Source organism: Cucurbita pepo, chromosome 9 (genome assembly GCF_057944985.1).
Source record: "Cucurbita pepo subsp. pepo isolate OVF chromosome 9, ASM5794498v1, whole genome shotgun sequence".
Lineage (NCBI taxonomy): Eukaryota > Viridiplantae > Streptophyta > Magnoliopsida > Cucurbitales > Cucurbitaceae > Cucurbita > Cucurbita pepo.
In genome coordinates, this window is record NC_141806.1 from 3,343,135 (window position 1) to 3,479,197 (window position 136,063).

Here is a 136,063-nt window from a genome sequence, read left to right on the forward strand (position 1 = left end):
TAGATGGAAAATACTCGATCCAAGAGTCATTCCTGCAGCTACACAGCTCCATACACTCCTGTAACACTTCATGCAATAAATAAATAGTAGCAGAATGAGTATAAAAATTAACAGTCACCAACCTACTCGTAAGCTTTTGTCGAATGACCATTTGTTTCCTCGCGAATGAACTCTAGCTAGGGTGAGTATTTATGCCGCAGTTTCAGCGAGTATATACTCAAATCTCAACGCATCTCTTCTCCCATATCCTTCCACTTGACTTAACCACCTCCATGACCCCTAAATCCCTTGAAATATCGCCTAACTTTCTTCGTTCGGGCACACGATCATCACTCGATTTAACCACCTCCACGACCCTTAAATCCCTTGAAATATGATCTAACTTTCTCCGTTCGGGGACACGATCATCACTCGATTTAACCACCTCCACGACCCCTAAATCTCCTGAAATATGGCCTAACTTTCTCCGCTCGGGCACTCGATCATCACTCGATTTAACCACCTTCACGACCCCTAAATCCCCTGAAAATATGACCTAACTTTCTCCATTCGGGCACACGATCATCACTCGATTTAACCACCTCCACGACCCCTAAATCTCCTGAAATATGGCCTAACTTTCTCCGCTCGGGCACTCGATCATCACTCGATTTAACCACCTCCACGACCCCTAAATTCCCTGAAAATATGACCTAACTTTCTCCATTCGGGCACACGATCATCACTCGATTTAACCACCTCCACGACCCCTAAATCTCCTGAAATATGGCCTAACTTTCTCCGCTCGGGCACTCGATCATCACTCGATTTAACCACCTCCACGACCCCTAAATTCCCTGAAAATATGACCTAACTTTCTCCATTCGGGCACACGATCATCACTCGATTTAACCACCTCCACGACCCCTAAATCTCCTGAAATATGGCCTAACTTTCTCCGCTCGGGCACTCGATCATCACTCGATTTAACCACCTCCACGACCCCTAAATCCCCTGAAAATATGACCTAACTTTCTCCATTCGGGCACACGATCATCACTCGATTTAACCACCTCCACGACCCCTAAATCTCCTGAAATATGGCCTAACTTTCTCCGCTCGGGCACTCGATCATCACTCGATTTAACCACCTCCACGACCCCTAAATCCCCTGAAAATATGACCTAACTTTCTCCATTCGGGCACACGATCATCACTCGATTTAACCACCTCCACGACCCCTAAATCTCCTGAAATATGGCCTAACTTTCTCCGCTCGGGCACTCAATCATCACTCGATTTAACCACCTCCACGACCCCTAAATCCCCTGAAAATATGACCTAACTTTCTCCATTCGGGCACACGATCATCACTCGATTTAACCACCTCCACGACCCCTAAATCTCCTGAAATATGGCCTAACTTTCTCCGCTCGGGCACTCGATCATCACTCGATTTAACCACCTCCACGACCCCTAAATCCCCTGAAAATATGACCTAACTTTCTCCATTCGGGCACACGATCATCACTCGATTTAACCACCTCCACGACCCCTAAATCTCCTGAAATATGGCCTAACTTTCTCCGCTCGGGCACTCGATCATCACTCGATTTAACCACCTCCACGACCCCTAAATCCCCTGAAAATATGACCTAACTTTCTCCATTCGGGCACACGATCATCACTCGATTTAACCACCTCCACGACCCCTAAATCTCCTGAAATATGGCCTAACTTTCTCCGCTCGGGCACTCGATCATCACTCGATTTAACCACCTCCACGACCCCTAAATCCCCTGAAAATATGACCTAACTTTCTCCATTCGGGCACACGATCATCACTCGATTTAACCACCTCCACGACCCCTAAATCTCCTGAAATATGGCCTAACTTTCTCCGCTCGGGCACTCAATCATCACTCGATTTAACCACCTCCACGACCCCTAAATCCCCTGAAAATATGACCTAACTTTCTCCATTCGGGCACACGATCATCACTCGATTTAACCACCTCCACGACCCCTAAATCTCCTGAAATATGGCCTAACTTTCTCCGCTCGGGCACTCGATCATCACTCGATTTAACCACCTCCACGACCCCTAAATCCCCTGAAAATATGACCTAACTTTTTCCGTTCAGACACACGATCATCAATCAAGTTAACCACCTCCACGACCCCTAAATTCCCTAAAATATGGCCTAACTTTCTCTGTTCGAGCACACGATCATCACTCGATTTACCCACCTCCACGACCCCTAAATCCCCTGAAATATGGCCTAACTTTCTCCGTTCGACCACACGATCATCACTCGATTTACCCACCTCCACGACCCCTAAATCCCTTGAAATATGGCCTAACTTTCTCCGTTCGGGCACTCGATCATCACTCGATTTACCCACCTCGACGACCCCTAAATCCCCTAAAATATGACCTAACTTTCTCCATTCAGGCACACGATCACGACCTTACATTAGGATGACACCCACAACGTACAACAACGTCTGCAACATACTTTTTATATATATATATTTGTTCGAACTCTCTTTTTCTCGAAACAAAAATAAAATTTTTATTAGCCCTAATTTTAATAAACCACCGTTCAATATTGAAGGAAAAAATAGAATTTTTTTTTTTTTTTTTTTTTTTTTTTTGCTTTAAAAAAAAAAAAAATCCATGGTCATACTAAATGCATGGAGAAAGAAAATTGGAATGAAAAAAGAGAAAAAAAAGACCAAAAGGTCAAAGAAAATTTGTTCGGCTCTGAACGAGGGTAAACTGAGACTGAGAGACAAGGAGAATCGAAGCCATAGCTGAATTCTCTGCTGCACCAGATGCCTATTCATGGCGATGATGGAGCAGGATGAAACGACGAAGAACAAGCCTCTGAATATTGACTGGGACAAGCTGTTCGGCGGCAAGGAAACGGAGCCTCCACTGGAAATAATCGTTCAGCCCTCAATTACGATCTCGAAGCACTTTGAAATGGACTCCGATCGCCAACATTTGTTAAGGGATGAATGCCAGAAGCTTAATGATGCGGAATTGGATGAAAAGATTCGCCGAATGAAGCAATTCTACGAGACTAAGGCTCGCTATTTGCCAGATAACGGGCATAAGTATCTTCGCAATCTGGACCTTTCCATGGAAGAGAGGGAATCCAGAAAGCTCCGTCGAGTTGAAAAGGTTTTCCTGTCATGTTTTGATTCAGAATCTCTTATCAATTATTTTTATTGTTCTTCTTCTTTTTAATGAATCGTTTGAACTTTGTTTGGAGTTCGATCATCGAGATTTTCATTCAACATACTTCGATGCTACATATCAGTTAAACTCGATTTATTTAGTTATCCTTTTTATAAGGAACGACAATTAATTATTTAAATCGCATGATATAATCAAAGGAGGGGAAGCCTCCCAACAACTTCTGACGAGTTACGAAAAGCTCACCAATTGGAAGAGATATAAGAGGGAAACTGATGAGGTATCTTTTGAGCAAGAACTCGACTGAAGAAGCTTCATAAAAAATGTATCATAGCCCAACTTCTAGTCCATTAGCGTTCTAAAAATTTGAGAAGTCTTGTTCCTCTCTGACCTTGTTCTTCCGCAAGATTGCACCACCTGCCTTGAGCCACCACGATGTAACCTTTACTTTCAAGAACCCACAAAGGCATTTATCTGGAAGCTCATATTACTGCTCAGGAACATAAAATGATTGTCTAAAGGGTCAAAAAGTCTTCAAATCTTTCCTACCCCAGCACATAGTATCCAGGGAGAGTACTCTATATTGTTTCCTCAGTTCCATCACATTATCTACCTCTTCAAGTTAGGAGGAGTTAGATGACCAAATGATCCAAAGGGTCATTTGTGCAGAAGTCCCACTTTTGGCCACTAGTTCACGACCTCATGTCTGCAACATTAGCAAGGAGCATATCCACCTTGAAATTCATTTGAACCACTCCTCAAATTCCAAGTCATTGAGATCCGTGTAGACCCTTGAGTTTTGCATCTCAATTCTAAATTCCAACTTTGAGATTTGGTATTGAATTTAAGTTTGATCATTTTCATAACAAGGAAGGAATTATCAAAAGAGGTGGCTTTTGGCCATTTATCTTTACAAAATAGATAGAAGGGACGTTCGCTTTTGGAGTCTAAACTCCTCTGGGGTTTCTCTTATAGTTTGTTTTTTTTTTATTTCAGTTTTTGGCAGATCCCTTCCGGCTAGAGTATTTGGAAGGTGAAAGTTCCTAAGAAGGTTCGATTCTTTGTTTGGCTGGTTATCCATGGAAGGGCTAACACCTTAGATAGACTCGAAGATTTTTGTTTCAGTGGATAGGTCTTTTTGTTGCATACTTTGTTAGAAGGCGGAAGAAGATCTTGATCATTTGCTATGGAGCTGTGATATTGCTCAAGTTGTTTGGATCTCCTTTTTCGTTGTGTTCAATATTTAGTTTGTCAGACACATCGAGGAGTTCTCCATCCTCCTTTTCGCTAGAAGGGGCGTTTCTTATGGACTGCAGAGCTTTGTGCACTTTGGTGGGATTTATGGTGTGAGAGTAATAATAGAATCTTTTGAAGGAACAAAAGTTCCCTCATTGTGATATTTTTTCCCTTATCACGTTCTATGTTCCTCTTTGGGTTTTGATGATGAAGGCCTTCGTAATGATCTGGTAGGTCTTATTTTACTTGATTGGAACCCTTTGCTTTACCTGAGTTCCTTTTGTGGGCTTGATTTTTTTGTATTGCCTTCTATTCTTTGATTTTTCCTCGATGAAAGTTCAGTTTTTTTATCTCAAAAGACTAAGGCCAAGTTCTTGGTGAGGAAGCATATTATTTCATATGAGGTTTTACTCACTAACATGGTCCTCATTTAAGATTCTTCTGTTTTTATTATTTATCAGGAAGCTGCTGCATGCGAAAATTGCTCACAGCCAACTACCTCAAGTACAGTTGGTAAGGTTCTGAATCTGGCATTGTAGTTCTCTTTTGATTTATTCTTTTTGCTTTGTATACTTGCTTTTAAAACTCCAAATCATATCCTGAATAACACTTTGATGGATCTGGAATGGTTGAATGTTCGAATTGTGATGTAGAATGTTTTCATTTATGTGATGCTCAATATAGTTTTCTCTCTAGTATATAACATTCATGTCTCTTTACTTTAATTTGCTGGTGGTGCATTGCTATTTTGTAAATTTGATGGTGAGATGCTTGATATTCTGATTCACACTATTGCTTTGTTCGTGTGGAGTTCTGGTTTGAAGATTAATTGGGACAAGTCAGCAATTTGTGGGGTGAATATGGAGGATTCCAAGCTTCTCATGTGGCTTCGCGTTTGAGGTGCAAAGTGGAATATCTTCCTTTTAATTAGCTCTTGGTGGTTACCTAAAAAGGAGTAGTTTTCTGGCAACCGTTGTTGGATAAGTTATTGAAGAAGTTGGACCGTTGGAAATGTTTTAATCTCTCTCAAGGTGGGCGAACTTGCTCTTTGTAATTCCATGCTTTCAAGTATTCCATTGTATTTTCTTTTTATTCCTACTGCCTTCTCAAGTAAGCTTTATCCTTGAAAGAATATTGAGAAATTTCTTTTGGTAAGGCAATGAAGGAGGAAAGCCCACACATTTGGTTAGGTGGAGGTCAGCATCTAAGAACAGATGGATGTAGGGCTATGTATTTGAGTCTTGAAGCATCAATATGAAGCTCTTTTAGCTAAATGGGGGTGGAGATTTATGATGGAAACACATGCTTTCTGGAGGAAGGTGATTGAGAACATACATTGGCATTCACTTTTTGGAAGGCACATTGCTGATAGATATGTTATGAGCCTAAGAAGCCCGTGGATCAGTATCTCATAGATTTGGAAGCAGGCTAATTAGGTTTGAGTAATTCGGTCTCTTTTCTGGATAATATTTGGGCTTGTGATACCCCTTTGAAGGACATTTATCCACGGCTTTTCCTCATCTTCTCATCACCTAATGCAGCTGTGGCTGATTTGTGGGATATGAATGTTTCTCCTTGGAGCCTGGTTTCCAGGAGTTTGAAAAGAAGATATTTAGGATTTTAATTCTCTTTTGGGTATTCTTTCCTCTGAGAAGGTTATTCTTCAGCTGATTCTAGAATTTGGTCTTTGGAGCCATCGAGTTTGTTTTTGGTAAATCTTTGGTAAGAAAGTTATGTTCCTCTTCTCCGTTTGAAAAGGACATCTTCATGGTTATTTGGAAATTTAGAAATGCTAAGAAGATTAACATCCTTCGATGGCAATCTCAACACTTCAGAGTCTTACAGCAGAATTTGCCTCATTTTGTTCTGATGCCATTGGTGTGCTCACTTTGTTTTGAGAATGGAGATTTTCTCAACCGTCTGTCTTTTTGATTGGTATTAGCTGAATTTTTCAAATTGTTCGAAGTTTTCAAGGTTACTTGAGGCTTTTTTGTAGTCTTTTAATGGATAATTTGGAGCAGCTACTTCTTGGTATGTCATTGCCGGCTAGGTCATGTCTTCTATGGATTAATACAATAAAAGCTCGTCTTTCGGAGCTTGGGATGGTGAGAAATTCAATGGTTATTGAGAATAAAGATCTTCCTCATGTTCATCAGCTTGATTCAGCTCGGTTCAAAGCCTCTTCTTGGTGTGTTCTTTCCATGTATTTTGTTAATTTTTCTTTATTAGATATCTATTTACTTTGGGATGTTTTTTTTTTAATCTTTCTCTATAAGCTGTTCTGTTTTATTTTTTCCATATATATTTTGTATTTTCAAGCGTTAGTCTTCTTTCATTTTCATAATAAAAAGTTTCATGCCTTGTTTTTTTAAAACATTAATTGTGGTGGTAGATTGTGTGCATAAATATTAAATTCTGATCTTTGGTCTGATTGACGAGAATGATAAGTCATAAGAGACATTTTCTCGAATTTTCTAATTGTTTTATCATCACAGAAGTTTCTTATAAAAAAATCCAAAATGTAAAAGGTTACAGTTAGGTTATATGATCCACTACAAAGAAACAGGATCATAATTCAAAATTTGTCAATTAATCATGCCCAAGGGCTTACATCTTTTTGTAGGTTCGTCTTATGTAGCTAGTGAAAAGACTGCTTCATCTTCAGCTGATTCATTGTCCACATTCACTTCTTGTTTTTACCAGAAGTTGGAAGAAAAAGTACTTGCTGTGCCATATAAATATCTGTAACTTTTCAATTTCCTTCAGTCTTCTACATAAAATAAATACCTGTTACTTTTCTATTTACTTCAGTCCTTGATGTAATTTTTTTGTGCATTTTAACTTTTTTGAGCAGACAGAATGCAATAGTAGTGCCTTCAGTCAAGATCTATCAATTTTGGGACATTGTGATAATCAGAGACAAAGATGTAATGGTAGATTATCTCCAAAAGTAAAACACAAGGGTCAAGCATCAGCAAGACAGCAGCCATTCAAATGTGCCATTAATCTTTCTACTGATGTACACGAAAAAGTTTCTTCAGTTACCGCTCAAAATTGTAAAATTCCCGATGATTTAGATTCTCACGTTAGTGAAAGGCTGCCTGGCTGTTTACGGAAGTAAGTACTTTAACCATCCTTCTTTGACTACTTTTTTGGGTTTTCCCCACTGGAATCTTAATGCTGAGCAGATGTAGAACTGGAAGCTGGTTTGAGAGGGCAGTTTACATTTTTGTCCTAGTAAAATATAGAACTTTATGCAATACAAGAATCTACTACTATAGCATTAGAGATGGTTGGACATGAATATTAGTTACATTCGTTGTATGTTTCAGTACTCTATCCATGCATTTAGATGAGTTAAAGTGACCTCTTGCATGCAACTAACTTGAATCAACTATTTAGACCATCCAAATCCCATTATCCAGTCTTTTTCACACCCTGATTTTTTCTTTATAGTTTTTTCTCTCCAACCAAATTTCCTACAAAGAAGCCCTTACACCATTGAGCCGAGCCACATCATTTTAGCATTTCTCTTAAAAGGGAAGGCCAAAAAATAAAATGAATAAAATTAAGTATCCAGTTGAACTAGAAAATGTAAAATGTTAGCCCATCTATTGTCATTCTTAAAAGTCCGTGATGTCACAGTTGACCTAAATAATCAGTAACAGTTTGAACTTCTCTCAGTTTTTCAGATTGCACTAGCCTTTCCTTGGTTCATGTGCTCACATTATTTTGGCCCTTTCTTTGCAGGAAGGATGCTTCTCAAGTTCAGGATTCAGATAATTCAATGCCCAGAAAGGTACATTTTGAATGCTACCATTTGTTGGGTTTATTTTCTTTCATCCTTGTGGCTTTGATGCATAAGGAAAGATGAACCCTGTTGTTATAATATTCTTATCATTCAACCTAGTAGTTTGGTATAGAGTGTTGTGGGTGGTTTTTATCTCTATGTTTTATGGAAAATGGCTCTCTTAGAAGGTCTTTTTTCTAAGTAGAAACTGAAAAATCATTTCAAGATGGCATTTGTGTTGCCCTTATGTTGGATGTTCTTTATGATACTTCATCCAGTTGATGTGATTTCTCTCTACAGGGGCAGACCATTGTAGTTGTAGACGAGGAGGAAGCTTTGGCAATGAAAATACCAGAGCATGATGACAAACGGTAAACTTAACGTGCTTGTTCTTTAGGCCATTGACATGCAGATCTGCTTGGACAATTTTATGATTCTAGCTTTGATTTTCATTTTCTGGATTTTCAGCATGAAAGAGGCCAAGATCTACTACCCATCGCGGTATACAACACTTATCCATATTATTAATGTTTTAAGTGTCTTTTCTTTGAGTTTGTGATTCTATGCAAGAGGTCTTTTATCATATATTCTATTGACTATTTGCAGGGATGATCCAGAATCCGTTGAAATTTGTTTTGAGGACATAAATTGTCTTGATCCAGAGGGTTATTTGACATCCACGATCATGAACTTTTATATTCGGTTAGTAGAGCTCTATTTGGACTTGTGGAAGTGATTAACTTGACGTGTGACAAATTGAACTCCACATTTTTTTCTTGTCCTCAATGAACTTTGATATCACAAAAACTCATGGGGTTTACTTTTCTTTTTCTTATACTTTGAAATAAGTTCTTGTTGTTTCGCTGGAACTTTAGCTGTTTTCTATGTTTAGAAGGGGTTTTCCCTCCTCTCGAGGCATAACTTGACTTACCTTTCTTTTTCTGGTTTTCTTTTATCTTGTTTTATTTTGAATTTCAAGTTTGGGATGCACCTTTTCAATATGTAATGTTTGTCAACGGTGATTTAAAAGAAAATTGGGGACTTTTTTCCTTCCTTCATTCCCACTAAAAAAAAGCGATTGAGAGTGGATTTTAGGTTTGATAGTGTCAAGAAGGTATTAGACCCACCTATTCAACGTCTAGAAGTGCCTTGAACCCCTTTCCTAGTCCAATCGAAAGGAATGACCCATATTTACTCACAATGATCTTTTGCAAAGGGAATTAGACTTGAGATGGAAAAATCATAGCCATTTAGCCAAAAACGCTCTGTTGGGGACCTAGGTTTAGTTACTACCACCCATTTTACAAAGTATGACACTTTTCCTTCTTCAAACCCTTCTTAAGGAAAAACTCTCATGAGCTTTTCAATAGACTTACTCATAGTCACCAGAACCCTAAAAAGGGACATAGCTCGAGAAACCACTGTACACAACTTGAATAAGAGTAAGTCTACCCCCTTTCAAAAATAACTCTTCTTCCACAAAAGAGATCGTTGCAAATCTTGCTCACCATCGGATCCCAAAATAAATTGTTTCCAGAACAATGACCCAAAGTCAAACTTAATTAAGACAAAAGGAAACAACCCAGCCAACTTAACTTAACTTCATCGCAGTTTAGACCCCAGAGTTGACATTTGATTCTATTGATATCAGCCCTAACATAGCTTCAAAGGAAGCCAAAATTTGTTCAGATTTATGAAAGATTCTTCATTGCAAAAACAAAAGAGTATTGTATCATCAAAAAACTAATGAGAAAGAGAGAAATCATCGCTCCCAACCTTAAAACCTAGTACACTCAACCCCTCTCGATACCCTTCTACTGAAAATGTCCACAGCCAATAAGAAGAGGAAGGAAAAGAGAGGACCCTGTCTAAGGCCTCTCAAAGCATGAATCTACCCTTAGGCCTTCTGTTGACGAGGATAGAATACCTGACCGATCTCACACATCTCCAAATCACAATCTCCACTTGAGCCCAAACCCTTTGCAAGAACTCTATCTAATAAAATCCTGTCTACATGATCATACACTTTCTCAAAAATCAATCTTAAACATGACAACCTCTTGATTGCAAATTCTATAATCTTCTATAGCTTTGTTGGCAATAAGAGCTTGATCGAAGATTTGTATCTCTGTGATAAACACCCCATGCATCTCTGCCGTTGTCGAGGGGAGGACCTTGAGTAACCTGATAACAAACATTTAAAAGTAATTATTTTGTAAACACTATAAGGCTAGTATGTCTTAAATCCTCCACCTTATTTGCTCTATCCCCAAAGGTTTCGTTATAGAACTCCCCAAGACGACCCTGTAAAAAGATCACAAAAAAATTTCCACAGGTCACCCTTTATATGATCTGAACCATCCTGGAAAAATGCCGTAGAAAAACTAATAGGACCTGGAGCTTTGTTTCTGTAAAAGGTGAACCACTTTTCTGATTCCTTTTAGGGTGAACCGGGCTTCCAACTCTGACCTGTCCGAGAGAGATATGGGATACCAATCCAACCCCTCCAAGAACGGCTTAGGACCAATCCACCAGCCATAAAGCAAAGAATAAAAAAATTGGGTCTCCTCAATCTCTTTGTCCTCTGCAGAAGTGCACCCGCATTGTTTTCCAGAAAACCAATAAAATTTCTTTTTTGTTCTCCCATTAGCGACTCTATGAAAGTAGGCAGCATTACCATCCTCATCCTTGGCCCATCTCACTTTAGCTTTCTGCCTCCAGCTCACCGTTTCCCTTCTAACCACCTCCACAAACTCAGCCTTAACTGAGAGACACTCCTCCTTAAGGGCCGCACATGCTATATATGCTGGATATCATTGCTATAGTCTGTTTGTCTTTACTGTTACATTTTTTTTTTCTTTTTTTCTTTTAGTTGAAATTTTTGGTATTGATGCAGTTTGTGTTCTATGTGCGACTTCCCTCCTTATGTAGGTATTTACAGCAGCAAGCATTTTCAACAAAGAAGGTGATATGCAATTATCACTTTTTCAATACCTATTTTTACGAAAAGCTAAAGGAGGCTGTATCAAACAAGGTAGTCCTAATTCCTACACACTATTATCAAGGGTGTTTCAATTCCTTAACTTCTTAGTGATTGTTTCATTTTTTCTCGAGAGGAATCTATAATACTATGGTGCCACAGTTTCTGTTAACATACCCCCAAGGTGAGGCCAGAGCCTGCCTGGATGCACAATTTAAGGATCAAATAACACATCCGTAGAAAATAGTACCTTTAGGAGTATAAATATAGAAAATTATTGCGTCTTATATAAGTCATTTATAAGAAAAGGAGGTAAAAATTATACTTGCATTTAGAGAATGAGGGGCAAAATATTAGTGTGTAAAGAAATATGTGAACTTTATTGTGATGCACTAAGGAGGCTCACACCCAAGCTAGACTACCTTGTCAGACATGAGGCATGCATCTGGCTGACACACCTAGGTGTATGGTTTTAATCAATGACCTATTTTTATTGCTTTTATACACTTTATTTAGTAGATATGGAAACGCACATCGGCATGTGATGGCATGTGATGCAAAATGTTACGGTTACATGACCTGTAACATATATGATGTTATATCATATGAAGAAAAGCTGAAACATATAACAAAGATGTCAAACCCACACCCAAAATAGCACCTTAGGATTTTTGTTTGGGAGCAATATCATGCCTCATCTTCCTTCATAAGTCGTCCTTATCTTTTCATGGTTAATGCAGTTATTCTTGATTTTGAATATTTTGACATGTTTAGGGGAAGGATAGAGAGAATTTTTTCGTCAAGTTCAGAAGGTGGTGGAAGGGCGTTAATATATTTCAAAAGGCATATGTACTGATTCCAATCCATGAGGAGTAAGTTTCTATAATCAACTCTTTTATATCTAGATGTGCAATAACTTCTCTCTGAGTTAATGGCGCTATCAGTGCATGCTATTATTTATTTAGCTATTCTCGTTCCCCGTGAATGTGTTGAATCTCATCACATTGATCAACGATTGTGCTATTTATTTCCTGTAGACATTGTCTGTAACTTTTCAATTATTCCTGTTACTGGCCACGTTGGGCTGGTCCCATGGCCAAAGGGCGAGCTTCAAATCAGCTGCCTTGATCATCTAGGATATTATGTCCTACGTGTCAGTGTTGGGCTGGTCGGTTTTAAAAAGAATCCTGTATGGTGCCCAGAATTTTGATTTGATCTTTTGGTTTGTGATGTGTCAGTCTCCACTGGAGTTTGGTGATTATATGTTTTCCACAGAAGGAAGATGAATCCGGACCCATTATACTTCATTTGGATTCCCTGGGACTTCACTCTAGCCGATCCGTTTTTGATAACATTAAAAGGTATGTAAGCCCCTAACCATTTCTGGAAATTTTTTGATCACCACCCACGTTGGTGAAATTTATATTATTGTCTGATTTGTTTTCTGGACCTTCTTTTAGATATAATGTTAAAATGTTCTTAAAAATGATTAAGATCTAATTGAATAAATTGTGATCTGTAGCTTTATAAAAGAGGAATGGTGCTACTTGGATCGAGAAGTTGCTTGTTTAGATCTTCCAATGCCATATAGAATATGGAAAAATATCTCTCGGAGAATTGAAGAGAAAATAATCCAGGTAGTCTCCATGCTCTTATTAGTTATGTTTTCCTTCATGAACTCAATAATTTTAAATCATTCTTTTGTATCTTGGATCCCGTCACCAGGTTCCGCAGCAAAAGAACGACTATGACTGTGGTCTCTTTGTTCTATACTTCATTGAGCGCTTCATTGAAGAGGCTCCTGATAGGCTAAAAAGGAAGGACTTGGATATGGTATTTATGCTTATGAACTGACTTTTATAATCCGAACCATGCTCCTCGAATGCACGATTGACGTTACATGACACGATGTGGTGTTTTGCTCATGAAATCTCAGTTTGGCAAGAGGTGGTTCAAACCCCAGGAAGCTTCCAGCTTGAGGACGAGGATAAAATGTCTGCTCAAAATAGAGTTCCAAATTTTGAAAAGGCAATGCCTTGCAGGTTCTGTTGATAGCTCCTCCTCAGATCATGCTCCAAAACAATGAATTAGCAGGTCGTTTTACGCAAAATGGTGCACATTGTTACAAGTAGTAGTTCACTTGGGATTCACTCGGGCTGTGCTATCGTCGATCGCGCTTGGCTAGTGAAGCTAAAGCCATCTTACCGTTCTCGTCTAGCAGCCAACTGATCTTAGGTATGATATTCGAAAAAACTCAGAAATTTAAATCCTCAATAAGTGTTTGCAATAGGTTGAAATTATGTCGTGGGTTGTTAGGGTCGCATCACAACACTAAGAAATCGAGTTAGACGAGCTAGGAAAGGCTATCACTTGGCTGGAATTCCCAGTGAACATATACCTAAACCTTTGGCTTTAGACCATTTTGTGGAGTGGACTTGGGGAGTAAATTTGTTCATAGGATCGTTGTGTTTCTATTGTGAGTGACGGCTCCTACCCTCCTCCTTGCTTGATGCATACAAAAATCAAACCTGTAATCTATGATTCTTAACGATATTATTCTGAAAATACTTTATTAACATCTATAGACACCTTATCGAATCAAATTTAAAGTCTTTAAAGTTCGTAGCATAGTTCTAACTAGTCGATGACTTGACTTAATAGAACGGAACGGAGTAATGACTAAATTGTTGTTTGTTGTTGCGGATTGGTGACAGGTCGATTTGTTTTATTACATGTCGAATAAGTTGACATTTTTTATTTTATTTTTGAGTAAAAACTAAAGTGAAAATGATGGAAATTTATGAAGTGATTCCTCTATTTTGCTAGTAGGTCAGCTCACTTCCTTTTTCTCAGGGTTCTCCCATGCCAGTGACGAACAATTTTTCCTTAAGTGACGAAAGGTTGTACAAATCTTTCCATTTTCAATTTGATCCGTTGTCGAGCTATTTACTCGATCACATATATTTTTGGAACGTTTCTGAGGGACAAATAATCAATTTGGAAGGAATTTATTGTAAACTTTTTTCGATATGAATCTATCTAATTTAGAGGAGAAGTATCTCAATTTTAATTCAAACATGGAAAAAATGGAGTCTCTGAACGAGATGATGCTGTCCATTAAATCTACGAAAGAATTTGTAAATTTACGAGAGAATTTGTATCCATTGAATCTACAGAAAGACATTGAACGAGATAATGCTGTCCGTTGAATCTACGAAAGAATTTGTAAATTTACGAGAGAATTTGTATCCATTGAATCTACCGAAAGACATTGAACGAGATAATATTGTCCATTAAATCTACAGAAAGACATTAAACGAGATAATTCATTGAATCTACAGAAAGACATTGAACATTGAACGAGATAATGCTGTCCATTGAAACTACGAGAGAATTTGTAAATTTATTTCAGTCTTTTATATCCGATGATTATTATAGAGCAATTTTTTTTTTTATTTACATCGAATAGTTATTGATTGTTATAGAGCGAAGTTTTTTTTTATTTAAATCGAATAGTTATTAAGAAACAATCCCAACGTATTTCTTTTTTTTTTTTTCTAACATTTGAGACTATAAAATTTTACCGAAAGTTTCAATTTTAACTTAATTTCCATGTAATTAAAACAAAATAACGTGTCACCAACCCACGTTCATAGATAACCGCTCTATTAGGCTAAGGTTAACTCGAGGTCTATTTTAAAAGTCTTTTTGCAAATCTAGAGCATCTCTTCTGAAACATCAAGTACCAAGTAGTAATAGACATCAACTTCTTAGGGACTAAAAACTCATTTGTCCCGCAATCAATAACTTAATGACCTTAGTGTGCCTGTATGTAAGTATACAAGTGAATTGTTCAGTTCTACGCAAAAGCAGGCAACATAAAGTGTACTACTGCACCATAAGAGTGAAAGAAGTAATTTTGTATTAATTCAGTATACAAAAATGTAAGAAACTAAGAGTACAATGAACTTGGGATGATAACTAAAACTAAGATGATGCAACACAAAATTCAAGGTAAAGTGTACACTTCAGAGGCCAAACGTCTCAGGCGCATAACTTTCTCAGTCAATCACAGCGCTAATATGTCAAGAGCTCTAATCTAGTCCCTGCATTCCACAAATATGGATATTAATCTTCTATAGGAACAAAAAATAGCAAGAGCGGAGCAGAGATCATTCCACAACTATTCCCAATGATGAACTCTTTCCCAATGTCTCATTCAATCATGTGTCAATCAAACAGTAAAAGAAAGATGAATTACAAGCTGATATGACAAGTATATGAAAAATAGTAATGGCCACGAGATCCCACATTGGTTGGGAGGAGAACGGAGAACGGAGCACACTTTATAAGGGTGTGAAAACCTCTTCCTAGCATACGCGTTTTAAAAACCTTGAAGGGAAGCTCGAAAAATGGTAATAACCATGAGATCCCACGTCGGTTGGGGAGGAGAACGAAACACTATATAAGGGTGTGGAAACCTCTTCCTAGCATACGCGTTTTAAAAACCTTGAAGGGAAGCTCGAAAAATAGTAATAGCCATGAGATCCCAATTGGTTGGGGAGGAGAATGAAACAAACACCCTTTATAAGAGTGTGAAAACCTCCTCCTAGCATACGCATTTTAAAAACCTTGAAGGGAAGCTTGAAAAATAGTGATAGCCATAAGATCCCAGTCTGTTGGGGAGGAGAATAAAACAAACACCATTTATAAGGGTGTGGAAACCTCCTCCTAGCATACGCGTTTTAAAAACCTTGAAGGGAAGCTCGAAAAATAGTAATAGCCATGAGATCCCACGTCGGTTGGGGAGGAGAAAGGAACACCCTTTATAAGGGTGTAGAAATCTCTCCCTAGCATATGCATCTTAAAAACTTTGAAGGGAAGCCCGAAAGGGAAAACTCAAAGAGGACAACATCTACTGGTGGTGGGCTTGAACCGTTGCAAACCGGCTACCTTTTTTTCATGAATAAGAAAATCATCCAGAATGATTCATACTCGCTGAAAGCTAGAGTCGGATAAGGTGAATGGTAGAACAAATTTTATTGTAGCAGAAGAACAGGAATGACTAATGACTAATGGCTACTTCACTTGAGGAAGAAAACCATTCAGAACGATCCATACTTACCGTACGTTACAAGTTCAAGAATATGAATGGTAGAACAAATTTTATCATCGAGGAATCTAAAAATTTAGCAGCATAACAAAATCTAAGAATCACATGACAAAGGCAGGAGGTGTAGAATAACCAATACAAATCAGTTAAGCCTTAAAACAAAAAGATTTGGTCAAAACTACTTAGGCTTTTCTATCAAATCAAAACTTCAGTTGCTACCACAGGCAAAAACCATTTGGTCCTAGCCGTGACAATTACGGAAGGCATGAAAATCTTTACCAAAATATGGATATTCCACAATAACTGTGAAACAATGGATTCACTAGCAGAAAATAATACCCAAACTCCAAAGTTTAGTTCCTATCAAGTCCTTTGACAACTAAAGCTAGTTCCCAAAACAACAGAAAATGACTTCAAATATTGAAGCCAGTTGTTTTGGTGCCTCGTGAAAACCCGGGTCGGTCCTCCATTCATCCTACCAGAGGTGTGGATAACGAGGCCATCGGGTAATAAAGTTGCATTCAAATACTAAAAAGCTAGGCCAATAGGAAGATCTCAATAAAAAAAAACACCTAAGGCAGCAGAGAAATCGAAATTTAATGAACATTTGACCATCATACTGCAGAGCCATTGAAAAGAAATATGACATAGTGAAGGATCAAAGAAAGATGAATTAGCATAACCTCCATTAAACATTTATAAGAATAAAGGGATTTACTTACCAATACTTTATCAGTCCATCCCAGCCACACGTTGCTACTTTACTCTGTTCTAATGGATGCCACTCACAGCCAATGCATACTCCTTCGTGACACTTGAGAGTTCTGAATACCTTGCAGGTTTTCCAGTCCCAAAACCAGCATTTACCCTCACCATCACCAGACATAACAAAGCGTCCATCTGGTGAAAAATTGACCTGACAAGCGTATCCTGCCACAATGTGGCCAGCAAACCTCTTCTTCTTGTTTAGCTGAAATCTCTCCCTAGTGCTATAGATAAGAATTTGATTGTCTAAACTCTGTGCTGCAAGCCAATTCGTATTGGGGTGTACCGATATGGAGGGCATGGAATGCATATGAGGCTCACTAATATACTTAATAACAACAGGAATCCCATATTCCCAAACACGGAGCGACTTGTCGTCACTTGACGTGACAAACCTCCTATTATTGTCTACAAATGTAATGGTATTCACTGCTCCTAAATGTTGATCGTACTCTTGAGTAATCTGCCCTGTGTTCATATCCCACTGAACGATCTTCTTATCACTCATCCCTGCCAGCAAAATATTCTGCTTATCATCATCAGGATTGAGCTTAACTACATAAGGAATTTTCCCGGTGGAGAAGGTTGATATCACTTGCCCTGTTTCTGTATCCCAATACTTAATCTTTTTATCATACCCAGCAGTCAAGAACTTGGACCCATCGTTACAAAACGAAATATCCCGAACCGCCTGAGAGTGACCCATGTAGGTTCTCATACATTTCCCAGAATTGAACACATCCCATATTTTCACCTTGGTATCCATACCTGCTGAAAGAATCAAATGACCATGTTTAGGGAAGAATCTAATAGCAGATACACCCTTTGTGTGCCCACTCCATGTATGCACCAATCTTTTTGGTATATAACAATGATCATTCGTGGCCTTGGCGTCCTTCGGTGGTGCAATCCAAGATCTACCCTGATAGTCCCTCTCCTCTTTACCATGAAAAGTACTCTTATCTGCTGTAACTTCTCCCTTCTCACCACCTTTCTCTTCACCTTTCTTCTTTGCATACTCTTCTGCGTATTTCTTCTGCTCCTCAGTTAGCTCAGTTTGCAGACCTTCCTTCTTTCCAGACCAAGGGCTCTTCCTATTCTTCATCAACCACACATCACTCGCCGGGTTATCAACTTCAGCCGGGTTCAACTCCATTTCCACATCCTCACTCTCACTCATTTCTTTCTTCTTCTCAATCTTTCGCTTCTTTTGCTCATGCTGAGGAATGTTATACACGGATATGGCATCATTCTTCTGCAAAGCCTCCATATCCCCAATGAAATTGTTTCCAGCAGAAGCTGAAGGGTCAGCAGCATATCCATATTTGTGGAAAGTGTTGTACTGCTCATCAAATACAAATGGCTCAATGGACGCATCCTCAACAAAGCCAAGCTTATGGTTTCTCATGCCCTGTGCAATGCCATCCTTGGCATAGGGATGAGATGGCCCGAGAATGGGCGCCCAGAGCTGGTCGTAGGTAGGGTTGAAGGCAACTAGATGTTGAGTTGGGTCTATCGGCTTAGATAATGTCCTGTTGGCGTTGGCCACCGTAAGAGCCAACATTGTATCATCAACCTTGGGCGCCGAGGTTTTGGAGGGGAGGAGCCGCGGCGGAGAGGCTTCCGGTGAAGATGTAAGCTGTTTAGGGCTTCCATCATCGTCGTTTTGATCTGTGTACGACTGGAGAAGATCCATAAGTACAATTCCCCAAAGCTAGAGAGAACAGAGAAACACAGAAAACCCCCTGATTTACACCCTTCCACAGCTCAGACCGAATCTTCCTGGAACTGAATCAACAAAAATCTAGACTACTCTTCCGTCAAGATCCAATTACACACGGTTCCACAATTCTTCCCAACCAAATAAAACCTCTTCCCCCCGCTTCTGAAGCTAAGGAAGAGATTCAATGGCCGAAACTTAACCGAAAAACAGATTAAACAAACGATGAATCAGAAAAAGAGAGGGAGAATGAACACGAAGATATTCAATTACCTCATGCTAGGGTTTGCAAGATCGGATCATATCAAATCAAGCAGCCGAATCGAAATTAACCCCAAACAAAATGGCAAATTAGATTTGAGCTTAATCCACAATAATCTTGCAACTCAAATCTTCCGGCACTCGATTTAATATCTATTAAGGTAAAGGAAAGAGATTTTTTTTTTTTTTTCTTACATAAACTATATGAAATTTAAAATTTTAAAAATTATTTTTATCATTGTATTATCTTCTTATAAAATATTATTAAACTCATACGACATTTTATTTTTTTTTTAATAAAAATTCCCTAATACCCTTAAAAATATTAAAAATATATATTTTTTCTTACTTAAAAAAAATATTTATGAAATTTTAAAAATAATATTAATACCCTTTTAACTTTATTACAATTTTTTTAAAAAATTTTCCGTCAATATATAAATAAAAATAATTTATCGACATTTCATAAATTATCTCAATTTTTAAACGTTACATTTAAAAATTTAGGAATATTTTTTTTAATTTTTTTAAAAAATTTTAATACGGTATTTTTAGATATTTTTTTTTTGTAAGTGTAAGAGTATTATTGAAAATTTTAAAAATTTAAACGAGAATTGAACGAGGAACACCTATCTACTTAGGGTTTACCATTGTCTCTTGTACTAACCGACAATCTCTCGAACGAAATCGTGATACGTCGATGATGTTTGGGACAGATCTAAACGTTCTCGGATCGATTGGGATTCTCTTTTCCTCAACGTGTATGTGGGTTTGCAAAGGTTGAGGGAGTAGACAACGAGTCGAAACCGGTTGAGCCACACAGGTCATAGAGACTTTTCGAGCCACTCGAACCTTTTAACAGGACTATTAGTTACTCGTTCGATTAGAAAACTACTTATTTATTCAATCCCATAAGTAATAATAGGTAAGAAAACTTTTCATCCGTAACTATAGGAAGCATCTCAGCATAGATTGATATCATAAACGTCATATCATACTCACCTTAAACAGAATGAACCAAGCCATTCATTGTACTTATTCTTTATAGTATTACAAGAGCATTCATAGAAACTCGAATATAACCCGTCAGTCGAGTTCGAGAACCGCCACCGCCGTATGATATGGTGGTTTGTTCATACAGCTAGAGAAGGTGTGAGATTGAAGTCAAGATTCCATAGCTCAAAAGCTCCCGAGACAAAGTCATAGTGTGCACCCCGTATGAACAGTTCGTTGTTGGCAACACTTTCTCGTACAAAAGGATATGATAACAAGTTTCCAAGGGAAACGTTCACAGCCTCCTGCAATATGAATTAAATAAACCGTGAAATTCATATGGTTTTTATGTGTAAATCAATGGGTTTGTTTGTTTACCTTCTCGCAGTTCGTGCATTTTTCCTCGAAACTCAGATCTTTACAATTTGATTGCGTCTTCGTTTTGGCTGGTGTGCATATTTTCACCCAATTTTCAATGAAATCACTGTAAATTCAAGCAACGGTTTATCTTTGACTAAAACGTTCGAGGTTAAGGTATAAAGATATCTTTGACTAAGAGGTCTGAGTTCGGAAAAATTATATTCTAGGTTATGATATAAGACATATATTGTTAGATCCCACGTCGGTTGGAGAGGAGAATAAAACATTTTTTCACAAGGGTGTGAAAACCTCTCCCTAGAAGACGCGTTTCAAAACCGTGAGGTTGATAGTGATACGTAATGGGCTAAAATGGACAATATCTGCTAGTAGTTGGTTTGGAATGTTTCAAATGAAAGTAGAGCTTGAAACCGAGCGGTGTGCTAGCGAGGACGTTTGACCTTTAAGGAGGTAGAAAACTGTGAGATTGATGATGATACATAATGGGCTAAAGCGGGCAATATCTACTAACGGTGGGCTTGAGTTTTTACCTATATCTTTGACTAAGAGGTTAAGCTATGTGAGATCCCACATCGGAAAAGAGAACGAAACACTCTTTATAAGGGTGTGGAGACCGCTCCATAGCAGACGGGTTAAAAACCTTAAGAGAAAGCTCAAAAAAGATAATACCTGCTAGCTGTGAGCTTAGGCTATTATAAGCTACAAGACATATATCTTCGAGAGATTCGAATAAATTGTATTTTAAGTTGAACTATAGCATGCATATATATATATATTCAATTTTTAGAATAATAACAATTTAGTATCAAAATTTAAAATATTATTAAAATTAAGTGTCGGTTTTATTATATAGCAATCATTAAATATGAACAACATAATAAATAAATAAAAAAAAATTAAAAAATTATATATATATATAAGCATTAAATATGAACAACATAATAAATAAATAAATAAAATTAAAAAAAAATTGCCTGGAATTGGTTCCATCCTCTGGGATAGACATGAGGCCTTTAATTCCACCACAGCAACTATGTGAAATTACCACAATATTCTCCACCTAAAATAATTATAATATAATTATAATTTTATTTAACACAAACCAAGAAAATAGGAGATTATATATATATATATATAATTACCTACTTTTAAATGCAATACCGCATATTCAATGGCTGCCCCCACTCCTGAATATTTGGTCTACAAACAATATGAACAATAAAATAATTTAAAACTAAATTAATAAAAATAGTTTCAATATTACTTTTAATTTTTTTTTAAAAAATAAAAATATATAGAAATACGAGTAAACTTTTAAAATTAAAATTCAAGAATATATTTTTTAAAAATACTATATATATTTTTTAATTAAAAAAAATTTAAATTTTAATCACAAATTTTCCAAAACTAACCTTGTCAAATGGTGGGACCATGTTGGCGATGTTACGGACCACAAAGGCTTCCCCAGGTTGAAAATTCAGTATATGTGAGGGGCAAACTCGGGAATCCGAGCACGCAAATACCAGAAACTGCCAAATTACACGTGGGCGTTTTTTAGTGGCTGCTTTTAATTGCAGTGATGCCCTTATCATTCTAGTCCTTCAAGAAACTTGAAATTACATTTCCCCCACATTAATTTTTTGAAATTGCGAATTTCTTACCTTCGGGCTTTGGCCCTTCGCTAATTGACCATACAATTCAGGATCCGTCCTGGGGAATAAAAAATAAAATAATAATAAATTACTAACTTCAAAAATTATTATTCATTATTAATTATTAATTAACTATTATTTAAAATAAATTATAATAAGTGAAATAATCTCATTTAAATTATTAACCCAGTTGAAATAAGTTCAAATAATAAAAATTATAGATTAAAAGTAATTTATATATTTTTATTTTAATTTGAGTTATCGACTTATTTATTTAAAATATAATAATTATGGATCGAATTAGTTTATAAAATTTTAATTTAATAGATTCAATTCGAGTTAAATTGTTAATTTATTTATTTAAAATAATTTTAAATAAATGAAAAATTGTATGAATTGAGTTTTCAATTATTTATTCTCTAATTACTCTTAAAATTTAAAATTCGAAAAATTTTAAATATATTTTTTTTATAAAAATTAACTTAAAATATATATTGATTGAATTTATTATTTAATAAATATTATTGGTGTTCGAAAAATTTAGATATAAATATATATATAAAAAAAAACGTGAAAAATAGGTACTCGAATTTAGATTTCTTGAAATGGGTGAACCCGGTTCGGATCCTATCGACCGGATCGAAGTGAGTTGAACCGGCAGTGGTGGCAGCCAGCTCGGCGGTGATTTGCCGGATCTTTGCGGCGGCGGATTCCTGAAATTCAGCTTTCTCACTGCAGATAACACACATCATGTCAGATGGATGATAACCGGGTCGGGCTTACGTTGTCGGCGCCGCCGGGATTAGCGGTGGCTCAGGGATTGGATACCTTAGAAGCTTTTTGAGACCAGCAATGGCTTCCTCGTACGACGCTTCCGCCATGTCTTCCTGTTAAAATTCCAAATCAGTCCCAACAAAGGATTTCAAAACGACGTCGGTGGATTTCAGATGATAATTTTTAGATAATTCTTTTGAAAACAAAAAATATAATGAGAAAAATGATGAATTTGATGAACAGACCTTTGAAATTGTGTGTATAAATCAGAATTTTTAACGTTGTTGGAAGGAAAAACTATATGCCATGTTGTTCAATGCAGTCCAATATATATAGTAACAGAATTATAAATAAAAATTAATTAATTACTTAACGGGAATAGGATATCTGATAATTAAATAGTATTTGAGTCATAGAATATGATATCTGGTAATTAGATAACTGTATAAGGGTTAGAGAATATGATATCTGGTAATTAGATAACTGTATTTGAGTCAGAGAATATGATATCTGATAATTAGATAACTGTATATGGGTCTGGTAATTAGATAAACTGTGTTTGGGTTAGAAAATATGATATCTAGTCATTAGATAACTGTATATGGGTCTGGTAATTAGATAAACTGTGTTTGGGTCAGAAAATATGATATCTGGTAATTAGATAACTGTATATGGGTCAGTGGGTATGATATCTAGTAATTAGATAAACTGTGTTTGGGTCAGAGAATAGGATATCTACTCATTAAATAACTGTATTTAGGATTAGAGAAGAGAATATATGATAATTAGATAACTGTGTTTGGTGAAAAAACATGAGAATAAGATATCTAGTAATTATAACTGTATTTGGGTTAGAGAATATGATATCTGATAATTAGATAACTGTACATGGGTCAGAGAGCATTGTTTGAGTTAGAGAATAAGATATCTACTCCTTAAATAACTGTATCTGGTAATTAGATAAACTGTGTTTGGGTCAGAGAATAGGATATCTACTCATTAGATAACTGTATTTATGGTTAGAGAAATCTGGTAATTGGATAACTGTATTTGGGTCAGAGCATATGATAACTGATAATTAATATGATATCTGGTAATTAGATAAACTGTGTTTGGATCAGAGAATAAGATATCTACTAATTAGATAACTATATTTAGGGTTAGAGACTAGGATATCTGGTAATTAGATAACAGTATTTGGTGCAAAAACATGAGAATAAGATATCTGGTAATTAGATAACTGTGTTTGATACAAGAACATGGAAATATGATATATGGTAATTAAATAACTGTGTTTGAACCTGCAGATAATATAGGATAGTGATAATTACATAACTGTGTTTGTGTTTGGTGCAACAAGAATGTAGAAAATCAGATATCTAGAAATTAGATAATTGTGTTTAGGTCTGAGAATAAGATATCTGGTAATTAGACGACGGTGTTTGGTACAAGAAACGTGGGAAAAGGAGATGAAATTTTACCAAAGTTTGGTCCAGACTCGATCTAAGCTCGGTCCAAAATTAGATTTTACCTCACCCAACTTATCTCCGGCCATATTCATTAAATTTCATATAGTTCATCGATATTATGTTAATATTTTTTGAAATATATTTGTATAATTTAAATGTCTCGTAATGTAAAATTTTTAAAATGTTCAAAATTAATAAAAAAAAATTTAAAAAATTATATATCAAGTAAAAATAACAAACGAAATAAAATTTTTAAAATAAATTAATTAAATAATTAAAATCAATATCGAGTCAAACTTTGATCCAATATATACTTCGATGCAGATCTAAACAATGTTTTCGAGTCGTTAGATTTAGATTTGAACGAAGCGATTTTTACCTTTTAAGGTCGGATCAGATCGATCTTTTGACATATTCGAGACATCTTTAACTTTACGTATATTTGAGGTATTAAACAAATATATAAAATTTATGTTTAGAAATTTTAAAACCACGTGAGAAGAACAGTAATTTTGTTAATTAATTAAAATGGAGTAGGTGAATTTATGAATTTGTCAAACAATAGGGCCATTTTTTGAATTTAGCAAACTTACTTTTGGGTCATGGAATTGGAAACTTTTAGAAATTAAGAAAACTAATGGGTAGGTTTGACAATATCAAATTTATTTTAATATTTTTATTGTCAATTAAATTTGAAATTTTTTGGACCAATCTAAAATCTCGAGTTGGTCAGATTAGCTACTCGAAGGAATAACTCACAACCCTACTGAACCCAACCCGACTCTCTATTATCAGGTTAGGTTGGATCGGGTCGTTTCTTTAGTTTTGTTTTTGTAATTATTTTAAAATTTTTTGCTTATTCACAAGCGTATTGTCTCGGGTCAACACGTAAACGGCATTAACAGTAAAGTCTTAATCTTAATTGAGTTCTTTCATGCATGCTTTATCGGGAGAGATTTCTATCAATCGTCTATAATACTAAAAATGTGTTCTACTAATTCGATTTACGTGGGGACCATTTAGAATTATTTTTCGACCTTCGACGATCATAATATTTTTAAAAAAATTCACAAATTCAAGACGATAGATACTTAAAACTAATTAAATTCAATATATTAGGAAAATTACGTAAATGTGAAGCTCGTTGATCTCTAAGACTAACGATTCAATTTTCAAAAATATTATGCATAACTCGACTGGTTACGGACGTGTATCATGACCAAGATGTCAAACTCATAAAGTTTGAAATAAGGGTGTTCATATGACCCGATCAACTTGAATTACCTAACCCAAACCATAAAAATTGAGTCGGGTAATTTTTTTTTAATTTGGGTTGGGATAAATTTTTGGAAAGGTGAAGATTCGGGTCAATTTGTGGGTTATTTTGGTCGGACTAGCTAGACCAACCCGAAAATAAGATTACAGTCGTAGTCTAATCCTACAATATTTTTAAGATTATTATAAAGATTAAGAATATTTAACGTTTGTAACCGATGTTAGTGATGCGTGATAACTTGTAAATGTTTGATACTTATTGATAAGTTGATTTTTTTTTAAATAATTAAAAAAAATAACTCGATAACCCAACTCAACACAACCTGAAAATAAAAAGGTAGATCGAGAATTCTATTTGAGTTGTTCGGGTCACCAACTCAACCAGCCCAACCCAACTCGTGTATACCTCTAGTTTGAATCTCTCGTCCCACGTACTTATTTTTTTACAAGAACGAGCACTCTAGCACTTAAGTGAAACACACATAAAATATAGAGAATTCAGTCAGAAAACTCTCTTTTCAAAGACTAAAAATATTACCGAGATCGAAAGATGGTTTAAAGATCAACAGAATCGAACTCTTTGAATGCTATAACCGTTTGAAGAAAAGTTTGAACGTTCGTACCAAAACGTTCGGCATACAATTCTTAAGAGTGGGAGCCATGGCAGTGCCTTCCTCCTAAGGGAATTCTTCTCAGCTAGCTTTGAACACATAATAATGGAGCAAAAATGAAAGGGAGACAAGACAAGTTGGGGATAGAGAAAGGGAAAAGGATGGATGTGGTTAGATAGGGTTTGGACGACCTCATGAACCGTTAGGATTCGCGGGCGAAGTCGGAAGCTGCTACACGACATCTGGAGCGACTATCTTATTGAGAAGTACAAATGGTTAGACTCAAATCCTCCCACGATCAACAAAACGAGCCAATCTAACAAGATTGACAAACCAAAATCTTTCTAGTCTTCACGAGCTGATGCCTAAAACTGAGATAAATGGAAATTTTTTCGATAAGACCCTCGCCCAACGAGAAAGGCCCTGACTCGGTGCAACAATAAACACTAGCTTGACACGAGATACTTCGAGAAGTTGGATCTTATTGGTTATGTCCTTTACGTCCTCTGACTCGTGCACTAAAATCTTTCTAGCCCTCACGAGTTATCAGCTATGCAAACACTATGACACCCAAAGGACATAACCAATAAGATCAATAAGTTGGAAGGCCGATTTGAGAAAACCCGAGCGGATTCCTATATTTCAACCAGTTTAATAATGTTTATCGTAATCTTCAAATGTATTTACGTTCGATAAAACATCATAAATCGAACAACATTGTACATTTCTGAATTAAAAAAAAAAAAAAAAAAAAAACTTTACATGATCCAAAATAATAATTCACTAATAAAATTAATTAAGAATAAAGAAGTGTAAATATTTTAAAATAAAAAGAATAAATAAATAAACAAATGCCTAAAAATTTCTATTCGAACCGGCGTTTGGACCGGCAAAAAACCCCATGAGATTGCTTCTATACGGCAGAAACGATTTCCGTTTATTAATTTCTTTCTCCGCTCTATTTCTCGTGTACAACCGCTCGTGATAACACGACGCCGTTTCCCCTTTCGTCCGCTTCCCTCCCTTCCGATTCTCCGCCGCCTTCTCTCCGCCGCTCCCCGAAGAATCGCTTCTCAGAAACACAAACGCCTCCTTCCCATCGCTGCTACTCCGCCGAATCTTCTCTCCAAACCTCCACAGCTTCGAGAATCCCGTCGAGTGGCTCTTCTTCCCCAGCGTCGTCGGCGCCGCCGAAGCCGACCACTCATCCGGCGAAACATTACTCCGATTCTCAGTCGGAGAAATCAATTCCTCCATGAAAAGGTTCTTCAACGGCGGACGTACGGCCTGCGGTTCCTTCGTCTTCGCCTCAATCGCCAGGGGGAAAACAGAGCGAATCTGGCCATTAAGGAAGGCGTCTTCGGCGCTGATCGGAGAGCGATCTGGATTCAAAGAAAGAAAAGAGAAATCGTCGAGTTCGTTGTCTTGGATTCGGTCTGTTAGGGTTTGTTGTTGGAGTTCTTGCATTGTTCCAGAGATATGGAGGTCGGAGCAGAGAGAATTAATGGCGGATTTATTTGAAGATGGGATAAAGCAGAGGGAGGGGACGGGGAAATCGAGAAAGGGAGAGGAAGCCGCGTAGTCTAAGCTATTTAAATCAATTTCCAACCATACTATTTTGGCTTTGTTCATACGCCTTGCTCTACCTTTCACTTTTTTTAACTTTATCTATAAAAATAAATAAATAAATAAATTTTTTTAGATGGAAATAGTTAATATTTATTTAAAATATATATTTAAAAACTTTAATAGTATTTTTTAAACACATAATATTTATTAATATTTCATAAATTATTATTAAATAATGTTATTTTAAAAAGTTCAAGAGTATTTTTAAAACAAACCACGGATAACTTAAAGATTTTTTTATTTTTTATTTATATATATAGTTAATATTTATTTAAAATATATACTTAAAAAATTTAATAGTATTTCATAATATTTATCAACATTTCATCGATTATTATTAAATAATATTATTTTAAAAAATTCCTGAGTATTTTTAAAACATAGCACTAACAACGGATTATAATTGAAGATTTTTTTATTTTTTTATTATATATATAAATAAATAAATAAAAGAGTGTTAATGTTAGTTTTTAAAATTTTAGGGATATTTTTTAAACATAATATTAATAGTAAAAGTTGAACGGTAATAATAAAAGGTATTTTTTAGACAATGTATTGACAGTTTCAATTCAAAATTAACGGTGAATGTATTTTGAGTTTTTTTGTTTTAAAGTTTAAGAATATTATTAAAATTTTTAAATTTTAGCTTTTAGCTTTAAATAAAAATAACTTTGAATTTTATATTTGATGTAAAAAATACTTTTAAATTTTGAAAAAAAAAAAAATAAATTATATGTTAATATTTTTGAAATTTTATTGAAAGTTTAAAAGTATTATTTTAATATTATTTTTATTAATTTAACTTAATTGTATGTAATAAATTTTTACACTACATTTAATAAATTTGTTAAATTTTAATTTCAATGTCTTTAGTGCATATACACCAAACTCATTGTATTGAGTTAGATTTGACCTTTGACTTTGACTTTTGGAAAGATTGACTTTGTACCTTTCTTTCGAGACCAATTCAATGGTAACGTTTTGAAAATAAATAAAATGAGAAATTTCGACAGGATGTCTACGATGACGTTTCATTAATATAATCAAACAATTAGATTCGTTGTCCTTTAATTTTATTTCATTTTAGTCCCTACACTTTCAATATTCAAATTTAGCCCCGAATAAAACTTAAAATTAATCTTTATCTTTATTTCTGATATTATAATTATTTGAAAGGGATTAAAATAGGGTAAGAAGAAGGACCAAGTTAATAGTATAACTGGCTGTCTCTCTCTTTTGATCAACTACTGAATTTAGGAATTTTAAGGTAGTGTTGTTTGAAATGTCGATAGTTGACATCGACATGTCGGGAGTGATTAAGAAACAACAGCTAGGAAGGGACAACCAGACAAGGGAGTAACACGAGGAGGCGCTAGATGACTAGTTGTCCATGAAAAGAGAACGTGAACCTAGACTGATCGTTAGAAACTTACCGGAGGTGCATAGTAGAACAAATTTGTTTTATAACTATAAGAAATGATTACAAGAGACAACCGTCAAATTTCTACCCAAGTTGAACTTCGGTATAAACTTATAAGATCAATGTTTTGCTCTACGACTGGAACTAGCCGATGGAACGGATTTCAATAATAAACGTTAATTTTAAAATGCATGCACGTGTTTAAATATTCTAAATTTTACGCATTTTTTTACTTATTTCTACGTCAGTGAGTAACGATCTGTGGTTCGAGTCTCCCAAAAAAATATAAATATAAATATAAATTATTAAGACTAAAATAATATCTTCTAAATTAATGGTTAATTATAAAAATTGAATATAAATGAAGGACTAAAGTGAAATATTTAAAATTATCCTATTAATTTAATTTTCATTGTTTTTTAAAAGTTAATTACAAAATGAGTCCTTATATTTTTGAAAAATTAGAATTTAGCCCTTTAATAAAATCGTACAAAATAGTTGGAGTATTTTATCAAAAATATATTTAAGAAAGAATTTGGTTAAAGTTTTTGAAAATTGATCTGGTAAACCCGACTAACCCAAAATATACAGTTCACGACCTAACTCAACTTGTAAGATGGTTACGAAGATTAAGAATATTTAACCCTTGTTGGTCTTGAGGGACGGAGGAGGCTAGGTTAGCCGAAAGATGGTTATCGGCAAGAACGCAAGGTGCCCCTATTTTTTCAGGGTAAGAAGGGTACGGAAAATACCTCGAGGCAATGTTCGAGTACTACGCGCTACGGCACTGAAGTAACCCCGACCAACGCAAAATATACCGTTCACAACCTAACTCAACTTGTAAGATGGTTACGAAGATTACGAATATTTAACCCTTGTTGGTCTTGAGGGACGGAGGAGGCTAGGTTAGCCGAAAGATGGTTATCGGTTCAAGAATGCAAGGTGCCCCTATTTTTTCAGGGTAAGAAGGGTAGGGAAAATACCTCGAGGCAATGTTCGAGTACCACGTGCTACGACACTGAAGTAACCCCGACCAACGCAAAATATACCGTTCACAACCTAACTCAACTTGTAAGATGGTTACGAAGATTAAGAATATTTAACCCTTATTGGTCCCGAGGGACAGAGGAGACTAGGTTAGCCGAAAGATGGTTATCGGTTCAAGGACGCAAGGTGTCCCTATTTTTTTCAGGGTAAGAAGGGGTAGAAAAAAATACCTTGAACCAATGTTCGAGTACCACGCGCTACGGCACTGAAGTAACCCCGACCAACGCAAAATATACCGTTCACAACCTAACTCAACTTGTAAGATGGTTACGGAGATTAAGAATATTTAACCCTTGTTGGTCTTGAGGGACGGAGGAGGCTAGGTTAGCCGAAAGATGGTTATCGGTTCAAGAACGCAAGGTGCCCCTATTTTTTCAGGGTAAGAAGGGTAGGGAAAATACCTCGAGGCAATGTTCGAGTACCACGCGCTACGGCACTGAAGTAACCCCGACCAACGCAAAATATACCGTTCACAACCTAACTCAACTTGTAAGATGGTTACGAAGATTACGAATATTTAACCCTTGTTGGTCTTGAGGGACGGAGGAGGCTAGGTTAGCCGAAAGATGGTTATCGGTTCAAGAATGCAAGGTGCCCCTATTTTTTCAGGGTAAGAAGGGTAGGGAAAATACCTCGAGGCAATGTTCGAGTACCACGTGCTACGACACTGAAGTAACCCCGACCAACGCAAAATATACCGTTCACAACCTTACTCAACTTGTAAGATGGTTACGAAGATTAAGAATATTTAACCCTTATTGGTCCCGAGGGACAGAGGAGACTAGGTTAGCCGAAAGATGGTTATCGGTTCAAGGACGCAAGGTGTCCCTATTTTTTTCAGGGTAAGAAGGGGTAGAAAAAAATACCTTGAACCAATGTTCGAGTATCAGGCGCTACAACGATGAAGTAACCCATACCATACTCCCAGAAAAAGCTCGAACGACCTTCAACAAAATAGTACCTGTAACTGAAACCAACACAGGTAGGTAGGTAGGTAAAGAATACCTAGGAGCATGAGACAACTCTTTTCACTGTGATCGTTGAATATTCAATATTTTAATTATTAATGTAACATGAATGATATATAAAAATATATTTTTATAAATAATTAAAAAGAAAAATGAATATCAGACGACTTGACCTAACCCGAATAGGCTTGTGAACTCATACGGGCCATCTGAGTCACCAACCCAACCGAACCCAACCCAACCCAACCGGTGTATACTGGTGGTGGTTTGATTTTAAAAGTTTGGCGGTAAACCCGAATGGGAAGGAATTAAAGCACTGCGGCATTTCTCTCTTCCAACAACTCGCTCACCGTCCGATTGTAACAACCCGCCATAATTATCCTTCTCCAGATTCTTTTGCTCGCTTCTAATTTTGTTTATGATTTAAACGAAAAAACCCGAAAATTCGGATTCCGAGAAGTTTTGGAGCTCGATCGATGGTTCTCATGGCGATTTTCAGGTTCTGATCGTTTTCTCTAACATTTCGGGAAAGTATTCTTCCCCAGTTTCTGAACATGCTCTTTCCCAATCACCTGCTGTTGTTGTTTGAATTATCTTGTGGTTTTCTGTTTCTCATGTTTATGTGATTTCGAAACAACTCGTTTGTTTGTTCTTCATGGATTGAAATCATGGCGGAAATAGAAGTAGGGATTTAAGATATGAGATAGGGGGAAAGAAATCCAGTATGAGGAAGAATCAGAGAGGAAGAACAATGTCTTCTTCAAACGATACTTCTATTTCTTCATCACATTCTGATTTGGATTCTTCTCCTCCTCCTTCGCCGCAGTCAGATGGTTTATCGTTGATGTCGAATGAAGATGTTTCTGAATCGCCTATTGTTTCATCGAAAATTAAATCTCCGCCTGCCGACGACGGAGGTTCACCGTCTTCCACACCGAAACCAAACGTTGGATCTTCAACGCCGCCCCCGATTGATTCCTCTAATTCAGGTTCATCCAAAGAGAATCCATCGCCACCTCCTGTACCTTCCGCTTCCGCTTCCCCACCGCCATCTCCTACTTTTCCTCCTCCTTCTCCTCTTTTGATACCTTCGCCACCGCCACCACAACTGCCGTCTGAGAGCGGCAGTGATAATCCTCCACCTTCCTCTGTTCCAACAAAAGGCTCTCCGGCATCTCCAGGAAATCCATCTTCTCCAATACCGGGGAATAATCCCTCTACTCCGACGAATAACGGTGCAGCTTCGGGTTCTAATACAGCCAAGGAGCTTCCACCATCTGAATCGACCGATTCTCCTCCTCAATCAGAAAATACAGTCGTGATTCCTTCACCAGGTGCAAATCCGGCGAGGGGGAAACGAAATCCGAGTCCACCTCAAGAGGCGACTTCTCCCACATCAGACTCTAACATCTTTCAACCTCCCTCAACACCATCCACATCCAATAGTACTCTAGACAACTTACCTCAGTCCTCCGACTCAACGCCGGTGGAAACTCCATTAAGGCAATCCAATGCACCATCGTCACCTTCAAGTAGTCAAACAAAAGTTGCAGTAGGCGTTGTAGTAGTTGGAGTTATTGTAATTGTTATGGTTGCCGTAATTTTTATATTCACAAGGAAGAAGAAAAGACGGGGAGACTTGGAGAGTGGCCCATACTTGCCTCCTAACAACGTCTGTGAGAAATCAGGTATTGGAAATCTGTAATTATCCCAATCTAGCTTTCTGTTCTTCAATTTAGAAACCATGGTTCTGATGGGATGATGCTGTTTTCTTGTGTGTTAGATGGAAATTACAATCCGGATCAACATAGTGGGAACTCTGGCTCGGCAGAAGGCTTCTGTACCCAGGTCCCGCATACTCCTGTTGGAAATAGCTTTGGGAGTCAAAAAGGAACAGGAGACAGAGGCAGTGGAGTGGATTCAGGTGTGATAAACAGTGCTAAGTTCTTTAGCTATGAGGAGTTGATGGAGATTACCTCTGGATTTTCGCGTCAAAACGTTCTTGGGGAAGGTGGGTTTGGATGTGTTTACCAGGGTTTGCTTCCAGATGGGAAGCCAGTGGCTGTGAAGCAACTCAAGGCAGGTAGTGGGCAGGGGGAAAAGGAATTCAAAGCGGAGGTTGAGATTATCAGTCGCGTTCATCATCGGCATTTGGTGTCTTTAGTGGGCTACTGCGGCTCTGAGAATCATAAATTGCTCATCTATGAGTTTGTTCCTAATAGGACTCTTGAGCATCATCTCCATGGCGGTATGCAACCTATCCTTCATCTCCATCGCTACTTTAAAACAGCTCAAATGGGTTGTGTTGGTGTTGAAAATATTTCACTTCTCCTTGCAGGCAATGAAGTCCCCGTGTTGGAATGGTCCAAAAGACTCAAAATCGCTTTGGGATCTGCAAAGGGCTTGGCGTATCTGCATGAAGATTGTGAGTACATATCAGAAAATTCAAAGGGTTTTGCTCAACTGATCTGTTCTATTAATTTCAAATCTTCTTTTGCTGCTCTGTTCATAGGCCATCCCAAGATTATTCACAGAGACATCAAGTCAGCCAACATTTTGCTGGATGATGCTTTCGAGGCGCAGGTTCATCCAGACCCATCTTTTGTTCATATAATTTCGAGACCATACATGCAATGTTCTTGTTTCCAGTCTCTGATTCCAACTTCAATCACAGGTTGCAGATTTTGGACTTGCAAAACTGACAAATGATGCAAACACCCACGTTTCAACTCGTGTCATGGGAACATTTGGGTGGGTTAACTCAACCTTTACTCATCGGATAACAATTCTTTGAGCCATCCTCATTCCTTATAACGTTTCTGTTTCAATGACTTGCAGATACATGGCGCCCGAGTACGCATCAAGTGGGAAATTAACAGACAGATCAGATGTTTTCTCATTTGGGGTTGTTCTTCTTGAGCTTATTACTGGTCGTAAGCCTGTTGATCCCTCTCAGCCTCTAGGGGACGAGAGTTTGGTCGAATGGGTATGTAAATAAATTAACAAACATTTCATCTTCTTCAAGATTTCCTCGAACGGATTCAGCAATGTTCTGCTTTATGAATGTTGCAGGCTCGACCTCTTCTCCTTCACGCCATTGAAACTGGGAAGTTCGACGGATTAATAGACCTTCGCCTTGGAAAACGTTATGTGGAAAGTCAAATGTTCAGAATGATCGAAGTTGCAGCTGCCTGCGTTCGTCATTCAGCTCCCAAAAGGCCTTGCATGGTTCAGGTTATCTTAATTAATCCCATTCAAAACTCCATTTCAACAAGCTTGTTCTTGAGCTGCAATTCTAATGGCACTTGGGTTTACAGGTGGTGAGAGCTCTGGACATTGAAAGTGACATGTCCGACCTCACCAATGGTGTCAAATTTGGACAGAGCACTACCTATGATTCTGAACAATACAGTGAAGACATTTCTAACTTCAGGAAACTGGCGTTCGAAGACAGCCCCGACTACGATGGTTACAGTAGCGAACACAATTCCAGAGAAATGAATGCAACTCGGGAATCATGGAGAAGCCAAAATAACTCAAGTGGTGAATCAGAAACTCGAGCTTTTAAGGGACAAAGTGGCGGCGTAACACACAGTCAACATACTGGACGATAATTCAAATAGGATGCCTCAAACAAGACGTACATAATGTGTAAAACTTCTTCCCCTTTTCTCTTTTTTTTTTGGCTTTTTACTTCCATTTTTGACTTAGTTATACTCATCTTACCATGAATTTATGCATCCTTCAAGGATATCTCATTAATTTAAAAGAGATTGATGGGAGGGATGTTCCACTTTTGGTGATGCTGTGGTTGTTTTGTATTGCATTTTGAATTTTTGACAGTATATTCTTTCATCTATCTATTTTTTCTCATGTTCCTACATAGAATTTGTATATCTCCCCCATATAGAACTAGCATTGTCGATCGGGGTAGAATAAAGAAGAACCAAACAATATATGTTATTTACTTGGCTCATTTTGATGAAATAGTAAGTTTCCTAGCTCAAGCTGATGAATGTAACTAGTAGTGCAGATGATTAAAACAGCTGAACTTCTGGATGATCCATTGCCCTTTCTAAGATGTTATGACTAGTAGGGTTATTAACACTTTCTTTTTGTACAACCTAGTCTAACTTTCTGATTTATGTGTTAGTTATGAATGTCCACATCGATTGGAGAAGGGAAACGAAGCATTCTTTATAAGGGTGTGGAAACATTTTCCTAACAAAAGCTTTTTAAAACCATGTGGTTGATGGCGATACGTAACGGGCTAAAGCGGACAACATTTGCTAGTGATGGTTTTAGCTATTACAAATAGTATCAAAACCAGACATTGGGTTGTGTACCAGCGAGAACGCTGAGCCCTCAAGGGGGTGGATTGTGAGATCCTACCTCAGTTGGAGAGGGGAATGAAATATTCCTTATAAGAGTGGAAACCTCTCCCTTGCAGATGCGTTTTAAAATCGTGAGTCTGACAGCAGTACGTAAGTGAGTGCTTTAAGTCTCTTAGGCCGAATGTTATTTGTTATTTTCATTCGCGTATGTATCGAACAAAAAAAGTGAAGTATAAGATCACAATAATGTTCTGAATATGCCCTAAGCACAAAGATGTTCCTAAATGTATTATGAACCCAAAAAGTTTATGGCATGAGTAAATATGTTTTCAAACTCATAATATTCCATGATGAAGTATATTGGTATCTAAACACAAATGAATCTTACCTCGACATGGAAAACGTTCAAAATGGTACTCCCAAAGGTTGTGCCACTGGATGATCCTTCACAGCTAGGAAAACTACGAAATCAAACGGGGATTCTCCACTTCGTTCCGAGGCCATGTGAGATAAATGGACGTCTCTATCTACGTTAAACCTCTTCCTCTCTTGGCAACGGATATAAATTGCACCCATAATATGAAGAGAAGATTTGCATTAAAGGATCTTAAGATTCGATCAAAATGGAGAAAACAAGAAAACCCTCATGTGTGAAAAGTTTGAAGTAGAAGAAACTACAGCGCTAGTAAGTCGTGTGGGATTCACTCAAAATTAAAACATCACCATGAACCTTGAAACAAAATTCAAATATGATAAAATCTTTTTAGCATTGAGTAGTCATCATCATAATCTAGACTAGTGAAGAGTTCTACCTACTTAGAGTTTAATGACATGGAAGAAGGGAACCGAACAATGGTGTCGTAGTCATATTCGTTCAGGACGTGTTGTCAATGGTCGCATACCCATGATCACTTATCGGACTTGTTGTCAATGATCGCATGCCCATGATCACTTACCGAACGTGTTGCCAGTAGTCTGATCACTTACCGAACGTGTTGCCAGTAGTCTGATCCACTTACCGAACGTGTTGCCAGTAGTCTGATCCACTTACCGAACGTGTTGCCAGTAGTCTGATACTGATGTCTGATCCACCTACCGAACGTGTTGCCAGTAATCTGATCCACTTACTGAACGTGTTGCCAGTAGTCACCGAACGTGTTGCCAGTAGTCTGATCCACTTACCGACATTAAACAAGATTTTAATAAAATTAAAATATAGCCTTAGGTTAAATGAACAAAGTTAATGTCTTTAACTCTTACAAATCTTTTGTCTTGTAATATTTTTTAAAAAGAAAAAAAATGAAAATATAAAATTTGATTAATTTCCCAATTGGGTAAAATCAAGAACAAATAAAAGAAAATTTTAATTCAGAATTGTGGGAGTCTCTTAGTAAAAGAAACTCCTCCAAAAATAGGCGTATGCCGGTGAATGCGGCGAGCACACGGTATTCTTTAGTAAAAGGCGAAAGAATAGTTCGCTCTGTGCTCACCGCCCGGCTCCGTGCCTCTAACGACACCACGAGACACCTATTTATACCTCAAACTCGTGTCCTACTTCCCGACTTTACCGATGTGGGAACTGGAAGAATCTTAATGGGCCGACCACTTTGAAGGCCCAAAACAAAATTCCATTCGCCAATGGCCCAATTACAATCATTATTCTAAATTTTAAACTAAATCACATAACATTTCTTAATTAATCTTCGTTATCCCTTAATCCATCTTTACCTTTCTAAATATATATAATCTATAAATTTTATCCAATTTCTCTTATATTACTTAGCTTCCGTAAGGATAATGACCTGTGGGATATGATAGTTGTTAACTTCTTCCTACCCGTGTTGTTTTTTACTTAATTTTCAATTTCTCAAATCTTGCTTTCAAAACTCTTCCTCGAAATCTCTCTCCGCTCCCGTTTACTCTCCAATCTTGCTTTCAAAACTCTCTTTCAAAATCTCTTTGCACCGTTTTCTCTCAAATTTTGCTTTCAAAACTCTCTTTCAAAATCTCTCTACCCTCGTTTTCTCTCAAATCTTGCTCTCAAAACTCTTTCGAAATCTCTCTGCCCCGTTTTCTCTCAAATCTTGCTCTCAAAACTCTCTTTTGAAATCTCTCTGCCCTCGTTTTCAAAAAATTTCTTCTTGAACCAGGGCTAGAGGCTCGAGCATACGTTGTTGGGTCGTAGACGACGTAAGAACGAATAGGCTTAACTCACTTGTTGTTGGGAAGTAAGTGCCGCACAATCGCAAATCCGCTGCCTTCAAAGTGCTATCGTGACAAGTGACGAACTAAATTTATATGTGGAAAATAGTCCTATAACAAAGATATATATATATATAGTAGATAGTATATATAATGGGTAGTTATATCTGATAAAGTTAGTTATATATAGTAAATTTAACCATATATTTCTTTGAAATTATGTTAGTCGGAAAACAACCAATTTGGTTGTTCAATTCTTAGGCCAATTTTCTCGAAATCAAACCCAATCCAAAACTTAAATTAAATTTTAAAATCTCACAATATCCTAAAATCAAAATCTCTCCTCAATACCAAGTAGAAACTGTTGGATGATGGAAGTCTCATATCCGCTAATTTAGGGAATGTTCATGGATAGTGAAGAATACTAACTCCGTTGGTACGTGGCCTTTTGGGGAAACCCAAAGCAAAGCCATGAGAGCTTATGCTCAAAGTGGACAATATCATACCATTGTGGAGAGTCGTGTTCGTCTAACATGGTATCAGAGTCATGCCCTAAACTTAGTCGTGCCAATAGATTGGTAAATATCGAACAAAGAACTCCTAAAGAAAAGGAGCCAAGCCCCTCCTCGAAGGTAGTAAAAAATGACTAAGACTCCAAAGGAGTCGAGCCTCGATTAAGGGGAGGCGCACTTTGTTCGAGGGGAGGTGTTGGATGATGGAGTCCCACCTCGGCTAATTTAGGGAATGATCATGGGTTGATAAGGGAGGCCTTTTGAGGAAACCCAAAGCAAAGCGAGAGCTTATGCTTCAAAGTTGACAATATCAGTGGAGAGTCGTGTTCGTCTAACCGAAACAATAATTAGCTAAATATAAAAATGTGTAAAGTAAATCATCTTAGATGAAGGAGAATGTTGAATGGATTAACAAAGTATTAATCTCACTAATTGTCCTCCAAATTGTGTATTAAACACAAATAATTAGATAATTAAAAGGCCATAATCCTAACCTCTAAACAGAGATTCCATTGATGTTAAATTGTTCCATAAAATGGGATTTAATTAATTTGGGTCTTAAATTAATCCAAAATTAAAACAATTTAAATGGATCTGCTTTAGAGTTCTCCCACCTCCACTATTCGGATTCTTATTCTCTCTGGTTTTATTCGAAACCTCATTCTGTCTTTACTTTAGAACATAAAAGTACACAAAAACATCTGTTCATGGAAGAAGCCGTGAGCTTCAAGATATTCGATCAAAAAGCTTAGTGATTGAATTCAAGAACACTCCCTGAATATCATCACAGGTTATTGATTGAATTCAAGAACACCCACTGAATATCATCACAGATTAGTGATTGAATTCAAGCTTGTCATTAGAAAAACAACAGAGATCAAGTGAAAAAAAACAGGAAAAATTCACAGAGCTATAACTTAACACGAAATGGTTTTACAAGTGCCATCAAGCATGTCCTCCAGCTCTGAAGTTGATATCTACTACTTCATGATGATCAGCATGTTTGATTTCGCTTCTCATTTCGCCGCCATTGTCGAAGGGTTTGAAGCTATTTCCATGGCTATTACCGTTGCCATTACCATTACCTTTGTATCCTCCATTTCCACCAGGTGGGAAAGTGGCTTTCCCATTTGGGTTTCTTGAATCAAATCCAAATTCGATGTCCCCTTCTTTATCAGGATGCAATTTGGGTTCTTTTCCTCTGGAGTGAGATCCGCCGTGGGTCTTCTCCGGCTTCCGCCTCTGGTTTACAACTCGCCGGTTGCAGAGGCGGCCAAGAAAGCAAGCAAGAGCTGATAAGACAACAATAACAGCAAGAACAATAAAAACTGCCCCAAATGAACCGTTGGAATGGTGGATTGGAGGCTTGACGCCGGCGGTGGAGCTGGGATAAACCAGAGCCGCCTGCTGAGGCTGCTGAGGCTGCTGAGGCTGCTGAGGTTGTTGTTGTTGTTGTTGAAACTCCGACATGTCGACGAGGTTTCAGTAATGGATTAGAAGAAGGAAGAGGGATTGGTATTAGTATTAGGGAGCTGCTATGGTTTGGTCCTTTGAGAGAGAGGCAGAGAGAGAGAGAGTTACTTAGAAAGGAAGCAAGAAGAGAACAAGAAGGTTGCATGAAGAAGAGGGCTATGTCTAATGAAATGGGGTTTGGGGAAGGCAAAGAAAGAGGTCAAAAAGGGAGGAACTTTCTTTTGGTAAAGGGACAGACAGCTAAACTTATTCCTTAGGTTCTAAGAGGGGTCACTCTCAATGATCCGTTCCTGTGACCTGTTTCTTTCTAGGATAATCATAACTTCAGTCTCTAGAAACAACGATCAAAGATCGGATTGATAGAACAAACACCATACTAAAATAAATTAAAAAAATTAGAAAAGACACGAAAAACGCAATTCTAAAGCTATAACTAAATATTAGTCCTAACAAAATCTGTTGGGCTAGCCCAACAGGCCTGTTGTCAAACACCTAACAAAGTCGAAGCTAAGTTCTACATCGACGTTATTACAACGTCTCAGACAGTTTTGTACAGTTAGATGTATAAAAGAGATATTGTAAAAGTACTTTAAATTTGTATCTACTAAACATGAGACGTGCAGATTTTCGCTACATCCAATGATTATTAAAAGATAGTCAGTCACGTAGTCACGTAACAAATTCAGCATGTTCGTGGGGAAAAGGAGAAAGAACAAAAACATGGGAATCTATGGGGGATATATTGAATGAAAGTATACAATATTAGTTTTTGCAGATGGCTACATTTTGAGTCCTAGAAAGTCTATTTTATTTCATTCTATCTCAATGTGATGCGTATTAGAGAGTAAGGCACTAACAGTGGTCTTATTTGCGGCTGAATAACTAAGCCAAATCCAAGAAACAATCTATACTTGCATACTCACTGTCTTCCTCTTCCGGCGCTGTACCATCAAACTCTGGCTCGTGTTTTGGGTCTTGTTTCATGAGATGTATGAAGTTATCAGGGCCCTGTTTGTTATAGCTCATAAAAGCACCCAAGGCCCCAAGAAATCCTTCATGCCGCATGAACATTGCTTGTGCATCGCCCTTCGACCTGAAAGGGAAAGACTCTGTATATCATATTTGGAAGGCTTGAGATTGAAAGGAGTAAGATCATAAAGAAAATGGCAGGGACATATTTTTACCAGTAATGAACGGCAACGGATATGGTGTCCATTGTATAACATTGACCACGTATGAAGAATCCTCCGAAAAATATCCGCCTAAGTCCGAATCGAAGTGCAGTAAGATAGGCAAGCTGAGAAGATTTGAATTAAGAAAATCTTATAATTCCGAAGGTTCTACTTTATTTTGCAGGTAAATGAAGATTCATCACCGTGACTTACCTGTCCGATGTTATTTGAAATCATTCTTAGAAGGGACCGAGCGAGATCCTCAGTCCTGTAATTTTCAAGCACTTTGTTTGCTGAAACAGTCTTGCCAAAGCTAGAAGCAATGGCTGTGGATGAAAGACCAATCTGAAGCATTAAAGGGCAGAAGAAGGTGAAGGCTTTTGGCTAAAAAGGGAAACGTCATCCTTTATAAATAAAAGACTAGGCAGTAACATTAGTCGTGCATTGTAACAGTCCAAGCCCACTGCTATAACATATTGTAAAATTTGACCTGTTACATATCTCATCAGTCTCACGGTCGTGCATTGTGCCAGCGAGGACGCTGGCCCCCAAGGGGGGTGGATTGTGAGATCTCACATTGGTTGGAGAGGGGAACGAAACATTCCTTATAAGGGTGTGGAAACCTCTCCCTATTAGACATGTTTTAAACTCGTGAGGCTGACGACGATACATAACGGAACAAAGCGAACAATATCTGCTAGTGGTGGGCATGGGCTGTTACATGCTACATGAATAATCATATGATATCAATAGAAATGAGTACCTTATTATAATCTCCTCCACCATATATATCTCCAACAAGCATGTCTACCACTCTATTGTTCCCTTGCTGACTCAACTCCAACAACTCGTCAAAACTAAAAGATTTTACATTTGGTTACTAAAGAAAGAAAAAAATCATTCACAAAAGTATGCTTAAACGTTAAATTCTATAAATTATGGATTCAAATTGCTATGAAGAACCAAAAGTCAGAAACAGTAGAGTAACGAACATTCAGAAAAAGAAATTGAACCATCTGCCAAAAATACAATAGTTCTAGTGACCAAGTGGATAAAAGAAGTACCTATTGCACTTTGTCAAAAGCTTACCCAAACCCCAAAATGTCCCGCCACCAAGGCTCGTTCCACTTACCCGCTCAAACTTTCCATTTCCCTCCACCTACTAATTGCAATATAAGAGTTTGCAGCTTTAAGAAACCATACCGATGAAATATTATGGTTAGGAAACTAGTAAATACTATAATGACCATACCTTAATCATGCTGACTCCAGAGCCAATGTTTACAAGGAGGAAAGGGTACAGGTCATCTTGGTTAATCTGCACAAATTCCTTCTGACCGCCTATGTATGTAAATGCTTCTTGATGGACTGCCTAAAATGTAACAAAAATAAGAACATCATATGGCAAGAGTCACATTATACAACATTTCAAGCATATTAATTCTTTGCAAACCAAAATGGATAGGTCGTACGTCCAACCTTCAGAAGAAAATTTGCTCCGGCAACAAGGCAATCCATTTCATCTTCCTTATCTAGACAAACGTCAAGCTTTTCCTTGAAGAGATCTGCAAATTTAAATGCTCCACCACCAGTGGCCTTCTCACCAAAAGTTACCAGTCAATAAACTTGCATGCTTTAGAAGTATACAGAACAACAGGTAAAGTATTCTTTTGAGCTATAAAGATGGATTCAGTTACACCTTTACAATTTTTCCATTGCCAAGTTCCTTTGGGTGCTGGGAACCTGTGTTAATGTTCAGTTTTCAGCAGAGTATCAAAAAGAGAAGAAAATGGCAAAAGGAGGCATGAAGAATCTGAAGATCAGCACAAGAATCTGAAGATCAGCACAAGAATCTGAAGATCAGCACTCACAAGACGTTAACAGAACAGCCACAAGAAAAAAGATGCTAATTGTTTTGGATCAAATCAAGTTCATCTTTCAATTTATATGTTACATCATTTGATAATTTTTTGGTTGCCGAATGGAAAACCAGCTGAGCAATAATAACAATAACTAGGCCATGATGTTCATTATAAATTGTACAAGACACTAATCTTGGTGAAGGTTGACATGTAATTATTGCTCTTGATATGTCAAGGATTGTGATATGCAAACAGCAAACTAAGCAGATGAACATCAACCAAACCAGTTCATACTGATTAACTAAACAAGTTTCAGCTGACAAAGAAAATCACCGATTACCGAGTTCCTTGCTGTTAATAAACGCTACACACTCATCAATTTTTCCAGTTTCGAACTTGGCAAAGTGGAGCCTCCCATGGAGAATGGAACTACTTCTTCCACCAACTTCTGCAGAACTCTGAACTCGATCATCATTCAACAGATTCTCGTTCCCAGAGAAATACACCAATTTAGCAAGAGTTCCTACCGAAAATGCACAAATTAATCCCAAGAACTAAACTCCAAGTACAGGATCAAATCAAACTCACAAAAAGAAAGAAATGGAGAATGCGATTGGATAATTAAATGCAGAATCACAAAAAACGATGAACTGAAAAACAATCACCTCCAATATCCAATGCCAAATGAGATATCCGAGCGTCTGATCGAGTGTCTGAGTTGGCTCCGGCCGGCGTGTCCTCAAGATCCATTCGAAGGGAAATCGTAGGGTAGGTAGGCGCTAGGTCTTCGTTGGGGAAGAAGTTGAGAGGGCTGAAATTGAAGTGTGGTGAAACATTCAAAGCTAAAACCCTGACGAACAAGCCTTAAATAAATTGAGAAGACCCGAACGAGATCCGTCGGAGTTTGGTCGGCGAGGCATTAAATCGAGTATGAGCAGTTGACTTTCCAGAGATAACGAACCAGACGAATCCCGACGTTTGCAACAGTTGTCCGGTGGTTAGGATTGTAATTAGCCAATTAGATGAAAACTTTTTTTTTTTTTTTAATTAATAAAAAATACAATAAATTGTTTATTATTATTTTTTTAATTTTAATTTTTTTTATTAATATATATATATATATATATATATATATATATATATATATAATGTTGAAGAAGAACTCGGGATCGTGAAAGGAGATTGAAAGGTTAGCAGGAAACAAAGGAAGTTCGTGTCGTCCAGTTGGAGTCGGTTCAAATTAGCAGTGGACTGAAAATCTTCGTGTCACCTATTCAAATCTGCTATTGACAATAAGGATAATATGTAGGGAACACGTCCAGTTGGGGCATGTGTAGGAAACACGTCCAGTTGGGGCAGTTAGTTTAGTCTAATCAAACTGGATCAAACTGGTTTCCTTATTTTTGCACAGTGATAGTACGGTTAGGGAGTGTCCAACCACCCTGCCCCCTAATCGTTGTTGGTACTGTTGGCTAGATTAAGGGGTCACCTCCGGAGCATGGCTTTGATAACCAGGGAGTGTCCAACCACCCTGCCCCCCTAATCGTTGTTGGTACTGTTGGCTAGATTAAGGATCACCTCCAAAGCATGACTCTGATAATCATGTTAGGAATCACAGATCTCCAAAATGATATGATATTATCCACTTTGAGCATAAGAACGTAAGCTTTCGTCGCTTTACTTTAGGATTCCCAGAAGACCTCATACGAATGGAGATAGTAAGCATTGCTTATAAACCCATGATCAACCTTCAATAATTTTTTATCTTTTAGCTATTTATATATAATTAAGTTTTGAAAGAAAAAAAAAAAAAAAAGTTAATGTCAAATCTCCTCCCTAACATTGCTTTTAAAGACACTTGGCGTGGTAATAAATAAATAATAGTAGCATTATTATAGTTATTAATATATTAATTACTTGAAATTTACTAAAAAAATGACGTATTTATACCTTTTATTAATGAACATTAATGATGTATATTTTAATTTCCAATAATATAATATTTTTTAGTTCTAAAAAAATCTTTAACATTTTTCTATAATTTTCATTTTCTTTTGAAAACGTAGTATTAATATAAGAGTATTTTTAATTTTTTTTTAAAAAATAGTTGAATAATATTTACGTAATTTTTAAAAGTTTAAGGATATTTTAAAACTATTAAGTTTAAAAGTGTTTTTAAAATAAAATACTTTTATTTTATTTAAAATTAGCTATTTTGAGTTTTTTTATTAAATTTTTTAAAAGTTTAATTATTTTTTATTGGGCTGCTAGTTAGAGCTTCACTTTGCTCACATAGCATTGTTTGTGGGCCGGGCTATATGCCTTTGTGGGCCGGGCTATCTGTCTTTGTGGGCCGGGCTATCTGTCTTTGTGGGCCGGGCTATCTGCCTTTGTGGGCTTGACATTATTTTAATATTTTAATTAAAAAAGAAACTGACCCAATTTTGTCTCTTTTGATTCACGGGAATTTTTAATAATAATATATATATATATATATATATAGAAAGTATTATTTTAAAAAACTTTAATGAATCATTTCTATTTTTACGTATAATTTCTATTAAAAACATAAAATAATTTTTTTTTGTAATAAATTTAATGTTCGACCCATCTCATTTTAAAAAGTTTAATTTCAATATTTTCGACCCTTAAAAAAATTCAACTTATGATATATATATATATATATATATTGGTTAAGGGAACCCACGGGAGCGTAGCGAAAGTGAGTCTTCATGGGACAATTGTCACTACTTATGGACCCGAACCTGGGTGATCTATCCATGACCAGGATGAAGCTTTGGTGAAACTAAGTGGAGGTCCGAACCGAATGATGTTGAAGAATCAGCGGATGAGTTGTGGTTAGGGGTGAAATGCCACTCGAACCCAGAACTAGTTAGTTCTCCCCAAAATGCGTTGAGGTGCAGCAGTTGACCGAACATCTAGGGATAAAGCACTGTTTCGGTGCGGGCTGCGAGAGTAGTACCAAATCGAGGCAAACTCTGAATACTAGATATGGTCTCAAAATAACAGGGGTCAAGGTCGGCCAGTGAGACGATGGGGCATAAGCTTCATTGTCGAGAGGGAAACAGCCCGGATCACTAGCTAAGGCCCCTAAATGACCTTCGTGATAAAGGAGATAGGGATACAGAGACAGCCAGGAGGTTTGTGTCTTAATTTTTCTATACGTATATAAACGGAGACAGAGAATTAGGCGGGAACATGGTCAAACAATATAACCAGAAATCGGGACGGGCAATAAAACCTTCGTTATCGACTTCATTAACGTATCTCTCCTCACTCCCTTCTTCGTTCTTAATTTAAACAAGGATTGTCCATCCCATTTCTGAGATGGGTCTTCGACCTCAAAAATTAAATAGACATTCTATATACCTTAATTATTTTTGGGTCGAAAGTAAATAACGAAAACAAATAAAAATAGATAATATTATTTCTCATTTATTCTCATTAAATACATTCATTTTGTAAAAATAAAAATAAAATAAAAAAAATAAAAACATTTATCTGCTTTTTTTTTTTTTTTTTTTTTGGAATTCAATAAGCCTCCAAAGCATAGAGATAAATGGGTATATAAATTTTGTTTAATTAAGAAAGTAGAATTTAAAACATTTAATATAAATATATAATTATAAAGTTTTTTTTATTTATTTTTTATTAGAGAAAATAAGGTAATATGTATGAATCGATCAAGCAGCAGAAGGTGCTGGCACATGGGAAATGTTGGGCTCAGGCATGGAGGACAAAATTGTCAATTTTGGGACTGCATTGGCTTGATCCTCCTCTTCAACGACGTCGTTTGCAGACTTCAAATCCAGCGACGTGTCGTTGTAAATGTCCCACCATTTTGCCACCAACTTTTTGATGTCGTCTCTGTCCATGTTGGCTTCCTTGCCTGTGTACCTCCATGGCTTCGATCCCTGTAAAACGCATGTAGTCATAATTAATTTTGTATTAATTAGGGGTGTTTCAAAGATTGATGACTCGAAAAACTCGATCAACCAAACATTTATAGGAGTCATCACAATGCTTTATTTTAATTAAACAGTCGGATTTTCCTTGTCCGTATCAGTTCTGAGTTTGATGTTCGACACCTCGAGAAAGCCCCTGAAAGAGTCATTCCCTGTCAATGACCTGCTACCGTTAGATTTTTCTTGTTGTATCAGTTATGAGTTGACTGTTAGACAAGCAGCAACCTACTCCCACGGGGTCATCGCAATGCTTTGTTGCTCGACACTTGGGAAAGACCCCCGAAGGAGTCGTTTCCAGTCTGTTCCTCGGCTGGCAAGCAACGACGTGCTCTTCCGAGAGCAACTTAAAGCTTAAATTTATGTTAATTTTTTTATACAATTACGTTAATTTATGTTAATTTTTTTATAAAAAAAATTATAAGCTAACTCAACCCAATTCAACCCGAACATCTCGAGCACTAATAATTATGTTAAAAGAATGGGCATGGAGTGAGAAACTTACCGCAGCACAGTAATGGACGACTTTAACTTTATCGACATCGTTCTCAACGTTCTCGGGATGGCGCCACAGCATGGCAAGAACGAGATTGTAGGTGGGAGGAATGGGCTTATAAATGTTGCGGAAGAACATGTTGAGAAAGTCCTGCTCGGCAAAAGGGGTGGGAGGGGTAATACAGAGAGTGTGAAGAAGGGAGTGGTAGGTCAGGTGGCTGGGCTGGAAGACGAACATGCCGGCGTTGAAGTAGAGCGGCGGCGGGGGACCGGAGGCGCACGGCCAGGTGACTCGGTCGGGACACTGCTGGCAGTAGCCGATGGAGTACTGAGGGGAGTGGCTCCATGTCTTCTCGCAGAAGCAGTCCATGACGGCGTAGAAATGGCCGTCGGGGTTGTCGAAGAGATGGTCTATGTTGTCGTATACTTGGATGTCTCCATCCAAATATATCATCTTCTTGTACTCCACAAACTATTCCAGAAAAACCAATAATAATAACACCATGTTTAGACTAATATATATATATATATATACATCAAATAAATTAGTTTTGAGCGGGCGTGAACAGGAACCGAGAATATAATTCTTGTCCCCGACCTCATTTAAGCTAAGGCGAAAATATCTCACAGCTCCCTCCCTTATTATTTGTTCCATTCATGGTGGGTCCTCATTGTCTCCAAATTTTCTATTTTTTAGTTTTCTCTAGCTTGATTATTTTCAATTTTTATATGGAAGGAGTGTATTGTATCGGCTCAAGTCCACTACTAACAGATATTGTCTTCATTAACTGCTTACTCTCAAGATTTTTAATACACGTCAGCTACGGAAAGGTTTCTATACCCTTATAAAAAAATGTTTCATTATTCTCTCCACCGATGGGGTGGACAGTCCTTGTCCTTATTCATACTCATTCCCATCTCCAATCAATGTGGGACCCCTTAATCCAACCCTTTTAGAGCCTAGCGTTCTTGTTGACACACCGCCTCTTGTCCACCCTCTTCGGGGCTCAATCTACTCATCAGCACATCGCCTGGTCTCGGTATTAGCTCTAATAGGTCCGGTATCTAGCTCTAATACCATTTATAACAGCTCAAACTCACTACTAGTAGATATTGTTATCATCATCTTTGGGCTTTCCACACCCTTATAAAAAATAAAATGCTTCATTCTCCTCCCCAACCAACCTGGGATCTAAAAAATGATACATTAAATTTGATAATTCTCATGCATGGGAACAACCCCACGTCATATATTGAATCAAACCAACAAAAGTTGGGATCTTTCTTAAATAATAAGGATGTTGCCACTTACGTTCCAAATCCGAAGCTTGGAGTAGTTGATAACGTAATAGGCCATGGCGAATTGGATTTGATTCTCAGGAGGATAAATCGGCTCAATTTCCCGAATGATGCAGCCCTGAGCCTTCAAAATCTCCCGGTGCTCCGCCGGAACATCCGGCAGCACCGCCACCACCAGAGGGTAAGCGGTGGCCACCTTCCGCAACCCTTTTGCCAAACCCGTCACCCCTTTTACGTAGTCGCCGTTTCCGGCCAAGAACGTCACGTACGCCCTCGAGGCGGTGGCGCCGCCGGCTAGGACATTCTCCGGAAGTTCTGGAGCCATTTTGAACTCCCGAGAGCTAGGAAATTATTAATGAATAATGTATTGGGTGTTTTGTCTTGTTGGTGTTGAATAATGGAGGGAGACTTGGGGTTGGTTTTTATAGGAGGGAAAATTTAAATGCAAATGCAAATGCAAGTGAAATGAAACTAAAATGAAGACTTGTGGTCGTTTTCGATAATTGATGAAGATGATTGGGAATGGAAAAATGACGGGTTCAAAACCGAAATTAATCAATGTGACTATCAATGAGAGAAATAAAAAATCAAATTTGTAAGAGTAGAAAAAAATTATTGAATAATTTTAAATAAGGTAAAGACGATATTTAAGGTTTTAAAATGTCACGGTACGCTATGATATCACTCTCTCTAATGTCACAGTATGCTATGATATCACTCTCTCTAGAATAATAGTCTTATCTTAGCCCTTTGAAACATGGTCATAAATCTCTCCGTTATTTTTGTTATATATATATTAGAAAAACTGTCCATGATACTAATTTTGGTAGGTTTTTATTAGATTTTAACATGTGGGCCTGTGGGGTAGAAGTTCAAGCCTTAGACCTTTTGATCGAGGCATTTATAATATATTTTGTGAGATCCCACATCGATTGAAGAAGAGAAAGAAACATTTCTAAGGGTGTGAAAAGTCTCTCCCTACATACGTGTTTTAATGGGCCAAACATTTCTAAGGGTGTGAAAAGTCTCTCCCTACATACGTGTTTTAATGGACCAAAGTGAACAATATCTATTAGTGGTAGGATTGGGCTGTTATCAATGGTATCAAAGCTAAAAACATTAAGCGTGTGAAAACCTCTCCTCCCTAGTAGACGTATTTTAAACCATGAGGTGGAAGACGATACATAATGAGCAAAAGAGAACAATATCTTACAAGTGGACTAGGACTCTACCTAGTAGACGTATTTTAAACCATGAGGTAGAAAACGATACATAATAGGCCAAAGAGAACAATATCTTACAAGTGGACTTGGACTCTACCTAGTAGACGTATTTTAAACCATGAAGTAGAAGACGATACATAATAGGCCAAAGAGAACAATATCTTACGAGTGGACTTGAACTCTCCCTAGTAGACGTATTTTAAACCATGAGGTAAAAGACGATACATAATGGGTTAAAGAGAACAATATCTTACAAGTAAACTTGAACTCTCCCTAGTAGACGTATTTTAAAACATGAGGTGGAAGACAATACATAATGGATCAAAGAAAGCAATATCTTAAGAGTGAACTTCCGCTGTTACATATTTTGATTATAAATATTTAATTAATTAGGTTGAAAAGGACAAATAAAAGAAAAGGGAAATAGCCTTAAAAATGGTGGAAATGAATGAAAGAAAAGTTCCAAAAAAGGAGAAAGGGAGAGGATGGGTCATTGGGTTGAATGGAAATGTGGTAGAAGAAACAATAGGTGAAGGCAATGGCAATGAAGTTGATATGTTCAAGGCATATGCCAACCACAATTACTCGGAAGATTCTGAAGAGATCCATTCTCTTCAAAATCATAGATTGTTTTAAATATTTCTCTAAATACGTATAAAATCACTTAATAATTATACCTATATGCTGAAAATTAATATACACCTAATCAATAACCTTGATCCACGTGTCAACATTTACCTAATCTCTTAATTAAACTATAGGGAAAAGTTTGTACCTATATGGCATCATTTTCCAGAGCAATTCTTTCACTTGATAAGCGATGGGACAAGAGGGAGCCCATCATGCTGCAAAAAACAAGCCAAAGTCCTGCTATAGAAAATTACAAGATGGGTGACTTGAATTTTCCTTGGTAAACTTTTTTTTTTTTTTTTTTTTTTTCCAATGGAAAGAAGTACAATTGCTAACGTAATACGAGATGCAAGTTGATGATAATGAGAACGACATGGATGGAGAGAGAGATTGCAGAGTGTAGAAGATACCTGCTCGGGCACGCACACGTGCGAGGTTGCAAGCGTGGGGGCGAGAGAGGAGTTCGAGCATGTTCTTCCTCCAATGCTTAGAAGTGAGTGTCTAGGATTGGTTTGGCAAATTGGCATATGGTCAAAACATTTTGCTCCACATGAAAGAATTGAAAATGGCAGGCTAGGAATTGGATGCTCTATATATTCTTTTATACCAAAGGAATTTGGGATGATTGGGGGAAGGGAATGGGTCGTGCAATTATTAGGTTTAATTGAAAATCATAGCCATATACTTACCAGGCTAGCTCCATGCCTGTGCCCATAACCACGCCACCGTTCGTCAGAGATTCCCTTGTCTCTAAGCCCCAGCCACACCCATTTCCTCTTTGCTGCAGAAATCATAAACTCATACATATATGCATGCATACATGCTTCCTTATTAAAATTACACTGAACAGCCACTCAAAAAGAAGAAATTACTCTCTAACTTCTACCAGACACCCAAATAAGTCACTTCGAGTATAGTTATATGGATAAAGCATCCATTATTCTTTTGAAGTCTTTTGAAGACCAACAGTTCAATCCCTATACCTTTTACTACCAACAAATAACTATATGAATAAAGCATCAATTATCATCCTAAAAGACCAATAGTTTAATCCCTATGACTGTCATGGTTGAATTATATATTTTTTTTTAAAAGATTTACTACCACTACAACAATTCAAAAATTCTAAATCTAGGTAAAAGTGATCTTGGGTGTAACCACTACAACAATTCAAAGATTCTAAACATAAAACTGGTCTTGGATGTAATCTACTCCAACAATTCAAATATTCTAAATCTATACTATAAAAGTGATCTTGGATGTAACCGCTACAACAATTCGAAGATTCTAAATCTATACCATAAGAGGGTTCTTGGGTGTAACCGCTACAACAATCCGAAGATTCTAAATCCTAAATCTATACCTGATCTTGGGTGTAACCGCTACAACAATTCAAAGATTCTAAATAAATCTATACCATAAAAGTGATCGTGATCTTGGGTGTAACCGCTACAACAATTCAAAAATTCTAAATCTATACCATAAAAGTGATTTTGGGTGTAACCGCTACAACAATTCAAAGATTCTAAATCTATACCATAAAAGTGATTTTGGGTGTAACCACTACAACAATTCAAAGATTCTAAATCTATACCATAAAAGTGATTTTGGGTGTAACCGCTACAATAATTAAAAGATTCTACATCTATACCATAAATTCAAACATTCTAAATCCATACCATAATATAGTGTGTACCCGCTACAACAATTCAAAAATCTTGGAGGTAGGATTTTCATCTCTAACCAAAAATATGTGAACGTTCTCTCGGCTTCACTTGAGAAATACTTTCATGGGCAAATTGATAATTAGATTCATCATTGTTGACTGGAAAGATTTGAAAGCGATGAATTACTTTGGAAAAATACCTCCAAAAGCTCATCTTGACACATAATTACGAGCATCATTATTCGTACTCGTGCAAGAAAATTGAAATGGCAGCAACAAAAGAATGTGTTATGAGACAAATCAAATATGGAATTATACATCAACTAGTTTCAGCTAGAAATCAAAAGAAAAGAACAGAGCGTACAGCCCTAAAATAGAGCCTGAAACACAATGACCGAGCCTAACCATTCTGATATTACAGTATAATAATGACAAATAGTTTGCTAAAAGCTCCCGTAAACAAAAAAAAAAAAAAAAAAAAAAAACCATAACCTCTTTTAAGGTGCCCCATGAAAAAATTAGATAATATTCACCCTGCATCCAGAACTGCGAGTCTCAGAAGAAGCAACTGTTCGATATCCTTATGCCTGCATAGAAAAGGACCATAGAGATGTAAATAGGTGGCTCAACAGGATGGCACTAAAAAGTAAAAGAAGATGCAACGCTTTCTTCATTATTCCATCCACACCATAGGAAGAAGGTTTGGTGTAAAACAAAATTTCACCGCCATTGACATAAAGTTTTGCCCACAGAGTTCAAGATCAAATTGGAAAAAAAAAAAAAAAAATGCTATTATTTACCTTGTTAGCAATGTTGTTGGAGAGCCAATCCAACCCCTCATAAAGCCCCTCCCCAGAGGTGGCGCAAGTGCTCTGGATGTACCTGAAGATATTGAGGAAGCCATTAAAATCTTAGTAGGTAATGGAAGGAAAATTTTATGTTCAGAATAAAGATAACAAAGCCTACCAGTGACGCTGGCGGAGAGAGTGGAGACCCAGCTTATCAGTGATTTCAGCAGCATTCATTGCATTAGGAAGATCTTGTTTGTTAGCAAAGACAAGCAGAACTGCATCTCGCAGCTCATCCTGGGATCACATGAATTATTAGTAATCAATTGTACTATGTCTATATAAATTGAAACACTGAGGGGGGAAAAGGTAGCTAAGTTGGATATTATGCATATCTTTTCCAAATGACAAGCATTTACGTCTGGCTGGACATTAAGAACAACATCATAAATGCTCGAAGTTGGATATTGGGATGGCAAATGTAATTTAGCAAAATAAAAATAGTAAATCATGAACTATTTAAACAGTACTAAAAAAAAGAAGGGAAAAAAGGAATTCATAGCAGCATCGTGAGCAATTTCAAACCAATGTTCAAACTAGGTAGCACGTAGTATGTTGTACCTCATTCAACATCCTATGCAATTCATCCCTGGCCTCAACAACTCGATCTCTATCATTGCTGTCAACAACAAATATGAGACCCTGTGTGTTCTGGAAGTAGTGCCTCCACAAGGGACGGATCTGTTGAACAAGAGTTTAAGAACTTAATTTAATTAGACAGCCAGAGAATACAAATGAAATAATGAACAAAAGCATTCTAATAGAAAATTTTAATGAACTCCATGCCAAATCAGACTGGAGAACAATCAATATAGAAGTACAAACCTTGTCTTGACCCCCAACATCCCAGACTGTGAAGCTGATGTTTTTGTACTCTACAGTCTCCACATTAAACCCTGCAAACAAAGAACGTGAGCTAAATTGCAATTTTTATGAAACAAGTGCAAAAAAGTAGAGGATGTGAAGAGACATTTCAGACAAGATGACAATCAGCTGACTGAATTAAATTTAACTTTGTTGTATACTGGTCTTATGTAGACAATAATTGACTTGGATAAGATGTAGGAAACTTGGTATATAATATTATAGAGTTAACAAACAACCGAGTCCTTACTGCTTAAGCAGAAGAAAATTGTGAAACCGCTGAAGAATGTGTAAAACCATGGCAGAGTCAAATACTATACGAAAACGGAACGCAGCTATGAGAGACATCTAAATTATCCTTCATCGATAAATCAATGCGACAATCTAGTGATTGACTCTTTGCTTCAGCATTGGCTGAAAACATCGGTTTTATGCAAATAAGTATCCAGATGAATAAATGCAAGAAGTAAAATATTTATATGCACAAACAACCGACTGTAGTATATTCTGTATCACAAGAAAATTGTGAACCGAACATGAAGGAGCATTGCCATGGTAGAATCCTAGTAATAAACCAGAAAAAATATGCATAGAAGAGACGTCTACAACCTTCTTTTCTTAAAGAAGAACATACATATAGATCTATCTGCATGTTGTATATACACACACACATAGATCAAGGATAGAACATATAATAACTTGATTTCTTAAAAGGAAAAAGAAACTCACCAATGGTAGGGATTGTTGTGACGATCTCGCCGAGCTTGAGCTTGTAAAGGATAGTTGTCTTACCAGCCGCATCAAGACCAACCATCAAAATTCGCATTTCCTTCTTGGCAAAAAGCCGACTGAAAAGCTTTGTGAACGTTAGCCCCATTTTCTGTCGCTGCCTAGAAATCCATAAAAGATTCCAACACCATCAGAATGTATCAGATGAGATCGATATCCATTGCGACAAGGATCAAGTGAAAATAGCAACACCGCAACAGAAAATCAACAAAATCATCATGTATGAAAATCCAGATTATTCAAAGTACCAAACATTCAAATGGAACGTCTAAAAAACATCATCTCAGGATCATCAATTTAGTAAAATGATATCCATCCTGATCATCAAAGGGATCTGAAGGTAGATCGCATCGCAATATCAGATCGCCTTACGACCAGGAAATTGACCTCATATTAAGCTCATCCAAGAATTCATGCATCCGATTAAGAAATTAATCACATGAAACTCGCCAAAGAACCAGATCGGAACAATTCACGTTTGTATGAATCCAAGGAAATGCATAATTCATATTTGAAATCGATGCAGATATGTCCGAGATTCATGAAAAAAGGGGAAAAAACCAATGGCCAACAGAAATCGAAGAACCTCAAAATCAGAAAAACTACATTAACACAGAAGGAATTGAAAAGAAGAGCAAAATTCGTAAACAGAACATTACCTTCAAAGAACACCGCCGAGAATCTACAATGGAGAAATGAGAGACGGTGGGAAGGTGTAGATCTCATCGGGGCCCTAAATATAAACCGAAAGGCAAGGGAAAGCCGAAGTACGAAACTACCCTTTTGCTGGACCGTGGAAGAGCCAACTAACCTCCAATCAGAAACGAACACGTCATGGGTCTAAAAATTCACAGCTTGGCGTTATTCGACTTTTCGCACACAATAGGGAATTAATATTAGTTAGCGTGTTCGTAACTTGTCCAATCAGTGATCGCCACGTGTCGATGCATGTTGCGTGGAATTGAATGTTATATGGCCCCTGCGGTCCTTGGAGATTCAAATTTGAAAAGTCTTGATATCAGACGTTAAAAGAGCAGTATTTTTTTTTTAATATACAAAAATAATATTATTTGATTTTTATTTTTTTAATAAAAGTAAAATATTAATATAAATTTTATTTATTTGTTTGTTTCCAAACATTTAATTAAATTCTGCAACGGTCACGATTATAGTTCTTTAACGGTGCGGTCTCGTGATCTTGACACGCTCGCGACAAGTTTTAAGGACCGAAGCACCCTTCACATTTTTTGTGCCGCTTTGTGGCTTCCCGTACCGTCAGTGAGGTTTGCCTTCGACAATTGAACACAACTTGTGCGGAATCTAAGTTTGTTCGGCCACACGCATTACTCGTGCGTGCATGTTCAATCACGTGTGACCGAACGTCACTACTCATTGTCATCTTATTTCCTAACAACACAACACATGCATTGTGATATCATCTCATGTCTCAGGACACATCGGTCATCTTGGCTTGTTTGGATACATCCATTGGCAATTAACCCATGTGTCAACCATCTCATCGGACACCCCGAACATCCATCCATCTAGATTCACTCAAGCATCAGACTATCCCGTGTTCATGCTAAACTATTTACGACGTACGTTTCAAATAGCAGGTGTATAATCTAATCTCCAACACATGGCCTAGGGTGCAATATCGACATACCCATGTCGTCTGATACTGTTCTTGAATAGTCTCCAATGCTTGTCCCGTGACACACTTGCCACGCTGTGGCAGATGCATGTACCACCGAGTAACTAGCTTAGGCCAGAGAGCCCAAAGGTGGTGGAGAGCCTTCTAATTAGAAAAATCATAGCAACAAAAATTAAAAAAATAATAATAAATAAATATTTTTATTTTTTTTAAATGAATTAAATACTTTTATAATTATATTTACAGTTTGAAACAATCAGTTTATTTGAAAGGAAGGGAGGCGGGGAGGCGGGGAGGCGGGAAGACAGGGCGGGAGAGACAGACCAGTGAGTAGAGGATCCGTTCCGATCTCATTTGGCCGTTTTCGTTGAAGCGTGCAATTGGATTGTGCATAGTCGGATTTGCAATCCGCTGCCGCCGCTCGATCGGAGGGGAAACAAGGCGCATTGCCTCTGCCGTCGTCTATACATTGCCATTGAGGTAAGTCCATAGTTCCGTTACTCATCTCTGATACTTTACTGCAATTTCAGTAGGATTTCTTCTTTACTCGCTGTTTTGTCTAATTTTAGTACTGTTTTTGGATTCTCTGTATTCGTTATCTGTCAGTACTTTGAGATTAATGTTAGATATATTTGATAATGTTGCTGCCAGCGGTCTATTCTGCACACAAGGTTCTGTTGAGTAGAAATGCTCTCTGTGTGGATAATTTTTCGATGGTTGTTTTACTTGGTAATGCGTGCACAAAAGGTCCTCTATCCACATTACGAGTTTGTTATGGTCTGCGTATATTTGTTTCTCTTTCCATTGTAGCAATGGAGGTCAGACAAATTTAATAGGGAAAAGTCTGATAATAACCAGACTTGTTCTTTTATACAATTGGTTTCCATGGAATGCCCCATGGTGAAAAATTACCTTGTCTTCAATGCTGGTCTGTGCTCTCGACTTGCTGCTTAAGGTTGTTATCCCTTTTTCTCTTTTACAATAATGGTCATTCCTCCGATTATTGTAGAATTACTTGGAGATGTTCACTTGGAGGTGGTATTTGGAAAGTGAAACGTCTTCATAGATTAGTGGCATGGACCACTGCAAGTAGTGGATTCCCGTAATTGCCCACACCACCCTTAGCAGATATTGTTCTCTTTGGCCTTTCCTTTTTAGGTTTTTTCTTAAGGTTTTTAAAATGCGTCTGCTAGGGAGAGGTTTCCACACCCTTATAAAGAATGCTTCGTTCTCCTCCCCAACCGATGTGGGATCTCACAATCCATCCCCCTTCAGGGCCCAGCGTCCTCGCTGGCATTCGTTCCAATCGTTGTGGGACCCTCCAATCCACCCCTCTTTGGGGCCAGTGTCCTTGTTGGTACACCGCCTCGTGTCCACCCTTTTTAGGGCCCAGCGTCCTTGTTGGCACATCACCTTGTGTCCACCCTCTTTGGGGTCCAGCGTCCTTGTTGGCACACCGCCTCGTGTCCACCTCCTTCGGGGTTAGTCTCCTCGCTGGCACATCGTCCGGTGTCTGGCTCTGATACCATTTGTAACCGTCCAAGCCACCGCTAGCAGAGATTGTTCTCTTTGGGTTTTCCCTTTCAGACTTCCCATCAAGGTTTTTAAAACGCATCTGCCAGGGAGAGGTTTCCATATGGGATCTCACAATTCCAATACTCGGAAATCGAACAAAACTATCAAAAGGGATGTTGGTCAGGGCGCTATTTTGGACGATATTACCTAATGACTTATCGGTGATTTCTTAGATTCTTATACCATTATGTGTTTCCTTCTCGGTATGGTATGGAATTTTATTTCTACTAATCAATGTAAATTCAAAAATTTGAAGTACAAAAAGACGGATTTATTAGAAACCTTCGTAGAGTCTTTAGTATAATGCGGCCCAGTGAAGCATGCCATGACAAACTAGCAGCATACTAATACTACACTATAGACAGAGCAACATGTCCCTATCTCAACGGGCAAAACTATAACTTTTGCTGAATAATCTTATGAACCAGGACTACTAAAATGTACAAGCGTAAGTTCATGGTGTCAAAAGGGGTTGGAAAATCATGCCAACCACACAAGTGAATACACCAATGAAAATCGACTCCACACTCAACAAGAATCAAAATCGTACTGGATTTGGTTGCTTGATGGCTTCCCAATATGTAAGCAATCAATTGGTGGGACAGTAGGCGTTCTCAACTCTCCAAAAGTTTGCCAGCAGAAAGCCCCGTATAAGTGATAGAGTTCTTGAAGTGGCTTGAGCTCTATTGCAGTTAGTGATATATCTGTACATGGCAGATTATCACTACAGGCAAAGTGTACTGGCTTTACTGTGTAAGTACCTCTTATTCTTTCGTAGTTTATTCCTGATAAAGCCACAGCTGCAGTTTGGTTTGAGCATTTGGCTTTGTCACAGTAGAATTGGTCTATGACTATTGGTATCTTAACTTCAGAAACCTGAATATTTGAGAAAAGGACTCCCTGTACAAAACCTAATCCACCCTGCAGATGCATACTTTGGAATCAATTTTCGACAGAGCTAGTTTGATTTAATAGTGTATATTTGCTTATAGGTTTCTATCTTCCTTAAGTTTGATCCATAGATAACAGACTAATCCAAAATAAGGCGTTCTCTTAACTGATTAAGGCTAGCACTATTGATGAGTTAATTCTAAAGGTGAATTGTGCCAGGAAGGAATACCTGCCACGTTTTGATTCTGACACCATTCATTGTGTTGTGCATAATTACATCCCGGACAGTGATGTTAGAAACACAAGCCTTTGTGTTGTCCTTCCCTAGACTTCCAATGCTGATTCCATGTCCTGGCCCACAATTGATGTTGTGTATATACACATTTGAGCAACCAGTTTGTATTGAAATACAGTCGTCTCCTGTGTGAAAGATCAAACCTAGTAGTTAGTTTTCGTCCAATTTATGTATAAATTGAAATGCATAAAATTCACTACCTGGATTTTGTTCTTGATTGAAAAAGTAGAACAGAGCATGGCTACTGACATAGGATATTAAAAATCCTATTGAGTTTTCTTACGGAGTAGATAGTCGTCTCACAAGGCGTGCATAAATTAGCCTAGAAACTCATAAAAAAGGGAGAGAAAAAAAGTGTTCCTTGTCTTTGGGTTCTTAGAATTGATTTGCTCTTATTTATGCCAGTCAGTCGTAATGACAATAAGTGTGACAAGAATAATGATTCAATGCGAAGTAATTCATACCACAAGAGAGAGTGGTGCTGTGGATTAGCACATCCTTGGAATTCTGCAGATGAATTCCATCAGTATTGAGGCTGTCACCTGGAGATGAAACACTAAAATTATGAACCAACACTCCAATGCAATTGTCGAACTTGAGGTGGCATTGAGGGCTGTTCTGAATTTTTATGCCAGTGACAGTAACGTTAAAACTTCCGTAAAACCTCAGGGCCTGTACAACAAAAGAACAGAGCCATGTCAAGGGATCTTTCACAAACAATAAAACGAGCTCGGGGAATTTAAGGATCTAGTATGCCGCTCACAGTTGGTTTGATGCTAGGCACCTTTCCCACAAGCTCACTTCTTTCCTGCCATAGGTTATACGAATTTAGAAAAAAAATACTGTAGAGAATTCTTAGAAACCATAAGGGTTGTGAAGAAGGTTAGTTACTGGGAATGGTGGCTTTTCTTGTACAGTGCTGTTGAGCGGGATAAATAGTTTGGATTCATCGTCAATGGGATCATGAAAAGGTGAAACATGCCACCATACTGAACCCCTTCCATCAATAACTCCATGTCCTTGTATGGTAAGTCCTATCAACTTCGTGAATTGTAGCCATTGTAATAGACCTTTGCCCCAAACTTTGAAGTCCGTCGGTGCAATGATTGTCCCGTCCAACTTTTATTCAACATAGAAAATATTAAAAACAAGGCAATGTTAAGTCCTCTAATCAATTGATATAGGATTATATATTTTCTTTTATAACAGCTTTACACCCTACGCCTTCCTAATTGTTCAAAATTGTTGGGAGGGAGTCCAATGTTGACTAATTTATGATGATTGACTATAGGTAAGGAATACATCTTTATTGGTAGTAAGCCTTTCGAAGAAGTCCAAAGCAAACCTATGAAAATTTATGCTCAAAGTGGACAATATCATACCCCTGTTGAGAATCGTTATAACAAAAGTTGGATGGTGTTCATAATCCATATCTAATGCTCTCGGAAGGCTATGTATCTCTTCAAAGTTGACTTGAAACTATCCAAATACTCTAATTCCTCATCACCACGAAGTAAATTAAGGTGGAGTAATTTGTAGCATTGATGGGAAATGATTAAGGTAAGAGAAGGTACCTGGAATATAATATCGGGTTGGCAGTACGGACCAGAGAAGGAGATGGGGCTTAGTAAAAAGACGTAGTTTGATGGGACGATGAAGGTTGATGCTGCCACCTTGCAACTGGCTTTCCAGGTGTCCTGAAATGCCTGCGATGCACATAATTATTTTACTTTTACCTTAATTTACTCTCGGTAATTGAGTTCTTTACTGCTTGGCGTTAGGTTTCAGGTTGATGCCTACTCCGCCCAATTATTCTTGCTCAAATCCTGACCCAACTGCCGTAACGAGATTCCGCCTTCCTAAGTGGGCCCATCACCTTTTCCATTTCCCTTCTCCGTAAAATACCATTTCCATTCAACATATACAATGCATATATTCATGTATATTACTCGTACTCTTCTGTAATTGTAAGTTCATAGCTATTTTCATGAGGATGGAATTAATTCTCACCTTAGTGTCATCCGTTACTCCATCGCCTCTGGCTCCAAAATTGAGCACGTTAAACATGGAAGAATGGCCGCCTTTGAAGCCTCCTCCGCCCTTCTGGGGCGGCAGGCTGGGAGGGACATCTTGTTTCGGCTTAGTGGACGGTGGCTTTGTCTTTGATGCACCGCCACGGCGGTTGCCATTGTGACCGCCGCCGTGACTGTGAGCCTTCCCTTTCTTGGAGGAGTGAGTGGCCGAGGCTACTCTGTTCTTGCTCCAATGCTTGCCTGTGGCTCTCCCATGGCAGCCCCCCAAACTAGAAGACCAGACAAGAAATGCCACCATAAACATAAATGTGAGCCCTCTGAAACTAAGCCCTTTCATTTTCATGTACATTTGAGAGAGAGAAGGAAGAAGAAGAAGAAGAAGAAGAAGAAGAAGAAGAAGAAAGAAGACAAGTTTAGATGGGTAAAAATGGGTTGTTTAATAGATAAAGGAACTTCAAAACTAGCGCCACCCAGTCTATGCATGGAGACGCCGAGCCATAGAAGCTAAGCTAAGCAAAGCTATCATTTGGATTTTAAACTATTGCCCAAGCTCCATGTACTCGGTCAGTGTCCGCTATAGAGCCTTAACTCAGTCACTTACCATGTCACACGACGTCGTATAAGTATAACCCAGATGTATGAAGATCAGCCAAGATTCTTTTGTACATTGGCCGTACCCGGTTTGTCTGATTCACCTCTAGGTTGGTCTGATTATGGGTAATTGGAAGTAAAATGATTAATTAAGCTTATATTGAGGAGTATAGTTGATAACAGACGTAAGTGGGACACGTGATGTGTGGGTCAGTAAGGGTAAAAAAATGAAGGGCCAACACTGAAATATTTCTGCTCATCATATATAGTCACATGCAACTATCACGGGCCAATCTTTTCTCTGTCTTTCTCCTTATTCCCCACAGAGCTATATATGACCTTCACCATAGAAAGAAGAGCAGAGGAAAAAAAAAGAAGACGAGGGCTAATTGTAAGGGTGGTGTTTTTGACATGTTCGATTGAATAAGGATGGCCTACGTGCTTTAGGATTTTGCACTTATTGTTTCAGACAATAAAGCAAAAGATGGATACAATTCATGAACGGAGTGATACAAAAATAGTAGTTTTCGCCCATGGTTTTGGCAATACAACTCAATGTTCCAAGAACATTTTAAAATTTTTTAAGTTCGCATACTAAATACTATCTCTGTCTCTCTCTTCTGTTGGTCTTATGTCATATCATTTGGTTGTTGTGCTCTTAGTTAGGCCTTCTTCATCTTCTTCTCTTCCCTGTTAATATTTTTGTCTTGGTTAGTTTGGGTGAAAATGACATGAAAAATGGACAAGGGAAGTTAATTTGATGGAAAAAGATGATCCCATTTATTTTAAAGTTTTTTGGATGTATATATGATTGTGGTTTACTCGCTCACATTCTTACTCGTGGTACTTGGTTTAATTCAGTGAATAAGTTAGCTGTGTAAAATTTACACTCCGCAGACAATTTTGGCATATGTTCGAGCCTCGAGTCACATTTGAGAAATATTTAGAAAACGTGAGAGAGGAAAACAATAGTTTTGATAGCATATTACTTTGATAGGAAGAATCGACAACTAGTCACGTCTTTTAATAATACATCTTGAAACATTTTAGTCGTAACCGGTATGGATGAACTTAAATTAAAAGAGGTCCATTTATTTAAAGCTTTTTGGATGTATAGATGTATACATCTATGTGGCTTGCTAGGCTCCTGAATATCGTTGTCATTACGCCTGTCATTTTACTGTTTCAGAATTAAGCCTCTCTTCCAATTCTTTTAATGACTTCCTCATTCTCTCTCTTTCTCTTTGTTAACTGTAAAAAGAATCACAAGAACAAATAGCAACCAAGCCATGTCTTGACATTTTTGTTTTCCATTATGCCCCTCGCTAACTTTCTCTATACATTTTATCTCTCAAGTTGTAAGGTTTCGTTGGAGAGAGTAACAAAACATTTCTCATCAGAGTAGAAATATCTCTCTAATAAATGTGTCTTAAAATCATGAGGCTAATGGCGATACGTAATGGGCCAAAGCAGATAATATTTGCTAACGGTGGATTTGAGTTATTACACACACATATATATATATATATATATATCCACTTATAAGAAAGTACAACACTAAAAAAAATAATAATAATAATAGAAGACACCCAAAATCCTAAGTTCTAAATTTGTGATAATTCACATGATTATTGATAAACAACCTTGAAATTCAGCATGCAAATGGATGATTTAATCAACATTAATTTGATTTGGATGAAAGGTATGATAAAGGCATGTTTATTATGTAGCGAATAAGTTCCTATATTCTTGTCTTTTTGAGAAGGGCATCATAATATATCAAGCAAATTAAGCAATGGAATGGCTGTGTTATTGCTTTATTAGGTAATTTGATGGTGAACTGATTAATGAGAGTAATTGCGTTATTTTGGTTTTTGTGTAAAACAAAGGAGTGAAGGAGGAGAATAGGAAGTGATATGGAATCAACGACCAGAGGGGTTTTGAGAGAGACGTGGGTCTTAATACAAATGCTCGTGAACTTTGTTTATATCATTCTCGTGAACTACATAAATATATCCATGCTCACATCACTCTTTTATTCCCCACCGTTCAGTTTTTGCTTTTATGTTTCCATATTTATATGTGCTTTTATCATTTTGATAATTAAGGTCTGGTTGGATATTGTTTATAAATTTTCAAATTTTTCGATTCTATTTTTTTTTTTTTTTTTTTTTTTTTGGTGAGAAAAACATAGATTGTGAGATCCCACGTCGTTTGGACAAGGGAATGACACATTCTTTATAAGGGTGTGGAAACCTCTCCCTAAGAGACGTGTTTTAAAACCGTGAGGTTGACGGTGATACGTAATAGACCAAAGCGAACAAGCGGTGATTTTGAGTTGTTACGAATGGTATTAGAGCCAGACACTAGGAGGTGTGCCAACGAAGATATTGAGTCCCGAAGGGAGGTGGACACCAAGCGGTGTGCCAACGAGGACACTAGGTCCTAAAGGGAGGTGGATTGTGAGATCCCACATCGATTGGAGAGGAGAACGAGTGCTAATGAGGACGTGTGCCCTGAAAGGATATAAGGGTGTGGAAATCTCTTCCTAACAGACATGTAAGAACTTTGGAAACCCAAAAAAAAGGTTTAAAGAGGACAATATCTACTAGCGATAAGGGTGTGGAAACTTCTTCCATACAGACGTGTTTTAAAAATCCTAAGGAAAAGTCCAAAAAAGACAATATTTCCTCACGGTTGGACTTGAATTGTTATATAGGTTCAATGGAAAAGATTAAATTGTAAGTTTAATTTTTAGGTTTTATACTTTTATATTTGCATTCCAAGAGATTCATAAAATTGAAGAATTTATTAAACACAATATTTAATTTATATTTAAGAGATTCATAAATTATAAAACTGATATAAAATAAAATTGAGAAATTATTAAATACAAAAGGTATACCACAAGCGTCCCCTAAAGATACCTTCAGGCTCATGGTAAAAGACATGTGAGCAGCTAGGGGACGTTTGAAGAAATAGGAATCGCCCATTGAAGATGAGGGATAATGGTCACGGAGGTATTTGAAAAAAGTTCGTCCCTTACAGAAAAAGCGGACATTTTTCTTTATCTTTTCTATCAGTTCTGGGTCGCACTTTCTTATCTGCAGGCCCTTCTTGTTCCTTCCTTTTGTTCTTGCCTTCCTTTTAGCTGATTTTATTATTCTACATGTGGTTAAAGCCTTGCGCTTATCACCTCCATTTCTGTCCCAACTTATTCTTCCCTTTTAAAAACACCCTTTCTGTCCCTACAATTTGGCTTTATTCCACTCTGAAAAAGTAAGGGACTTTCCTTTGCCAAACCTCTCTCAGTTTGAGATGTACCAAAGGTCAATGCCCTTCAAGTTTAGGACTCTTCGCCGATAAGGGTATGCCGTTGGGGCTCTTCTTCTAAGGGCACTGTCATTGTCACTGCCCTTCAACTTTAGCACTCTGCCAATAGGGGTATATATGCCTAGGCACTTTAGCATTGCTTGTAAGGTCATACTGCCAGACAAGTTCTTTATGTCCACTCTCCGTTTCTTCAAAAGTGAATTTAGTTTTATGGGTTGTGGGGTGAGTTTTCTTTTTGCAACCGTACAAGCAGATATTGTTTATTTTGGTCTCACGATTTTAAAAGGCGTCTATTGTTTATTTTGGTCTCACGATTTTAAAAGGCGTCTACTAGAGACAGGTGTTCACATCTTTAGAAGAAATGTTTCATTCCCCTCTCCAACTAACGTGAGACCTCGCAATCCACCCCTTTTGAGGGCCAGCGTCCTCGCTGGCACACCGCTCGGTGTCTGGCTCTGATACCATTTGTAACAGTCCAAGTCCACAACTAGTAGATATTTTCCACTTTGACCCGTTACGTATCGCCGTCAGCCTCACGGTTTTAAAACACGTCTATTAGGGAGAGGTTTCCACACCCTTATAAGAAATGTTTCATTCCCCTCTCCAACCAACGTTGAATCTCACAATTTCATCCACCATCCCTCAGTGGAAGTGCCATTTTGATACAATAAAATTACTCCACTGGACCACTTTGTCTTGTTCCATGGCTTCTACCGTACGCCATCTTTCCCTTTCATGAAGTTGAAATTCCACCAGAAACCGCTCTGTTTTCACTTCATTTTTTGGTATTCACATTAAGAATGTTCAGAAAGGAAGACTCAACTTTGATTTGTTTGCTGGGCGTCCAATGTACTCCATTAACCATATGCCTTCCTCCTCAATCTTCCCCTTATTGTTACTCATCATTGTCCACTACTACCCATCTTCACATTTTTGTATATTATATAGTTCTTTCTTGGAGTAATGTATATACTACCTATAGTTCAGAGAACAATCAACCATATGATATGAACTTTAATATTAAAAAAAAAAACTTCACTATACACTCAAAATATGTATATTTTCTTCTAGCAGTAGTACAATCCTTTACTTAGTAATCTATATTTCTATTTAGATTCCAAAAGGGTAGGTATAATTGTCTATGCTATGTAAAATTATGATCCTTTTAGTAGTTTAGTACAGATAGACAGGATAACAAGGTCAGAGTTCAGTGTGAACAATGTGCTGCTCAGTAGGGAGTTGGGTTTGATCTTTAGCAGCAAAGTCATTGTCGCTGGAAGTTAGGCAGTCGGCCGATGGGTGCACGACGCCATATCCGAAGCCTTGAGCAGCATGGCAATAGGTCTCCACTGTGCCATCCGTCTTCTCTAAATTGACATTGCTTAGGATTATGTTGCTGCATGGAACACTGTCGCTACAGGCGAATTTCATTGCGTTCTTGCTTGTTGTGGTTCCACTTATGTTCCGGTACATGATTTGGCTTACTTTAATGGCAGATGTCTAACAAAAACAAAAGGCATTAGCCAAACTTTGTCTTATTGATTAGTAGCTGAATATGGATTTTGTGGATAATACCTGAGTTTCACAAGCATTAGGAGAGTCACAATAGAATTGATCTATGATAATTGGGTTCTCAACATCTTGCATTCTCACGTTTTCGAATCGTACGGCACGAACATACCCCGAACCTCCCTATAACCACATGAACATAGTAGTTTTCCAATTGTTATTGGTTATAATTGACCATATGTAACGGCCAAGACCAACCGCTAGTAGATATTGTCTTCTTTGGGCTTTCCCTTTCGGGCTTCCCCTCAAGGCTTTAAAATGTGTCTCCTAAGGAAAGATTTCCACACCTTGATAAAGGGTGTTTCATTCTCCTCCCCAACTAATGTGGGATTCTCACAATCCACCCCCCTTCGGGGCCAGCATCCTTACTAGCACACTACCTCATGTTTACTCCCCTTCGAGGAACAGTCTCCTTGCTGGCATATAGTCCGGTGTCTGGCTCTGATCCCATTTGTAACGGCCCAAGCCCACCGCTAGCAAATATTGTCCTCTATGGGCGTTACCTTTCGGGCTTCCCCTCAAGGCTTTAAAACGCGTCTCCTAGGGAAAGGTTTCCACACCCTTATAAAGGGTGTTTCGTTCTCCACCCCCAACCAACGTGAGATTCTCACACCATATGACCATCTAAAAGTAGTATCAAAATTCTGGTTAAAGCTGTGATTCTAACCTGCCATGTCTTGATTCTAACACCATTTGTTGTCTCTCGGAGAAAGGCAGTGTCTAGCACCACCTTTGACACAATCCCAGCAGAGTTGTCTTTCCCTAAACTCCCAATGCTGATGAACACAGTTTCACAGCAAACAAACAAAGAGAATCGAATTCTAAGACATTGATCTTATTTTGGAGCTGAATGAAATGAAACCATTTGTTGATACCTGATCCCATGTCCTGGTCCACATGATATCCCCTTCATTTTGATGCCAGAGCTAGCATTGACAATGGAGATGCAATCATCACCTACATAATCATTACACAACCATTCTTAATCCATACAATTTCCAACCAGTTTAGAGCGTGAAAACACTGGGGTAAAACCTGTAGAAATCTTGCAGTTTTGGACTACGACATTCGTTGATTGAGTGATGTGGATCCCGTCTGTGTTCGGGCTGTCTCCTGGAGATGAGACTCGTACCTCCGTAATCCGAACGGTTTCGGATCGTGCAATGGTGAAATGCATCTGTTGGCTGTTTTGAATAGTAAGGCCTTTTACTCTTATATTTGAACTTGAATCAATGGTTAATGCCTGCAAGAAAAAACATCAAATCAGAATGTGTTGCACTTGGAAAGATTAAGGTTTTTGAGGTGGTTTTGTCCATACTGTTGGTGCTCCTTTGCATGGCTGTAAAAAAAAAAAAAAAAACCAGAAATGATTAGCATTTGAATTACATAGTCTAAGAAACAAGCACCGGGACAGCTCAAAATTTACCCTGGACTTGTTTTTTTTACAGGATTCTGCCCACCATTTTTCACCGGAGCCGTCGATTACTCCATCACCTTGAAAGGTAGCTGCATTAAGTTTTGTGAATTCCAGCCATTGTCGTGGAAGTTTTGGATCCCATTTCTCTGGTTCATCTGGTGCAATTATTGTTCCTTCAATCTGCAAGGTTAGTTCTATCATTCAACCATGATCTTCCCATTTATTTGGAGGAAAAAAAAAACAAAGAAATCCTTATATAATCTTGTGTTTTACCTGGATTATCATACCATCATTGCATGGCCCTTTAAAAGTGGTAGCATTCACCAGATATCTCTTTTCTTTTGGCACCAAAAGAACTGATTTTGCAGCGCTGCAGGCAGTTTCCCATGCCTTCCTGAAAGCCTGATAGCAAAATAAACACTTTGGTTTGGTATCATCTCTGCCAAAATCATGTTTCCAAAATGGAAATGTTTTATGTACTACCATGGTATCATCTGTAACTCCATCTCCAACCGCGTCAAAACTATCCACATTCATTAGAGACCGACTCCCACGCTCGCTTTTCCACACTGGGATTGCGTATGTGTCCACCACATTGTCGTCCTGTTCTTCAATGTCGAAAGTTTCGAGCTCTTTAACCATGTCGATGTCGCTTTCGGGGTCAATGCTGCAGGAAACTCCATAGGCTATGATCAGCAGGGAAAGCAGGGGAAGCAGGAAGAACTTGTCCATTTTAGTCGACTTGGTTGAAGAGATTACTGAAGTGATTTGTGTTAATGGTATGATTCAATGAAAGAGGTTAGAATTTATAAGGGAAAATAAAGAATACATTTTAGTTGGCATATGGCTTTGCTTGAAAGCAGATTAAGAGGAGGTCGCCATTTTCCATTATGTCTACACGTGAAGTAGAAGAGAAAATTTTGAGGTTTCTTTGCTTTACTCTAAAACCAGCGTACCAAATTCAACACCGCCATTGATGCATCCTAGCTATCTCTACTATGAAGTTTCTTCTATGCATGGCAAAATGTTTGACATCAAACCGAGCATAGCCCATTAGGTCAAACTCGGGTAAGATATCGATTACTATTTCAAGTATCGATGGTTCGATCTCTCCTCCCACATCGTTAAACTAAAAAAAACATGAAAACCATTTATTATGTCTTGTCTTCAACGGCAAAATAGGCACAAGGAAAGAGCAATAGACCGCTTCCTGCAAAGGAGATAAGAAAAGACTCTTATCGATAAAATTTCCATTTATCCCAGATCTAGGAATTAGTATCCCAAGGCTCAATCTTGGATAGGCGGTGGAAACTACCAAGCTGGAGTACCAAAGGACGTTATTTATGTTCAAGCAAGTTTCAACAATACAAGTACTCTAGACAAAGTACGGAAAGGTGTCTATAACTTCCCCACCAGAACCTGGAGTCCGCTTTGAAATCGTCCGCCTTGCACGAAGCTGTGGGATGTATAAATGCATCAGTAGGAGAGCGTTCCGCTCCCCACGATTCCAATCCAGTGTATAAACCTATCCTCCCATTAAATAGACCGTTTCTATGGGGTGTAGGCCTCCCAAAGGTCCAGGTAAAATTCCATAAAGAATGGTGATTCATCTTGTAATTGACATCATTAGGCTACTACTGGGTCGCTTATGGTAGTTTATATAGTTATAGGATGGTCAAGTGCTTCCATTCCGCAAACCACACCCACAAAACAACATCATAGGTGAAATGCAGAAGGGAGTAAATACGATGTGAAAAGTACTAGATAGATTTAGAAAAAAATGTCAACTAGCAAAAAAGTCTTCCCAGGTTTGAAAGAAGAAAAAGAACACACCCAACATTATGATTACGAACAGACTACCCTATTCAGCCGAGAATCACATACCATACATGGATGAGACAAAAATTGCTAACATTGTCGACATTATCTGATAATATTTATGAAGATTTCCATTCATTATCAACAAATAATGATAATAGCAAAAACTTTAGCAGAAAACAAGGTTGCTTATCTTTCTCTTTTTGATAGGAGGATAGGGTTCAACAGGCTATAATGATGAAAGTTCCTTATAAGAAAAGCCCTTACTTGCAAGAAACAGAGTTCACAGCTTGGAAATGGACATTTATAGAATTGAAGGAGAAATCACAGCAACAATACAATTTTTTTAACAAGTAGATGCAATGGCCTCTAAAAGTGAGTGAACGAAACGCATCTGGGTTTCTTTGTCGATTTTTGAAAACAGAGGAACATGAACAAACAATGATTTGTGACCCTTCTGTTCTGCATATCTGAGGGAGTGGTAGTATACATAATTGCAAACAAAACGACCCGCGTCGTCTGATAATATCACGTTGTAGCTTTTCGACTTCAACTTCTCTAAGATCGCCAGAGCCGAGCATGATGTCTTGAAACAATGATTCACTGTAAGTTACAATACAGATCTAAGAGCTTGAAAGGAAAAGGTAAGAGAAAAGTACCTTTTTAATTATTGAGATTTCCCCATCCTCCAAGACTATGGGAAGTTTCTGGATAATGAAGAACAATGATGAAGAATATATACATGAAAACTAACACAGAATGCATCAAAAACCATGGATATACATTGTCTCTAGTTTTTCTGCTTTTGTTCATACTGACATGATTTATTGGTTTATCTTCAGCAAATTGAAATGATGAGTTATCCACAGAAGCAAAGAGTTACTGAGTTCAAGAAAAAATAGAGAGGTAGTTAATCAGATTGGATCAATTTGTTTCCAACGAAGCATTCTTTATAAGGGTTACAAGGGTGTGGAAACTTTTCCTTAGCAGACGCGTTTTAAAAAACTTGAAGGGGAGTCCGAAAGGGAGAGAACAATATCTACTAGCGGTGGCCTTGGCTGTTACAAATGGTATCAAAGTCAGACACCAAACGATGTGCCAGCGAGAGGCTGAGCCCCAAAAGGGGGTGGACACGAGGCAATATGCCAGAAAGGACGTTGGGTCCCAAAGGAAGTGGATTGGAGGGTCCCACATCGATTGGAGATGGGAACGAGTGTCAGCGAGGACGCTAGGCCCTGAAGGGGGTGGATTGTGAGATCCCATGTAACGGCCCAAGCTCACCGCTAGTAGATATTGTCCTCTTTGGGCTTTCCCTTTCAGGCTTCCTCTCGAAGTTTTTAAAATGCATTTGCTAGAGAGAGGTTTCCACACCCTTATAAAGGGTGTTTCGTTCTCCTCAACCAATGTGAGATCCTCACATCCCACATTGGTTGGAGAGGGGAACGAAGCATTCTTTATAAAGGGTGTGGAAAACTCTCCCTAGCAAACGCATTTTAAAAACCTGGAGAAGAAGGCTAAAGAGGACAATATCTACCAGCGGTGGGCTTCATTTACAAATGGCTCACCTCCCACAGTTCATTAAGTTCATTTTCACATTGATTACTTCACAGGATTACTGATTTTTTCCTGAAATGTCTATGTTGTTATACAAGGGACTTTTTGAAGACATAAATACAATAACAGCTTGCGAAGTAAGAGAGGAAATCAACCTGAGGCTGCCATCCGAGTTCGTCTGGATAGCGGAAAGTCGCTTCGTTCACAGCTTGCGATTCAACAGCAAACCTCACTGATCCACTGTTGACCCCCAAGTGAAGCTGAATCAACATGAACAAATCCTTTCCAAGGTTAGTATTCAATTATTTCTCAGCTGATCTAAAAAAGAAATGAACTTACTTATTCCTTTTTCTATGTGTGGCTTATCTGTGTTGGATAGAATTATTACTTGAATACACGTTTATAAATGCTATAAATATGTAAGAATTTGTTCAATAAAAGATTACCAAAACAAAATAGATAGTAAAAAGAACTGACCCATACGACTTTGTTAGTTTCTGTCATGTTTGATATGCCAGAATCCAGAACTTTATAGAGCTCAGTACGAGCACCATCCCCAGCAGCATCTAGAACTGTACAACTTCCAAGGGTAACACCAGCAGGCAGCCCTCTTTCTTCCACGAAAGCCTTCAAGTCATTGACAATGGCCTCTGTAGGATTCTCAGCAACCCCATGGAACTTCTTGAATCCAGTCACGTGAATAGTAACCCCAGCTGGACCTTCAGAACCCATTTCTTTCACTTTACTGTGCAAACAATTCCCTCTTGTTTGTTAATGATTTTCTGCTACTGAGTCCGCGATGAAACGCTATCGAACCTCCCCTGAAAAACCAACCAAAGAATTACTCTCTGTAGAGTCTAATGTAACCGCCTAAATCCACCGTTAGTGTATGTGTTGTCATCTTTGGCTTTTTCCTTTTGGGCTTCCTCTCAAGGTTTTAAAACGCAGGGAAGCCTAGACGGGAAAGCCCAAAGAGGACAATATCTGCTAGGGGTGGGCTTGAGCGGTTACAAATGGTATCATAGCTAGACACCGAGCGGTGTGCTAGCGAGCAAGAATGCTTGACCCCAAAGGGGGTAGATTGTGAGATCCCACGTCGGTTGGAGAGAAGAACAAAACATTCTTTATAAGAGTGTGGAAACCTCTCCCTAGCAGACGTGTTTTAAGAACCTTAAAGGGAAACCAAAAGAGAAAGCCCAAAAGGTGGACAATATCTGCTAGCGGTGGGCTTAGGTTGTTTCAAATAATATCATAGCCAGACACCGGGCGGTGTGCCGATGCTGACCCCGAAGGAGAGTGGATTGTGAGATCCAACATCGGTTAGAGAGGAGAACAAAACATTCTTTGTAAAGGTGGGGAAATCTCTCCCTAAAGAGGTGTTTTAAAAACCTTCTGGAGAACCCCAAAAGGGAAAGCACAAAGAGGACAATATCAGACAGCGGTGGGCTTGAGACGTTACATCTAACCCCATCCCGTCCTCCCTTTCCGCGAGTCTCTTATATTTGTTAATGTTGAAAGATATAAATGAGATCAAAATTTCATAGAACCAATGAACCCTACAAAACTTCCCCATAATTCAACTAGGAACCATCAGATCAAACTCTTGGGGAACAACAAAACGTTGACCTAAAGTCAACCCAGAACTTTGCATGGAACAACAATCTCCAAACATTAGAATCTGAAATCAAAATGCATCAAATCTTTTCCATCACTAAAACACAATGATTTGCAACATCGCTAAGAACAGAAAAACATGAAACCAATGAATCAAAGACATAGAAATCGGACTCGTAATTGGATACGATACGATCCGAAGAAGATAACATCAAGATCATGATGAACAGCTTGAAATAAGCCAAAATCAAGGTGGCCGGAGTAGAGAAGTTGACCGGATTACAGAACCCCCTTAAGAACAGAGACAAATTAAACACAAAATCCTCTCAGAAAAAAGACGATTCCAGTGGAAGATCGGAACTCACCTTCGACGACGGCGCCGGCAGCTGAATTTTGCGAGAATTGGAGAGATCGATTGGCGGTTTCAGGAGGTGGAGAGGAAAAAATGGCTGCGGGTAGAGCAGAAACTTGGCTTGATTCCATCATTAATGAAGCTTCCCAGGCTGTCACGGCGGCGGGATTATCTATTTTTTTATTATTATTCTGACGGCGTCTTCGGACATACTCGAATATTAAAAGAGATAATGTTAAGTCGTTTTATCTTCTAAGTTATGAATTTAAGACGGTTGATTAGGAACCATAATCTCTGCCGTCCGTTCGTCCGTTGGTATAACTGTCTGAAGTGGGCCCATTTGGATGGGCCCAAATGGGCCCAGTTTAGCTAAACAAAGCGGCTGAATTAGGCCCATTAGTAATTTGAATGATTAATTTTAAATATATATGTATATAGGAGATTCAAGAGATTTTTTTTTAATCTTTTTCTAATTTTGAATATTCTTTATTTCCATTTAGGAAGCTTCGTAATTACGTTCTTTTAATGTGGAATAGTCTTTTGTTTTTTTGTTTTTTCTTTTTCATTCACGAGATTTCTTCTGTTTCATTGATTTTATTTGGATTTTTTTTTTTTCAAAAAAGAAATTCTGATCGTTAAATTTATTTATGACCCTCAAAGAGTCGGATGAGGTGAATATCTTACGTATTGTTCTATAAAATATTACGTTTCATCAATTATGATTATCTAGCAATTTGAATACTGTTGATATAGTTAGACTTATATCTCACATCGATTCGAGAGGGGAACAAAACATTCTTTGAAAGAGTGTGGAAACGATAGTAATATGTAATGGCCAAAACAGATAATATTAGTTAGCGATGAGCTTGAATGGTTATAAATGGTAATAGATCTATGCCATCAGATGAAAATCTGACACGATCTTTAGATATTCTTTTTCGTTCACTGGATCTTTCATCAATTTTGTTAAAAAAAAAGAGAAAGTTCAGCACGATCAGTAGATTTACTTATGACCCTCAAAGTGCTGCATAAGATGAAAATCTTATGTACGGTTCTATAATAGTAATATGATCCTATCACTCGTTGCAATTATCTAGCCGTTTGAATACTATTGATATAGTTAGACTCAAAATATGGTTTTTTGGATGGAATTTGAAGATTTCACTTCGATGGTAGAAGAGAACGAAGCATTTCTTACAAAGGTGTGGAAACCTCTCCCTTGCAAATGCGTTTTAAAATCGTGACGCCGATGACAATACGTAACAGCCAAAGCGGATAATATTGTTAGCAATGGACTTGAATTGTTACAAATGATATCAGAACTATACCGTTGAAAGTGTCTTTACCACATTGCAAGAAAGAGAAGACAAAAAATGGAGAGGAACATGAGCTGCCTTCATCATGTTGACAGAAAGGAGACTTGAGAACTGGCCATACATCATCATCACCGACACCGACACCGCCATCGACAAGCTGCACGGCACGCTGACCTGCATTTCCCGATGAAAGGACAGACCTAAAGAAGAATCGCTAACAGAATTAGCTGAATAACAAGGAAGAACACCAACTTACCAACAAAGTGGTGTGCACATAACAAATCTGTTCAGGCAGTTCAAAGAGATGGTTCATTGTTTCAGAATCAAAACCTCTCTGGGTCTGTAGCTTAGAAGGAGGAAAGCTAAGCAGAGAGGTTTCTAAGTAAGGAGACAAGCTAAGCAGAGAGGTTTCTAAGTAAGGAGACAGAGCTCCAAACTTATAGCAGATTTGCTGCGACATTACAGTGTTTTGAAGTTTGGTACTGAAGTTTTAATGTGTTTGGAGGACGGACAAACCATTTTTTACGAGGGTGTGGAAACCTCTCCCTAATAGAACCGTTTGTGAGACAGAGGCGGCGATACGTAACAGACCAAAACAGACATAGTGGACTTAAGTTGTTATAACTGGCATTAGAGCCAGAAACCGAGCTGTGTGCCAACTCTGGACCCCAAAGGGATGAATTGTGAGAAATCACATTGGTTGGAGAAAAACATTCTTTATAAGAATGTAGAAACTTCTATAGAAGCGTTTTAAAACTTGTATCAAAACGGGACAATATCTACTAATAGTGGATTAGAGTTTTAAGATATTGGGATCCGAGTTCAGAGTTCCGCATTCAAAATTCAAGAGTTCAATGAAGTTGGATCCAAATAATAAAGGTTTATTAGCATTCAATCTATTAGAACAATTTTAGGACATCAAATCAATCAAAATATTTTTCAGAACATAAAAAAAAAAAAAAAAAAACTTACCTATAACGTAAACATCCTAATTGCCCAATTTTCATAAGAAATTTGGGGAAATAGGGTTCTTTGTTACATTACAAAAAACAACAATGAAATCTGCCAAGATCCATGCTTTTCAATACAAATTACAGTACCAAACATTCGTTCAAAAAACAATTTTATAACATTTAAACGAACAATTAAACCAGAAAAAATGAGTTCCAAGATTTTTATGGACTCATTTTTAAAGCTAAAAAGAAGAAATACCCAGATCAGTTCTAGGCTTCCAGGGTATGGAAACAGTATAGATTACTAGCATAAATAGGTCAGCTGACAGAATTCAAAACAATTTCAGTTCATAAATTCAAGGCATCAAAGAATCTGCAAAGACTTAAGTTCGCATACAACCAACTGAAGAACACACAGATTGAAGGTTTCTATAACTTGAATCTGCCACAGATGATTAAGAGCAGTAGAATATACAGATCAGATATAGTAGTGTTGACGAAACAAAGAACAAGTTCTGTACTTAAAATTCTCAGATATTGGTCCTGGAGTAAGCAATTACAAAGTTCATCACAAATGAAGCTTAATTGAACTCAGATAAACGTGAACATAATGCATCACTGCTACCAAGCACAACAGCTAAAACAAGAATCAAACAACTTCTCGCCTCTTCTAATACAAGCACATTGATCAATCAATGAAAATTTGGCAGTCAAAATTGCTTATTCCTAGCAGCAAATCATATTAATTTGGTCACAATGGTGAACATAGATATGCCCAATCCTGAGTCTATCAAATACTTATTGATAAGAGACCCAGGAAGACAATAGAACAGTTTCAAACTACAGAACATACAAGACCCAAGTACTAAATCATGGATACAGGACACAAAATCTTGTGTTGTTGCAAATGAACTGTTGTATACAGCAACGACAATTGAGAAGATGTGAACATCTGGATCGTTGAAGATTCAAATTACACACAAGAACGATTAACATAAATAAACATAAAACAGACTTAAGAACTCCTAAACATCACATCTTACTAGTCGCACAGGGAGAAGCAGATATATCTTTCAGCACAAATTTATTATGTTGACGAGAAGGCATATAATCTATGAAACTAAGAACCAAATGAAACATTATGTCAAGGATAAGAATCGCAAAATACTAAGTGTGTGGATCTTACTGAAAATGGTAGTAAATAGACTTTAAGAAATCAAAATCCATGTCAAAAACTGAACTCCACAAGCTGGAGTAGAAATTCTAGATAAATTCAACAACATAAAACGTTTAGATAAAACAAAAACATGATGAAAAACAACGATAAACCTAATCACCACCAGCTTTGTTGTAAACGTAGGTCAAACCACATTTACCACAGTAGTGGCGGTCAAAGTGGTTAGCCATGAAAGTTCCAGCGCCGCACTCGGCATTAGGGCACTCCTTCCTCAGCCTCTGTACCTTTCCAGAGTCATCGACCTTGTAGAACTGGAGAACGGCAAGCTTGACCTTCTTATGCTTGTGCTTGATCTTCTTCGGCTTGGTGTAGGTCTTCTTCTTACGCTTCTTGGCGCCTCCCCTGAGACGGAGAACAAGGTGAAGCGTGGATTCCTTCTGGATGTTGTAGTCGGCGAGGGTTCGGCCGTCCTCAAGCTGCTTTCCGGCAAAAATCAGACGCTGCTGGTCCGGCGGAATTCCCTCCTTGTCCTGGATCTTGGCCTTGACATTGTCGATGGTATCGGAGCTCTCGACCTCTAGGGTGATGGTCTTACCCGTTAGGGTTTTCACGAAGATCTGCATGGTTGGGAGGCTTGCCTGCAGAGCTCCACGGCTGAATTGGAGTAACGAGGGTTTGGGTGAAGAATGATTGCCTTTTATAGGTGGGCGTTCGTCTAGGGTTTCTGGGATCCTTTTTAATTCAGAATAATATTATAATATAATTTTCAAATCTAAAATTTTATAATATTTACGTTTTTCTTCTGCGTTTTATTCGTGAAGGTCTGCGTTTTATGTACTTTTTTTTATTGATTTTTTTATTCAAATTTTTATTTTTAGTAAAAGTAAAATATCGATTTATAAAATATTGATATATTTATTTTAAAATATTTAATTAAGATTTAGTTTGAATAAATAATAAAAAAATTATGAATTTAAATAAAAATAAAAAAAATTAAATATACGTAAATATAATCCTATTAAGTAAAAATATATATTTTAATTTATTATATTCAATTCAATATATTTTTAGATCGTACTCAACCTCCCCCAGATAAGTTTATAACCTAACCTAAACTATGGGTTGGGTTAATTCACTCGGTAAAAGGGATATCATCCCCAAATAAGTTTATAATCTAACCTAAACTATGGGTTGGGTTAATTCACTCGATAAAAGGGATATCATTTCCCCAGTTCTATACTTAAATTTGTTCTTATCATTAATTTAAAATTATTTAGATTAAAAATTAATTATGGTCCGCAAAAATTCATTTATAAAGGTAACAATTTAATTATTAAACTTTGTAGCAATTTAAAAATTAATTATGGTCCGCAAAAATTCATTTATAAAGGTAACAATTTAATTATTAAACTTTGTAGCAATTTAGATTATAAATTAGTTCACACATTTATATAGTTAACAGTACAACATTTATATGGTTAACAGTACCAATAATTATTGATCACGTTTTAAGAGAAATTTTCATTAAATCTTAATAATGATTTTCACGTCACAAATTAAAAAATATAGTGAATAAATTGTTAGATACTAATCTAAATTATTATTTTTTTTAATTTTAAAAATTGAAAAGAATTATATACTCGTGATAGTTGATATATTTGAAATTGATACAACTATTCTTATTAGCTTATTGATATAAAAAATGTTGTTAAAATGAGTGCACGCCTCAAATGAATATTGATTGGTGTTGAATATAGTTTTGATAACTCGAAATATTACTAAAATTATACACATATTGTACTTCAAACGAAATTGATTTGATTGACGAGATACGGTTGATATACTTCTAAAAAAACTACTAAAATGATACACTCTTGTTAGCTCAAATGAATGTTGATTGATATCTAATATGATGTTGATATACTAAATAATACTAAAATGATATGCTCATATTTTACCTAAAATGAATGGATATATCTAATATCAAGTCGTTACTCAAAATATTACTAAAATAATACACATGTTTTAGCGGGTATAAATTGCGAGATTAGCTTCTGATATACTAGAAGTATACTTAATATTAATAAAATGACACGCTCATGTTTGAAGCAATTGCATGTATGACAATCTAACATTTAAAAAAATATATATATAGCAAATCAAGTACAATTCAAATATAGTACAATGATGTAATAAATACATCTCGTCGCAAGTCTACCCGTGATTTCAATCTATGAATGATCGAGGTCTATCACTGTTTATAAGTGACCTCTCGCACTAAGGTCCACCATGGTTTGTTTGCATACCCAATGGCTATTATATTTAATATTGACATACCACATCGACATATCTCAATGTCGTTAGTCTTTCCACAATAGACATCTATTAATGATAAATCCATCACTAATTAAGATCTATCATCGATAAACTCCCAATCATTCATGTTTATCATTGACAATCAATATTTTTGTTAGTGATAGACATAAATAATCATTCATGTTTATCATTGACAATCAATATTTTTGTTAGTGATAGACATAAATAATAGACTACCAAACACGTAGAAATGATGGCTAATAAACATAAAAACAGCCTATCAGTAATAGAAAACTACCGCCGATGAACATATTAATGGATTATGAAGAATAGACACGAACTATTTATCATCAATTGACGTAAAAATGGTCTTTTAACAATACACAGAGAGATGGTCAGTAAAATAAAAATAGTCTATCGGTGATAGACCGTTCTTATGATATACTATTATTAGCGATTATAAAATCGAATAACGATAGACACGGGTACAAAGAGAACGTTTGAATACGCACATGAAATTTTGAAGGAAAAAATCGTCATATTTACAAATATAGCAAGCAAGGTTGACACCTATTGATTTCAAGTATACCAGAACACAAGGCAACAACATCTCAAATTCTATTATTTAAGCAAACATCGTTTCTTTTTGGCTTTCTATGACATTGTATGACTGTTTCCCGCTATACTTCTGGTGTTTTATCAACAAGGGAAGAAGGCATGGACATACAATTTCTTCAGTCTTATGCACTACAAAAAAAATGGGATGCAATTCGGAAATCTCAAGCACAAATATTGTAGTTTATATTGGAAGGGAAAAAGAGTACCAGTCATCATGTAGAGTCGAAGATACAGGCTCTAGGACTTCACGTTTTCCCTTATAAATTGCTCCACCTCAGATACTTCACCTGTTAATCCAGAGGCTTCAGCGACTGAAACTTTGTTATGGCACTGTGTGAACGAAAATGCTTTCCCAGGTACCCCGAGTGTGAAGTCATTCGACATATCAGCATCTGAGATCGCGCTTCTCGATACTCGTAATTTGTCGCTGTACAATCGTAGAAGACACAAGGTCGGGAATTGAAATAACATTATAATCAATGTATGGCAGATAATGATGGTAACAGCCCAAGCCCAAGCCCACCGCTAGCAGATATTGTCCTCTTTGGGTTTTCCCTTTTGGGCTTCCCCCAAGGTTTTGGAATGCTTCTCTCCCCTCCCCAACCGATGTGGGATCTCACAATCCACCCCCTTGAGGGCCTAGCGTCCTTGCTGGCACACGCCCAGTGTCTGGCTCTGATACCATTTGTAACAGCCTAAGCTCACCGCTAGCAGATATTACCTTCTCTTTGGGCTTTTCCCTTCTGGGGTTCTCCTAAGGTTTTAAAACACGCCTACCTAGAGGTTTCCACACCCTTATAAAGAATGCTTCGTTCCCCTCTCCAACCGATGTGGGATCTCACAATCCACCCCCTTGAGGGCCTAGCGTCCTCGCTGGCACACTGCCCGGTGTCTGGCTCTGTTACCATTTGTAACAGCCCAAGCTCACCACTAGCAAATGTCCTCTTTGGGCTTTCCGTTTTGGGCTTCCCCTAAGGTTTTAAAACGCGTCTGATAGGGAGAGGTTTCCACACCCTTATAAGGAATGTTTCGTTCCTGTCTCCGACCGATGTGAGATTTCAATAATTTGCTTAACAGATAATGAAAAGAATGTTCCTATTATGGAGAGAGTTGAAAGCCTTACATCTCTTTTTCCATCTGCCTATTGATAAACTCCTTTGTGTGGGCTGTCACCTTGTCTGTTTTATTGCATAGTATCAGGACAGGGATCTTCTTCTTCACGACACTCGCATTAGTCAGGATGTCATAGAGGTACCTTCAAGAGAGATCGAATTAGATTTAACTAATGACATGAGACATTTATTTCTGAGCTCGTTCGTGTACATGAGCACGAATTGCATCAGATATGTACAGCACACGTGAGTGCTTATGTTGCAAAGAGCATGCCTTCTATTATGAAATTGGATGTTTTACAGGGAGAGGAATGTGAGAACTTGGGATACTCGAGCTCGTGTTACACAACCATGCAGGACTCGTAGACTCGAAGCTTCTACATTCATATAGTAAATGTGCGCACGTATAAACAAAAAGTCGGAGAGGACTAATCCCTTACTCTGAAGCTGCACGACAGTTGGGTAAAAAATCCAAAGCATCCACCACAAAGACAACACCAGCTGCTTGAGGCAAGAAGTCATCTAGTTTGGCTCGAAGACGAGAGTGTCCAGGGACATCAATAAGATGAACAGGCTTCAGTTTGTCCTTCTACCAAGGCAAACATAGAGAAAAATATCTGTCAGTTTATGTCTGATCAAGTAATGTAAGAAAAATGTTAAGGCTGCTGAAAACAGAAACCACACAGCGTTGTTCGTATTAGTTTCGAAGCCGTAATGAATCAGAAGTCGAGCATTCTAATTTCATGAAAATCCGTTCTAGAAAACAAATTACCTTCGGTATTTCAGAATGAAGCACAAAAGTGCCCTCATTGGGTTCCATTGATGTAACAGTACCCTGATGAGAAGAACCATCACGAAGCTGCAAAGGCATAAAAACATCATAAATGATAGCAGAACATCTAAGAAGCTATGAAGCATCACCATAAACCCAATAGGATTTATGCTTGGTCTTTAATTATACATAACAACATTGTCAGCATCCAATCAATCATTAAATTAAACTTTGAAATATCGAGTACATCAGACACCGTGATCCATAACACAAAGTCAAAAGCATGCACGGACACTGTTTTACTAACTTCTTAACAGACCTTGAAGAATAGGTCGAGAACAGAAGGGGCATTCTTATATGCAATGGGGACAGAGTTCCAAAATAACATTAGTGCATTTAAGGCTACTTCTTGAAGAGATGGTGCAGAAACTCATATCGTAAAAGGCTTAATCATTCAATTCGAACAAAAGTAAACAAAGTATGCAAATGTAACAGCCTAAACCCACCACTAGCAAATATTATCCGCTTTGACTCGTTACGTATCGCCGTCAGCCTCACGGTTTTAAAACGCGTCTACTAGGGAGAGGTTTCCACACCCTTTTAAAAAATGTTTCGTTCTTCTCTCCAACCGACCAATGTGGGATCTCACAATCCACCCCCCTTGGGGCTCAGTGTCCTTGCTGGCACACTGTCGGGAGTCTGCCTTTGATAACATTTGTAACCGCCCAAATCCCCACTAGCAAATATTATCCGCTTTGACTCGTTACGTATCGCCGTCAGCCTCACGGTTTTAAAACACGTCTACTAAGGTGAGGTTTCTACACCCTTATAAGAAATGTTTCGTTCCCCTCTCCAAACGACCGATGTGGTATCTCACAATCCACCCCTTGGGGCCCAGCGTCCTCACTGGCATACCGTTCGGTGTCTGGCTCTAATACCATTTGTAACAGCTCAAACCCACCGCTAGCAAATATTATCCGTTTTGACTCGTTACGTATCGCCGTCAGCCTCACGGTTTTAAAACGCGTCTACTAAGGAGAGGTTTCTACACCCTTAGAAGAAATGTTCCGTTCCCCTCTCCAACCAACCGATGTGGTATCTTACAATCCACCCCCTTCGGTGCCCAGCGTCCTCATTGGCACACCGTTCGGTGTCTGGCTCTGATACCATTTGTAACTGCTCAAACCCACCGCTAGTAAACATTGTCCGTTTTGACTCGTTACATATTATCGTCAGCCTCCCGGTTTTAAAACGTGTCTACTAGGGAGAGGTTTCCACATCCTTATAAGGAAGGTCTCTCCAACCGATGTCGGATCTCACAGCAAAAGACTAATGAATCAAATATATCAGGCCAATCATTTCCAGTTGTCAAATTCTCGATAAATTAACAGGGCAGGTTCTAGTGTTTGAATGAACAAACCAGTAATGCAGAGGCTTACTTGATAGAAAAGAACAGTTTTCCCGCTTCCACTGAGCCCACTAAGTACAATGGTATTCGATTTTCTGCCCTTGAACAAGCGAGCTGCAGAGTGGAGGAGAATCAATTTCAAATTCCAAATTTCTTCGCGATATACAATTACAGAAAGCGATGATAAAGAGGAGACTCACTGAATAAGAGAAGTAGAGTCGTCAATAACAACACACCAACCCCAACGTAGAGTTGAATTGGGGGAATTTGGCGAACAATCTCCGAGCCTTGTTCCAGCCATTGCTCCATCTGAACCTTCAATTGATCCACCTGAACCTTCCACAGCTCCATACCGTCCATTTTTCAACCTTTTTTGTCAATATACTCCAGAAATTCAAGTCCTCAAATTGAGCCACAAGTTTTCAGTCAAAATTTCCTCGTTCCCCAAGGTCTGTACGACCCTATGTCCAGACGAAATCAATCGGCGACATTAGAAGGAAACCGCGAAACATAGATCACGAAATGAAGAATCGAGGAAAATAATACCTGATCCAATAATTCCGCTGCAAATCAGAAATGCGATGAGAATCAAATTTGGGGATGAATGAAATTACCCAACAAGCTCGTGGCAAGCCCTAGAAGTCCAGTAGTGCTTCTTTCCCTTTCTTCTTTCTTTTATTTTCATTTTTTTTTTTTTTTTTCTATTTTAGATTTTCATTTTCTTCCTCTAAAATTTTCTAAAACTCCCACGTGCAAAGCAATTTTCACGTTTATATAATTTAAACAACATATTTCTTATTTTATTATTTTTATTTTTTAATATATAATTTTTTTTAATATAACTTCTACTTAAAAATATAAAACACAAAAAATAATAATAATAATAATAATTTATTAGTAAAAATACTAGATAATAATCAACTTAATTTCAAGCGGGGTATATGTGATGTCCCACATTAGTTGGGAGGAAAACAAACCACCATTTATAAGGGTGTGGAAACCTTCCACCAGCAGACGCGTTTTAAAGCCTTGAGGGGAAGCCCGAAAGGGAAAGCCCAAAAAGAACAATATCTGCTAACGGTGGATCTGGGTCGTTACAAATGGTATCAGAGCCAGATTCCGGACGATGTGCGAGCCTTCTCGTTGTTCCCCGAAGGGGGTAGACACGAGGCGGTGTGCCAGTAATGACGTTGGGCCCAAAGGGGGGTGGATTTGGAGGCGATCTCACATCGATTGGAGGAAGGAAAGAGTGCCAGCGAGGACGTTGGGTCCTGAAGGGGTGGATTGTGATGTCCCACATTGGTTGGGAAGGAGAGGATTTGGGGCGGTCTCAGGGGGTGGATTGTGATGTCCCACATCGGTTGGGGAGGAGAGGATTTTGGGGCGATCCCACATCGATTGGAGGAAGAAAAGAGTGTCAGCGAGGACGTTGGGTCCTGAATGGGGTGGATTGTGATATCCCACCTTAATTGGGGAGGAGAACAAACCACCCTTTATAAATTTTTAATACTCTTTAACATTTTTAAAATTACAAAAATACTTAATTTAAAAAAATATATATAAAAAATATAAGTTTTTTTATTTTTTTATTTGTTAAGTTATGAAATACTTTTATTATTAGTGTATAGCTAAAATCGTTAATACTGTATTTAAAAAAATACTCATGAACTTTCAAACATAACATTAAAAAATATAAAAATTATTTTTTAGGGGTAGTTAAACAGTTTTTATCGATATATTGATGACAGTTATTTATTTTACAAAGGTTAATAATGTTAATGCTATTTTTAAAATTTATAATTTTAAATATTATAATAAAAATAAGAGTAGAAGGTACTTTTTAAAATTCTAACTTATTTTTAAAATATTATTAAAATTTTAATAAAAGTTTAAGTGTACTTTTTAAATTTTAGAATATAAAATTTATTGATATTTTTATTAATTTAACCATAATTTATATTGATATTTTTATTAATTTAGTTTTCCTTTTCAAAATATTTTAAAATTAACGAAAAATAAAATAAAAGGAAAATGCAAAAACATATTGAATAATTGGTATTTTTTTCTGGAAAAATGTAAAATTATTATATTGGGGAAATAAATGAAAATTACCTGTCAAGGAAGGGTTAGTTCAGTTGTTTGGTGTGGTAGGTACAGAACGTGACCATAAATTTGCTGCTTGTTGAAGGGAAAATGGCAATTTTTTTATCATATTCAACGATTATAAATACATATACAGTTGAATCTGTAGATTTCAACTTCAAATCTCGATTAGATCGCAGTTTAACCCAACTCACCACCAATCCGTAAGGATTTCTCTACCTTTTCTCTGATTCTTGTTTCGGATCGGGATTTCTTATTTTCTGCATGTTCAAATCTTATGATCTTTAAGCAATTTGTTGAATACGGTTGGTTTCATGTTTTGTTTTCGCGATTTGCTAATGGATTTCTTCTCTGGTGCAATCTAGGTTTGAGAAATGGCGCGCAAGAAGATCAGAGAGTACGATTCGAAGAGACTGTTGAAGGAGCACTTCAAAAGAATTTCTGGCCGTGATTTACCGATCAAATCAGCTCAGGTGAGTTTTGTTTTTCTTCGCCGCTAATGGAGATGTAGGATCCTTTGAGTTACGTTTTGCTTCTCTGGATCTGTGGTTTACTCTTTCTGTTTCACATTTCTTGGGGGAAATTGTCGCCATTAATTCAATTAATGTCTGTCGACGAGATGAGACCAGAAATTTAAGGAAGTTTTGAATATCATATACAATCACAATCTAGATTGTATCTAATTTTGTTTCGTTTACAACAATGCTTCATTTTCGACATACTAGGTCAGAGATTCAACCGATTTCAACGAGCTAGTTGAGAAGGAACCGTGGCTGTCATCGTCGAAATTGGTTGTGAAGCCTGACATGTTGTTTGGAAAGCGTGGTAAAAGCGGTTTAGTTGCACTAAACCTAGATTTTGCTGAAGTAACTGGTTTTGTTAAGGAACGCCTAGGGAAAGTGGTACTATTATCTACTTTCTATTGTTCTTCATCATCATTTTAGTCCATTTTACATTATTTTTTCTGCTTTAGGGAGTACATTATTCCTTTCTGTTCTTAATTCCTCACTAGGTGGAGATGGGTGGATGTAAAGGACCCATTACGACGTTTATCGTCGAGCCCTTCGTCCCACACAAGGAAGAATTCTATCTGAATATTGTCTCAGAACGGCTTGGCTGTAATCTAAGCTTTTCAGAATGTGGAGGAATTGATATCGAAGAGAACTGGGATAAGGTATGGCTGAGTGCTTAGAAACTCGAGTTCGTTCTTTCTCCATCACGTGATCTTTTAGTTTCCTAATTCATGATGCTATGTGTAGGTCAAGACCATATTTGTTCCGACAGGAGCATCCCTTACATCGGAAGTGTGCGCCCCACTTGTTGCCACGCTTCCTTTAGAGGTACTTTCAACATAAACAGTTCTAATTCAAATTCCTGATGCTCATTGTTCTAGCATAGGATTCCGGAACCCTGAATGAACTTCATCGTACCGTAGTGTTTTGTGCTCACTATTAGCTGTAGAGAGTTGACATGAAGTTTACTTGTTTAATCCAGATCAAGGGGGAAATTGAGGACTTTATCAAGTCTGTTTTTGCTCTATTTCAAGGTGCTCTACTTTATTCTTTTTCCTGATATTGGAAATTCTGGAAGAAAGAAATTAGCAGCTTGTAGAACTCCATCTCAATTCTTGGGTCCATATTTGCAGATTTGGACTTCACTTTTCTGGAAATGAATCCCTTCACATTGGTTGATGGGAAGCCTTATCCATTGGACATGAGAGGCGAACTAGATGATACTGCTACTTTTAAGAACTTCAAAAAGTAAGAACATTTTTCTTTGCTTAAAAAACAGATGATGTGATTTTTTTTCAATACTATTAATTCCTTTAATGCATGAGCTATACTATATATTGTCATCATAAACTGCATTATCTCTGTAGGTGGGGTGATCTCGAGTTTCCGTTACCATTTGGAAGGGTTATGAATGCAACAGAAAGCTTTATTCATGTCCTAGACGAAAAGGTCAGAAAGGGTTTCCTGTCCTATACATTTTTCTACAAACGTCTTAAGAATCTTGTCCTACTTTCATCTCTGAAAACCGACTGTTTTTATGTTAGAAGTAAGATTTATCCGCGTTAATAGTTCTCCGGCATCCACATTTTCATATACACGTTTATATCTGAGTTCTGATAGAGAACTCTGAGGATTCTGTTTTGACTCAAGGATATTAAATATTCCAAAGCTGAGGTGAAATCATGTAGTCCCAATGTGTCACAATCGTGCTCTTACCGGACGTTTGTAAGCGATTGTGTGGCACTCACTCTTACCATTGAGTGAGTCGGTCAACTCGAAATTGTGTCGCCTTCGACTAGACAACGTATATCCAAGCCTCTAGCCCCCTTTTAAGAAGATTATAGAAAACTGAGGTAAATAGATATTTTGGAAAGAGAGTTTGAAAGCAAGATTGAGAGAAATGAAGAAAGCAATGTTATAGGTTACAGGTGTAAAAGGCAACCCAACGACTTAGTAGCATATAACTTCGAGTAGGAAGGATTGACGACTAGTCGCACCCCTTATAGTACATTTTGAGGCATTTCAGGTCTATTAGGCGTAGACATGATTCTGCCGAAACGTCATACACTTAGAAAATACAGTAAAGAAACTATACATCATGAAAGTGAAAGGAAAGCAATAAAGTGATACAACACAAGGGTATTGGCATGCAACGGGCATGCGGCCATTGGACAACACGCCTTAGACAAACATGACTGTAACACAATACACATCGATTCCTAACTATCCAGTACGGGCATGCGGCCATTGGACAACACGCTTTAGACAAACATGACTGTAACACAATACACATCGATTCCTAACTATCCATTAGGGCATGCGGCCATTGGACAACACGCCTTAGACAAACATGACTGTAACACAATACACATCGATTCCTAACTATCCAGTTCTCTAAGATTGAATTTAATTCAGATGATATGTATTTACATTTACTTTACCTGCAGACTAGTGCATCATTGAAATTCACTGTCTTGAACCCAAAAGGAAGAATATGGACCATGGTTGCAGGAGGAGGTGCAAGTGTCATATATGCAGACACGGTACACTTGCAAGATCGAGTCCTCTTAACTCCGTGTCCTGTTATAACGTACTAATGAAACTTTCTTGTTTCTATAAGGTTGGAGATCTTGGTTACGCCTCCGAGCTAGGGAATTATGCTGAATACAGTGGAGCACCAAATGAAGAGGAGGTCTTGCAGTATGCCAGAGTTGTAATTGATGTAAGCACTCTTCCTCCACCTTAAGATCAGATGGTCAGAATGACTCGTTCATCGCGATACCAATGACGAGCAAAGTTTCATACTAAGGCCCTTTTCTTCCATTTTTTCGTCTTTTTGGTAGTGTGCAACTGCAGATCCCGATGGTCGTAGTAGAGCGCTTGTGATTGGAGGAGGAATAGCTAACTTTACCGACGTAGCTGCTACTTTTAACGGCATAATCAGGGCCTTGAAGGAGAAGGTAAGATCTAGTAATTAAGTTCCAAAACAAACCATAATTCTTTTCCGCCATTGTCAGCTAAACATCCGAACTTGTTCAGGAAGCAAAGCTTAAAGCAGCAAGAATGAATATATATGTAAGGAGAGGAGGTCCAAACTACCAGAGGGGGTTGGCCAAAATGCGAGCACTCGGAGAAGAACTAGGCGTTCCAATCGAGGTACCGCCCTCGAACACTCGTTTTACCTCAACTTTTTATGCATTTTAACATTCAGTACTGATATTTCATCCATGTTCTGTTGTAGGTGTATGGCCCTGAAGCGACCATGACTGGTATATGCAAGCAGGCCATTGAATGCATCACGGCAGCCGCGTAAGTTTCCATTATCATCTGTGCCAATGTTGGAGAATCTGATGGACTTTTTTTTTCATTTCACTGCATCCCTTGCCTTCCTTTCTATAGTTTTATTCTCGAATTCGCCATTGATCTTAGTTAAATCAAGATTGAACCTTTGATAGTCTTTGAGTTGAGGCTTTTGTGGGTCACAAAAGTTCTGTTGATCTTATAATAAAAGTTTACTCAGACATGAAAAATATTTTAATGAAGTATTAATAGTTCTAAATCATTTCATATGAAATTCGTTTCTTTATAGCGATAACAATTCAAGTCCATGAATTTGGATTTATTTAGCTTTGTAGCTTATAAATATTTTAATTAGGTTAGGAGTAAACCAGTTCGAATCAAATGGATTCATTAGGGACCAAAGACGTGCAATGTGTCACAATCGTACTTTTTTTGGCATCAAACTTTTGCGATTGTGCGGCATTCATTCTCAATATGGAGTGAGTTAAGCCAATTTGGATTCGCGTCGCCTATTGGAGAAAAGGTTTGGCATTCACTCCCAATACGAAGTGAGTCAAGCCAATTTGAATTCGAGTCGCCTATTGGAGAAAAGGTTTTAGAAATCAGAGTTTGAAAGCGAGATTGGAAAAAAGTTTGAAAGAAGTTTGAAAGTAGTTATATGGCTATAAACAAAAAAGGAAGCACCACAGCTTAAATATCATATAACTCGGAAAGTTTGAAAGTATTTATATGGCTATAAGCCGAAAAGGAAGCACCACAACTTAAATATCATATAACTCGGGTAAAAAGAATTGACAACTAGTCACATCCCTCTATAATATATTTTGAGGCGATTTAGGTTTGGTAGGTATATACATGTCCAGCGGTCATACAAAATCTAGATGGGAGGAGTTGGCGACTGGCGATTTTGGTCTAATAGGCCTAAACATAATTTCGTTGAATAGTCAAGAGAAGATCCAATGGTAAAACGAATAGTCAAGAGAAGATCCAATGGTAAAACAATACAACGTGAAATAAAATAAAGGGTTCAGCATGGCATGGCATAAAGAGTATGGCGTGGCATGAGCATGCGGCCACAGACAATACACCCTAGACAAGCATGATCGTGACACAATGCACACGCTCCATTTAGAAGTCGAGGCCAACGAAGGGAGCTAGGTTTCTTCTCGCTGGGGCCTTTTTTGTGTTTTTCAAAGTTCGTTCCATATTGAGCTTGATTCATCCCTTCATTAGTGGATTATAGACATAGATTTTGAGTCAAGTATCCATAACACTAGCCCGCACTTCGTAATTAGGATGGATGGTTCGACTTATTATTATAGATCGGGTGTATAGAGACTAATTTAGGAGCACAACTTCAAAAAAATTCCTTATTCTATCTTTTGATAACTCGTTAGATTTATTTTTATACGTGAACAATCTCAATCTCCTAAATATTATTTAGAATAGTTCATCGTCCTCACTTCGGCCAATTTTTGGGCTTCTTAGATTTAAATGGTCCAACACCTAGATTTAAAACCAAAGGCTCGAACTTTCTTACGACTGAACTTACTTGTTCATGAATTTTCAATTTTGTTCACGATAGATTCCTAAATTCTTTCACTTTCAATTTAATATTTAATATATCATTGTAATATTCAACACTTTTTTTTATTCCCGAAACTTTGTATACAAAATTGAAAATTCATGGTTTCATCGACGAAAATATTATTATTCAGAATTTGTAAGCTTTTTCAAAAACAAAAAACCAAAAATTAAATTATTACCATTTAATATATTCAAAATTTTCAAACATTTATATTAAAATAAATTCCACAAATTCCTCTTATATTAAAGCCAATTTTGTACTTAGAAATTAAAATATATAATTTTTAAATAATGTAAAAATAAGTACTAGAAAAAGAATATCTTAAATAATAATATCACTGTACTTTCCTAAAATAAAATAAAGAATTAATTTTATTTATAATCTGAAAATGGTCCAAGAGCGAATCCTGGAACTTCTCTTTTTGACCGGGCCTTGAATTTGCTTTTATTTAAATAAAAAATAAATAAATATTTGATTACAAACTGGGCCGGGCTGAGCCCAGCCCATCATCCTCTCACTTTACCCGTACTTTATCTCTCTCCATGTTTTCTGGACGGGAGCTTTTCACATCTTTTTTCGATCTCATCAAAAGTGCATTTTAAACTTTTTAATTCTTTTATTTTTTTTTTAATTTTAATTTTTTTGTTAATCCAACTAATCTTTATCAAATAATAAAAATTCAAATTAATGAGTATAAAAAACATATATTATTTATATATATTTTTGAAAAATTACACTTACGCATGTCGATACTTCAACCCATTTTTTATCACGTTTAGATAAACCGAAGCAGGACGAAGGACAATGACACGAAATACACAATACGAGTACGTATATTTGTAGACAAACCCTTTATACTAAAACCCACTGAAACACGTATGGGTTCAAGGAAATGATCGCTCGAATATTGGATAACAGTTGTTAAACTATGTTGGAGAATACAAATCGAAAAATAATTATTGACAATGACACAACAGAAAAACAACACGTATGGACAATGACACGAAATACACAACACAACAATAATACGAATACGTATATTTTTAGACAAACCCATTATACTAAGACCCACTGCATAGATATGTCCGAGCGAGTCGATCTTTATATGTTTTGGCCAACCTCCTACGGCAAAATAGGCACAAGAAAAGAGCAATAGACTGGACTAAAAACGAGAGAGTTGGAGTAGGTGAGTTAGTCCTCACTGACCTGAGCGAATTCGATCACCTAGTAGGCCTTTGATTTCGTAGGTAACATCACCAAAGCGTATCATCAGATTTGACTATGAAGGTCTTCCCGTTCCTTCATCTGACTTATGTTCTTCATGTAGCATTCAGATCAAAACATGTATGGGTTCAAGAAAAGAATCGCTCGAATATTGGATGACAGTTGTTAAACTAGGTCGGAGAATACAAATCGAAAAATAATTATTGAATTAAATAAAGATATGTATATATATAATTGTAAAAATAAATATAAAATTGACATACTAATTTTCAATTAAATTAATTAGATTTTTCAGCTCACAAAGTCTTTTGAATATTTGACCAGTCGTTGACCCAACACATTCTCTATCCAATCGCATCAAAACACGTGGAATATATATATATATATATATATTTATTTATTGGGTAAGTCAAATGGAATGGAAGTTGGTTGGTTTAATTAATGAGAGTCATACGGGGGCATCAAATGAAAACGACATGTCGCAACGCTGGAGTTGCCACGTGGGTGTTTGACTTAGCGTTAACCTTAATCAATTAGGAGGATAATGGTGATTATAATTTATATAATTACCTATTATTATTCCACGACCAAGATTTGTAATTCGAAAACCTTTTGAACCGACAAATCGGAAGTCGGTAGCCTTTAATCACAATGTAAATTTAAAACCCTCTTTCACTAATCAGGGTGGTTTTTGGAACACGTGTACTAATTTACTCTTAATTATGTTTTAGAAAACTAATTAATTAGATTATTATTCTCTTAATCTTATCTTCCTCACGTTGACTTGCCTTTTCAAGGTTCTTAAATTGCTAAGTCAAAACTTAATATAAAGTTTTTAAATTAATATATCCGAATGTCTAATTTATAAATTTGTGGACTTAATTTAATTGTATATTTAAAATATCGATTATTAAATATTTAGTTCTATTTTTTTTTATTTTTTTTTAAATTAATTTATAATTACTAATTTTAATAATAAATATTTTGAAAATACCAGAAAAATACCTTTAAATTTTAATTTTTATTAAAGAATTCAAAATCACCTTCAAATTTTTTAAAAATTTTAAAAATAATCTTATTATTAAGTTCAAAAATAAATTTAAAAAATAATCTTATTATTGACCTAAAAACTTTTTTTTAATTAAAATTAAAAGTGTTAATACTATTTTAAAATTTTATATGTTTCTTAAACGTGTACTAACGTATATTTTTTTTTTTTAACTTTATTTTTTTTAGGTAAAAAAATATTAATGAATTTTTTTGAAATTTTAAGGATGTTTTTAAAACGGGTCATTTTTAAAGAAACGGTTTACATCCAAAACTAACTATTGAGGTAATTTTTAGATTTTTTTAGATAAAATATAAATTTTAAGTATAATTTAGCGTTTGAAATTTGATTGAAAATTATAATATTTTATTATAATATAAAATATAATCCTAATTTTAAAAATTAAATGGTTATGAAACAAAGTCAAACTCAAATGTATATTTTGCACGCTCATTTTTTTAATATTTAAATTTAATATTTTGATACAACGAGTTCACGTCGTTGTTTTCTCGTTTAAATATTTAAGATTGATGCTCTTTTTGTTAAAATATTAGTTTACGTCGTTTCAAATATTTAAATTTAACTTTTAAAATTCATTTTTATAGCTTATGTTAAAATTTGAATTTAATTTTTATTCAATTGAGTAATAGTAACAATAATAATTTCTCAAAATATTTCCAAAATTCAGAAATAAAAATAAATAATTTCCAAATTCTCAGCCGTTGGATGGTTGTCCAATTCAAGAGAAACGTGATGAGAAGGTAAGATCGAAGGGTGGAGATTTGATATGAAACAGAAAACTGTTGTCTGTAGCTTGAAGCAAGAAAACGACATGGTTTCAGGCAGGATTTGTTTTCAGTTGCCGTAAAAACGACAAATCGACCCATCAATCAATCAATCAGTAAGCAGTATTTTATTTATAAAAAGACCCTACCAACAAACTTGGAACCCCCCCAACTTTTTGCAAAACGGACCCTCAATCCTCTACTTCGCACACCACCGTAACTCTCATCTGATTATGCCACCTTTCTAATCAGACGGTCTATATTCCATGGACCCCACCCCGAGTACGCACTGTAAGAACGGTGGAGCTTCCCTCTCTTTTTTTAAGTTTAATTAATTGGGAGGAGGTGACCACGTTGGGGTTCTGTCGGCCCTCAACTATCACATTACCAGAATCATGTCGGCCACCGTGTAAAAAGGTATTTTTCGAATATTTTTTTTTGTAATCCTAAATTCCTTTAATTTTTAATATATATTATTTAATAGGTCTATAAACTTTATTTAATATTTAATAACTTTTTCTATTTTTTATTTTTAATTATTGAATATTAATATTACATATCAAATTACTTTTCTTATATTACTAATTATGACGTTTCATTTTCAATTTTAGATCTATTAGATTAAAATAAATGAAGACAATCATTAGGGTTAGAAGCTGCTCTCGAGCTATGCCCTGATTATTAAATATGATAAACTTCAAGAATGTACATAAGAAGATTTCTTGAGAAAGACCATAAGAAGATTCTCGAGAGATGGATGAGAACTAGAGCTGTCACATTTGTTTTTTTTTTTTTTTTTGTTCCGATAAATATAACCATATGAGTGTTCTCTGAGTGAATTTTTCTATTTCAATTTTTAACAAGTGGAAAATTTGGTTGAGTGGTCTAAGGTGCTAGATTTAGGCTCTGGTCTGAAAGGGCGTGGGTTCAAATCTCACAGTTATCACATTTTTATTTTTTTTCAATAAATATAACTATATGAGCGTTCTCTCTGTGAATTTTTCTATTTCAATTTTCAACAAGTGGACAATTTGGCCGAGTGGTTTAAGGCGCCAGATTTAGGCTCTAGTCCAAAAGTGCGTGGGTTCAAATCCCACAGTTGTCACATATTTCTATTATTGAATCCCACAGTTGTCACGTACAATTTGGCCGAGTGATCTAGGCACTAGATTTAGGCTCTGGTCTGAAAGGGCGTGGTTTCAAATCCCATTATATTGAACATTCCCTCACTGAATTGAGCAATTTGGCCATGCTCTAGTCCTCCGAAAGTGGGTCAAAAAATTGATAACCCGAACAAGTTGACTAAGTTTGAAAAATGTGTAAACTAAATTCGAACCCGACCCACTAAGACCTCTAAAATATATATATTTAATTAATTATAATCTCTAAGGATTTTTGTCATTTTTGTTCTCTTTTTTCAATCGACCCCATGACATATCTTATAACACAATTATAACCTTATAGATATGGATTTTATGAATTTGATTGACGAGGACAATTTTGTATTAGTTATTTATTTTATTTATTTTTTTTCGGACAGAAATTTAGTGGTTTGAAATAATACACTGAATAAATAAAATAAAACACTCTCTGACCCCATTTTTATTATTATTTTTTAATTATAATTTATATTCCTGAATTTTCGATAATATTATAAATATCTAATTGGATAATGTAGTTATTTAATACTTTTTTTATCGATAAAGTTAGTATTTAATTATATTTTCATTTTCTCGAACTACACAAAGCGCGCAAGTTCTAGAAAGCTGATTTATTATTATCATTTACTATAAACAGATATTAAATATTTTTTATTAGCATTTTTATTAAATAAAAATAAATGACTATTTTTACTATAAATTAAATAAATGATAATTTATTATTATCATTTAACAATTTTTTTAATGGTTAAATTCTGCATTTTTATTAGCAATTTATCCCAAGCTAAATTACCCAAAAATGAATATTAAATATTATAAGCTTTTTTTTAATAATTATTATCATAAAAATACTACATAAGTCCGAGAGGAAAACGAAACATTTCTTATTAAAGGTGACATCTCACTAATAGACGCGTTTTAAAATCTCGAGGAGAAGCGGAAAGTCAAAAAAGACAATATCGGGTCGTGGTTGGCTTGAGTTATACAGGCTAAATTAATAAAAAAAACAATGTTACACTTTGTCTAGAAAATAGACTGGAACTTTAAAATATTTCAATAATTTCCTTAAATTTTAAGGTTAAAGGGTATTAATGTAATTTTTAAAAGTTCGGGTCTATTTTTTAGATATTACTAACCTAATTTTTTTTTATTTTTTTTTTAAGGCGAAGGGTATTAATGAAATTTTTTATCCCAATCGAAATGATATTTTAAAAGTTTAGGATATGAGAAAAATTTAGAGATATTTTTTATTAGAAAAGAGATATTTTTATTAATTTAATAAAAAAAATATTTATTAAAAGATGAAATAAAGATGAAAAGAAAATACATAGAAAAGTAGAAGCGAGAAAGTAAATAAAAAATAAAATATAAAATATATAATAAGATAAAATTGGAGGTTTATTTGATAATGATACGGATTGCTTTAAAAGGTCCACACTGTGAGGACAACTACGAGTTCCAAGAAAATGCATAAACACACATGTCTACGTGTCACTTTCTCTCAAATAATGCAACCAATATATTATATTTACATTTTTTTTTAATTAAGACGGTTAAAAAATTCGATTAATTCAACCCAACCTAACCCATCGGTTGAGTTATGAATGTATTTTCGGGTTGGGTTTAAATAAAAGAAAAAAAAAACGTATTTATTATTCACATTCTTACAAATATTTTTTAATTAAATAAGTAAATAAATATTTAAGTATATAGTTAGTAACTAGTTATGAATCACGACTCTCTACAGTGAGATGATATTGTCCACTTTGAATATAAGCTCTCATGATTTTGCTTTGTGCTTCTTCAAAAGGTCTCATACCAATGGAGATAGTAATCTACTAGAGTTCTACATGGCTGGTAATAACACTAAGGGTATATACCTGTTATATTAGAAAAATCTTTTAAACTAATATGAAATTTCGAGTCAGTTAAGTTAGTGGTCCCAAGAATCATCACAAGAATAGAGTTAACTTAGATTAGGTTGTTAGGTGGTTATTTTTTAAAAAAACTATACTCATCCATAATACATGTTACGTTAATAACTAAAATATTATAAATTTTAAACATCAGACATTTACAAGTCACAACATATCACTAACATCTGTTGCAAATATTAAATATTCTTAATCTTTTTAAATGGAGGATGGGATCGTGTTAGTTGTAACCGTATTTTATGGTTAGTTGGGTTTGACTAAACCAGAAAAATATCAACTCGTAAACGGAACCAAATGTTTTATTTTTAAAATATTCAACCCAACCTTTATGGTTCAAGTTCGGTAGTTTGGGTTATTCAGATTATCAGGTCATATAGATACTCTCGTAGATTTTTAAAACGTATCAGTAACATCTGTTAGAAACGTTAAATATTCTTAATCTTTTTAAAAGTAGGTTCGGTTTGTGTTAGGTTTGACTAAACCAAAAAAATATCAACTCGTAAACCGAACTAAATGTTTTGTTTTTAAAAAATTCAACCCAACCTTTATAGTTCAGTAGTTTGGATTATTCAAATTATCAGGTCATATAGACACTCTGGTAGATATTATTATTATTATTATTATTATTCTTCGTATATATATTTTAAAATAACTTTTAAATTTCTTTTCGATTTTTACTTTATTATAATTCACGTTGCTTTCTTAAATGGTGGAAACATATTCACGCATTGTATTTTTTGTTGAATAAAAATTATTATAATTATTTTATCAAATTTGCTAAATTTGTATGCATTTAAATAAAAGGAAATAATAATAATAATAATAATAATAATAATAATAATAAATGGAATGCATTTTTTAAAATATTTAAATTGGCAAGTGCTAATTTAATTTATTAAAATGAAAAATAAATAAATAAAATAAAAAGGAAAGGTGGAGTCCAGAAGAAAAAAAAGAAAGTGGCTCTCTCTTTCTCTAGACTACGCTCACGCATAGGCGGAGCCAACCTCGCGCTTGGCAATAAGCATCTCATTCCTTGTTTGTTCTTCGGAAAAACACACCATTCGAGAAAACCTGCACTTCTTTTCTGCCATTACCAATTCCGGCAACCTCTTTCTTCTTTCAGTTCAATCTGTTCCTATTCCGATGCCGATTCTTGTTTCTTTATTTTAACCTCCGCCGGTTTGATTATCGTCAGATACGACTTTCTCCGACGATTTTTTTTCCTTTTTTTCTCTCTCTCTCTCTCTTCCGTTTTTGTTTCTGGCTTTTTGAAGTGACTTCTACTATGGAAGAAATGTACGGTTTGCAATCGACGGCGGAGTATTCTGATAAGGCGTTGATGTCACCGGAGAATCTGATTCTGCCTCCGGATTATCAGAGCCTACTGGTTAGTTCTGGAGAGTTTCGCGATCGGATTCCGGTGTTTGGATCCAACGAACTGCTTTCGGCGGCGGCTTCGGTGATATCGGAAGCTGAAGCAGCGTCGATCACGATGGAAATTCAATGTGAAGAAGATATGGTGAACGTGATCAAAGCTAAAATTTCTTCTCATCCTACTTATCCTCGATTGCTCGACGCCTATATTGACTGCCAAAAGGTGAACCGGTAGCTCTCTTTCTCTATCAGCCAGAGGAAAAAAAAAAACGCCGGCGGTTCACTGCGTAGTTTCTCGCACTGTGCTTTGAGTTTTTGACACAGACGCCTTACGAAAATTCTAAATCCTGAATCCTAATCCTCTCTTCTTCTTTCTTAATTATCATTATTATTTTTTTTTTCTCGTTCTTGTAACTGGAGAACAAATGCTTTCTCGGCTTTAAATGTTTCCGCAGACGCTGTCAACGAAGACGTAACTAGGATAGAGAGAATTTGGCTATTTACTATTTGCTGGAACGCTTTCTTCTGAGGGTTCAGTTTTTGTCTCCTTCATTTTTCTCTTTCTTTTAAGCTTCGTACGTCTTACAGAACAACATGATTATGCCTATGATCTGATTTCGAATTTGGCTAGAAATTAGGGGGAAAACTGCGAGGAGAGAATTGTTACTTAGTCGTTCAATTTTTTTTTTGAGTAATGATTGTCAGAGTTTGTTTTTTAAGTTGATTATTTATGATACCGAGGCGGTTGAAGTCCGTGGAGGATTGATTATTTGTTGTTGTAGCAAAAACTGGTTCGCATGAATTATGAGATGCGGGTTTATTGTGCGCAGGTAGGAGCGCCTCCGGCGATTTCACATTTGTTAGAGGGAATCCGTCAAGAAAGCGACATTTGTAACCGTCACGCTGTAGCCACGTGCTTAGGCGTCGATCCTGAACTCGATGAATTCATGGTCACTACTTCCTTCTTCTTCTCCATGAACAATCAAAATCTCTCTCTCTCTCTCTCTTTCTCAATTTCTCAGTGTTGTTTTCGTTTTGTTAATTTTATGGTTTCTTTTTTGTTCTCAGGAAACGTACTGCGATATGTTGGTGAAGTACAAATCAGATCTCAAGAGGCCTTTCGACGAAGCAACCACGTTCTTGAATAAGATCGAGCTGCAACTTAGTAACCTCTGCAATGGCGCCTTCTCCAGAAGCCTTTCCGGTCAGTATTGTATAATCATTACTTACATTTGATTAATCACTTTCCGTTTCGAATGGTACTGTTTTGTTTGGGTTTATTACGCTAATTAAGATTAATTAATTATATTTTATCGTCGTTGCCTGTGTTGGTCTCGAAGAACGAAGAAAATAATAATAACAACGACAATAATAAAAGATTGGTAGATTACTGACCGCTGATTGAGAAACCTAAGATCTTAATAACCGATAACACAAAGGAACAGCAAAACCCTAGGAACTATATTGATCATCGGCCTGTGTCTTTGATTGCAACGCTTATCTACAGTCGCTGTTTTTGGATTACGACCTTGTTAATTGTTCGTTGAATGGTGATTCTTTATTGATTACATTGGAAATCTTCGAGTGCAATAATGAAGCTTCCAAACAGTGTTTTCTAATAATTTAGTGTTTTAATTATTACATTTTGCTTTGGTTTAATTGAAGTTGTTCATCTATCTTGTTTGTTGTGTTTGTTTCTTTTTCCTCGCTTTTCTTATCCCTTTTTTAAAAAAAATCTTTCCGATTTTCATGTTATATGACCAAAAAATATAAAAATGGAATATAATATCAAAATCAATCCTGAAAGTGTGAACTTTTCTATGTTTAAGATTCTGATTTTGACATTTCAGAGTTACCTTCGAAATAGGAATATGATTGGGCATATGATATTAGTTAATAATGTTTTTCCATATTTATCAACTGGTAGAAAATCCTCTCGTAAGGCTTTCAATTATATATGTATCTCATTTTTTATGGACTCCTCCCTTTAACTAGTCCTTCTATCTCTCTCTCTCTCTCTCTATAATTATAGACAAAATGGTACTTGTTTTTAATTCGTTGGTCCGAAATACAGGTTGCCTCAACCTATCCTCTCTTGTCTTTTGAGTTCTTAAATGAGGTGTCTTAGTAAACACATCAATTCATTACCATATTGTTAATGTATTTTATTTCCATATATGCTATTTTATATCGTTGTGTAGATGCAACTTTTTTTTTTGTTTTTTTTGTTTAATATTGTTATTTTCTTTAATTTTCGATCCCAAATCCTATGGAAAACTTCAAGTTACTCCTATATATTTTGCCTTTCTGTGTTGCTTAGAGCCTTTAGTATTGAGAATAATTAGTGAATCATGCCAAATATTGCATTAAAATTTCAAGAGGAATGACAAAATCATATATTTTTGTCTTCCAATATTTCAAAGAGAAATTGATATTGGTTTTGTATATACTTTGAGTAGTAGATAGAAGGTCAAGAAGCCATTGGTCCTACCCACATATATTTGTTCTAACAATAATTTTTTCAATTGATCACTGTTGTAGATTTTTTTTGGGGGAAAAAAGTAGTTTGGAATGTCATTAAGGAGATAAAAGATGTGAATAATTCTCACTCTAACAGCAAATATCATTGCATTAGTGTGTTAATCAATGAATGTGTCCGTATTATATGCTGAATCTTTCTTAAGATATATGATAGACATTATCTTAATGTGATTGTGATAGCTGTGATAATGTTTGTCGAAGATATTTTATTATAATGTCAAATTTCAATGGAGCGTGAGTGGTTGATGTAAGATGTGGAAAATTTGAAAATGAACCTTGAGACTTGTCAAGTGCTGCGGACTACTGATAAAGTGAAGTTGCAGCAGTATCTTCTTGAAACTTTATTATTAGTTCATTTAAGTTCTGAATAATTTCAATCCCCAGGTAGGAGAAACCTCATTATTAAAGAACATCACTGACTTGCTTTGTGTTGTAATGCTCTCTAGTTTCTCTGACATGCAACTTATGAGAATGGGCATGGCAGGCTTTAAAGCTTAAATATGATAATTAAAAAAATGAGTGATCTTAAAAGAAAAGCTTGTAAATCAAAGATAATGGTTGGCAACTATTGTTTTTAATTTACTTTGGAAGTACAAATTAACTTTTCAGGTGTGATGTTATCTCCATTAAAAAAATAGCCTCGTGTTCGACTTGTCTTAGCACGAGAGCTTTAGTGAGTTCTTTATTTGCTTTCTCATATATATTCACTTATATAAAAGTCTCTTTGGACATGCGACCGTTGGCAGACTTCCATTTGGATTTCATAGGGCATATATTCACGTGCTCGAACGGTATTTTGCTGCCAAAATCTGGCTGGCTCATTTTTAGCAAGAACTTTGCATCTCGGACAACAAGGATTTGGTCCGATATATTAGGCTTATTTTCTTACTACATTATTGCACTCTCTTTGGACTTTTAATTTCTAAGGGAATTCCTTTGTATTACGTAGTCGTAATGCTTTTCCATCCACATCCAGACCATCATTGATAGATAGATTTGTCTCAAGAGGAAGCTAGGTCATAATTTTGATTAACGAAAGTGGGATTTGTTAGCAGAAATTATTCCAGAAAACTGAAACGGTATGACCGGTTGATGGTATTTAATGTCATCATCAACACATTGATTTTTGTTTGGATTTCTACTTCTAGTTCGATATCCGTAAAGGCGATGATCTAGCTGTGATCATCATATAAAATCACTAAGTTTCTTTCTGGACAGTGAGTACTGCATTATTTTGTCTGGAACCACCAGCTAATTAAAGATCCCCTTTCTTTGGATGTATAAAAAATTGATGTAATGGCATGAGTAATCATTACATATTGGTTGCATATCTAGCTTACTTGTGATGTTTGTGAGTTGGTTTTTATAGTGTTTTCTGCTGGTTACTGTGAAGCTTCACATAGATAGCAGTAATCGAATTATCTTTTCTCCGAACCCACTATTTGTGTACAGCAGGATTCCTTGCATATGAACTCTAATGTGTCCCAAGTTTTATTGACCTGGATCCGAGCCTTTTGATGAAGAAGAATTAGATGGGTCTTTAAACCTAGGGTCTGTAAGCGCGAGTACTGGTGGGTACATACTTATATCTGCCATTAGGGAAGAACGAAGCTTTTTATTTCTCCCATAGTTATTTTACTTGGTCTGCGGAGAAGGGTTTTAACAGGTCCTCAATATAATGGTCACGGCTTGTTTTGCTTGATCACCATTATCATTCAGGAGTAAGAAGCTTGAAAGGACAGCGTGCGGGGTAGAAAATAAGTTCTGGTAAAGGCATGTCCCACGATGAATACTGAGAAAGTTAAGAAAGGGACAAAGAAATAAAGGGAAAAGTTTAGGGGAAAGCCCGGGTTGAGCGGGTGGTCGAGGTTTCCACACTGTCACATGTACTCCCGCAGTTTTCGCTGCGAAGGTGCTTTTGGTGCCCTCTCTCACCCCACGCAATTAGTCACTCCTAGCTGGTTAGTGGTTGTCACTTCTATCGACATGTACTCTGCCGTGTTCTTTGTGCAGATGACGTGTACGACACGTGTCTCTTTCTTGCTGGGTAGCTGAGGTTTACTGTACTCACCCTCACTCATATCCTTTGCTTTATCTTTTCCCCTTTTGGGTCCCTCTTTTTCTTTCTTACACTAAGATTGAAGTAGGTGCCTATCACCGACTTTTTACCTTTGTCTGAACAGAATCAGCTAACTAGGCAAGAGATGGGGTTGGATCAGAATAGTTCCTCGCTAACCAGGTGGGATTCTCATGTTCTTGCCAACAAAATAATCACACTCCCACGTCCGGATTATTAATTTTTTTTTTCTTTCAAACTTCTAAGTGTGACATTTGAAAGTCTTGGTCTGAAAAGGGTGGGCATTTAATTCACTATCAACTAACAACTACCATGTGCTTTGTTCCTGGCTGTGTGACTGGGCATTACCCGGTTGTAAGGATATGGGTAAAGGGTCACTTTCTAGCTAAAGGGAACTGCACCAGGTCGTGTGGTGGGGTCATTGTATTACTGCTCATGGGATTATCATCGAGTGAGGGAGGAGATTTTTAATACAAACCTCGAGACTCTCGTGGGTCATTCCAGAAAGTGAATTTATGTGGCCGTTCAGTCTTGTCTATTCTGACTGTGAGTTCCTCACGCACCCATCTCCCCCGTCTGACAAATGACTTAACCAGACACTGCTGAAACGCACCTTGGCTTCTCTTTTCCTTCTTCCCCTTTTGCAGTTGGCAGTCAAATCCTCGTTTTACCTTTGAATGCCTTTCTCTGTGGGGTCCTCTTCATCATGTCCTGCCCTTTCAATGTCAATCTGCCCTTCTTACTGAGATGTTGAATCTTATTATTATTATTTTTTATTGCATTTTGGTTATATACAGTATCTGAATTATTACTGCCAAGTAAGAATATTTTTACTGTAACGTGATTAATAGATGAAGGAGCTGCCTCGTCGGATGAAGAGTTGAGTGGAGGAGAGATGGAAGCTGTGGAGGCGGAGACTCAAACCAAAGGCGAGAAAAGGGATCTCAAGGATAAGCTATTACGTAGATTTGGCAGTCATATTAGTAGCTTAAAATTGGAGTTCTCAAAGAAGAAGAAAAAAGGAAAATTACCAAAAGAAGCCAGGCAAACCCTCCTTGAATGGTGGAATGTTCACTATAAATGGCCATATCCTACGGTATGTTTGCTTATAACCTTTCTTAAATTTTCTTAATGCATTACCACAGTTCATCATGCCATACTCACGTACTATTTCCAATATAAATTGTGTGTTAAACTATAAGTTTATTTCAACTTATTTAATTAAATATCAAAATCAACACAGCTCATTATTAATTGACATTAGATGTTGGAGTTCAAATTTCCACCCAAAATGCTTTTTTTAAACTTAAATAAAGCGGCGGTTTGGATTAAATAATAAATTCCCACATCATGGAGAGATATATTCAAATATTGCTTCAAGTTTGAGGGCCATAATCCACTGCTTTTAATCATACAGGAAGCCGATAAGGTTGCACTGGCAGAGAGAACAGGGCTTGACCAGAAGCAAATTAACAATTGGTTCATAAATCAGCGGAAACGCCACTGGAAGCCATCAGAGAATATGCAGTTGGACGGAATGGATGAGCTTTCTTCAGGTAGATTCTTCAGAGAGGACTGAAACACACTTTAAATGATCTCAATATGTATATTCCCAATGCTGTTTGAGCTCTTGTTTGCTTTCCCTTCCATGTATATCTAATCTATATATATATATATATATATTCATATGGCTAAGAATTTGGACACTGAAATTATTGCTTGTGTAACCAACAAAGAGAATAAATTCCAGTTTCTGGCATGCCTACTCTTCAAATTTCTAAGAACAAGAAGTTTACAGTTATCCTAAATGTGCAGAGACAGTTAGAAGCTGAAAATTTCCTCGCATTATTAGATTACATGGACTCAAGTCTCTATGTTCTCTGCAAGAACAAAGCTTGGACCTTACACCATACAAATAGCACTTGCCTAACTCTCTGTCTCTGGAGTGTAACTCACAAAGACATAGTCCCTCAGGTCAGATCGGAATGTCGTGTCGTTATAACATAGTCGATGAGAAGTGTGACGGTCTAGGACTTGGGAGTATGACACAATTGGCAAAAACTATGGCTAAGCTATGCCTGTAATTAGGTTTATATACAAGGTCTGGCATCATTTCACAGGAACAACACTCATCTAGGATCGATGATGCTTTGAGTCATGCTAGTTTGTGAATTTTTCGAGTTGGAGTAGAGATTGGGATTGGATGAGTCTGATGAATTGTGTTTTTTTATGTCTCCGCTTGAAGGATGAAGATATGGAGGCTGTTTTGGCTGGGGAATCTCATAGTTTCCATTAAGCATTTTCACAACCATTGACATGGATGGCCTTAAGTCAGCAAAGGCTTGCACACAAACTAGACCTATTTGAAGCAACCACGACGCTTGGTCTCGTGGATAATCGCCTCCAAGGATAGGATCGACAGCTGCATATAGCCTTCCCTCTCCATAAAAATTCCATACCTTGAGAAGCAATGAGGATCAGTGTCGGTTTAACTGTAAATTAGACAAGAATACTATGATGTAATGGAGTAAAGGTTTACCCTTTGTAAGATGGAGGTTGAATCTTGATAGAAGTGACCATTCCTTCTTCCTGTGATAACTTCGATGGCAAAAACTCCGAAACTGTAAACATCGGCCTTTTCAGACAACTTGCCACGTACTACATACTCCGGAGCCATGTAACCTCTGCAAGTGCAAAGCTTGTCAATAGTCTGATGCTTTTAATGTTCGAAGACGAGCTGAAAAGCTAATATTTTCATGAAACTTATAATGTTTGTATTGTAGATGCATGGGTTGAAGCATAATGACAAACTTGTTAAGATTAATCCAATGCATTACACACAGCTTTCCACAATAATCAGACCCAGATTTGTCACTTCTAATGTAACACAGTTCAGATATCTTCTTGATAGACTTCACACAGAATGAATTTCGAAGCAAAATTTAACGGCCCAAGCTCTCTTTGGAATTTTCCTTTCAGCTTCCCCTCGAGATTATTAAAACGCATCTGTTAGGAGAAGGTTTCCACAACTTTATAAAGAATGTTTCAGTCTCCCCCCCAACCAATGTGGGATCTCACAATCCACCCCTTTTTGGGGGCCAGCATCCTCGCTGGCACTCGTTCCCTTCTCCAATCGATATGAGACCCTCCAATCCTTGAGATTCCACATGGGTTGGGGAGGAGAACGAAACGTTCTTTATATAAGGGTGTTCTCCCTAGCATATGCGTTTTAAAAACCTTAAAGGAAAGCTCAAAAGGGAAAGCCCAAAGAGAACAATATCTGCTAGCGGTGGACTTAGGCCGTTACACAACGTGTTTTCATCTAAACTTCTTCGTATCAGGACATCTTTCTCTATACGCATTCGAAATGGCATCAAAAGGTTCTTAAATAATGAGTACCAAATGGTATTCTGAAAACTTACAGTGTGCCAGCAATTGCAGTGCTAATGTGTGTCTTATCTTCAGGAAGCATTCTAGCAAGTCCAAAATCAGCAATCTTTGGAGTGAAATCATTGTCCAGTAGAATATTGCTTAATTTTATGTCCCGATGAATGATTTTCAAATCTGACTCCTCATGAAGATAAGCCAACCCTTCAGCTGTGCCCAACACAATCTTAAACCTGGATGCCCAACTCAGTGGCTGCACGTTCTTGTTACCTTATAAACACATGGAAACAGAGAGATTTAGCTAAAAATCCTTTAAGCATATATAGCAATTCATCGGTGAAATTATTACCAAAAAGGTAATCGTGCAGGCTTTGATTTGGCACATATTCATAAACAAGGAGGCTTTCAGGACCAGTAATACTGCATCCCAACAGCCCGACAAGATTTTTGTGTCGGATGCCACTTATCAAGTTTACTTCATTGAAGAAATGATCCACCCATTGTCTCGTGTTAAAGAACAGCCTCTTGATTGCTACGACTCGACCATCTGAGAGAGTTCCCTGATTAACATGAGAAACGTTAGAATGTAACAGCCCAAGTCCACCACTAAGAGATATTGTCTTCTTTGAATTTTTCCTCAAAGTTTTTAAAACGTGTCTGCTAGGGAGAGGTTTCCACACTCTTATAAAGAACGTTTCATTCTCCTCCCTAACCGATGTGGGATCTCACACATAATCATACCTTATAAACTGAGCCAGAGCCTCCTTGTCCAAGTTTATTGGATTGGTCGAAGTAATTAGTGGCCCTCTCAAGGGTCTCATATGAAAAATTAAGCTTGGACTTGTTAACAAGAGCCACAAGAGGACCAAGTTGCTTCTTCTCTGAAACAAAAAGACATTGTAATGAGTTGAACAATTTATAGACGATTGAAAGAAGACATTACCATTGCCACAGAATAAAAAGCACATACCTCTGCGTTTCCTCACTACTTTCCTTCTGGCACAGAAAACAGCCGTTGCAAAAATCAATGCAGCAGCCACAGCAGCCGATACCGAAGCCAAAATTATCGCTAGACGACTCCTTCCTGTAAAAAGTTACCATATGAACCATTTGCCACCATATCCCAGTATAACAGTTGATATCTTTACCAAACTAAGTGAAGCAATTGTAAGACAGTGCTAGGTGCCTAAAACAACAAGCAACTATGCAGACCATAATTTCGATGAATCGCATTGTAACAGCCTAAGCTCACCGCTAACAGATATTGTCCACTTTGGCTCGTTACGTATCGCCGCTAGCCTCAAGGTTTTTAAACCGCGTCTGCTAGGGAGAGGTTTCCACACCCTTCCAAGGAATGCTTCGTTCCCCTCTCCAACCGATGTTGGATCTCACAATCCACCCCCCTTGGGGGCCAGTATTCTTGCTGGGTCCAGTGTCTAGCTTTGATACCATTTGTAACAACTCAAACCCACCGCTAACAGATATTGTCCGCTTTGGCCCATTACATTTCGCCGTCAGTCTCACGGTTTTAAAACGTGTCTACTAAAAAAAGGTTTCCACACCCTCACGGTTTTAAAACCGTGAGGCTGATGGCGATACGTAACGGGCCAAAGCAGACAATATCTGTTAGTGGTGGGTTTGGGCTGTTACATGCTTGGTTTAACGGTATCGCTTTACAAACCCGATTCAAGTAAGCTGTTGTAGGCACCTTAGAAAGCTCTAGTCGAACGATCGCATTCACGAGTCATGATTTAGATTTTCACTAGGACTCTTTTGAGCTTACCATTTACAATTTGGTAAGTTTTGTAGGGCCATTCAAGCTACAAACTCAAACACTAAGTTAAAACTCTCCACAAATTCTCTACCTCTCTCTCCACAATGTTCTAAACAGCTACTCAACTCAAGAACAATAGAAAAAGCAGGGCATCAAAGAAATAAGAAGTAACCAAGTGAAGAGGCAAATCATCAAACAATACATCTGCAAGTAAACAAGACCAAACTCACCATTTCCTCCAGTGGCGGTCGCCGTGCTGTTGAAATAGAATCGTTCAGTTGAATATCTGAAGAAACAGCCAGAATTCAGCACCCTTCCATCGGCTTTTGGAGGACAGGTAGCAATTTCCTTAGCTGCATCAGCCAAACACTTCGAGCAAGAATCCCCTCTCACAAATTTCCAACACTGAGCCAATCCATAAACCGAGACATTCCTAAAATCCACCAATCCTACAGCAAATCCATCGTTCTTGGGCGCTACAACACTCAAATTCCTCGCTAATTTCATAGCGTTATCACTAAAAATGGTCCGATTCCCTCTATAATCCACCTTCCCACATACAGGCCTATCCACAGCACTCAAAGATTCATTGAAGAAATTATAATAATCATACCTAACATAGCATCCATCATAGAACAGTCTACCTCCGCGAGTAGCAAGCTGAAAGGGAAGACACCGCAGGATCTGAGTTTTCATCTGCGCAAAACAGAGATCGCAGTCCGATTGAGTAAGATCATTCATACACTGACCAAACGCATAAACCGTCGTATTTCCAGTCCCGTTCACAACGTTTGCAAATCGCTGTGAAGCAATAAGAGGAGTAACCGCATCCATCGTCGCCAAGAAATTCGTCACGAAGGTAGATCGCTCCAGCGGCGAAGCGGTGTTGTTCGAACATATGAGAGCCACCTCAGTGGCTCTCGGATCAGCCACAGACTCAATTACAAAACGAAACAAGAGAATCAAAAGAAATCGGATCAAGAAGGAGAAATCGTGAGGTTTCATTTTGATGATTAGAACAAAATCAGAGAAAGAAATCGGAATTGTAAGGATTTACAAACGGAAGCGAAGCCATTGAAAGGGATTATGTATGGGAAGGAAGGTACAGATGCGGCTTCCATTGTTGACTTTGCGGACTGTAAGAGACGACTAAGACGCGTACTCGCCGGAACATATTGCAAACAAAAAATTAATTACACTTCATAATTAAACTCCGCGGCAGTTTTATACACACATTTTTGGTATGTGACAATTTTCGTGTTATTTATAATAATAAAAAATAAAATAATATATCATTAAATTACGTGTTAAATACTAAATAAAATAAGTATGTAATTTTTATTTTTCGTCCTAAATTGGATTCCTTATTGTCTACAATAGATCGACCCAGAAAGGACAAATAGCAAAATATGTGGATTCTCGAAAGAAGTTTCCTGTTTGGTTAAGGGACGTGATTGAAACATCCGACATGCAACCATAAACAACACCCCGTGGATAAGCATGACCGTGACACTATGCAAGGTCGATGCTTGCATATGCACAAGACTACTGTGCACCATCGACTTGGATGTTTTTTCAATATGAGGGCTCACGTACAATATTTAGAATGAGTTAATTGAAGCATCGGGTCATTTGATTAAGAGGGTATATTTTATAATACTAAAAATCATAGACGTTGACTTCTATTACGACTATTTTTTTTAAGAAAATAAATAATAATTTAATGCAAAATAGGGATATGATTTATTATTATTATTATTATTATTTAAATACATTTTCGTAACTACATATTTATTGATAATAAAATAACATTTTTCATATTTAAATGATTAAAATTTCTTTAAAAAAACTGGAAATTTATAATTATATGTCTATGGATTAATATTAAAAAATGTTTATTATGTAAATATTATTATTTTTGTATAATATAATAATATATTATATATATATATATATATATAAATAATTTGGCTGAAATACTAATCTTGTTGTGGGACCCACTTGAGTGGGTAGATTGGGAATTGATGTTTTTATTTTTTTAAAAATAAATTAATGGATTTTCTGTTCCAGTCCATTAGCAGCCGATTCTTTTGACCTTCTGCGTTGACTTCTGACCAATAATGGAATTTTGAGGGTGTTTTTTTTTTCTTTCATTTTTTTAAATTTCTCATTATTCATTTATTTTTATTTTATTTTAATTTAATAATAGACTAATTAGTTGAATAATCTCCATCTTAATCTATAATAACATGTATTACATAAATTAGAATTTTAAATAAATACCGATAATTAATTTTTATAAAATTAAATTACTGTCCAAATTGGTTAAAATAAATGAAAGTAAAACGAGACTATTTCTTCATTGGTGTCGAATTTAAACTTTAAAATTTATTTATCTTTAATAACCGTTGGATACAATGAAGAAAAACTACTTAATTTTATTCTAACGGGTGTAGATTGGTGCAAATTCTCACACATAATTAAAAAAAAAAAAAAAACTTAAAGGAACGAGCACAAATTGATTACAACCATTTATTAAAGACATAAAAATTGAACGTATTAATACCATAGAATCATATATTTGCCTTACTCACATTATTTTTTAAATATATTTAATAAATTTTAAAGTTAAATTTTTCTTTTCGGTTAAATTTAATCTATAAACTTTTAAATTTATGTCTAATTAGTCGATTAACTATTAAAAAATTGCCATAAATTCTTCCATTTTTAATTTTTTTTATTTAATATCTAATTTTTTTAAAAAATTAATAAGCATGGGTCCATTATTATTATTATTATTATTATTGAAATTTTGCTTATTAAATAGTCAATGTCTTTTAAAAGTCATGAACCTAAATAAAAAGAATTTAAAATTAAAAATTTAAGCGAACATAAAATTTAATTTAATTTCTAATAAATCAATTAAAATTTTAAATTTTTGAATAAATAAAAAATCTATTAAATTTATAATTTAATAAATTATATATAAATTAATGGAGAGTGTGAGAAAAAAAAAAAAAAAAAAAAATTAATGGAGGACCGGACACCACCAAGTATGCGTCTATTCTCAAATGATTGTTCCTCAATCTCACGGCGGCCCCATTTTTGAATTTCTGGTCATTTCGGTCTTTTAATTTATTTAATTTTTCTTATTTTTTTCAAAATTCTTTTTATTAATGACATTTTCGTCCCACCATTTCCTTTTAATTTCCTTCCTTATTCTATTATATAATTTATTTATTTATCGCCATGATTTGTACCTAATTATTTATTTGGGGATGAATTTTGTTGGCAAAGTTTATATGTTAGGTATATTTTTATTTACTTTCGTGTTATTTTATGTGTAATTAATTATTTTACGAAGTCCAAATAATAATATTATATGACCTTTACCTACTCGTATTAATAATATAACTATATGGTCTTTACCTACTCGCATTATATGTATAATCAATTCATACGTAAAATATAGAACAATTTGAGGTTAGACTATATAAATGAAAGCGGAAAAAAAAAAGGCAAATAATTTTTACCTAAAATTAAAGTAACTTTGACTTTTGGATTTTTTTTGAATTATAAAAAGATATTTAAGCTACGGTTGTCAAAATTAGAATAAAGTAATGCATAGACTTTCACAAGACATGGACAAAAACATTTATTTGAGCTGGGAGAACGTGACTCGTAATAAAATGGGTGAAACTATGTATAGTATTTGGTATTAAAATTGCACTTTTTCGACAACAAAATAACGATGGCGTGACACTTGTTTTAACTCATCAAACAAATCAAAATTGTATATTGCCGACAATTCAGACGTGGGCTATAATAAGTTAATCACAAGTTCCAAACCCAACATCCCCACGAATACACCTTTTGGGCCCTAATATCAAGAGGCCCAACATCTATGGGCTCTAATATCAAGAGGCCCAACATCTATGGGCCCTATTATCAAGAGGCCCAACATCTATCAGATGATTGTCATTAAAATGGGCTCAAATATTCATAAATCAAGAGGCCCAATATCTCTTAGATGATATTGTCATTAAAATGGGCCCAAAAATCCAGAAATCAAAAGGCCCAACGTCTCTTAATGATCGTCACTAAAATGGGCCCAAATCCAACATCTCCCCTCCCATCCTTCTTCTTCTTACTCCACGTGGCAACTCTCCATAACCTTTGGGTAATTAAAATAATTTAATTTTAAATAGTTAGTTTAGCTAGAATAATGGTTAAGCCATTTTTATTTTGAGACTAACTAGAGACAAAAAAAAAAAAAAAAAAATGTATATATATATATATAAAATAAATAAATAAAATAATAATATTAAAAATAAATAGTGTCCTAATAATTATTAATTCACGGGACAAAAAATTTTAAAAGCTTGTCAATATATGGACGAAAACAGTTTATCGACACCTCATAGATTATTTTCAAATTTTTTAATGTCATTTTTAAAAATTAACGAGTATTTTTTAAATGCGATAAATATTTTGTTTAATCTTTTTATAAAGTTTAAAATATTAATGAAACTTTTAAAAATTCAGCCGTATTTTTTAAAATAATTTAAAAAGTTTAATCTATTTTCATATAAAATTAACGGTAAAGGAAACTCTTACCAATTTAAAAATATTTTTGAGATAAAGTTGAATTAAAGCGTATTTTTATTAATTTAGTTTTGTTTTTATAATATATTGGAGGATAATTTTAATAAATTAGTTAAAATAATTAAAGATATATTTAAAAATAATTTTAAAAATAATTTGTAGGTCCGGTCATAAGTTAATATATATATAAAAAGTAGGGCAAATTGATTTTCAACTCCGAGCAGGAAAGAAGAAAAATAGGCGTAGTGGGCACCGACCGGCCCATCGAGTGGCCCACCGCGTGCGACGTCGGTAACCAGGTAGGTAGATTCTAATGGAGCCAAATTGGAGGTCACTACTGTAATGCCGAGCCGCATCTTTGTAGAATTTGCAGTTCCAGCAACGTGCAACCCACTTGGTGTTAACCCTTCTTTATAGAGCTTTCCAGGTATTCAACTATATAAACCACTTCACCCACCATAACAGTTCCAAGTGGATTCTATTTTATTCCTTTTGCTTTCTACACTTTCTTCTTTTTTATCTATTAATGCCGCTTTTGATACCCCACTATTCCAATAACCCCTTCTATAGGGTGGTTTTGATGATTTATGTTACGTATAATGTATCCGTTCAAGCCCATCGTTAGTGGATATTGTTCGATTTGATTTGATACGTATCGTTTGTTTGTCTCACGGTCTTAAACCGTGTATGTTAGAGAGAGGTTTCTACACCCTTATAAGAAATGTTTCGTTCTCCTCTCAACCCGATGTTGGATCTCACAATCCACCTCTCTTGGGGGGCTGCTTCGTGTATGGCTCTGATACTATTTATAACAGCCTAAGCCCACTGCAAGCAGATATTGTCCGCTTTGGTTCAATATGTATTGCTGTTAACCTCATGATTTTTAAATGCGTCTACAGAGAGGTTTTCATACCTTATAAGGAATGTTTTGTTCTCTTGTTCAACCGATGTGGGATCTCACAATAGGACACTGGGTGATATGCCAATAAGGACGCTGGGCCTTGAAGGGGGTGGACATTGAGTGGTGTGCCAGCGAGGACATTGGTTTAGGGCATGGATTGTGAGATCCCACATCGATTGTTGAGAGGAATGAGTGCCCAGTGAAGACGCTGGGCCTCGAAGGGGCAGGGTGGATTGTGAGATCACACGTCAGTTGGAGAGGAGAACGAAGCATTCTTTATAAGAGTATGGAAACCTCTCCCTAACCTGCGCGTTTTAAGAACTTTGAGAGGAAGCATTTTGGTTCTCGTGAGTCAAGTGGTTTGAAGTGAGGTAAATTGTTCTGATATTGGGTTTACTTTTTTAAGGGTCCGCAACTACGTTATCCAAGTTTAAGAAGTAAAAGTTGGAGCGTTTATACTTTAAAAACTATTTGTAACAGTCAAAGCTTACCGCTAGTAGATATTATCTTTTCTGGGTTTTTCTTCTCGGGCTTCTCCTCAAAGTTTTTAAAACGTGTCTATTATTGGAGAGAGTCTAGTCCTACTTTGACCAGTTCCTTGCACCATCAAGTAACTTGGCTCTGATATCATTTGTAACAGCCAAAAGCCCACCGCTATTAGATATTATCCGCTTTGGCTTGTGAAGTATCATTTGTAACCGCCAAAGTTATGAGGTTTATCTTTATGATAATTTTTGGAACTTGAAACTACATACTTTTCATATATTCATATAAACAGTTCAAGTTCACCGCTAGTAGATATTATTCACTTTGTCCGTTACGTATCATCGTCAGCCTCACAGTTTTAAAACGTGTCTACTAAGGAGAGGTCTCCACACCCTTATAAGGGATGCTTCGTTCCTCTCTCCAACCGATGTGGGACCTCACAATCCACCCTCTTGTGGTCCAGTGTCCTCGTTGGTGTCTGGCTCTGATACCATTTGTAACAACTCAAGCTCACCGCTAATAGATATTGTCCGCTTTGCCAGTTACGTATTGTCATCAGCCTCACGGTTTTAAAACGCATCTACTAGAGAGAAGTTTCCAGATCCTTATAAAGAGTGCTCCGTTCCTCTCTCTCCAACTCAAATTCGAAAGATGGACGGTCCATGTCAGCAAAACAGCATCTCCTGCAAGTTTAAGAACCTTTTCCCAACTCAAAGGTATCAATTTTATTTAAAGCCAACTAGTGCCATTATGATAATTATGCTGTGCCGTAGGTAGCTTTCATAATTTGGCTGATTCAAAATTTTATACACAACAAATAAAGCTCCTACGAATAATCACAACTTTCACTAATTTTAATACGTTTGATTCACTTGCTTAAGATGCAGTTTACTTTATGTTTATTCTTTTTTAGCTCCTTGTCATTCGGAAAGTGAGATTCCACGTCAATTGGGGAGGAGAACGAAACATTCTTTATAAGGGTATGGAAACCTCTCCCTAGCAGACGTGTTTTCAAAACCTTGAGAGAAAGCTCGAAAGAGAAAGTCCAAACAGGACAATATCTACTAGTGGTGAACTTGAGTTGTTACAAATAGTATCAGAGCCAGACACTGGGCGATGTGTCAGTGAGGAGGCTGAGAGGCGGTGTGCTAGCAAGGATGTTTGGCTTCGAAGGGGAGGATTGGAGGGTCCCACATCGATTGAAGAAAGGAACAAGTGTCAGTGAGGACACTGGGTCCTGAAGGGGTGGATTGTGAGATCGCACATGGGTTGGGAGGAGAACAAAACATTCTTTATAAGGGTATGAAAACCTCTCTCTAGTAGACGCGTTTTAAAAACCAGTCAAAAGGGAAAGCTCAAAGAGGACAATAACTACGAGCGGTGAGCTACTTTTCTGAAATATGGCGGGCCTTGAATTCTCTATATATATCTACCCTGTTTCCATTAGAACTTGGCTTAATTGAAGTGAAATAAAGAGAGCTTTTGGAGATGAACAAAGGAAGCAAGATTTTAACTCTTTTTCTGGTCTCTTTGCTGGTGTCTTCTTCTGTGGTTCCATTAGAGGCAAGGAAGCATCATCACAACAAGAAGAGCAAGCATCAGAAGCAAAAGGGTGGTGCTAAAGGCAGTGGTTCAAGCCCTGCACCAGCTCCACTTCCTGATTATAATCAAACCCAGTCCACCATTTTTAATATCTTGTCTTTTGGAGCAAAGGGAAATGGTGTTTTTGATGATTCCAAGGTAAAACATTGTCCAAAACATCCTTAAAAAACATATATATGGAGACGGAGCTAAAAATAGTGAACTCTGTAGGCACTTATAGCAGCATGGAAAGCTGCATGCAAGATTCCTGGAGCTACATTACAAATACCTTCGGATTATAAGTTTCTTATCAAACCCATAACTCTGAATGGTCCTTGTATGCCTCAGCTTGTTCTTCAGGTTTGTCTTGTTTTGTTTGCTTATTATGATAAGTTAGTGTTGTGATAGTTAATGGGAAGTGGAATTGTAAAGCAGATTGATGGAGATGTATTGGCGCCGCCAAAAGTGAGTTCTTGGTCCAAATCTAGCTTGTTTCAATGGCTGAATTTCAAATGGCTGCATAATTTTACTATTGGTGGCTCTGGGACTGTGGATGGTCAGGGGTTTAATTGGTGGACTGTCTCTACGCTTTATAATAACAAGGTTTGTTCTTTGATTAAGTTAAGATAATTGTATTTAAGACTGTGTTTTGCTTAATCATTTCTTGTTTTTTTTTCTTGTTTCTGCAGAAGAAAGGGAAGCATGTTCCTGACATGAAGCCTACGGTAAACTTTTCTCACTCTTTCTCCCACTTCGTCTCTCTCTCTCTCTCCCGATTTAGATTTAGTGTGAGATTCCACGTCGGTTGGAGAGGGGAACGAAACATTCCTTATAGGGGTGTGGAAACCTTTCCATAGTAAACACGTTTTAAAATCGTGAGGCGGTGTGCTAGCGGTGGGCTTGGGCTATTACAAATGATATTAGAGCCAGATACTGAGTGGTGTGTCAGTGAGGACGCTGGGCTCCCAAGGAGGGTGGATTGTGAGGTCTCACCTTGATTGGAGAGGGGAATGAAGTATTACTTATAAGGGTGTGGAAACCTCTTCGTAGTAGATGTGGTTTAAAACTGTGAGGCTGATGGTGATACGTAACGGGCTAAAGCGGACTATATCTGCTAGCGGTGGGCTTGAGCGGTTACAAAAGGTATCAGAGCCAAACACTGAACGGTGTGCCAACGAGGACGCTAGGCTCCCAAGGGGGGTGGATTGTGAGGTCCCACCTCGGTTGGAGAGGGGAACGAAGTATTACTTGTAAGGGTGTGGAAACTTCTTCGTAGTAGACGTGTTTTAAAACCGTGAGGCTGATGGTGATACGTAACGGGCCAAAACGGACTATATCTGCTAGCGGTGGGCTTGGGATGTTACAAATGGTATTAGAGCTAGACACTGAGCGGTGTGCTAGCGAGGATGCTAGCTCCCAAAGGGGGTGGATTGTGAGATCCCATATCAGTTAGGGAGTAGAACGAAACATTCTTTATAAGGGTGTGGAAACCTCCCCCTAATAGACGCGTTTAAAAACCTTGAGGGAAAGCCCAAAAGGGAAAACCCAAAGAGGACAATATCTGCTAGCGGTGGGCTTGAGTTGTTACAAATGGTATTAGAGCTAGACACTGAGCGGTGTGCTGGCGAGGATGCTAGGCCACCAAAGGAGGTGGATTGTGAGGTCCCACATTGCTTGGAAAGGGGAATGAAACATTCCTTATAAGGGTGTGGAAACCTCTCCCTAACAAACGTGTTTTAAAACCGTGAGGCTGACGGTGATACATAACGGGCCAAATCGGACTATATCTACTAGCAGTGGGTTGGGCTATTACAAATGGTATCAGAGTCAAACATTGAGCGGTGTGCCAGCGAGGACGCTGGGCTCCCCAGATGGTAGGTTTTGAGATCCCACATCGGTTGGAGAGGTGAACAAAGTATTCCCTATAAGGGTGTGAAAACGTCTCCCTAATAGATGCGTTTTAAAACCATGAGGCTGACGTCGCTACGTAACATATCAAAGCGGACAATATCGGTTAACAAGCCCTTGAGGAGTTACATTTACATTTTTTTTTTCTTAATTTTAATTGATTTTTTTTAATACTTGGTTCATAAATGACAGGCTTTAAGATTTTATTCCAGTTACAATGTGACAGTTCGTGACATCACCATAAGAAATAGTCCACAGTGCCATCTGAAATTCGACAACTCGGGCACCGTCAAAGTCGACAATATCACCATTTCTTCGCCAGAGAGCAGTCCCAACACAGATGGAATTCACTTACAGAACACGCAAGATGTCGAAATTCAACACTCGAACATTGGCTGTGGTATGAACCAAGACCATCCAAAGCCCCTTTTTAAATAATATTTTATTGTCATTTCTATATTTAAACTCTGTCTTTCATAACTATTTGTCTCTTTGGGCTTCCCTTCAAGATTTTTAAACGTGTCAGCTGGGGAAGTTTCCACACCCTTATAAAAAATGCTTCGTTCTCCTCCTCAATCGATGTGGGATCTCACAATCCACCTCCCTTTGGGGCCCAGCGTCCTCGCTGGCACTCGTTCCCTTCTCCAATCAATGTGGGACCCCCTAATTCACCCTCTTTGAGGCCCAACGTCCTTGCTAGCACATCACCATGTGTTCACCCCCTTTGGAGCTCAGCCTTTTCGCTGGCACACTGCCCAATGTCTAGCTCTGATACCATTCGTAACAGCTCAAGCCTACTCGTGGATGTTGTCCTCTTTGGGATCGGGCTTCCCCTCGAGGCTTTTAAAACGCGTTTGCGAGGGGGAGGTTTCCACACCCTTATGAAGAATGCTTCGTTCTCCTCCCCAACCGATGTGGGATCTCACAATCCACTCCCCTCTAGGGCCTAGCGTCCTCGCTAGTACTCGTTCCCTTCTCCAATCGATGTGGGACCCCCCAATCCACCCTCCTTCAGAGCCCAGCATCTTTGTTGGCACACCACCTCGTGTCTACCCCCTTCGAGGCTCAGCCTCTTTGCTAGCACACCGCTCGTGTCTAGCTCTGATACCATTTGTAACAGTCAAGCCCACCGCTAGCAGGTATTGTCTTTTTTGGGCTTCCCCTCAAGGTTTTTAAAACGCTAGAGAGAGGTTTTCACACCCTTATAAAGAATGTTCGTTCTCCTCCCCAACCGACGTGGGATCTCACAAAAAATGTCTCCGTTTAACAATATTTTAATTGCAATAGACATAAAGCTACACCAAAAAGAAATAACAAGTAAAGATCAGTGACTAAACAACTTATTTTAAGATTTGTTATTTTATACAGGAGATGACTGTGTTTCCATTCAGACTGGCTGCTCCAACATCCATATTCATCATATCAATTGTGGCCCTGTACATGGCATAAGGTGACTTTTTAATAAACCCAATTCCTGTAAAGAACATTATTTACGGCAGTGATTATAAATTAACCATTTTGTTAAACTTTTCTTAAACATGATTATATTCAGTACTAGAGATTTATTTCTTGCTTATAATTACAGCTTAGGCGGACTTGGTAAAGATAAAAGTGCTGCATGTGTCTCCAATATTGTTGTTGAAAACATCTCAATTCAAAACACTCTTTCAGGAGTGAGGATCAAGACCTGGCAGGTAAAAAAACAAAGTAAAAAAGGGTTAAACTATTATTTTTCTCCTTGAATTATGGTGGCTGTGTTATTTATTTCTTAAAAACTTTTAAAAAAATCGGTATCATTATAGGATCAAACGGTTCTTGTAAGATCCTACATCGATGGGGAAGGAGAACAAAGCATTCTTTATAAGGGTGTGGAAACCTCTCCCTAGCAGACGCGTTTTAAAAACGTTAAAGGGAAAGCTCAAAGAGGACAATATCTGTTAGCGGTGAGCTTGTGCTGTTACAAATGTTATCAAAGCTAGACATCGAGCGGTGTGCCAGCGAAGAGGCTGAACTTCGAAGGGGGTGGACACGAGACGGTGTGCTAGGAAGGACGCTGGGCCCCGAAAAAGGGTGGATTGTGAGATCCCACATCGGTTGGGGAGGAGAATGAAACATTCTTTATAAGGGTATAGAAACCTCTCCCTAATCGACGTGTTTTAAAAGCCTTGGGAGAAAGCCCAAAGAAGACAATATCTACCAACGGTGGGGTTGGGCTGGTACAAATGGTATCAGAGCCAAACACCGGGTGATGTGCCAATGAGGAGGCTGAGCTCCGAAGGCGGGGTGGACACAAGGCGGTGTGCCAGCAAAAACGCTGGACTCAAAGGGGGTAGATTGTGAGATCCCACATCTGTTGGGGTGGATAACGAAACATTCTTTATAAGGGTGTGAAAACCTCTCCCAAGAATATACATTTTAAAAACCTTAAGGAGAAGTCTGAAAGGGAAGGTCCAAAGAGGATAATATCTACTATCTATGGGCTTAAGTTGTTACAAATGATATCAGAACTAGACACCGAGCGGTGTGCCAGTAAAGAGGCTGAACCCGAAAAGGGGTGGAACGAGGTGGTGTGCCAGTAAGGACGCTGGGTCCAGAAGGAAGGTGGATTGTGAGATCTCTTGTCGGTTGGGGAGAAGAACGAAACATTCTTTATAAGGGTGCGGAAATCTCCCCATAGTAGACGTATTTTAAAACCTTGATCCCAAAGATGACAATATCTGCTAGCGCTGGGCTTGGGCTGTTACAAATGGTATCAGAGCCAGACATCGGGCAGTATGCTAGCGAAGAGGCAGCAAGGATGCTGGGCCCAAAGGGGGGTGGATTGTGAGATCCCACATCGGTTGGGAAGAGGACGAAACATTTTTTATAAGGGTGTGAAAACCTCTCGCTAGTAGATGCATTTTAAAAACCTTAAGGGAAAACCCAGAAAGGACAATATCTACTAGCGGTGGGGTTGCGTTGTTCCCGTACTGATTGTCGTGTTCGACGAATATGAACAGGGAGGAGTTGGGTCAGTGAAAAACGTGTCATTCTCCAACATCCAAGTTTCTGATGTAAAGGTACCCATTATGATAGACCAATACTATTGCGACAAGTACAGATGCAAGAACCAAACAGGAGCCGTGGCAATCTCAGGCATAAAATACGATCAAATCATAGGAAGTTACACAGTGCAGCCTATTCACTTAGCCTGCAGCAGCCAAATCCCATGCATAGACGTTGATCTTATAGGTATCCAGCTGAACCCATCTTCAGGATCCAGAGGCTTTCAGAGCGCTCTGTGCTGGAACTCATATGGCAAATCTCAGGCGCCGCTTGTTCCTTCAAGCATAGACTATTGCTTGAGAAGGGGCAGTGGCGCTGTCAGGAGAATTGCTAGGTCCCATGATCATGCCTGCTACTAAATCTGTTCTTGTTTATGTTTTCCAGCTTCCCTTCTGCAGAATTTTTTGGAAAATGTAGGAAGGTGATGATTGTAGAAGCGTTTATGATTGTTGGGTTTGGCGTTGAGATGTTGTAATCTGAAATCATATATGAATCTATTAGTATTCCATTTCCCAGTTAGAACAAAAAAATGGCTCAAATTTCCACTACTCATAATCCGAAAATCTCTCTCTAGTATACGCGTTTTAGAAACTTTGAGGGAAAGCCCAAAAGGGAAAATTTAAAGACGACAATATTTGCTAACGGTGGGCTTGAGTTGTTATAAAGTCAAACACTAGGCTGTGTGACAGCGAGGACGCTGGGTCCCAAAGGAGGTGGATTATGAGGTCTTACGTCGATTGGAGAGAGGAACAAGTGTCAGTGAAAACGTACGTTGGGTCCTGAATGGGGGTGGATTGTAAGATCCCACATTAGTTGGGGAGGAGAATGAAGCCTTCTTTATAAGGGTGCGGAAATCTCTCTCTAACCGACGCATTTTAAAAACCCCAAAGAGGACAGTATCTGCTAGCGGTAGACTTGGGCTGTTACAAATGGTATTAGAGTTAGACACTGGGCGGTGTGCCAGCGAAGAGGCTGAGCCACAAAGTGGGGGTGGACACGAAGTGGTGCACTAGCAAGGACGTTGAGTCTCGAAAGGGGGTGGATTGGGAGGTCATACTTCGATTGGAATAGAGAACGAGTGCTAGCGAGGACAATAGACCCTAAATGGGGGTGGATCGTTAGATTCCACATTGGTTGAAAAGGAGAACGAAACATTCTTTATAAGGGTGTAGAAACCTCTTTTTATCATATGCGTTTTAAATACCTTGAGAGAAAGTCCGAAAGAGAAAGCTCAAAAGAGGGCAATATAATCGTTACAAATAGTATCAGATTCAGACATCGGGCTGTATGTCAGCGAGGATGCTGGGCCCTGAAAGAGAGTAGATTATGATATCTCATATTGATTGGAGAAAAGAACGATATCTGTTAGTGGTAGGCTGAGTAGGGTTGGACGGGCTAAAAGAGAGTTTGATGGCGTTGATAGTGGAGGAAGGCTGGCCAGGAATCAACTGCACGTGCAGCCTAGCTTTCTTTTTCACCCTCTAATGAATATCAAATTTTACAAGAGTTCTAGCTCCTTCAGCAGCTTAACACTTTCCTTCTTAAACGTTGGCCTCCCACTAATATTGCTCTTTACACGCACTCTCTTAGTGCTCTGTTGTCTTCAATCTAAACCAGATGTTCTAGTAAATTCTTCTACTTGGGAAGAACAAAACGGAAAACCAATATAAAATGCATTTTAAAACGGTGAAGTTGACGATTATATGTGACGGGCCAAAACGGACAATATCTACTAGCAATGGGTCCGGGCTGTTACAAATGATATCGAAGCTAGATACCGAGCAATACATAACGGGCAAAATTGGACAATATCTATTAGTAGTGGGAATGAGCTATTACAAATGGTATTAAAGCCAGATATTGAGTAGCATGTTAGCGAGGACGCTGGACACAAGAGGGTGGATTGTGAGGCGAATGAAACATTCTTTATAAGAGTGTCCGGACTGTTACAAATGATATCGAAGCTAGATACCGAGCAATACATAACGGGCAAAATTGGACAATATCTATTAGTAGTGGGAATGATCTATTACAAATGGTATTAAAGCCAGATATTGAGTAGCATGTTAGCGAGGACGCTGGACACAAGGGGGTGGATTGTGAGGCGAATGAAACATTCTTTATAAGAGTGTGAAATGTCTCCCTATAGTGTCAAACGTCTCTCTAACAGACGCATTTTAAAACCGTCTCCCTAACAGACGCATTTTAAAACCGTCCCCCTAATAAACGCATTTTAAAACCGTCCCCCTAATAAACGCATTTTAAAACCGTCTCCCTAATAGACACATTTTAAAACTGTGAGACTGAAAGCCAATTTTAGTCCTAAAAAAAACCCACCATTTAAATAAAAATATTTTAAATATTTTACCAAAATTAAAAAATTAAAAAGTATATTCAAAATTAAAAAGTATATTCTAGTTTAATTATTTAAACGTAAATAAAAAAATACTCGGTCAATGAAAGCCCCACAAAACTACCCGTTATTTTCGGGCAGTTAAGAAAAACGGTTACCGTCATGGTATATAAACGCCAAAACCATGCCACTTGACAGAACCACCCCTCAATCCGTCCCCCGTTATTAAACAGACCTCGAAAAGAACCATAAAAAAAATAAAAAAATAAAATAAAATGGCGAAAATGCACTCGGTTTCTTTCTCAATGATCGTTCTCGTGGCCGTCTTCGGTGGCCAAGCTAAGGGAGGCGGCCCATGCGACAAAGCCGATCACGTGCAGCTCTGCCAAACCGCCGTGAAAGGCGCCACCGAGCCGGAAGCCGCCTTAAAGGCAGCCATAGAACACCTGATCGTGGAAACAGAGCGCGCCAGAGAAGAGGCCGCGAAGCTTGGCAAAATGGAGCCTCTAGACGTGTGCAAAACGAACTTCAACGACGCCATTCGCGGCCTGAAGGAAAGCCTCAATCATTTGAAGACCAAAGACAAGCATAGCCTCAAAACTAAGCTCTCCGCCGCCCTCACTTTCTACGTTACCTGCGACGATACGCTCGCCGAAGGCCGCGTCGTGCAGCTTGCTTCAGACGTTTTGACCACCGATGCCATGCTCCGTCAGTTGGCCGGCGTTTGTTTGTACTTGGCCACTTTGACATGACCTAATTTTTCCATGGCGGAGGGAGGCTTGCTCGGACCGATGCGTCGTTTTGATCCGAAATGATTCGACTTGTCGTAACGCAATTTATCTTCTCAGGCCTAATTTTGATATTTTATGCAATTTTTTGTTCGTAGAAATTATTAAATTTAAGATATTTTTTATTTGGTAAAGAAATTCGCCAATTTTTTTTAATTACTGTTTAATTAATAAATTCAATTTATGTTTTCAATTAAAAAAAACCATTAATTTTACATTCTAAAAATCATTTAAAACATAATAATAAATAAACCTATGATTATAGCATGAAGGTTATGATTTTGATTTTGATTTTTTTTTAAATTCTGCCCAATTAATATATTACTTTATTTAGTGGATTGGCTTTAAATAATATAACTATGTTTAATATTATTATTAACTTTATTGTTATTTTTTAAGACCATGTTGGAAAAAATATACCTTAAATTAGACTTCAGATTCATAATATTGTCGTATTTGATATGTAATTTTAAAAATATTTAATAAATTGTGAAAATTTTAATTTTTTATTTAGTAAATATGTTTTTTTTTTAACCTTGACTATTGCATAATAATTATGACTAATATTGTAATTTCAAACTTTAAAAATAATATTTTAAAATTAAAAAACTAGAAAAATACAAACTTATTTCTTTTGCATTTTTGTGTTTAGATTTGAATGCTAGTGGTGGATTTAGACAGGTGGGCTTGGACTGTTACAGATAGCAAATGGTATCAGAGCCCGACACCCGACATGGGAAGATGTGCCAGCGAGGAGGTTGAGCCTCAAAGGGATTAGACATGAGGCGGTGTGACAGCGAGGACACTGGGCTCCGAAGAAGGTGGATTGGGGAGGAGTAAAAGGGCGTGAAAATCTCTCGAACAAATCTTTGAGGGGGAGTCCGAAAGGGAAAACCCAAATAGGACAGGTTTAGACTGTGGTGGGCTTGGAAACTTAAATAGGACAATATCTATTAGCGGTGGTTTAGATTGAGGTGGGCTTGGAATGTTACAGATAGCAAATAGTATCAGAGCCAGAGCCAGACACCGAGTGATGTGCCAGCGAGGAGGTTGAGCTTTGAAGGGAGTGGACACAAGGCGGTGTGCTAGCGAGAACACTGGACTCTGAAGGAGGTGGATTGGGAGGGGGGGGGGGGGGGGGAGCGGGGTCCTATGAGTTTGGACTGTGGTGGGCTTGGATTGTTACAGATAGCAAATGGTATCAGAGTCAGACACCGGACAATGTGCCAGCGAGGAGGTTGAGCCTCAAAGGGAGTGGACACGAGGCGGTGTGCTAGCGAGGACACTAGGCTTCGAGGGCTCCAAAGGAGGTGGATTGGGGGGAGGGGCTCCTATGATTTTGGACTGTGGTGGGCTTGGACTGTTATAGTAGCAAATGGTATCAGAGTCAGACAGGTAATGTGCCAGCGAGGAGGTTGGAGCCTCGAAGGGGGTGGATTAAGAGGAGGAGAGGGGGGGGGGGGGTCCTACATCGATTGGAAAAGAAAATGAGTGAGAAATGAGTGCCAGCGAGGATGCTGGACTCCGAAGGGGGTGGATTGTGAGATCTCACGTCGGTTGGGTGGAGTGTGAGATCTCACGTCGATTGTGGAGGAAAACGAAGCATTCGAGGCTCGGACGGACGATAATTATTAAAAAAAATAATGATTTATTATATACTTTAAATTTTAATAATTAAGAACTATCCAATCCAACGGTTGTGGTTTAGTTCATTATGATATTAAACGATCGAGAATCCAACGGTTGAAAGCTGACATCAATCAACAAAATATCTTAATCTATGAAGTAAGCACACAGTTAGGCCATTAAAAGTGACAGCAGAAGCGTCCAAACGGGCTGGAGAAGAGGTTCCGTGAAAAATGAGCATTTTGATGATGAGGGGCCTGCACTTCCAACTTGTCTTGGCCTATCCCCAGCCCCTTGACCTTCCACTTTCATTGCAGTTTTCGGCCACTCCTTTCGCTTTCCTTCCAATTCCCCCTTTTCCATAACTATCCAATTCGCTCGGTTAGGTCAGATATTTAACTCGACTTACTTTTTATTAGGACCGTTCAAAAAATTTAGTAATCCGAACAACTCGATTCATTTAACCTGAAAACTCTATTAATTCAACATAGTTATCAGTATAGTTTTGGTTGAGTTATTTTATTGAATTTAAATAAATTAAAATTTCATGAATTTAAAAAAAAAAAAAAAAAAAAAAAATATATATATATATATATATATATATATTTATAATTTAATTCAATTATTATTTTATTTACTTTTGCTTCTCTTATGTTGTTAAGTGGGTAAATTAATTTTGTGTTTGGTAAGTTTTTGAAAATTTTAAAATATTGAATAACTTATCTTATTAGGTATTACATCGTATATTAAAAATTTTAAAGTTTGCGTCCCTCGGTAAACTAAAAAAAAGTAAAAAAAAAAAAAAATAATAATAATAAATTAAAATAATACCCATTAAACTTAAAAAAAAATCTAAAAAATTAAACTAGTTTAGATGAAGATTATTATTATTTTGTTACTTTTAAATAGGTTGATACTCTTAATGTTTTTTTTTTTATTTATTTTTATTTTATATTATTTATTATTATTATTTTTTATGGCAACCTCTATCTAGCTTTTAAAACTATGAGGTGGATGGTGATGCGTAACGGACTGAAACAGACAATATTTACTAGTGGTGAGCTTAAGTTGTTACAAATCGTATCAAAGTTAGGCACCAAGTTGTGTGCCAGTGAGGACGTGCAACGAAGGGGAGGGATTGTGAGATCCCACATTGGTTGAGTGGGGAATGAGTGTCAGCAAGGACGCTGGACCCTAAAGGGAGGTGGATTGTGAAATCCAGTTTTAAAATCGTGAAGCTGGTAACGATATGTAACGAGCTGAAACAGACAATATCTCCTAGTAGTGGGTTTGAACTATTACAATCTCTACTCGTCTTTTGAAATTTCATTAATATATTTTGAAATGTGGTACTAATGATAAGATTATTTTTGAAGTTTTTTTAAAAGTTGAAACGTATTAACGAAACTTTTGAAAACTCGTGAGTATTTTTTAAAACACTCTTGAAAATTAAATGATGTTTCTGACCGTAATGGTATTTTTTTGACGTATAAAAATATTTTATTTTCTTTTTGAAATTTTAAGAATATTATTTTTGAAACTTTTAAAATTAAAATAATTATGAGATAAAAAGATTGAAAGTTAGAAGGTAGTTTACTTGATTTAGCAATATATCTATATATATATATATATATATATATATATATATATATATATATATATATAAAGTAATTTCTATATTTATATATATTTAAAAATTGGCCATATGCTTAGGTTTTGCCAATTTTGTTCATCTACCTAAAAAAATTAACTAATCTTTTTAATATCCAATATAATATTTAAAATTAAAAGTTAATTTTTTAAGCTAAAATTAGATTTGATTAAAAAATTAATTTTCTCACTTTTTTAAGCTAAAATTAAATTTGATCATAAAGCTTTGTCTGCTACAACTTTTTCGTAGAATATTTAATTTAAAAAAAAAAAAAACTTTATGTTATTAAAAGAAAGCGAAAGTTGAATAAAATGACAAAAATATCACATTCACGACTCGTAAATAGTTTCTAAAACCAGGGGTATTTTGTTAATTTGCCATTAAATATCAACTGAAACTCTAAAAATAAATAATAAATAAATAAATATCAACTCCCCGGTAGCCAATTCACGGAGCCTCCGCCATTCTCTCCCTGTCCGGATGCATCGTAATCCCACGCCCAAACAGCACGTGAAGGATCCATTAGTGTCGCTCTTGGCTTACGTGGCCCTCTCAAATCCCTCCACGTATATACTTATGTGATAAAAGGCCGCGCAATTACGTTAGTTCTTCGACTTTCCACGATCCAGTTTTGAAGCCTGCGCGGGACTTGAACTCACTCTCAAAGCTCGTCATTTCTCGAGAATTGGATTGATCGATAACCAGCTTTTTCTTAGCAGGTTTAGTTTCTGCAATTCAATCTAATTTTGTGTATTTGATTTTATTTGATGTCATTTCTCGTTCCTCAAGCGTTATTGATTCCGGGATTTTGATTTTCTTCAACCTGTTTGTTGAAGTAGTATGAAAATCTCTCTGATGTTGCTGTGTAATTTCAACAAAAAATGCTGGATTTCTGCCTATTTTTTAAGATTGTTGCTTGTTGTTTTCTTGTTTGAGGATAGAATGTTTGTATTGAATTCAGTGGTCTGTAAACTCGCTGAATCAAATGTAATTAATTGTGTGATCACGAGCTTGAATTTCAATTCGTTTTCTTCATTTTCGAGATCTTTTTCTTTATTTATTGATGAATTGCAGACCACTGATGCAGAGAGATTGGGTGAAAAATGATGTCCTGTTTAATTTATATGACGTTTAGTATTGGGGGATTGTTTTTGCATTTTCTTTTTTTGGGTTGTTTTGTTACTTACGGAAGTTATTGATTCTACGATTTCTTCAGACGAAGTGCATCAGCGAATATGAGTAATTCCATCAATCAGAATATACTCCATCAGAGTTTGCTTCGTCATACAGTTTTAGATAACCAATATAAATTGAATCCTTCCGGCACCTATAAGAATACTTTATTTCAAGCGGCAATACCCAATCAAGTCCCAGCACAGCATTGGAAATCTCCTATGTCCACGAAGTTCTTAGGGAGCAGTCTAAACGTTCAAAAACCAAGGATGGCCACTGGAACAAGTCGCCGCAGATGTCCTGTTAATCCTCATGCGGTATTAACCACGGATCCTGCTTCCGAGGTACATTTTCAGCTTGAAGATCATTTGCAGTACGGTACTTCAAGTAAAATTTGTGATATTATCTTTCTGGATTAGGTAGTTAAAAGGATTGTCTTTGTAACGCCATGAAGTTGATTAATAATTTGTTACTTTCTTCACATTAGACCGTTCCTTTTCTTGTGCAAATTTAACTAGTTCTCTCCCTCTCCCTCTCTCTCTGAATGGATATAAGCGAGAGAAATCAAAATCCCTCTCCATATATCAATTCAAAATGTGAATTCATTAGTTAGCGAGTATTCAATAAGGACATATCAAGTCTTCAAATAGCGATGTTCTAATTGAGCTCCTGAAAGAGTGTCCAAAAAGAAAAATAAAATGGGCAGTAGCATCAAAATTGATGTGATAATGCTTATTAGGAACGGAGTCAAGCTGTTGAATCATGACGCACGGTGGCAATTTGCTCTACATTTAGCATCAGATTTGGTTCTTCGGGCATTCTATATTGCACTAGAATATGTACACATCTATCACCATTGTTCTTGATAGTGTTTTCTTTTTTTTTTTTTGTCAAAATTTGACATCCTCCTCCTTTGGTTCCTAGTCATTCTCTGAAACATCTGTTGACCAAGTTTTTATTTTCAGCTTGCTGGGAAATTCAAACTGGATGAGAATATTGAACTGCAGGTATTTTGAAAGTTCCCCTTTTAGACATTTAATACAATACATGATTGCATGTCTGGCTCTTTTAGGTCGAGTATTTCCAATTTCGTATTTGAATCTTACAAAGTAGAAGTTTGCACTAAATTAATCTTTACTAAATCGAACAGGTTGATGTGAGTGTCCCTACAGGATCCACTAGACGTGTAAATATTCTGGTCACAAACATTAGTGGCTCCCTTCTGCTTCATTGGGGTGCAATAGGTGATATAAAAGAGTAAGCTGAGTAGTGGACATAGTGATCATTTTTTCGTTATCGTTCTCCATCCTCACGTATTAGTCTGCAGCACATTTTTGTTTTGTATGCTTTTGATTCTTATTAGTGTAACTTCAATGTTTCCAGCAAATGGGTGCTTCCATCCCGTTGCCCAGAGGGGACTCAAGCATATAAGAACAGAGCTCTTAGAACGCCTTTTCAGAAAGTAAGTTTTGAAACAGTAGTTCAACCTGCAAATTTTGAAAGAGTTTCAACAGTTCCTACGACATATTCTTTCAGATAATTGAATGCCCATTATTCTTTTCCTCTCACTTTTCTTTTGGTAGTCTGGTCCCAATTCTACCCTAACAATTGAGGTTGACGACCCTGCAATAGAAGCGATAGAGTTTCTTTTACTCGATGAAGCTCGTAATAAGTGGTATGCCTTCTTACCGATTTTTTTTTAAAAGAAAATTAAAGCAAGATAATACAATAATTCACAGGTCTTGTCCTTTTGCATCTAAAATTTTTGATTCACAGGTATAAGAACAATGACAAAAACTTTCATGTTGCGTTACGGGTGAAAGAGAAGTCTATTTCTGATGTTTCAGTTCCTGAAGAACTTGTACAAATTCAAGCATATTTGAGATGGGAAAGAAGGGGCAAACAGATGTATACTCCACAACAGGAGCAGGCAAGGATGAATTCTCTTCACCTTTTCAATTTACTCCTGTTTCTTTAAATGGATTGCATCAAGACTTTCAACATTCCTTTTTATAGTTTACTTTCTTTTTCTTCTTTTAAATTTCATATGTTTGATTTAACTTGTCTTTATTACAAATCACAAGAGTTCAACATTAAAGTGGAAAAGATTGCAGGGAAGTTTAAATTTATTTATCGGACAAATAGAACTACATTGATGTTTCTTATTATTTTCTAGGGTATTATCTTTCCAAAACTAGGTAAATCATTCATAAATGCCACAGAAATCTTCTGATTTGAGATTTCTTTCTGCTAACTTTAGAAAAGAGGTTGCTGATCATCCACTTTGATTAAAATTTCATTTTACTGTAGGAGGAGTATGAAGCAGCTCGTGCGGAGTTATTGCAAGAATTAGCCAGGGGTGCTACCATACAAGATCTCAGAGCTAGACTGACCAAAAAAAATGATGGCAGTGAAACAGTGGAGATATCCACTCCCAAAGAAAAGACAATTCCTGATGAACTTGTTCAAGTTCAAGCTTTTATACGTTGGGAGAAAGCAGGGAAACCCAACTACTCTGCTGAGGAGCAACATGTAATTTCAAATACTCTTTCAGCCATCGATGCATATAGATGTTTGTGTGTGGGATTGTTTGTTTTCCCACTCCCACTAAATACTAAGTACCTTTTATGCATCGACTGATATGCTATTTCATTACTTACTTTACTCGTTGGTGGTCATTCTTTCTAGAGGGAATTTGAAAAAGCAAGGGAAGATTTGCTGTCAGAGCTAACTAAAGGTGCAACTATTGATGAGATTCGGAAGAAACTTTCCAAAGGAGAGATCAAAACTGAAGTAGCAAAGCAGTTTCAGAATAAAAAGTACTTTACAGTAGATAAAATTCATCGCAAGAAGAGGGATTTGGTGCAACTTGTAAGTAGATATGCTCCTCAACCTATAGAAGAAACATACATAGATAAGCCAAAAGCCTTGACGGAAGTTGAGCAATTTGCGAAGTTAAAGGAGGAGCAGGATGGTGGAGATGTTATAAACAAAATCATCTACAAGCTTGGTGACAAGGATCTTCTGGTGGGAAAATGATGTTATTATTCTAGTCCCTCTCTTGTGAGGCCACTCTATTTTTTTTTCTAATCCATTCAACTTTGTTAGGTACTTGTAACAAAAAATGCTAGCAAGACGAAGGTTTATCTGACTACAGATTTACAGGAGCCAGTTACTCTTCACTGGGGTTTGTCTAGAACAAATGCTGGCGAGTGGCTGGTAATATTCTAAGCATTCTGTTTCTTAAGTGAAGGTGTACACACTCGAATGTATTTTTCCTACAGAGAAAATTTATGTAATTTGTTGGCCTTTTCAGACACCACCTCCTGATGTACTTCCATTGGGTTCAGTTCCATTGAGCCAGGCAGCTGAAACACAATTTATATTCAACGCTGATGATTCCAGTCTAAAGGTAAGATAAGAGTGGTTTCCCTTTTTAGTTTATCTCTTGAAATTCTGAGTTTTGACTTTTGTTGTTAAAACTTAAAATGCATGCTTAGTGGCTTGATCTTGCAACAACTCATGTTATAGGTCCAATATCTAGAAATCTTGATTGAAGAGGATGGTTTTGTGGGAATGCCATTTGTTCTTCAGTCCTCTGGAAATTGGATCAAGAACAAAGGTTCGTCAGATTTTTATGTTGCCTTTGCTGTCCAACCAAAGAAAGTGCGAAAGGTGACATGTCTTTGATATTGTAATATAGTTTATGTCTGATTCCTATGCAATACTTTTTTCCTTCTTTACTTTTCTCTATTTGTCACATTGGTGACTGAGAGGGGCTCCTTATAAAAGGTTACTGAGGGTGGCAAAGGTACTGCAAAGTCATTGTTGGATAATATAGCGGAACTGGAGAGTGAGGCAGAAAAATCCTTCATGCATCGGTTAGTAATCTCGAATGACTTTTGTTAGACTGAGCTTTCTTTACCTTATTTATGAAATATCATGTTGTACATTTTTGTGGTGTTCTTTTAAAATGATAAAATGGAGCCTGCAGTTATGTTTTACTTGAGCATAATATTCATTTCATGAAAGTAATTACAGGTTCCAGTGGTTAGTTTTGTGATGATATTTTCCTGGTATCCTATGCTTGCAATCCAAATTGGGAAAGAAGAAATCAGTTTGGTCCTGTGTATTATGAATTCAGAGCTAGTCGACTTTCTTCTTCTTCTTCTTCTTCTTTATGAAAGAAGAAATGGAGAACTATAATGAATCTCGTGTATAAGTTTTTTTTTTGTATTTCAAGCATGCAAGTAAGGTACCCTGAGTTATCTAGTAATGACGAATCTAACATATATTCTTTAATAGTTGGTTTCTGTTTGCCATTTCTTTTCATTGTCTCGTACAAGATTAGTCTAGTGATTAACTAGTTCCTTTCTTCTGGCTGGATCACGTAATTTTCACAAAAAGCAGGATTCTCAGATTGCATATTTCTTAAAGCTTAAAACAATGCACTTATTGTCACTCCCTCAATATTTTAGAAACAAACAGGAAACACATTATATGACTGTTAGAGCTTTTGCACGTTTTTTTTTTTTTTTTTCCAGTTGCTGCCTATCAATGGTGACATCTATGTCTTATTTCACAACCCTTTACTGGATGGTCCATAAATTTCTCCTTTTTTTTTTTTCCTTTATCAATTCTCTTCATATCATAGAACTTCGTAAGATTTAAGCTATTTTTGAGGGAGAGTGAAGGAGGAGCAATAATTGGCCTATGTTCACTTTATCCTTGTTAACAAACATTTTTTTTTTGCATAGTCAGCTTCTATAAGATGAAGAATGGGGTAAAGTTTTCGGTGGTTCCCCCTCCCTCTTCTATATTGCTCATGAAATACTATATTTTAAAATTTTCTTGCAGCGTGGTCTAACTTATTCTTTTGCTCAGATTTAACATTGCAGCTGACTTGATGGGTCAAGCTAAAGATGCTGGTGAATTGGGCCTTGCAGGGATCTTGGTGTGGATGAGGTTTATGGCAACAAGGCAGCTTATATGGAATAAAAATTATAATGTGAAACCACGGTAAATCATTAACGTGTTTTTTTTTGGCTTTGGGATATTTTACCTCATGAATGATTCATTTAATCAGACTCAACGATCCAGTATTGCATGCAATCCACATTTCACTTTTTTTCTCAAGCCAAACAAGGTTTTCTCTGTGTGGGTCGGGTCTTGCAGCCCTTCAAATCACTTTTCTCCCTCTTGTTGCAGTGAAATCAGTAAAGCACAAGACAGACTCACAGATTTGTTAGAGAGTATTTATGCAAGCCATCCACAATATAGGGAGCTTTTACGGATGATTATGTCTACTGTTGGGCGAGGTGGTGAAGGAGATGTTGGGCAGAGAATTCGGGATGAAATTTTAGTCATTCAGGTGATAGAATTAGATTAGCATTTCTATCCTTGTTTTATTCTTTTGATTTCCTTTATGGTTCAATGACTGTTTGTAAATTTTGACCATGTACTGGTTGGTATTAGAGAAACAATGATTGCAAAGGAGGAATGATGGAAGAATGGCATCAGAAATTGCATAATAATACTAGCCCTGATGATGTAGTTATCTGTCAGGTATTTGGAGTTCTGAGTAGTCCTGGCCTCCTCTAGTGTTGCATGTCATTCAAGACCTACCTCACAAGTTTTTATTGCAGGCATTAATCGATTACATTAATAGTAACTTTGATATTGGCGTTTACTGGAAAACTTTGAATGAGAATGGAATCACAAAAGAACGACTTCTAAGCTATGATCGTGCAATCCATTCTGAGCCACATTTTAGGGCAGATCAGAAGGATGGTCTTTTGCGTGATCTAGGAAACTACATGAGAACGCTGAAGGTTCATTTTCTAACTTTCTTGACCCTAAGCTGTGCATTTTGTTCAATGGTAACATGAAAACTTCATGCTTATAAAAATTGATATGATATTTTCTGTCCTCGTATTCGCTCTAGTAATGTAAAAGTTCACTTCTCTTTTTCTTTTTTACTCAAAATTAACTGATAATGTTGTGATTATGATATGTCTGATTCTAATTAAATTTGGTTAACATGCAGGCAGTTCATTCAGGTGCAGATCTAGAATCTGCAGTTCAAAACTGCTTGGGCTATAGATCTGAGGTAGAATTGGCTAATTGTTTTTTTTTATCTTTTAATGTATAATGGCCTGTATTTCCAATTATTATAAAGAACTTGTATACTTTCAGGGTCAAGGATTCATGGTTGGGGTGCAGATAAATCCTATTTCTGGTTTACCATCTGGATTTACGGTTATACTTTCAACTTCTATTTCATTTACACTCGTTGGCTGAATTATGAGTTGTTGATGTTATCTACTTTGTCTTAATTGTTACTTATTATATCACATGACTGGCCATTGAATATTTGATTTGCAATGTCTTTGAATCAGGATTTGCTGCAATTTGTTTTAGAAAATATTGAAATCAAGAATGTTGAACCACTTCTTGAGGTATCATGAATTTCTTTTTTAATCACATTTTCTCTTCACTACTATTTTTATAAATTTTACGAAATGTGGTTTGACTGGTTGTTTAAGTGCAGGGCTTGCTTGAAGCTCGTCAAGAGCTACATCCTTTGCTTCTCAAACCTCGTGACCGTCTAAGGGATCTCTTATTTTTGGATATTGCCCTTGATTCTGCTGTTAGGACTGCTGTTGAGAGGGGTTACGAGGAGCTAAATACTGCAGGACCGGAGGTATTTTTTCTGTTTGAGCTAGCACCTGAACCTAGACAGTAAAAGTCTACATTTTTCCTGCACTTTATCGTACTTTCTTGCTGTTCAAATATATTGTTGATAATCTAATCTCGTCATTTTTCAGAAAATTATGTACTTCATCACTCTCGTTCTGGAGAATCTTGCCCTATCATCAGATGATAATGAGGATCTCATCTACTGCTTGAAGGTAACAGTAATAAAAATGGAGAACTAAAACCCTGAAGTTGAATTTAGGGCCCGCTTGCTTGTTGAATTATGGTCTAAAGTTCTTGTAGTTCAGCCTTTTGATTTAAGGTCAAATCCCTGAGAATGAGAACATCAGTTTGCATGCAAAAGATATTGAAAACCTGTTGTAATATTTGTTTGTTTTTGTTTTTTTTTTTCAAAGGGATGGGATCTTGCATTGAACCTCACAAGAAGTAAGAAGGAACATTGGGCATTATATGCAAAGTCTGTTCTTGATAGAACCCGCCTTGCACTTGCAAACAAGGCAGAAGCATACCATCGCATCCTGCAGCCATCTGCTGAGTACTTGGGATCACTGCTTGGAGTTGAGGAATGGGCTGTATGTCCTTACTTTGTCACAATTACAATGTGCCGTTTTAAATTGCCAGGATTTTGGAATTCTTCCTCATGGTTTGATTTTGCAGGTTGACATATTTACCGAAGAAATCATCCGTTCTGGATCAGCTTCCTCTTTATCCGCACTTCTAAATAGACTTGATCCTGTTTTGCGGACAACTGCTAACCTGGGGAGGTTTGAGTTTTCCACTATTTCCTATTTGAACTTTCTAGAGAAAAAGGGTTAATGTAGTTGACCAAAAGTTGTTAAATACGGTAAATGAAGTGGAAATTAGATCAAATATTATACTGCAGCATGTAGTAGTGCCACTTGCATCTTATGACAACCTTCTAATATAATCTTGGCTGGCCCATGTAACAGCTGGCAGATTATTAGCCCGGTTGAAGCTGTTGGTTATGTAGTTGTTGTGGATGAGTTGCTTACCGTTCAGAATAAATCATATGAGAAGCCAACAATTCTAGTCGCTAACCGAGTAAAAGGTGAGGAAGAAATTCCAGATGGTACCGTTGCTGTGTTGACGCCTGACATGCCAGATGTTCTATCTCATGTTTCTGTTCGAGCAAGAAACGGGAAGGTAGTTGTTTGTTACATGAAAAGTACATTGCAATATTTCTTTTATCATATAATGTTAATTTTGCTCATCTCTGGTAGGTTTGCTTTGCAACATGCTTTGATTCAAGTATTCTTTCCGACCTTCAAGTTAAAGAAGGGAAGTTATTGCGTATAAAGCCGACATCTGCTGATATTGTATATAGGTACAAACTAATGCATTTTCTTACTTAAGCTTAAAGACATCTGTGACTTAGCTGGCCCTAAACAAATTTATACCTTCCCATCTTAAAGC

At 37.1% G+C, this 136,063-nt stretch overlaps 20 protein-coding genes, 2 long non-coding RNA genes and 1 other non-coding gene across 33 annotated transcripts in view; 9 read left to right on the top strand and 14 right to left on the bottom strand.

Moving 5' to 3' along the window:
- The first annotated feature begins 2,678 nt into the window (after positions 1-2,678).
- On the top strand, positions 2,679-13,770 carry LOC111801913 (ubiquitin-like-specific protease 1D). 2 transcript variants are annotated; one of them, XR_002816202.2, is made up of 15 exons: positions 2,679-3,169; positions 4,882-4,933; positions 7,044-7,138; positions 7,275-7,537; positions 8,171-8,219; positions 8,511-8,581; positions 8,679-8,711; positions 8,817-8,912; positions 11,142-11,244; positions 11,965-12,062; positions 12,429-12,551; positions 12,713-12,827; positions 12,916-13,023; positions 13,127-13,425; positions 13,507-13,770. XR_002816202.2 is itself a non-coding variant. In XM_023686142.2 (14 exons), the coding sequence occupies exons 1-14, from the start codon at positions 2,828-2,830 to the stop codon at positions 13,274-13,276; spliced, it is 1,698 nt and encodes a 565-aa protein (XP_023541910.2). In that variant the 5' UTR covers positions 2,679-2,827; the 3' UTR covers positions 13,277-13,770. The 2 variants fall into 2 exon arrangements, 1 of the variants encoding a protein (XP_023541910.2); XM_023686142.2 differs by having other exon boundaries at positions 13,127-13,770.
- A 1,325-nt stretch (positions 13,771-15,095) lies between these two features.
- LOC111801889 (uncharacterized) lies at positions 15,096-19,225 on the bottom strand. The gene is made up of 2 exons (XM_023686104.2): positions 17,026-19,225; positions 15,096-15,296 (listed from the first exon to the last, which is right to left on the bottom strand). The coding sequence occupies exons 1-2, from the start codon at positions 18,762-18,764 to the stop codon at positions 15,290-15,292; spliced, it is 1,746 nt and encodes a 581-aa protein (XP_023541872.1). The 5' UTR covers positions 18,765-19,225; the 3' UTR covers positions 15,096-15,289.
- Positions 19,226-20,021: 796 nt separating this feature from the next.
- Positions 20,022-22,997, bottom strand: LOC111802409 (carbonic anhydrase 2). Its single transcript, XM_023686760.2, has 8 exons — positions 22,901-22,997; positions 22,658-22,804; positions 22,082-22,130; positions 21,833-21,949; positions 21,567-21,620; positions 21,395-21,480; positions 20,421-20,526; positions 20,022-20,347 (listed from the first exon to the last, which is right to left on the bottom strand). Exons 1-8 carry the CDS (start codon positions 22,951-22,953, stop codon positions 20,183-20,185), a joined length of 777 nt encoding a protein of 258 aa, XP_023542528.2. The 5' UTR covers positions 22,954-22,997; the 3' UTR covers positions 20,022-20,182.
- A 3,967-nt stretch (positions 22,998-26,964) lies between these two features.
- On the bottom strand, positions 26,965-27,783 carry LOC111802044 (uncharacterized). The gene has a single exon (XM_023686301.2). The coding sequence runs from the start codon at positions 27,666-27,668 to the stop codon at positions 27,057-27,059; it is 612 nt and encodes a 203-aa protein (XP_023542069.2). The 5' UTR covers positions 27,669-27,783; the 3' UTR covers positions 26,965-27,056.
- A 3,777-nt stretch (positions 27,784-31,560) lies between these two features.
- On the top strand, positions 31,561-35,232 carry LOC111802246 (proline-rich receptor-like protein kinase PERK13). The gene is made up of 8 exons (XM_087127270.1): positions 31,561-32,953; positions 33,049-33,513; positions 33,604-33,690; positions 33,778-33,848; positions 33,940-34,016; positions 34,104-34,251; positions 34,338-34,499; positions 34,583-35,232. The coding sequence occupies exons 1-8, from the start codon at positions 31,990-31,992 to the stop codon at positions 34,877-34,879; spliced, it is 2,271 nt and encodes a 756-aa protein (XP_086983396.1). The 5' UTR covers positions 31,561-31,989; the 3' UTR covers positions 34,880-35,232.
- Positions 35,233-36,980: 1,748 nt separating this feature from the next.
- On the bottom strand, positions 36,981-37,098 carry LOC111802772 (U5 spliceosomal RNA). The gene has a single exon (XR_002816308.1). It is a non-coding gene; the product is annotated as a U5 spliceosomal RNA (small nuclear RNA).
- Positions 37,099-39,017: 1,919 nt separating this feature from the next.
- Positions 39,018-40,352, bottom strand: LOC111801886 (uncharacterized). Its single transcript, XM_023686099.2, has one exon. The coding sequence runs from the start codon at positions 39,781-39,783 to the stop codon at positions 39,259-39,261; it is 525 nt and encodes a 174-aa protein (XP_023541867.2). The 5' UTR covers positions 39,784-40,352; the 3' UTR covers positions 39,018-39,258.
- A 151-nt stretch (positions 40,353-40,503) lies between these two features.
- Positions 40,504-43,821, bottom strand: PANK1 (pantothenate kinase 1). Of its 2 annotated transcripts, none has more exons than XM_023686097.2 (10): positions 43,486-43,819; positions 43,161-43,343; positions 42,658-42,701; positions 42,438-42,554; positions 42,211-42,330; positions 42,023-42,117; positions 41,722-41,815; positions 41,172-41,303; positions 40,971-41,083; positions 40,504-40,879 (listed from the first exon to the last, which is right to left on the bottom strand). In XM_023686097.2, exons 1-10 carry the CDS (start codon positions 43,568-43,570, stop codon positions 40,669-40,671), a joined length of 1,194 nt encoding a protein of 397 aa, XP_023541865.2. In that variant the 5' UTR covers positions 43,571-43,819; the 3' UTR covers positions 40,504-40,668. The 2 variants fall into 2 exon arrangements, with proteins under 2 accessions (XP_023541865.2, XP_023541866.2); XM_023686098.2 differs by having other exon boundaries at positions 40,693-40,879; positions 40,971-41,048; positions 43,486-43,821.
- A 2,582-nt stretch (positions 43,822-46,403) lies between these two features.
- LOC111801405 (galactinol synthase 1) lies at positions 46,404-51,447 on the bottom strand. 3 transcript variants are annotated; one of them, XM_023685397.2, is made up of 5 exons: positions 51,140-51,447; positions 50,861-50,951; positions 48,611-50,665; positions 47,309-47,770; positions 46,404-46,755 (listed from the first exon to the last, which is right to left on the bottom strand). In XM_023685397.2, the coding sequence occupies exons 3-5, from the start codon at positions 48,920-48,922 to the stop codon at positions 46,525-46,527; spliced, it is 1,005 nt and encodes a 334-aa protein (XP_023541165.2). In that variant the 5' UTR covers positions 48,923-50,665; positions 50,861-50,951; positions 51,140-51,447; the 3' UTR covers positions 46,404-46,524. The 3 variants fall into 3 exon arrangements, with proteins under 3 accessions (XP_023541165.2, XP_086982937.1, XP_086982936.1); XM_087126811.1 differs by having other exon boundaries at positions 48,611-50,687; XM_087126810.1 differs by having other exon boundaries at positions 48,611-50,690.
- A 936-nt stretch (positions 51,448-52,383) lies between these two features.
- LOC111801346 (ADP-ribosylation factor 2) lies at positions 52,384-55,410 on the bottom strand. The gene is made up of 7 exons (XM_023685306.2): positions 55,277-55,410; positions 54,558-54,718; positions 53,790-53,860; positions 53,526-53,645; positions 53,083-53,201; positions 52,917-52,998; positions 52,384-52,703 (listed from the first exon to the last, which is right to left on the bottom strand). Exons 2-7 carry the CDS (start codon positions 54,703-54,705, stop codon positions 52,698-52,700), a joined length of 546 nt encoding a protein of 181 aa, XP_023541074.1. The 5' UTR covers positions 54,706-54,718; positions 55,277-55,410; the 3' UTR covers positions 52,384-52,697.
- Positions 55,411-56,567: 1,157 nt separating this feature from the next.
- On the top strand, positions 56,568-68,462 carry LOC147791017 (uncharacterized). Its single transcript, XR_015422417.1, has 3 exons — positions 56,568-56,751; positions 68,007-68,162; positions 68,330-68,462. It is a non-coding gene; the product is annotated as an uncharacterized LOC147791017 (long non-coding RNA).
- Positions 58,103-61,926, bottom strand: LOC111802334 (polygalacturonase At1g48100). The gene is made up of 7 exons (XM_023686660.2): positions 61,043-61,926; positions 60,607-60,738; positions 59,924-60,151; positions 59,796-59,840; positions 59,497-59,704; positions 58,967-59,157; positions 58,103-58,767 (listed from the first exon to the last, which is right to left on the bottom strand). Exons 1-7 carry the CDS (start codon positions 61,412-61,414, stop codon positions 58,375-58,377), a joined length of 1,569 nt encoding a protein of 522 aa, XP_023542428.2. The 5' UTR covers positions 61,415-61,926; the 3' UTR covers positions 58,103-58,374.
- Positions 66,031-68,707, bottom strand: LOC111802243 (putative polygalacturonase At1g80170). Its single transcript, XM_023686542.2, has 9 exons — positions 68,459-68,707; positions 68,249-68,377; positions 67,985-68,155; positions 67,877-67,897; positions 67,594-67,801; positions 67,434-67,515; positions 67,226-67,334; positions 66,565-66,681; positions 66,031-66,489 (listed from the first exon to the last, which is right to left on the bottom strand). The coding sequence occupies exons 1-9, from the start codon at positions 68,705-68,707 to the stop codon at positions 66,190-66,192; spliced, it is 1,386 nt and encodes a 461-aa protein (XP_023542310.1). The 3' UTR covers positions 66,031-66,189.
- A 1,254-nt stretch (positions 68,708-69,961) lies between these two features.
- LOC111802244 (uncharacterized) lies at positions 69,962-73,467 on the bottom strand. Its single transcript, XM_023686543.2, has 5 exons — positions 73,327-73,467; positions 71,825-72,168; positions 71,503-71,607; positions 70,453-70,500; positions 69,962-70,379 (listed from the first exon to the last, which is right to left on the bottom strand). The coding sequence occupies exons 2-5, from the start codon at positions 72,077-72,079 to the stop codon at positions 70,140-70,142; spliced, it is 648 nt and encodes a 215-aa protein (XP_023542311.1). The 5' UTR covers positions 72,080-72,168; positions 73,327-73,467; the 3' UTR covers positions 69,962-70,139.
- LOC147791018 (uncharacterized) lies at positions 70,250-73,775 on the top strand. Of its 3 annotated transcripts, none has more exons than XR_015422416.1 (4): positions 70,250-70,398; positions 70,636-70,699; positions 71,446-71,637; positions 73,095-73,775. It is a non-coding gene; the product is annotated as an uncharacterized LOC147791018 (long non-coding RNA). The 3 variants fall into 3 exon arrangements; XR_015422414.1 differs by having other exon boundaries at positions 73,192-73,775; XR_015422415.1 differs by having other exon boundaries at positions 70,287-70,437; positions 73,192-73,775.
- Positions 73,776-76,764: 2,989 nt separating this feature from the next.
- LOC111802703 (ubiquitin-ribosomal protein eS31 fusion protein) lies at positions 76,765-77,430 on the bottom strand. Its single transcript, XM_023687167.2, has one exon. The coding sequence runs from the start codon at positions 77,380-77,382 to the stop codon at positions 76,912-76,914; it is 471 nt and encodes a 156-aa protein (XP_023542935.1). The 5' UTR covers positions 77,383-77,430; the 3' UTR covers positions 76,765-76,911.
- Positions 77,431-79,561: 2,131 nt separating this feature from the next.
- On the bottom strand, positions 79,562-83,688 carry LOC111802381 (uncharacterized). 3 transcript variants are annotated; one of them, XM_023686724.2, is made up of 8 exons: positions 83,532-83,688; positions 83,186-83,446; positions 83,017-83,099; positions 81,578-81,664; positions 81,246-81,394; positions 80,817-80,948; positions 79,900-80,120; positions 79,562-79,822 (listed from the first exon to the last, which is right to left on the bottom strand). In XM_023686724.2, exons 2-7 carry the CDS (start codon positions 83,343-83,345, stop codon positions 79,931-79,933), a joined length of 801 nt encoding a protein of 266 aa, XP_023542492.1. In that variant the 5' UTR covers positions 83,346-83,446; positions 83,532-83,688; the 3' UTR covers positions 79,562-79,822; positions 79,900-79,930. The 3 variants fall into 3 exon arrangements, with proteins under 3 accessions (XP_023542492.1, XP_023542491.1, XP_023542493.1); XM_023686723.2 differs by having other exon boundaries at positions 79,562-80,120; XM_023686725.2 differs by having other exon boundaries at positions 79,562-80,120; positions 83,186-83,436; positions 83,532-83,684.
- Positions 83,689-85,134: 1,446 nt separating this feature from the next.
- Positions 85,135-89,162, top strand: LOC111802379 (ATP-citrate synthase alpha chain protein 2). Its single transcript, XM_023686719.2, has 13 exons — positions 85,135-85,291; positions 85,454-85,561; positions 85,814-85,990; positions 86,101-86,262; positions 86,348-86,428; positions 86,583-86,634; positions 86,734-86,848; positions 86,968-87,049; positions 88,048-88,143; positions 88,221-88,322; positions 88,444-88,560; positions 88,640-88,756; positions 88,842-89,162. The coding sequence occupies exons 2-13, from the start codon at positions 85,463-85,465 to the stop codon at positions 88,911-88,913; spliced, it is 1,272 nt and encodes a 423-aa protein (XP_023542487.2). The 5' UTR covers positions 85,135-85,291; positions 85,454-85,462; the 3' UTR covers positions 88,914-89,162.
- An 8,402-nt stretch (positions 89,163-97,564) lies between these two features.
- LOC111802380 (homeobox protein knotted-1-like 6) lies at positions 97,565-105,558 on the top strand. 3 transcript variants are annotated; one of them, XM_087126807.1, is made up of 6 exons: positions 97,565-98,239; positions 98,847-98,966; positions 99,085-99,220; positions 103,486-103,730; positions 104,052-104,190; positions 104,880-105,558. In XM_087126807.1, exons 1-6 carry the CDS (start codon positions 97,928-97,930, stop codon positions 104,882-104,884), a joined length of 957 nt encoding a protein of 318 aa, XP_086982933.1. In that variant the 5' UTR covers positions 97,565-97,927; the 3' UTR covers positions 104,885-105,558. The 3 variants fall into 3 exon arrangements, with proteins under 3 accessions (XP_086982933.1, XP_023542490.2, XP_023542489.2); XM_023686722.2 differs by lacking the exon at positions 104,880-105,558 and adding an exon at positions 104,450-104,587; XM_023686721.2 differs by lacking the exon at positions 104,880-105,558 and having other exon boundaries at positions 97,566-98,239; positions 104,052-104,393.
- On the bottom strand, positions 104,461-108,974 carry CRK3 (cysteine-rich RLK (RECEPTOR-like protein kinase) 3). The gene is made up of 7 exons (XM_023686718.2): positions 108,026-108,974; positions 106,992-107,105; positions 106,763-106,902; positions 106,371-106,581; positions 106,057-106,291; positions 105,174-105,318; positions 104,461-105,093 (listed from the first exon to the last, which is right to left on the bottom strand). Exons 1-7 carry the CDS (start codon positions 108,798-108,800, stop codon positions 104,764-104,766), a joined length of 1,950 nt encoding a protein of 649 aa, XP_023542486.2. The 5' UTR covers positions 108,801-108,974; the 3' UTR covers positions 104,461-104,763.
- A 6,201-nt stretch (positions 108,975-115,175) lies between these two features.
- LOC111802179 (polygalacturonase At1g48100) lies at positions 115,176-120,878 on the top strand. The gene is made up of 8 exons (XM_023686446.2): positions 115,176-115,527; positions 115,600-115,728; positions 115,804-115,971; positions 116,058-116,093; positions 117,469-117,676; positions 118,645-118,726; positions 118,862-118,970; positions 120,276-120,878. The coding sequence occupies exons 1-8, from the start codon at positions 115,276-115,278 to the stop codon at positions 120,678-120,680; spliced, it is 1,389 nt and encodes a 462-aa protein (XP_023542214.2). The 5' UTR covers positions 115,176-115,275; the 3' UTR covers positions 120,681-120,878.
- Positions 120,879-122,949: 2,071 nt separating this feature from the next.
- LOC111802045 (uncharacterized) lies at positions 122,950-123,426 on the top strand. Its single transcript, XM_023686302.2, has one exon. The coding sequence runs from the start codon at positions 122,950-122,952 to the stop codon at positions 123,424-123,426; it is 477 nt and encodes a 158-aa protein (XP_023542070.1).
- Positions 123,427-127,170: 3,744 nt separating this feature from the next.
- Positions 127,171-136,063, top strand: part of SEX1 (Pyruvate phosphate dikinase, PEP/pyruvate binding domain-containing protein) — an 11,620-nt gene continuing 2,727 nt past the window's right edge. Inside the window, exons 1-26 of the mRNA XM_023687146.2 lie at positions 127,171-127,458; positions 127,956-128,256; positions 128,878-128,919; positions 129,063-129,169; positions 129,296-129,374; positions 129,496-129,587; positions 129,689-129,842; positions 130,223-130,444; positions 130,601-130,939; positions 131,021-131,131; positions 131,229-131,324; positions 131,444-131,587; positions 131,705-131,793; positions 132,797-132,931; positions 133,121-133,283; positions 133,388-133,477; positions 133,558-133,743; positions 133,959-134,021; positions 134,108-134,170; positions 134,311-134,370; positions 134,463-134,615; positions 134,740-134,823; positions 135,025-135,201; positions 135,287-135,393; positions 135,580-135,793; positions 135,871-135,974. Coding sequence (XP_023542914.1) covers positions 127,975-128,256; positions 128,878-128,919; positions 129,063-129,169; positions 129,296-129,374; positions 129,496-129,587; positions 129,689-129,842; positions 130,223-130,444; positions 130,601-130,939; positions 131,021-131,131; positions 131,229-131,324; positions 131,444-131,587; positions 131,705-131,793; positions 132,797-132,931; positions 133,121-133,283; positions 133,388-133,477; positions 133,558-133,743; positions 133,959-134,021; positions 134,108-134,170; positions 134,311-134,370; positions 134,463-134,615; positions 134,740-134,823; positions 135,025-135,201; positions 135,287-135,393; positions 135,580-135,793; positions 135,871-135,974 — 3,356 coding nt within the window. The 5' untranslated portion in view covers positions 127,171-127,458; positions 127,956-127,974. The remainder of the gene's footprint in view (positions 127,459-127,955; positions 128,257-128,877; positions 128,920-129,062; positions 129,170-129,295; positions 129,375-129,495; positions 129,588-129,688; positions 129,843-130,222; positions 130,445-130,600; positions 130,940-131,020; positions 131,132-131,228; positions 131,325-131,443; positions 131,588-131,704; positions 131,794-132,796; positions 132,932-133,120; positions 133,284-133,387; positions 133,478-133,557; positions 133,744-133,958; positions 134,022-134,107; positions 134,171-134,310; positions 134,371-134,462; positions 134,616-134,739; positions 134,824-135,024; positions 135,202-135,286; positions 135,394-135,579; positions 135,794-135,870; positions 135,975-136,063) is intronic.

Coding starts and splice junctions, on each gene's coding strand:
- LOC111801913 (XM_023686142.2), top strand. CDS start 2,828: ATGGCGATGATGGAGCAGGATGAAACGACGAAGAACAAGCCTCTGAAT. Junction 8,582..8,678: donor CCAGAGCATGATGACAAACG/GTAAACTTAACG, acceptor CTGGATTTTCAG/CATGAAAGAGGCCAAGATCT. Junction 12,552..12,712: donor GTTTTTGATAACATTAAAAG/GTATGTAAGCCC, acceptor TGTGATCTGTAG/CTTTATAAAAGAGGAATGGT.
- LOC111801889 (XM_023686104.2), bottom strand. CDS start 18,764: ATGGATCTTCTCCAGTCGTACACAGATCAAAACGACGATGATGGAAGC.
- LOC111802409 (XM_023686760.2), bottom strand. CDS start 22,953: ATGGCGGAAGCGTCGTACGAGGAAGCCATTGCTGGTCTCAAAAAGCTT. Junction 22,805..22,900: donor GGTCTCAAAAAGCTTCTAAG/GTATCCAATCCC, acceptor TGTTATCTGCAG/TGAGAAAGCTGAATTTCAGG. Junction 21,481..21,566: donor ATGCGGTATTGCATTTAAAA/GTAGGTAATTAT, acceptor TAATTATTTTAG/GTGGAGAATATTGTGGTAAT.
- LOC111802044 (XM_023686301.2), bottom strand. CDS start 27,668: ATGCAAGAACTCCAACAACAAACCCTAACAGACCGAATCCAAGACAAC.
- LOC111802246 (XM_087127270.1), top strand. CDS start 31,990: ATGAGGAAGAATCAGAGAGGAAGAACAATGTCTTCTTCAAACGATACT. Junction 33,514..33,603: donor TGAGCATCATCTCCATGGCG/GTATGCAACCTA, acceptor TTCTCCTTGCAG/GCAATGAAGTCCCCGTGTTG. Junction 34,252..34,337: donor ACGAGAGTTTGGTCGAATGG/GTATGTAAATAA, acceptor TGAATGTTGCAG/GCTCGACCTCTTCTCCTTCA.
- LOC111801886 (XM_023686099.2), bottom strand. CDS start 39,783: ATGTCGGAGTTTCAACAACAACAACAACAACCTCAGCAGCCTCAGCAG.
- PANK1 (XM_023686097.2), bottom strand. CDS start 43,570: ATGGATCTTGAGGACACGCCGGCCGGAGCCAACTCAGACACTCGATCA. Junction 42,555..42,657: donor GCAATGGAAAAATTGTAAAG/GTGTAACTGAAT, acceptor TTTGGTGAGAAG/GCCACTGGTGGTGGAGCATT. Junction 41,816..42,022: donor CTTTTGACAAAGTGCAATAG/GTACTTCTTTTA, acceptor AAAATCTTTTAG/TTTTGACGAGTTGTTGGAGT.
- LOC111801405 (XM_023685397.2), bottom strand. CDS start 48,922: ATGGCTCCAGAACTTCCGGAGAATGTCCTAGCCGGCGGCGCCACCGCC. Junction 47,771..48,610: donor CCAAGCTTCGGATTTGGAAC/GTAAGTGGCAAC, acceptor TTTCTGGAATAG/TTTGTGGAGTACAAGAAGAT. Junction 46,756..47,308: donor TCGTCCATTACTGTGCTGCG/GTAAGTTTCTCA, acceptor TGCGTTTTACAG/GGATCGAAGCCATGGAGGTA.
- LOC111801346 (XM_023685306.2), bottom strand. CDS start 54,705: ATGGGGCTAACGTTCACAAAGCTTTTCAGTCGGCTTTTTGCCAAGAAG. Junction 53,202..53,525: donor TGCATAGGATGTTGAATGAG/GTACAACATACT, acceptor ATGTGATCCCAG/GATGAGCTGCGAGATGCAGT. Junction 52,999..53,082: donor TCTCTCCGCCAGCGTCACTG/GTAGGCTTTGTT, acceptor CAATATCTTCAG/GTACATCCAGAGCACTTGCG.
- LOC111802334 (XM_023686660.2), bottom strand. CDS start 61,414: ATGTACATGAAAATGAAAGGGCTTAGTTTCAGAGGGCTCACATTTATG. Junction 60,152..60,606: donor AACCCGATATTATATTCCAG/GTACCTTCTCTT, acceptor GTTGAATAAAAG/TTGGACGGGACAATCATTGC. Junction 59,705..59,795: donor TGCCTAGCATCAAACCAACT/GTGAGCGGCATA, acceptor TTTGTTGTACAG/GCCCTGAGGTTTTACGGAAG.
- LOC111802243 (XM_023686542.2), bottom strand. CDS start 68,707: ATGGACAAGTTCTTCCTGCTTCCCCTGCTTTCCCTGCTGATCATAGCC. Junction 67,516..67,593: donor AAACTGCAAGATTTCTACAG/GTTTTACCCCAG, acceptor ATGATTATGTAG/GTGATGATTGCATCTCCATT. Junction 67,335..67,433: donor GGACCAGGACATGGGATCAG/GTATCAACAAAT, acceptor TGTGTTCATCAG/CATTGGGAGTTTAGGGAAAG.
- LOC111802244 (XM_023686543.2), bottom strand. CDS start 72,079: ATGGGTTCTGAAGGTCCAGCTGGGGTTACTATTCACGTGACTGGATTC. Junction 71,608..71,824: donor AAACTAACAAAGTCGTATGG/GTCAGTTCTTTT, acceptor ATGTTGATTCAG/CTTCACTTGGGGGTCAACAG. Junction 70,380..70,452: donor AAATCTCAATAATTAAAAAG/GTACTTTTCTCT, acceptor CATTGTTTCAAG/ACATCATGCTCGGCTCTGGC.
- LOC111802703 (XM_023687167.2), bottom strand. CDS start 77,382: ATGCAGATCTTCGTGAAAACCCTAACGGGTAAGACCATCACCCTAGAG.
- LOC111802381 (XM_023686724.2), bottom strand. CDS start 83,345: ATGGACGGTATGGAGCTGTGGAAGGTTCAGGTGGATCAATTGAAGGTT. Junction 81,665..83,016: donor AAACTGTTCTTTTCTATCAA/GTAAGCCTCTGC, acceptor ATGCCTTTGCAG/CTTCGTGATGGTTCTTCTCA. Junction 80,121..80,816: donor AGGCAGATGGAAAAAGAGAT/GTAAGGCTTTCA, acceptor ACGATTGTACAG/CGACAAATTACGAGTATCGA.
- LOC111802379 (XM_023686719.2), top strand. CDS start 85,463: ATGGCGCGCAAGAAGATCAGAGAGTACGATTCGAAGAGACTGTTGAAG. Junction 88,323..88,443: donor ATGCCAGAGTTGTAATTGAT/GTAAGCACTCTT, acceptor TCTTTTTGGTAG/TGTGCAACTGCAGATCCCGA. Junction 88,757..88,841: donor AACTAGGCGTTCCAATCGAG/GTACCGCCCTCG, acceptor GTTCTGTTGTAG/GTGTATGGCCCTGAAGCGAC.
- LOC111802380 (XM_023686721.2), top strand. CDS start 97,928: ATGGAAGAAATGTACGGTTTGCAATCGACGGCGGAGTATTCTGATAAG. Junction 98,967..99,084: donor CTGAACTCGATGAATTCATG/GTCACTACTTCC, acceptor TTTTGTTCTCAG/GAAACGTACTGCGATATGTT. Junction 103,731..104,051: donor ATAAATGGCCATATCCTACG/GTATGTTTGCTT, acceptor TTAATCATACAG/GAAGCCGATAAGGTTGCACT.
- CRK3 (XM_023686718.2), bottom strand. CDS start 108,800: ATGAAACCTCACGATTTCTCCTTCTTGATCCGATTTCTTTTGATTCTC. Junction 106,582..106,762: donor GCTCTGGCTCAGTTTATAAG/GTATGATTATGT, acceptor CATGTTAATCAG/GGAACTCTCTCAGATGGTCG. Junction 106,292..106,370: donor CCTGCACGATTACCTTTTTG/GTAATAATTTCA, acceptor TGTGTTTATAAG/GTAACAAGAACGTGCAGCCA.
- LOC111802179 (XM_023686446.2), top strand. CDS start 115,276: ATGAACAAAGGAAGCAAGATTTTAACTCTTTTTCTGGTCTCTTTGCTG. Junction 118,727..118,861: donor GGCCCTGTACATGGCATAAG/GTGACTTTTTAA, acceptor TTATAATTACAG/CTTAGGCGGACTTGGTAAAG. Junction 118,971..120,275: donor TGAGGATCAAGACCTGGCAG/GTAAAAAAACAA, acceptor GAATATGAACAG/GGAGGAGTTGGGTCAGTGAA.
- LOC111802045 (XM_023686302.2), top strand. CDS start 122,950: ATGGCGAAAATGCACTCGGTTTCTTTCTCAATGATCGTTCTCGTGGCC.